General features: G+C 49.6%; 1 protein-coding gene across 1 annotated transcript; it reads right to left on the reverse strand.

The window, feature by feature from the left end:
* Window positions 1–119,115: 119,115 nt before the first annotated feature.
* On the reverse strand, window positions 119,116–120,786 carry SOX11 (SRY-box transcription factor 11). The gene has a single exon (XM_030309067.1). It carries the CDS (start codon window positions 120,758–120,760, stop codon window positions 119,351–119,353), a length of 1,410 nt encoding a protein of 469 aa, XP_030164927.1. The 5' UTR covers window positions 120,761–120,786; the 3' UTR covers window positions 119,116–119,350.
* Window positions 120,787–143,623: the final 22,837 nt, after the last annotated feature.

The raw sequence follows: 143,623 nt of genomic DNA on the forward strand, positions 1-143,623 counted from the left end.
AAGTTGAATACAGTGGCTTGAGTGAAAGGTCAGATTCAAGACTGATCTTAATCTATGATTGTAATTAATCTATGATTCAGACACAGAGTCCGAAGAGAAAAAAACAAAGGATGAAGGCAACAAAAGGAAGCACCTTTGGGGTGCACACAAGGCTTGGTCGTTGACAAGCTAACAGACTAGCAGTAACCCAGAAAAGTCAACTGAACGATCGGCATCATTTCTTGCCAAAGAAACCATGAGCCGTTTTTTTTCGTAAATCTTTTACTGTGCAGGACTTAAGGAAAAAATCCTCGCGTCTCTGACCTTTCCCCTGTCACAGGCTGGATTTGGCAATTCTAGAGACCTCAACCTGCAGATCCTCTGCGGTCACTCCAGGCGTGGCCTGCAGAATCGCAGGGAGGAAGGAGTCCCCAGGGGGACGAACCCTAGAGGGCAGGAGAAGGGAGGGCCTCCCGGGAGGGCACAGAGACCCCGCCCAAGACACCTCTGTCCCAAGGTGGGCAGTGTCCCCAGCGTCCTCTCTGTGCGACATCATCCGGGTCCTGATGCGCCGGACGCTGTGTGTCTCTCGCCCGGTCCCCTCCGGTGATCCCATGGCTACCCCGTCCTTGAGTTCGAGGCGGACAACTTGTAGTTTTAGTTCACCATTTGCCCAGACAAGAGGATCGCATCTGGGCCTGATGGAAAGTGGCGGTCTCTCCTCTGGGGAGGGGCTTAGTGTGTTCCACACGAGGGGCCGGATTGTGACAAGAGGCTGGATGGGTGCCGTCCCGTCCCACGTCCTCTCTAGGAACCAAGGACGCCGGGGTTTCCAGGCTTCCTTCGCGACGGGGTCAGAGCCACACGAAGGCTCCGGCCGATGCACCACCGGCAAAAACAACGGGCGCCCTTTCTAGGCCTGGACAGAAGGCACACAGCCTCCCACGCTCTTTCTGTCCCCGTCCTGGTGAACAGAGAGGGCAGGTGCGTCACAGGAGGGCGACGCTGCCTGGAGGAGAGAGGCCCCGAATGTCTGGGCCTGGGTCCGACCGCTCTGTGGGCAAACCGAAAACCTCCTCGGGGTTGACGCGCTTCTATTTCGGCCGGTGTAGACGCTGCACCGTCGCCTCTCCCGCGGAGCCTGGCTGAGTAGCCTACCCTCGAAACGTGCCTGTGGTGGCCGCTCTCTGTGGCCCCCGAACTCCCCCTCGGCCCCAGACCCACAGGTTGTCACGCACTCAGCTCAGGAGGCAGGTATCAGCACCGCCTGTCCCTAGACGTGAATCGTGGGGCTCAGGGAATCACGATGCTTCCATTTCCTACTCTGCCCTTAGGGACCAGAGTGGTGGGCCCAAGACTGGAGCCCAGATGCACCTCACTATGGTCATACCACCCTCTGTCTCCAAGGACCATCCTGACCGTGCCCTTGTGACCCCCGTGTAAGCCGGGCTCCCTCGCCCTCAGCGTGTGGGGCAGTGACTTACGGCTCCTTCTGGCCGCTCACACGATTGAACAGAACAAATACTTCACATAAACGCCTCTTGTTATGTGCATTTGTGCCATTTTTGACATGGCTCTCTGGCAACGAGCCAATTTCCCAGTGAGTAAAATATTCGACATTGTAAAAGATGAGTTATAGAATCCCTAGAAAACGGTCTTGCAAATCTTGGGAAGGCCGGGAAGCGTGTGAGCAGGAACCTGGAAGGCACCCAGCCGGAGCAGGGCCGTAGTTGATGAATTAAATCCATGATGGTCTCAAATGAGCCTTGATCTTTTACACTGAAAGCCTCTTGCAAATGCCAGGCCCATGTTGCCTGAGGGAATAGGTCCCTGCACCCGTAAATTCAATAAACTGGTTTTGCATTCTGTGTAGACACTTCAGACATCAACGGTGTGGGATTCACCGCCTATTCCTGTCACCAGGCACCTTTTAGGTATGTGTACCTAATTTTGAGAAAGCAAAATTCAACCTCTTGCTCCCCCCAAATAAATTAATTTGTTAGTTACCAATAAATAAAGCGAGAGGGAAAGAGGAAGGAAAAGAACCCAGTGGAGTATCTGCGGGTTTTAGTTCTGATCCTACACCTGTAAAGAAGGAGGAGGGAGAGGGGAAGGGGACGTGAGCAGAGAGATGAGAATATGCATTTTCGTGTCGCCCTGGAATGAGCTCTGGAGTGTCAGGGGTCCTTACTGCCATCTGATCCGACTACTCCCTAATCTACCCTCACACAGAGCTCCTGGCGGCCCCGTGGACGTACCGGAAGCCAACTCTTGAACATGAAGTTGAGCAGGCGTTCCTGTAGGCTAGAAAAAGGAATCACTCAAAGGAGCGTTTGTTGGAATTTTGTTGAAAGAGCAAAATGCTAGGTAATCAAGTGATGGAAGTAGCCCGCCAGGCATGGTGAGAGCCCTCCTTGTAAAAGGCTATTTATAGAATCGTGATTCTGAAGGGGGTCCCTCCTCCTATGAGTAAGAAAACGAGCCGGCAGGCTGGGGTCACTCACCAAGGACACAGCACCGTGAGCGCCTGGGCCAGTGGAGGGAGAAGCCTGATTTTCCGAGTCCCGGTCTGGCTGCTATAAAGAGTTCTAGGCTTCTCTTGAGCAGAAACTGCTAAATATATAGGTGAAAAGCCTAAAAAGTAAAATTTAGGTGTCTCTAAGGCAATGGAAAATGAGAAAAATGGTCAGATGAGAGGCAGAGGAACATGGGGAGAAATGGCAGGCATATCTAAAGGCGTTCTAGCTAAACAAAGACCTACTATCTCTGATGACCATGTTCTGGAAACTTCACGGCTCCACCTGTCTCTGGGACCATATGATTACCCCCCTGGCTTCCCGTCTCTATGTGAGAGGAAGCACATCTAATACACCTGTTGGAAATATTCTGTCTTGAATGAATGATACATGAAAACGCCTGGATATTTATAGGGAATATTGTTTTGGAAGTTAGGCTCTATTCTTGTAATGAACACAGTGATATTTCTTTCAATTTAGGATGGAAAAGTTTTCAATATCTTTGATAAATGCCATTCAAACGTATGTAAGAACAAAACTTCTGGCAGGACGCTTTGTCAGATTTTCCCCCTCCCCATAAGACCAAGCGTTCCGGGGCTCTCTAAGCAAGGCAGCTAGGTGCCTACCTCTCCAACCTACCTGTGCCTTCCAGACTGGTTTGCCAAGGAAAGGATTCTAGCACCTTAGAAATGTATCTGGAAGTCAGCTCTGACAATTTGTCTCTTTTGGTAGCCGTAGTGCTCCGTGTCCTTGCTGAGTTAGACCAGAAGCCTACTCTGGACTGGTTTCAGCTCCTGCCTGGAGTCCTTCGTCCGTGCCGGCCTTCCAGACCTGGCTCTCCTGGCTTTCTAGACCTTTCTATGAGCCATGGAGTACGTATCCACTACCGTTTCTGTCTGACTCCATCTCAAATGACCAGTTTCCTTCCGATGCCATGAAATAGTGTGCCAGATACAGAAATTGGTATCGAGACAGTTTATAAACAACAGACTAGAGAAATAATGGAAATTAAGAACTGAGAGGCAGCCAGGGGGCTCAGTAGGTTGAGCATCCGACGCTTGATTTCTTCCCAGGTCATGATTTCACAGGTTCGTGGGTTCAAGCCCTGAGTCAGGCTCTGCACTGACAGCATGGAGCCTGCTTGGGATTCTCTCTCTCTCTCTCTCTCTCTGCCCCTCTCCCTGCTAACGTGCTCACTCTGTCTCTCAGAATAAATAAGTAAACTTCAAAATTTAGCAAAAAAAAAAAAAAAATTAGGAATTGGAATTTGGGTCTGTCATGGTCAGGTAATGAATAGGCCGCTCGTTTTACAAGTGGCACGTCAGCACATCATAGAGCACCTACAATTGTAGTTATCTAGAATGAAATGTGCATTGCGGCTAAGACTTGGGGAGACACAGTGGTCATGGCCACAGGGCATTTGAGAGCATGAGGGGCTCAGGCCCTCACAGGCTGCCTGACTGCTTATAATGGTGCCAGTTCGTCTCACTTACGAAAAGGGAAAGAGCGGTCCAAATGCATAAATATTTTGGTCAAGACATGGGCTGAGCACCAAGGATTTTAAATGACTATTCTGGAAGAATCATTGACCCAGTGCAGCTGCAGGGATGTGTCAGCTAAAAACCAACACACTGTAATCTTTCAGGTGCCTAGTTCACCATGCACTGAATTTATGCTGATGTCAGATCTCTTAGGCAGAAGTTTCCCAGTTAACTAGGAAAATATGAGGCCCTGAGAACTGGAACGAGGGCACACACGAGGATACGGGCTACTCAGAGCATCTCCCACCTTTTCCCTTCCCCAGGCCCCTATGCCAGCCAAAGTGTGTCCTCCTACTCACATAGGGGGCTATTCCCGCCTAAATTGAAAATACCAGGAACACCTCACCGGAGAGAGGTTCGACACCTCAGGGCAAGGGGAAGACACCGTGTCTTATGGGCCAACATTGCGGGTTGTCTACAGGACCCTATTCGTTTGTCTACTGTTTGTCTACTGTTTGTCTATTAGTTTGTCTACTGTTTGTCTATAGGACCTATAGCAAGAGTCGGGTCCCAATAAGCTCCAGGGCAGGATTCCCCTGAACAAAAATTCTAGAAGGGAATTAACACAGAGTTAACACAATCGCAATAAATTGCCAGCTTATCCTCTGAGAGGCTTAGGCTATCAGCCAGCAACTACTGTCCACTGGCCAAGACTACCTGCTGCCTGGTTATGTAAATAAAGTTTTATTGGAACACAGCCACGAGTATGTGTTTACATATAGCCTGACCACTTGCAGACGGAAACGGCAGAGCGGAGTGGTTGTGACAGAGCTCACATGGCCCGCAGAACCTAAAATGCTTCCTCTCCAGCTCTTTCTTCACGGAAAGAACTGTGTTTGGTTTAGACCAAGAACAGAAGAGCATAATTGTATATCAGGCCGTGTTTATCCCATGGGTGTAATAACTAGACCTCTAGTTTCAAGGCGCTATCTGGAGCCAGTGGGGTGTCCCTGATTGGTTAACCAGTTGTTTTCGAAGCCTGGGACCTAATTGCACCCCATCTAAAATAAAGCTAAGACGCTGGAATTTTCTTAGGGAAACGTAGAAGAAGTCAAAGACTTGGGGTACAGGATTGTTGACAAGGATATACCATATGCAACCTGCCCATCCACTACTGAACTACGGCCCTTTTGGAGGGCCTCAAACCACGTTCTCCACCAAGGCTTTGAGGCAGTCACAAGTCAGGCAAGTACCAGAATCCCTGAAAATGACCTTAGTGGTTATTCGCCACAGTGTGCGGGACCCTCGGAGGAAGAGACCCGATTGTGTCTTATTGAAAAGGTGACCAAAATCTTTCATTGTAGATGAGGCTTTTCATGATCTCGGGGACAATATGATCTCCTCTATAAATTTCATGCAATTCGCTCTTCTAGCCAATGAGGGCTGGCCCAACAAGCAGAAGGAAAATGTGATTACTGGGCACCGAGAGAGGCCACACGGACCCAGCAACGAGAGCATCCTTCACTAAAGCTGGCGTGAACGTTGCTACTTTTGAGTGTGTGATCAATCTGCCAGCAACGAAGATAAGCCATGAGCTTGTGACCTAGCACATTCTAGGGGATCAGTCAGTGAATTCTTTCTCATGGAAAAGGTAGAGTCTTGTCTTCAGTTGACTAAATACTTAATCTGGATAAGCACGTGCTTGCCCCTTTATCACTATCTGTAAATGACTGGACCTTCCGTACATCATCAGGGGCCACTGAAGTTTCTTTCTTGAGGATCTCCAACCATTGGTAAGGATAATTATTTCATGGCTTTATTATTATTTTTTTCTTTCTTTCTTAAGATCTTCCAAAGAACAAAGAGAAGTTTTACTTATTTTAAAAATATAGACTTGACGTGCCTGGGTGGCCCGGTTGGTCAAGCATCCGACTCTTTATCTTGCCTCAAGTCATGATCTCACGGTTCTTGAGTTCGAGCCCCTCCTTGGGCTCCATGCTGACAGTGAGGACCCTGCTTGGGACTATCTCTCTCTGCCTCTCTCTCTGTCCCTCCCCTGTTCAAAATAAATAGAGAAACTTTAAAAAAGAATATGTATAAAAATATATAGACTCAAACGCATCCTAATTACCATATGGGTCCACTGGACCTTTTACAAATCTAAAATGCAATTTGGAAACTTAGTCATTTTATTTTTCTTACTTTCCGAAACATGTTATTGTTTTATCATCCTAGGAATTATTTTGTCACTTCTTATTGAATATTCCAAAACAAGGCCAAACCCCCCCAAAACAAAGACAATTATCAAAAAACAAAGATAAAGAAATCAATAAAAAGACAGAATCATCTAGAAGGGTGATGCAAAGGTGAAACAAATTGTCATCCTTCCATTTTATTTTATTTTTTTTAAATTTTTCAAAGAATTGCACCATCGTTCAAGAAGTAATAAAATACAACAGAGACACCACCTTTATCGTCGGCTTATAGCTTTCACTGAAAGTAATCGGTAATTCAGAAGTGTCCATTTTCGCCACTAATGAATGTCAAAGACATAAAGGGCCCGAGATTTTACCACATTTACGAGCTACCAAGTTGGCTTACTGAGGTTCCACGGCTGCCGGCAGAAGGTGCGAGACACCGAGGCCAAGCTAGCACTGGTCCCTCCAGCTCCTCACATCCCGTGGGGGCCTCGGGGAAGACCCGACCCAGCTGCACACAGCTTAGGGTGGGAGACCCCACCGACCGCACACGGCTCGGTCAGGGCATTTGCATCAGGGTTTAGGAAACCCAAGCTTTGGGAAACTGAGTCTTTTATAATAGGTTACGAGCAAACCCACCTCTGGTCCCAAAGTGAAACATCCCCTCGATCGGCCTGGACAGTAAAGACACCTGTCCTTTCCTTTGAGAGGAAGAGGCATTTCTGTCTTTCAAGGCCATTCACGATAAAAACACCCTTGAAAAGATAGACGGAAAGAAAGACGGGCAGCGTCTTCGCTCACAAGCCTCGAAGAAGCCCGACCGACGCGTGGAAAATATCTTCCATTGATGGCAAAGAGGAATTGGCTGAAGCAGACATTTCACGGTCTTTAAGCAAAGCAGCGAATGAGAGCCAAACCCGGGGGCGGGGCCCTCACCACTGCCGTCCCGGTGCGTCTGCTGCGAGGGACACGTTCTGTACCGGCCGGCACCGTCCCCTAGAGCAGCCAGTAGCCACACAGAGCCGTGGGCACTTCAGGTTTGGCTAGTGCATCCAAGGAATTGCACTTGTACTGTATTTCGTCTCACGTGCTTTGACCGTCAAGAGCCATACGTAACGAGCGGCTCCGCTCTGGACTCTGATGTGGATTATGCCGTGGACTGTACAAGTGAAATCTCATATTAGCAGGTTTCAGAGGGAAATGTGGAATTGTTACCAACAGGAAGACTTCCTCCCTCTAGGCCGTATGCCAACAGCCTGGGCCACCTCGCTTTGTCAAAAAGACATGTGACAGTATTCTTTATTTAAAAAAATTTTTTTTTTAACGTTTTATTTATTTTTGAGAGACAGAGACAGAGAATGAGCAAGGGAGGGACAGAGAGAGAGAGGGAGACACAGAATCGGAATCAGGCTCCAGGCTCTAAGCTATCAGCACAGAACCCGATGCGGGGCTCGAACTCACAAACTGTGAGATCATGACCTGAGCCGTAGTCAGTCACCTAAGCGACTGAGCCACCCAGGCGCCCGTGACAGTATTCTTTCCTACTTTTTGATATGTGCGTGCCAAAATGTACTTGGGGAGAAAAGGCAGGCTACGTTTAAATTCTTATTAAAATGTTTAGTAAAATTGGTTTCCCCATCCCTTTACTCTTAACTTCTGTAGACTTTTTTCTGACTTAAAGATAACAAAAAGTTCCATTGGGGTCAGACACGCAAATGACAGTGGCCGCTTTTCCTGGCACATAGGGGGTTTAACACCGTCCTGGTGGGCTCCATAACCTGTCTTCAACCAAAAAATTGTACTCCGGAGAGAGAGAGAGAACGTAATGGGTTGATGTCAACGGGATTCCCCAGCAATACCACAGCCCCCATTCCCAGTCCGTGTGGTTCTAGAACCCCAGGGGGGATGGGAGTGGCCCCTTATTGGCACATTTGGTGATAAACTCAGAAGCATCTGATTCCTCACTCTGTGACTCTAGGTTCTGCTGAGTTCAAGGTTTTAGTACCCACGGGAGGCATGTTTCCACAAGGAAAACCGGTAACATTTGGGAGGAATTTGTAGCCAGGCCATGTAGGGCTCCTTGTAACGCTGGATGACCCAGCCCCGATCTGCGGTGCTGTGTTGGCTGAATGTTTGATTCAGGGTATCGATCCGGTATCCTCACAGAGAATTCCTTTTCTGCTTATATCAGGTAGAGTTGTTCTCTGCTGCTTTTAACTGGGGACTGTGACTGATGTAATCTCCTAAATAAAGCTCCCAGCCGTTTCCCCCGCTTAGCGCTGCCTGGTAAGAGAAGCAACTAGAAACGACAACGAGAATATTTATGCGTTTACAATATATCATATCCTGCCTGTCTGTCGAAAGCACCTCTTTTTAAAAACCTGGGCTCTACTCTGGATTTTGCGTTTTCCATATTTATTTTACGCCGGGCATCCCTGTCCACATTTATCTGTCTTCACTGAAAGCCATGGAATGCTTTTCTCCTGCTTTCCTTCTAAGCCCCTTCCTTGTGCTTGTACCTTTCAAATCAATCCCCCTAATCAATTGATTATATAAACAGAGTTTTAAATTCTCCCTGTGTACATTGATTTCTTTTTTTCAATCTTCTACCTATCGATCAAACCATTCGATCAATTGAATAAAGTAACAGCATCATCTGGCATATTCCACACTTGGGCACTTCTGTTTGAAGGAGAAGAATGCAGATGTTTGTTTTTATTCTCTAAATGATCACAACCTTAAATGCCGCGTCGGATACGCACATCGATAAACCTTACGAAAGCAGTCCTGTCTCTTTTCTTGGCTCTCTCCGGGGCTCTGAGACCCAACCGGCCTGAAAACCAAATGAAAATAGTTTGCTATTTACACAGGGCCTTTCGTTTTCTAAGTAGCAGGCTTCATCTTTAACCTTTTATCTGCCCGTAACGGCTCTGCCCGCACCGTGCTTCGCACTTGAATTTTTGTCCCATTGTACCGTGAGCTCTTTGAGATACTCAGTGTATGATATGGAGTGAGTGGTGTACAGGAAGGAGAGGGAGAATAATGGAGGGAGGTAGTGTGGGAAGGGGAAGGCATTTGTCACGAGAAATCTATGGCATCTATACGGATAAGCCCCATCTGAGAGCGTGCGAGGGCTCTAATGCTATTGAACTGTGAGCTCTTACTGTTGGATCCTACTGTTTTCATTAATGCTGCTGTGCCCTTCTCTCACATGGCACTCCCCTAAAAAGTACCGGACAAATATTAAGAGAATGCTGGCTGGAGGGGATTCCTATTATTAGCCCCTGTCTTATTCTAGTCCTGGCTCCAGTTTCTCCAAAGAATGTGGGTCAAGAATTTGCTGGAATCTGAAATGGCCACGACGAATGCCTATCGAATAGCATGGCCACTCGGCGGACAGAGTCGGTCGGGACCCACGGAGGCCTCTTCATGTTAACACTCAGGTGTGGGTTAGTCCAGCAAGAGGAGTCGTCGATCCCAAGCCGCCTCTGGAGATTCCTGGGTTGAATTTCAAATGCTCAGTCAACAGTGAGTGCCTAAGAAAGAGTCAATTGCCAGTGTTCCAGGAAAAAAAAAAAAAAAAAAAGACTTTAAAATCCCTGACTTCTCTGAACTTATATTCTGTGGAAGAAGAAGAGGGCCAATAAACAAAATAGTACACAAAATCTACGTAATATTTGACGCTGAGCATTTCTACAGAGTGAAGGAAAGCAGGGAAGGGTGTCAGGAAGGGTGTGCACGCCTGTGTTCGGGGAGTGGCTTCAATGGAGTACGAGACAGCTATGGATTTCATGTTGCCTTCTGTTGTATTCTACGTGAAAGACCCCACCCTTGTCACACGCAATATGGCAGCTTAGAGGGAGGACCCCTGTTCACTCATTCAGCAAAGATGTGTTGGGCTCCTGCTACGTTCCACAATGGGCCAGGTGCGGCATATAGTAAAAGGAAAAAGGTCCAGGCTCTGTTATCAAGGAAGTCCGTCTCACGAGGGGAGAGGCATGCAGACAGATAAGGTGGTGTCCCCTGCTCCCTGTGGACATCTGCAGGGGGGAGAGGGGTGAAGACGACCGGCCCCTGACAAAATCGCCAAGCTCTGCTCACCTGCAGGGTGGTTGGAGATTGTTCTAGGCTACCTCAGGGACCCAGGGGGTTTCGTAGTTACTCTAGAGCAATCTTTTCCAAACTTCAGGCCTTGATCCAGTGGGCCATGAAATCGGTTCACCGAGCACCCGAAGTCTTGCAAAATGAAATACAATAGAGCATAAGAGAAAGAAATAGAAAGAGAAGACGTTAGTGTGGGTCGGAGGAGTGTGTGTGCATGTGAGAAACTTTGATTTGCATCCATGTGCAATGGGTAACACTGTCACGTTTTTCTTTTTCTTGTGTTTAAATGTTGATTTGTTTTGAGAGAGAGAGAGAGAGAGCGTGAGAAGGGGAGGGGCAGAGAGAGAGGGAGAGAGAATCCCAAGCAGGCTCTGCACTTAGGGCAGAGCTCGATGTGGGCCTTCAACCCAACACCCTGGGGTCAGGACCTGCGCCTCAATCAAGGGTCGGAGGCTCAACCAACTGAGCCACGCAGGTGCCCCCAAAATGTCACACGTTTCTTACTCTGGGTCCCCGTCAAAATGAGTTTATATTGGGGACTACGAACTTAGAAATTCTCAAGGAGGCAGTCGGGGCGTCAGAGACCCGCTCAGTCTTCCGTGAGGCCTGTTGCCAGAAAACAGCAGGAACAGCTGGGGCCGCGTGGGAAGCCCCCCACCCCTCTTGGCTTCCCAGGCCCCGTTCCACCCGGGATGCGGCGCAGTGCACGGCTTCACCCCAGGACCCCCTCCAGGCTGGCCCCGGGGGTCTCTCACCCCCAAAAGGCGCTTTTTGCCACTGGCTCAGTGCAGTCGGGACAAAGCTTGTCTCTCTGAGTAACCTTAGGTCCTTTTCCTGCTAGACCCGGGTTACCGAGCAAAGGGTGATGTATTCCGACACCGAGGAGGGTGGCATCCTTTACCTTGTTAACTCGCAGAGCTCCCTTCCGTTTGGTGGCCTTGTGGACCCCGGAGAAAACCCTGAGTGCCGGTTACTTAACCTGGCTTGAACCTCTGCTCCCGTTTGGACATCGTATGGCTTTGAGCAAAGCAGTCAAGCTCTCTGGCCCCGCAATTGTTTTATCTTGTGATGCGGTTAATGGTAACGCGCGCGTGAGATCTTTAGGAAGATGTTAAAAGATAACGTCTACAAATCGCGTGGTACAGCGCCTGGCAAACAGCAGACACACTAATTTAAGTCTCCATGGAGCTATTTAGGGTGCGTTTTCTTACCGAAATAGTATAGTGAGAGCCTTGCAAAAAACTCAGATTTGAGATAAAAGGGAGCCAGGAACACCAACTGTTCTGGACAGCGCCCGTCGGTACCCTTCAGCACGAAGGTGATACTTGCAGAGAGGACGCTCAGCTGGAGTTAAAACTGATTTGAACAAGTCAAGTCCAGCAGGCGAACCAGCACAGACGCCGCCGCGAGCTGGCAGAGTCGGTTTTCACCACAGTGTCCAAGCGGCTGTGACGTGAGGAGGAGAGGGGAGCGGTCCCTCCACCAGCTCCCCGCGGGTTCCGGGAGGAGGTTAAGCGCCTTTCCCCTTTCTGGGGCTTCGGCAGCAGGAAGTGTTTAGGCCACATTCCCGCTGGCCGTCGTCCCTGGACGTAGACTGGCCCTGGCCTCCCACTGGCCTACGCGAATCCCCACGCTGCACCCGCCGAAGGGCTCGGGTCAGTTACCCCACGGCCCCTCTTCCTGGGGCCAGATGCCCGGGGTGGCTGGGGAGGGGGGAGGGGCACAACGAAAAGACAGCCGGTGACTCTCAAGGGACTTACCCAAGGACACACAGCATGTGGGTGGCAGCACGGGACGTGAATCACTTCCCGATTCCTCGCCAGGGACTCCCAGGTGGGACTCTTCGAGACCCGGACAAATATCAAGGTCAGAAATCCTTCCGGGATCCTCTCCTCTGTTGCCATCATTGGCCCAATGAAAGGCTCTCCAGCAAAATCCGGGAAGTCGGCATTTCCTTGACATGCCCTGCTCGGCTCTTGCCACGTTTCCTTTCCGCGACCAGTCCCTTTCTTGAAAGACCCCTTTCTCGCACCTTCTCCTGGAGGGCTGTTCCCCCTCTTTCCTCCTCAGGCCCCTGGTCACTACTTCTCCTCTCCAGGAAGTCTGCCTTCACCCTCCCCGGTTGGAAGGGGGACTCGTCCTTCGCGCTGGCAGAGCCCCTTGCCTCCACCATATCCTTGACCCAACGGCGTCCAGTATTCCTGTCGTGTGGCCTGCCTCCTCCACCGTGCGATGGTCTCCCTGAGAACTGGGTCACATCCCGTTTCCCTCGAGTCCCCACCGCCTGACTCCCGTGCCAAGCACGTAGGAGGCAGTGAGGAAATGATTGCCGAGGAAACGAATTAAGGTAGCCCGTGCTCCTCCGTCGGTGAGTGTACTTAATACATAACTTAAGTCAGACCCGATCGTCAGAGGGGTGTTAAAAGCGCAGGGCAGAAGAGCTGTTTTCCCAATATCGCATATCATCTTGACCCCGATAAACTCTGAGATTTGTTCTGAGTCTGTGGCTCCCTGATTTCCAGCGGAGCGGGAGCTGAGCTTTCCCACTTATTTAATGTGATGGAATCGGGTTTCTCAACATTCCTAATAGAACCCAAGACTCTCTAGACTTCATTAGCTTACCGAGTCGGTCAGAATGTTATAAATTATGGAAACACAAGGCCAGGCGATTTCTTCCCCGGTGGCATAAATTATGTAATATTATGTCTGTAATGCGCACTGCTGAAAGTTCAAAACATTTTTTGCAGTTTTGTACTTTTAATATAGAATATCACATGTACAAAGGGTACGCATACTACATATTATTTAAGTATACCAGGAAAAACAAACAAACAAACAAAAAAACACCTGTGCTTGAGAAATAGCCAGTGCGATGTTTGGGAATAGAACTCTGACTGACCCAGGATCTCGCGGTTCGTGAGTTCAAGCCCTGTGTTGGGCTCTGCGCTGACAGTGTGGAGCTTCCTTGGGATTCTCTCTCTCTCCCTCCCTCGGCCCCTCCCCTACTCGTGCTCCCTCTCTCTCCCTGTTATGAAAAAAAGAAAAAGTCTGAAAACCTTTAAGAAATCTGACCCATAATTTTGAAGCATCCGGTTGGCACTTCCTGTGACAAACTCAATCTTCCTGATCCATTGTATTTTTGATTCCCTTCTTTCCTTCATAAGCTTGTTATCTGCTGTCTGTCTCCCTGGTTGGTATATATCATTTAGATGACACTGCCTAAGTTGATTATACTGTTTGTATCATTCTGCAGCTTAGCTTTTGTCACTCGACATTGTGTATTTCTTAAATTACTTTTCATATTTATTTTTGAGAGAGAGAGAAACAGAACATGAGTGGGGGAGGGGCAGAGAGAGAGGGAGACACAGAATCCGAAGCAGGCTCCAGGCTCCGAGCTGTCAGCACAGAGCTCGACACGGGGCTCGAACCCACAGACCATGAGATCATGACCTGAGCCAAAGTCGGACCCTTAACCTACCGAGCCACCCAGGCGCCCGTAGACAGTGTTTTTCAACTTCCTTTGTGTTGATGTGTGTAGCTGAGGTTCATTCAGATGCAATGATGTACGCGTATTCCTATTTTGTGACTATCTCATGGTGCAATTATGCACTATTCTGTTAGTGCTTGTGTCAACATCTTTGTTCATGCTTTCTTGGATCATGAGTAAGTGTTTCTAGGATGCGTCCCTAGACTAGAAGTTGCCTTGTTTAGCTTTCTAGAAAGTTCAGTAAGCCTTCTAGTGTGATTGGGCCAGCCTACCCCTCATCAGCTGATCGAGAGATGTCCCTGCTCCACAGCCCCCCAGATACTCGGTTTTGTTACAACTGTTTTATTTTCACCACGGTTTTACTCTGCACTCCCTCCGTCACCCGTGGATGAAGCCAGCCCATTGCTGTGTCATGGAAGGAGAATGTGACCCGGTCATGACAGCGGCTGTGGGCCTGAGGCCTCTGTGCCCTTCTCCCACTGACTTTTATAGGTGGGAAGATACGTGTTTGCTTGAGGCAGGCATGAGTTTACCAGCTGTCTCTCACTAGAAATGTGACCTTGGCACATCCCATACTCTTCCTAAAAATGAGAAGCTATAAAATGAGAACAATAACTCCTACCCTGTGCGATTATTGTGAGGAGGAAATGAGACGCCATAGGTTGGGCACATGGTAGTTACTATTTCTGGGTGTCACAGTATTTCGTATGTCCCTCACCTTTACCCCGTTCTCCTAACTCAGGACCAGTTGCTCTGATGATAGTGGTTGGGTGTCCAGACCACACCTTAAAATGGTTTAACATCTACCAAAATGTCCCCAGTTTGGAGCTTTGACAACTCCACCTCAAGCTGGGAACTCTTCCTAAAGTTGACCTTTCTTGTCCAACGGAATCTCAAGTAGCTGTCAGTGTCTCACCAAGCTGTCAGGACACAGACCAGAGGAAAGTGTCCTGGAAAGAAGGGAAGGGCCGGTGACCCAGGAGGTAAAGTGGTGTCCTGGGCCTTGTCTAGTGGAAACATGGGCGAGGTCCCCCTCCCAGGAGGCCCTGATGTGAGCAAAGCCAGGACTGGTCAAGGCCAAGCATCATGGGGGTGGTGGACAAATGGCAAAACCTAGTAGGTCACACTAAGGTGAAGGCAGAAGCAGACAGGGGTCAGATGTGGAGTCAACACAATGGAGACGGCAAATCCGTCGTGGGGCTAGCTTGAGAATCTGAGGCGAAGAAAACTGTCCCTCACAGTCAGCAGAGGCTGACAAGGGATAAGACGAAAGTCAGCCAGGAAATATTCTTTCGAATTTCAGCTGTGTGTCAAGTGCCTTCCAAGCCCTGAGGGTATGAGAACAGTCTTGAACCCCCCCCACCCCAGGTCTTAGGAGGTAGAGTGAAGATCAAATGCCAAGCAAACATTGGCGGAGCATAAAGCGTAGATGCCCAACCACATAAAGCAGACAAAAGATAGTGCAGGATCCTGTGAATGTGTCGAAGAGAGGCGGCCCATCTAGTGTAGCCCTGTGTAAGGATGAGCAGGAGGAAGTCACGTGTTGTAGAACATTCCAGGAAGCAGCTGTTAGGCAGTAGGCACGGGAAAGGAATCAAAAACAGTCAAGTGTGAGTAGAGAGAAGGCGGCAAAAGGGAGCATAACGATCGACGAGGCTGAGAGGGGGCCAAAGCCACATCGCACCGCACCCTGGCAGGTACAAATGTCTGGGCTTTGTTCAAAGAGGCGGAAAAGCACAGGTGATTTGGAAGCAGAGAAGTCTCACGCGGGGCCTGTATGCCTGCTAACATCCAGGGAGGCCCTTTGAAAGGCTATTGTAGCTGTACAAGTGATTCTGGATGGTAACCAGGATGTGGTGGAAACACGGGGAGAAATTATGCTAAAATTTCAGACAGTTCGGGAAAGTTCTTATGAATGCAGATCATATGACGTTGCTACCGAACCATTGGTTTATTCTTGCTGTATCTTTAAATGGGGAGATTTAAATTACTAATGCTTATGTGTTTCCATCAAATCTTCTCTATTTTTAAGCATATCTGGCCAAAAATGGAGAAGAAACAGAGTGGTAAAGAAAGTGTCATGGGCCTGGTTGGGAGAACAAAGTTTTTCAGTCCTGACTGTGTCATTAATTTTCTGTATAACTTCACTTAACATCTTGTGGGCTGGCTTTTCTTTCTAAAATGATGGGATTTGAATACAGTTTTGCTTTGTTTTTCAAATGCCTTGCAAATATAAAATTAAATAGTGGCTTAGAAATATCGTTTGCTGGGGCTCCTGGATGGCTCAGTAGGTTAAGTGTCCGACTTTGGCTCAGGTCATGATCTCACGGCTCCTGAGTTCAAGCCCCACATCGGGCTCTCTACTGTGGGTGCAGAGCTCTCTTGGAATCCTCTGTTCTCCTGCCCCCACACTCTGCTTCTCTGCCTCTCATGTTCTCTGTCAAAAAAAAAAAAAAAAAAAGAGTGGAAGGAAGAAAGAAAGAAAGGAAATGAAAGAAAGAGAAAAAGGAAGGAAGGAAGGAATAGAAAGAAAGAAAGAAAGAAAGAGGAAGGAAGGAGGAAAGAAAATGAAGAAAGAAAGAAAGAAAGAAGAAAGAAGATTGCGCAGAAGAAAACGAGAGGACTGAATAACGCCCCCATGAGCCCATCAACTGCCCCACGCAATAAAGCCACACAGAAGCAGAAGCATCAAGTACATCAAGACAGAACCAGCTACAACACCACTCAAGCAGCAACTGACCCGCCCCCTCATCGTCCGCCCCCTTCCCTCTCCCCCTGGCCTCCTCCCCCCCACCCCTCCGCCCCCGAAAAGCCCCCTCCAAGAGGAGAAAAAGAGACCCACATACCTCCGCAACCAGGAAAAGAAAGACGACTGGAAAGAAAAAAAAGAAGAAAGAAAGAAAGAAGAGAGAAAGAAAGAAGCGAGCTTATTTGACTTTCCCAAGTTTCAGGAGATGGTAAGAGGTAGAAAAATGCATCTGTGTCCAGGTTTTGTGCATTTGTCGCACGCCTTGATGACTGAGCTGGTAGAGAAGGGACTCACCTCCCTCCTGAAGAAAACACACCTCACACACACACACACTTGTACAAACCTGTGTTTGTGCTCCACCCAGATTCATGTGTCCACCTCCGCCCCGTCTCCAGTGTCAGGTGGGGCCTCTGGGAAGGGAGGGGTCATGCGGTGGAGCCCGATGACAGAGGCTCTCTGCCCCCCACCCCCATGGAGGATAAAGCAGGCAGATGGCAGTCTCCCCCAGACCCCACCAGGCTGGCGCCCCATCTCGGAATTCCAGACTTGTGAGACAATAGGTTTGTTATTTAGGCCACCTAAAGTCCATGGTGTTCGTTACAGCAGCCCAGGCTAACAGAGGCAGGCACACGCACACACACACACACAGACACACACACACACACACCCTAAAATGTGACAATAAATGTAGGCAATTTTCTTTCAGTCCACAATTAGCTCTAAGAGTCAAGGTGTGTGAGCGGTTCCAGGGGATGCGTCTCTATGGAGACAAACCTTCTGCATCTCAACTTGAACTGACTGTATCCTCCAATTGTCTCTGTCACTGGCGTGGGCTCCTCAGACACCTGTCCTAGGCTCCACCTAAGACATCAGGCATTCCAGATCCTTGACCTTGCACGTGGCCACTGGCAGGGAGAGCCTAAGCTCTCGGTACTCGCTGGCCAAGGGCAAGGCAGAGTGAGAAAGAGGGAGCAAGGTTATTTGGGACCAGCTGGAGGAGAGGCGCCCTTGGGGCCAGGACACGGACACGCCTGAGAGTGTAGGGGGAGTGGGGGGGACAGCCTTTGTGGCGGGAAAATGGGATTAAATACAGAGGCATTGATCAGAGAGAGTAACAGGTGGGCAGTGACAGAAAATGGGAAGGACACGAGTCGCTGGTGAGCAAAGATGACACTAGGAAAGCCCGAGTCCACATAAATAATGAAAAGACAAACTCGCGGAATTGGAAAGAATGGCCCTAAGCAGATCTTACCATCCCTACGGAGAACCCAGGTTTTTCTCTTCTGCTTTGCTCTGAGAATAAAATCATACATAAAGTAGGCTGTACGTGCTATGAAACGTGATCTAGCTGTGAAGCTTTACCTCTGAACTCTTCTCCGACAAACCACCCTGTTTCTTACCGAGGTGGGGGTGGGCACATCTAGATTTGCTGTTGAAATCGTGTGCGCCTTTGAATTCTGTCACGCCCAGCTCCATGGAGTCGCTGTTAAACCGAAAGAATCGTTGGTGTAAAGTCTCTCTGATTTAAGATCAAGGCGTTAAGAACACAAGGCAGAAACGCTTGGGAGGGTGAGTGACAGGGCAAGGTGGGGTCCTGTGTGTGGGGTCACGGGGTGGGGGGGAGGGCCCGGGGCAGCACAGAAAGACCATGGCTGCTTGCGTGTCGGGCCAGAAGAATCTGGAAGGCGGAGAGCGGGAAGGAACGCCGGAGGTGACGGCGGGCAACACGGGCGGCCGCGGCAGTGATTTGGGGGTGCCTCTGGCCGCATAGGTGGAGGCCCCACACCCCAGGAGGAGGGAGTGGGGAGAAGGAAAGGCACGGACGCCCCGTAAAGGCCCGGCTGCCTGGGTCCGTGTGCGCGGGGGGTCCGCCTGGGCCTCTCGGGACCTGGGGAGCACGGTGGTCACTGGAGTGCCAACAATGCTCAGTGTGCAAAAGGAATATGTTGTCCAGCTCTTGTTCTGACGGTCCAGGCTGAAACGGGTAGTAAGTCCCTACACTACTCTGGCACCAGGTTTTTCTGTCTTGAGTTTGTAAGCCTGAGGCCTGTTCTTCCGACAGCCCGTTCCGTTTTATCCTCTGAGCCGAATCGCGTTCGCTCCGTTGGGGGTCCCCCGTCATTTCAGGGCAGATCGGGGCTCTTTCTCAGCCCGGCTGAAGCTCTGTGTTGATCAAACCCCCAGAAGCTGGCGGAACTCGAAGGTGTGTGGGCCACGGATCGCACAAACAGGAGGTTCCTCTGGCCTTTTTCTTCCTGACCCATCCTTGCTGATCTTTGCATAGGGGTCTATTTTGCACTTCTTCTGGGTCTTGCTTGGGGCAGGCTAGTAAATACCTTCCTTTCTCAGATCCGACGGCCTAACCAGGCTGCAATATTTGGAATTTCCCCTGCAGACCAGGCCCCCTCTGTGTTCAGGCTGCCTCATGCCCCAGGCAGGTAACTAGTGACCCATTTTGGCTCTGCTCTCCTTGCCTCTGGGAAGGCATCCTGACGGTGTCGCCTTCTCTCAGCTGAACCGAATGCTTCCCTCCGTGCCCTCAACTTATCTTTAGCAAAACATCTTATTCTTTTATTTAATCCTTCGCTCACTCGTCCACTTAGGCACGTATTCATTGAGCACCTAACTGTGCTAGATTGCCAATACAATAAAGGTAGTGAGCTTGGCCCTCCCTCTCCTGGATTTCAGTCCATATTTATTAAGCACATATTGACTCTCAGTTATATTCCTACAGAATATAACAAGGAATGAAAATTCTGATTTCATTGACTGATGAGAGAGGTTAACCAAACAATCATAACAAGAGATATGTGATTATCTCTCATATAAATAAATTCTTTGAAGAAAAATACATTTTCTATGAGGTCTTATTACGGGCAAACTAAGGAGTCAAAGAAGCTGTCTGAGGAAAAAAAAAATTTGAGCTGTTGTCTGAAGGAAAAGTAGAGTTAATTGGACAAAGCAGTTGGACAAGAGCTTCTCAAAATGTGGCAAGAGCATGTTCAAAGGCCCTGTGGTGAGACGAACCAGCACATTCGCATGCCTAAAAGAAGCCCAGGGTGGCCGGGCAAAAAGCAAAGAAAGTGGAAAACATTAGATCCTGAAAGGTACGCAGCTGACAGAGTTAGCAGGGCCATCTTGGTTCTTAAGGAATCTGATTTTTATCTGAAAAGTGGTGGAAAAACATCAAAGAGTTTTCTTGCTATCGGGGCAAAAAACGAACCAGAGGGAGCCACCATAAGACACTGGTAAACTAGTTAACATAGAATGTAGGTGAGAAAAGAGGAGAGCTTATGTTAGGGTGCTGGCAGTAAAGAAGAATACTTAAATAGTCAAATTTGGAACATTTGTTTATGGGATCCGATGTGGGAGAATAACAAATGGGAGTATTTCAAGATCATTCCTGGTTTTCCTAGTTTACGCAGCCTGTGCCGTGAAGATGTGGGAAGTATGGGGGAGCAGGTTAGAAGAGATGACGAGGACAGCAGCAGATGTGTGGAGTTTGAGATGTCCTTGAGACATCCAGGTGTTGACCTTTGTTAACACTCAGCAAAGGAAGCCAGGGCTTAATTCCGTTCGTCACGGAGTCAGGCCGCATGGTGGTCATGATGGCCACAGTCTATGAAATATGAAGTTCATGTGTTCTCATTGAAGGAATCGGCAAGTGTTGGTTTCATCCTCAAGCATTCAGGGAAAATCAAGCAGTTCTGTGGATGCTTAAAGGCAACCAGTTTTAGGGGGTTTTCCTCTAAAGTTCATCCATCACCGAAGAACTGAAACTCAGCATTGGCTGGAGGACTGGTTCAGTATAACAGAAATAGGGAGAAAAAAAAGAAAAAAAGAAGGCACTGATGGAAGAAACCATCACCCTGTTTCGTCATTCTGATCATGCCTCTGCTCCACACGGATCGTCAAGAAATTGCTGATTTGACTCCCTCTCTGGCTCCCATCGCTTCTACTAATGCGTTCTTCTATTTAGTTGTCTACAAGGCATATTAATTAACAAATAGAAGAGTCGGACGGAATACGAGGAAAAGTCTCTGAACCAGGTTCTGGATTCCCACCCAATTCACTCTGAGCGACTGAGCATCCTGGATGAATTCTTTATCTGTGATCTTCCATATACAATAAAACAAACAAGCAAAATGAGTTTGCAGAGGACTAGATAAAATATAGGTAGGTCAGCCACGGCAGCGTTTGACCTCTGACGGTAATTCAACAACTGATCGCTGCTTTTGTTATACTTTTCAAGGATCGGGCTTCTTGGCGATTGCTGCCGTGGAGCGCACCATTTTTCTCCTGCTGAGCCTCCACAGCTGACGTTGTCTCAAGTAGATGTCATTACTGTTGCCCTTGTGACAAGAATCTGGATAAAAGATGAATCTAAAAGATGATTCTTACTTGTAAGTAAAAACGGTGGCTTGAACACGTGCATGTCTATTTTGCTTCTCCCTATTCTTCCTCTAAAACTATGTTGAAAGGTTTTGTTTTTTTTTAAAAGACAGAGACCCTGAAAAATGGGGAGAGTGGGAGAGGAGACAAATCCATGTTTTGGCAGCTGGAAGAGAAGTGGGTGAGGAATAACTGTCACCGCAGATCCAAGAAGTGGATCCTGGACCTTCGGGGGGTCCAACTTCATCTAGACCTTCGGGGGGTCCAACTTCATCTAGACCTTCAGAGGGTCCAACTTCATCTAGACCTTCAGGGGGTCCAACTTCATCTAGACCTTTGGTGGGTCCAACTTCATCTATAGCAAGAATCCTTGGAAGGCTCCATAACTCCTTAAAACACCAGGCACTCCTCTCCCCGTGCCCTGAGCAGCTGTCCTACTTTTCCCCTGGGAGACTGGGGAATTTTACTCTTTGAAGATGGTACCGGAAGATTAGGTGGTGGGGCACCCTTATCAAACAGGAGTAATGAGTGGATGTAAGCCTCCTGAGTGCTGCAGTCTGAGGCTCCCAGCTCTCTCACCTCTGTGCTCCTATGACATTCGAACTTCCCTCTTCAGGCAGGAGACTCTAAGTGTTCTTTACAAAACCCTAGTCAGCCTAAGAAGAAAACTCCAGAAATACAGCCATCAGGAGGTCTCCAAAACATGGCCCACCCAGGCCAGTTGGCAAACCTTGCCCAGGCACCTACTGTCTGTACCCGGCTTCTTAATACTCTGTCTTAAAATATGTGCAGATGACCAAGGACTCTTGAGGGAATCTTCTAGCATGAAAGACACCAAAACACATAGAAAGCACAACTTAGAAGAAACAGATGATGCAGAGAGAAAAATCAAAACAAGGAGCCCCTGGGTGGCTCAGTCGGTTAAGCATCTGTCTGACTTTGGCTCGGGTCACGATCTCACGGTTTGTGGGTTCAAGCTTTGCATCAGGCTCTGTGCTGACAGAGGGCTCAGAGCCTGGAGGCTGCTTGGGATTCTGTGTCTCCCTTGCTCTCTGCCTCTCCTCTGCTTGCACTCTATCTGCCTCTCAAAAACAAACAAAAAAATTAAAAATTAAAACAATAAGCAAAACTCTATTATATCTTTCAAAAAAGTAAGCCTCTAATGAAGAAAACTAAAGCTCCTGAAAAATAATACACATATAATGTATATGTGTATACATACGTACATACATATAGTTATATATATGTATGTATATGATTGAAGAAATGAAAAACTTGAAAGAAGAGTGCGAAGAGAAAGGGGATTTGAAAAGTAGAAAAAGGACTTAAGAGCTGTAACAATAGCAAAGAAGAAAAAAATCAGAGCACATTTGGAGGTACGGCACTGGGAAAATAGGAGTTCTAGAAATGAAGAGTCAAGAATACAGATGGGACGAAATCATGAACAAAATTATTCAAAAGAACTTCTCAGAAGTGAAAGACGTGACTTTCTAGATTGAAAGGGCCCAGCACGACCCATTCAGTGGATGAAGCTCTATCCCCACGGTGGGAGATTGTAGTATAGTATTCATTCTTCTTCCCTTCCTCACCTGGCCTTGCTTCGCTATGGACAGGAAAACTTCTTTGCTTTTCTGACTTAGGGTTTGACCATGTGACTTGCATTGGACAGTGAAATGTAACTGAATTTAACGTATTCCACATCTGACCAGCGGCTTTCAGTATGCATGGGTCATTTGACTTGACTCCGCGAACTCCTGCCTCATGCTCTGAGAAGATCGTGCTTCAGCAAGCTGATATCCGTTCAGCCTGGGTCCCAAATGATAAACAGAGAAGCTGGATTTGACCCATAAACATATGCAAAGCCATAGGTAGTTGACCTACAGACCCGTGAATGAGAAAAGCCACTGATAATGGGAGCCATTTGTTATGCAACATTATTATAACAATAATGGTCCAAAATAGCCACCAAGAGGCATTATCATGAACAGTAGGAACAAAGAGAAAAGCCTAAAAGAGTTCACAGAGAAAAAACAGTTTGTTTAAAAAGAATCAAAAAAATCAGAATGAGTTCAGATTTCCCAAAAAGAACCTGAGATCTAAAAAAAAAAAAAAAATGAGGGGCGCCTGGGTGGCTCAGTCAGTTAAGCGGCCGACTTCGGTTCGGGTCATGATCTTGCAGTCCATGAGTTCGAGCCCCGCGTCGGGCTCTGTGCTGACAGCTCAGAGCCTGGAGCCTGTTTCAGATTCTGTGTCTCCCTCTCTCTGACCCTCCCCCGTTCATGCTCTGTCTCTCTCTGTCTCAAAAATAAATAAACTTAAAAAAAAAATTAAAAAAAAATGAATAATGGCTTCAAATTTCTGAAGGAGAATTATTTTCAACCTAGATTTTATACAATGAAAGACATTTTCAGACATGCTAGGTCTCAAAAAATGTACCTCTCGTACTTACTTCCTCAGAAAATTGGTAGGAAAAGCAAAACAAGGAAAAGGAAGACATGGGATACAGAAGAGGAAGCCCAACATAAAAGAAGAAAGATGTTTCCAGGATGGTGCTAAAAGGAGAGCCCAGATAACAACTGTTCATAGGCATGGAGGCAACCTCGCTGGGTGGAAACTGTAAGACTCAAGAGAGACCAATTGAGGTGTTGTCACTATGTCTTTTGCATTAAATCATACACTAACCTGAAGAAGCAACTAGAAAACATGCTCCAACAAAAGATAGGCATTGGCAAAGAATAGAAGACATAAAATGCAGAATGCGGGACTCCTACTCAAGATACGGGGAATTCCCAGGATGCCGGGGATGGGAAACCCAGGGTCAGAGCAGGTGACCTAGGGAGCATCCGGTCCTGAAAGAAGAGAATGGGGTCTCCCAGAGTGTCCCCAAGAAAGAAAATATGAACTGATAAATTACTTGATGTGACTCACCTTGCAGAAATGGCATAAGAGGAAGATGTTGAAGGATGTTGAAGAGTATAAAAATCCCTCCCAAAATACAAAACAATTATCAACTTCAGGAAAAACATAAAGGAAATATAACCATAGTATACTACAACGTTCACTTCTGCATAATATTTGCATACCTAATATTAAGAACACTAAATACTGATTTGACCAAAATTTTCAAAATTACGATTTGGGAGGACTGGGGAGAGAAAAGAAGGGAATGATGGTATAACAGAACCAAATGTGTATCTGTCATAATTCAAACTAGATAGATAATATTGAAAATGGATTAATTAAAGATGGCAGGCATATACATATTTTAAAGATTCAGAAAAAGCTTAAAAAAAATGAAAACAGTTGCCTCTGAGGAAGAAATGAAGCGAAATGAGGAACAGTGGAACAAGGAACAGATGTATTTTATCATAAAACCTTTATTCATATTCAATAAAATTTTATGTAATCATAAAACTTTTTAAAAAGTCTCACAGATCCCAGCTCTGTGGTTCAAAGGCACATATGACGTAGTGTAATGAAGCAATATTCAGTCTAGAAATTGTAGTTAGGTAGTGGATATTGAGTTGGTCGTCAAGTTTGTTTTGTTTTTTTTAGTTTGCTGATCATCTCACAGCTAAGCAAACAGTGGGATTGGTACTAGAATCTACGCGTTCTCCACGGCACAGGTGGGGTCTACCGCCGCCATGTTGTTACAGCTCAGACTTGATTGGAACGAATGGCTAGCAGAGGCCCAGGCCTGAGAGAAGGCACATCCAGTGTGGGTTTGGGAATGGCGAGTGAGGACACGAGGTCATGTTTTTCACCTATGGATTGAGCCCTGCAACTTCATGGGGCCTCAGAAATTCCCACTAATCCCAAACAGCTGCCGTGCAAATGTATCATGAGTTCTTTATTAATTCTCTCATGCCACAGCCGGTTATTGAGCACCTGCTACTTCTCAGGCACTTTACTATGGATTGGGAATTTCAAAAGGAGAAATAATTCAGCTGCAGAGAAAAGGGTTTTGTTTTGTTTTGTTCTTTTTGGATTTGTTTTGGGGGGAGTAGGGAATGGCTCGCTACAAGAGTGGGAGAAATATCTTGAAATTTAGAATGTACATTCAATTAACAAAATGCTTTTACATTTATTATTTCATCTGATTCTCACACACACACACACAAAAACCAACAAGCCCTCTGTATTGTGTATATTTGCTACTTTCCTTTGACAGATAAGAGATCTAAGTCTCAGCAAGATAAAGTAACTGCTAAGTTCACAGAACTTGCCTTAGGAAAAATCTCAGGCTTTGAATTCATCTTTTCTAAGGCCAAGTCTGGGAATCTTTAAATGACACCACACTGTCTGTGGAAATGACTCACCCACCCACCTCGCTCCACGGAAGACAGAACAGCTATCACTTTTCCCATAGTTGGCATGGGAAACTGAGTCTGTTTGTTGATCGCAACCCTTCCCCCCTTGATTGCTTGATAGCCATGCCCATTGGTACCTTCAATGACCCCCCAAGATTAACCAATGGTGGTGGTACAGGCCGTCCAATGCCATCCCAGTCCTCTCTGGACAGCTCCCCAGCAATCTTTCCTGCAGTCGGGGTTATGATGGCAGTTCTGGTTTTCACTGGGAGCGACCCAATCTTTCCTCCTGGAAAGCATGGCTGAATGGGCAAATCGGTGACTCAAACTGGCAAACTGATGTTGTAACCAGAGCCATGCCTGTTGTATGGAGGGTTGGACGTACTCACTTCAACACTCCTTCAATTTTTAAGTGTAGATCCATCGACCCATCGAGGGTAGCTTTCCACGTCAGGCCTATAACACTTGCTGAACTCAAAAATGAGTACAACTCAGTCCTTATCGTGACCCTCGGAGATCATGATCTGGAACGAAGGACCGACAGGTGACTTCAGTACACTGAGGGGCACTGTGCTAGGGACGAGGGACAGGCTTCGTGCATACATTAAAGATTGACGGCATGGAGTTTGAGGGAGCAAAAAAGAAGGGGGTGCTCATTTCATGCAGTGATTTCCTGTTTGTTTGAAATCCACAACTGGAGACTTCTACATTCAGTTACACTGGCTGCCCTCTAAGTACATATAGTTTCCCTTCACAACACTTACCATAAACTTCATTTATGTATTCATTTGTGTTTATTTATTTAATGTCTTTCTTTTTATCCTAAATAAGAAGCTATACAGAAGCAAGAACCAGGCCTGTTTTTATTATCTCCTGTACATAACTCCAAGCCTCACTCGGTGCCAGGCACGAAAGTTTGATGCTGGATAAACATTTGTTGAACTAGTGGAGGAATACTTAACAGCGATTGTGTGTGTTTATTCTTCCTTGTGACAATGTACCTTTTCAAGCCTCAGGATTTCGAACCTAATTATTAGGGTTATGAGTTAAAGATTTCATTCACATCGAATTACTTCGTCAGAAGACAATCCCAATGGGTGATTCATGAGGCAACAAACTTTACAAGCCTCAAAACTTTATTTTCAGTCAATTAAAAGCCTAATTCCTTCTCCGAATGCAGGAGATCACCGTATACATCATCAGCTGCGTGAGATTGCCACAGTTTGTCTATACTGCTGACACCCTTGTGGACCTCGGGTGAGTTAAAACGTTCGGTGAAAAAGATAAATTGGCATCTGCAAGGTTATCTTCTTTACCTTTGCCATATATAAGCTGGTTTTATCATTTACTTAATCCTCATGACTGTTTCAAAGGCACAGGTTGCTTGCCTTTGGGTTGCTTGCCTTTGGGTGGGGATGAGCTGCCCCCACCACCACCACCCTGTGCCCCATAGTTCCTGTCCCAGGGGAATTCCCGTCCTTCCCAGCACGGACCGCTACCCTGCTCAGGGCCTTGGTCTGGTTCCAGCCGGGGGGAGGGGGTGGGGGTGGGGGTGTGGGGGTGGGGAGGGTTGCCGTAGGAACGTGGCTGAGGCTGACTCCTTTCTAGGACATGGAAAACCCTGAAGCAAAAGAGCCCGAAGATAAATTTTTTTTCAAGGGGATGGGGAGTCCAATTCTGACTCTGAAAGATCATCTATTTAACCCGGGTCTCTAGACTTTTGGTCTACCTAAATTTGACTAAAGTTGACATGCCAACTATGAAGAAGGACACTTCTGGAAGGAGGGGACACAGACTCTGGCAAGAGCAGCTCTGGCTCCCCGGGAGCACCAGCCCGGCAGAGGCTATGGGACAAGGGAAAACCACAACAGCCAGTGATCCCTGCTATCTAGAAGGATGAACTAGGTTGAGGACACAGGGGGACACACGGTGGACGGGAGCCTGGATCGGGGAGGCCGGTCAGAGAAAGAGGCACCGAGAAGACTCCATCCATACCAAAACAGTTGCTGAGCATCTTCTGTGCCCCTACAGAGACGGTGCGGAGAATGAGAAGAGACAGCAGGGTCAGCAGTGGGTGCTCATCATGGGTGTTGAAAGAAAAGGAAGGAAGCTTTCGAAGCATGGAAGGAGAAGGAACAGGCAAAGAGGCACAGGCGCTGGCTCCTGGGAGTCGTCGGAAGGGAGAAGTCCCTGTCTTGCGCTCCCAAGGGAGCGTTTTCCATTTCTACGTGACTGAAGGAAAAGTAGCCAGCTTGTCAAAAGCCTGAGTCAGGGGCGCCTGGGTGGCTCCGTCGGTGAAGCGTCCGACTTCAGCTCAGGTCACGATCTCGCGGTCCGTGAGTTCGAGCCCCACGTCGGGCTCTGGGCTGATGGCTCGGAGCCTGGAGCCTGCTTCTGATTCTGTGTCTCCCTCTCTCTCTGCCCCTCCCCCGTTCATGCTCTGTCTCTCTCTGTCTCAAAAAAAAAAATACATTAAAAAAAAAAAGTTAAAAAAAAAAAAAAAAAGCCTGAGTCAATGGCATTCCCCATGTTGAAGATAAGCCCCCAGAGAGAGGCTGTCCAGGCAGCGCTCTGTCCATTCTCTCTACCCCTGGCCCTGCACACCCTCCGGGGCCCGCTGCTGCAGCCCCAGAACGCACATGCTTCACCACATCGAACCTTCCCTCTGCCCTCTTGGGACGTGTTCCCACCCCACCCTTCCTTCCAGTGTGAAAATGGAGACTCGGGGTCATTAAGTAAAACCTTCGATGTCACACGCACGTGTAGCAGCAGAATCAGAACTTAGATCCATGAATGGCATGATTCCAAATCTTATGTTTTTTCATTGATTGTTTTTCCCATTAAGACCATGCAGCTTACACCAGCTAGTTCATCAGTCTTTGAGATGTTACTGGCCTGAAGAATTATTAAAAAAACATTCTGTCTCCTTCGCCGTCATTGGGTTTTTATGTTCTTGTCTGTTATTAATTTTTTTAACTCTGGAATAAAAAAAGTGATAAAAATAGTGATTAAAAATACTTCTCAGTTGTTCTGCTGGACAGCACTATAATCATTTATAAATGCACATCTAGAAACCTCTCTGAAGTCAATGGAAGTCAAGTGTTTGAAGTCAATGAAATAGACCATGGGATTAAAAAAAGAGAGAGAATTTTAATAGGAAAATCAGGTATCACCACACTGGAGCAGCTGACTCCGAAGATGAGGTGACCTCCCTGTGGCAGTGAGAATGTTTAACTAGCATGTCTCTCTTGTGCACGTCATCTTTACTTTCTTTATAATTTGCTCTTATGCAGGAAAGAGACACCCGCTGAACGCCTCTCCCAACTCGAGACGTAAAAGTGAACATTCTGCTTCTGCCAGTTCACTGCAGAAGTCACCGGCATCATTAACTTTAATTAAAAGAAGTTTTTTTGCACAAGGCTTGAAAATCTACAATTCGCTTTTGACATGATGGCTCGTGAGGTACCCCGCGGGATTAAGCATTCCAGTTTAGGGCAGTGAAATAACGTGTGGCAAGTTACCACTCTCTGTGGACAAACCTACCTTCCCAGAGTCAAAAGGCGAACGCGTCTCAGCCTCGAGAAGACAACCTCCTATCACACTCTGCCATCTCAACAGACAATGTTTCCAGGGGAGCAGCCTGGAAAGGCTGGGGAGGTGACGTTACAAACTCACCTGCAAACACTTCACACTGAGCTCATGTAGTTATTGACGTTATTGCTTTGCCTCCGAATTCGTCACCAGCCCTGGAAGTCGGGCTCCTCTTGAAGCATAAAAAGGTCTGGCAGCACTGTTCCCCCCTCTGTAGCAACGGGCTGTCCCTCTACAAGGAACTTGTGATCTCTGGTTGTTCTCAATCTCTGCTCGTCTCCGTTGCCTTGTGCTTGGACTACCTCTGGATCTGACCTGGATGGCCCTGGGAAACACCCGTGTTTGTCACTCCTGGCATAGTGTCCACGCACAGACCTAGGAAGAGCTGCACCTTCGGTGTGGTCCGAGCCAGCAGTCGCCCGCAGGTAGTGCAAATTCGCGGGGGAAGACCGGTCCCCAAGCATGCGCGGCATGTCCCCCAACATTTCATGTAGGAATGAGTGGTCACGGGATAAACTGTGTGGTGACGGTGCTGATGAACTTGGAGGTGAAAGCTCATCAAGTTTACATCACACAAGTACTCCCTGAGAGCCTACCTAACGTGTGATCGGCACTGTACTGGGTATGTCCTGAGAAGGCATGACCTACCGTGTGCTCGAATACCTCCAGCAACGAGAAACTCACAACCCGTCAAAGCCCCCCTTTTCCCTTTATGGACTTTAGCACATGGCAAAAAAGAAAAATGCACCCCGTTCCTGAGTACGTACTAAGCTAAGACTTTAAACATATGACCTAACTTAAATATTCACAGTTACCATTTATGGGAAATTCTTTTTTCTTCATTTTTATGGGGGAAAATTGGGGAGACATAGTCAGTGATGTGGCCAGGACCACAGCAGGGAAGAGGGAGAATGAATACCTCCAAGGCTGCCTGACTCCAAAGCCTGCATGTTATTGGTCTGAAATCCAAGAACTTGTAATTATGCCAGAGAGTCACTAGGTTAAGAGTGTGTTATTCCTAACAGGCTAATTCACATTAGAGTGATAACAATTGGATGGTTTATTGGGCTACTTGCATTGCAATGTTACTGACATTACAGGAGGCTTCCCACATTCACTGGGCTTTCCACACAAAGGAATGCATCTCTAACAGCAGGGTTTTAGGCACTGGAGGAGGTGCCGACACCCTAAGGTACGCAGCAATAGCAGTAGATAAAATCACACACCATAGAATTTCTTTCACTCCAACCGCTAAGTGCACACGTGCCCTTGCACAAAAGACCTGCCCTCCCCGGGTCCAGGTTTCCTTTTGTGTTAAATGAGAAAATTGTACTTGATTATAGGAAGACTTTCAGCTCAGAGCCTATGAAACTACAAGATCTTACCTTCGTGAGGTCTTGCCTTCTTGACCCCCCTCTTGAAAATGACAGCTGAGGTATCCAGATGGTTGAATGCATCAATGAATCAAAGCGTGAGGTGGTGACTATTGGGTCTAGTTCATGGATCTCAGATTTGGAAAAAAGAAGTTTGTCATGGTGCATATGGGTTCCAAGTTGTCTGAGAGCAATAGTGTGTCCATAAAATCAACTTCCCACCTTGGTTCCATTGCATTTAAGAGCCTCACTTGGAGGAAGAGATCATGTCAGTCTTCAATAAGGTGCTGCCTTAATTTAGAGTCCACCTTGTGGGCTGGAAACAGGTGGGCTCTGGAATAAGACAAGTGGTCGAGAGACCAAGCTTGTGCTTAGAAACTTCGTGACCGGGCACAACCCCATTAAGCCTTGGGTTTTGTCATGAAATAATTATATGTTTTCAGGAAGGTTGTGATGGAGATGGTGTAGTAAGGCATCTAATTTGCTTTGTAAATAATGGAAACTTAATAAATGCAGAGTGTGTTATGCAATAGAAAGTACATCTGGAGAAACATTTGATGAAATTCAGAGAAATAGTCCCACGTGACTGAAAAGACTGAGGGGCGAATACAGAAGTCAAATAACACTATTTTATGAGATTACATATGTGATATGGTTATATGTTGGGCACCCACGAAATGTTAAGTGCGACTTGTGTGTGCTTGTCTTATGTCTCCATTCTTCTAGTGGCCCCCGTTACATGTATAAAATGCAAATTCCATCTTTATTTTTCTCCGAAGGTATCCACTTAATCAAAACCCCCTTCCTTCTGCAAAACCAGAAGAAGATCGTAGAAAGCTTGATCTACCTTCTGTCTTCCAGGTGGCTCTAATATAACCTTCTTAATTCAATCTTACTCTTTGCACCTCCAAATAAGTTTGTTATGCTAAAACTCATTTACCCCGTCAGCGTGAACACCTGTGCTGCTGTGATCCCCATTCTTGCTTTCCGTTCACACCCGTGTTCATCGTCCTTCTTGTTGAAGCACATCCTTCCGTCGCTACTTTGCCACGCTTCTGTGAATGGACACTAAACCATCCTAGACTCGGGCTGTTTTCAGCTGCTCTCACCCACTCTAAACTGATAGTTGGGCTAACTATAAAATTTTGACTTGGCTTTTTTTTCTTCTTCTTTTCCTGTTACTGCCTTGAAACTATAATGAATTTCCTTCTCTCTTCTATTGTTCCTGATGAAAACCCTGTTGTTGATTTGAGGATAATCTATCTTGTAAATATTTTTAAAGATCTCTCTTTTTTAAAGTTTATTTATTTTTGAGAGAGACAGAGACAGCATGAGCAGCACAGGGTCAGAGAGAGAGGGAGAGAGAGAAAATCCCAAGCAGATTCCATGCTGTGGGCACAGAGCCCAACAGGAGGCTCAGACTCACAAAACTGTGAGATCATGACCTGAGCCAAAACCAAGAGTCAGATGCTTAACAGACCGAGTCACCCTGGCACCCCAAGATCTCTCTCTTAATTGTAATGATTTTATGTTTACCATGGAGGACTAGGCATGGGACTTATATTTTATTTATCCCATTCGGGACTGATGGTACTCTTTGCAGTCTGAAGGATCTTCCTCCAATTCAGGAAAATTCTTAGCCATTAGGTTTACTGATATTATCTCTCTAGCAAAGACTCTGTTCTTTCCTCCTGTTAATTGTATGTCACACCTCCTCATTCTGTTCAACACTTCTCTGAATTGACTTTCCGTATTTGCCATCGGTTTTGGGTTACTTTCATTAGATTTCTCTTTGAATTCATTAAGTTTTGGGGAGTTTTATTTTTTATTTGGGTGTTTTTTGGTAGAGTTGACACAGAGTGTTACTTTATTTTCATGTGTACAGCATAGCGATTCAACAATTCTATACACTACTCAATGCTTACCTCGATAACTGTCATATCAGATAGCTATCATCTGTCACCATACAAAGTTACTACAGTATTGTCAACTGGCTCCCCTATGTTGTACTTTTCACCTCCATGACTTATTTATTTTATAACTGGAGGTTTGTGCTTCTTAACCTCTTTTATCTATTTCCCCTGTCCCTGCCATTCATCTCCCCCCTGGCAACCACTACTTTGTTCTCGGTATTGAAGAATCCATTTCTTGTTTGTTGGCTCGTTGGTTGGTTGGTTTGCTTTTTATAGATTCTACATATAAGAAATCATGGGTATCTGTCTTTCTCTGTCTGACTTATTTCACTTAGCACAGCAGCCTCTAGGTCCATCCGTGTTGTTGCAAATGGCGAGACTTCATGCTTTCATTCGTTCAATCCGCTAAGTCTTTCTTCAACTGTATTTAGTCTACTGTTTACTTCACCCTTTGAATATTTTTATTTTAAATTAATTGCCATAATCCTCTTTTTCATATATGAAATTTCTGCTTAGTTGATTTTCAAGGGTGCATTTTTTGTTTATTTATTTATTTTGAGGGTGGGCAGAGAGAGGGAGAGACAGAGAATTCCAAGCAGGTTCTGAGCTGTCAGCATGGAACCTGATGCAGGGCTCGATCCATGAACCATGAGATCATGACCTGAGCCAAAATCAAGAGTTGGACGCTTAACCGACAGAGCCACCCAGGCACCCTTCAAATGTGCATTTTTATAACACCTCTTCTCCTTTTTATGAATGTTTTGCTTTCTTTACCTGATAACTTTTTAAAACATACCTTAAAAAACATTTTAGATCATGCTATTTATTTATAGTTTATTAAATTTATTTACCCTCTGTCAGGAACTCTATTGCAGTGAATTAATTAAAGGTGGTCGCGAATTCATTTTGAATCCTACCATTAAGAGATGGGTCTAATCCTGCTTCCCTTGAATCCAAACTGCCCTGTGACTTGATTTGACTAATTCAATGGGTCAGAAATGATACTGGGCCAGCTTCAGACCCACCCTTAAAGTCCTGGCAGTTTTAACTTTGCTTTCTGGAAGCTAGCTGCCTTGCTTTAAATATGCTCTCGCTGGACTGCGTGGCCTCACAGCAGAAGGCATGCAAAGAATGGTTCTTGAAGATTAGCGGCCATCTGGGGGTCAAGTCCCTACTGATCTCCAGAGGAATGCAGTCTTATACATGACTTCAGCCATACCAGTTGATGGGGGGGTGGGGGGAGGGGGTTGCACAGAACCACCCAGCTGAGCCCAGTCAACTCACAGATTTGTGATAAATAGTAATTTTTTCCCCCAACAACCTAGTTTCAGGGCAGTTTCTTATACAGTAATAGATCACTGAGATGCCAGGACTCGACCGCCTCTCATTGCTGTGGCTACAAGTTCTCCCTGTTTTCCCCATTTTTGTCTCAGTCTTATTAAACTGTTATACAGCATGTTGTTTGTCTTGTACTTCTAAGCGACTGTAGTGTTTTTGTAGAGGAGGCCAGTTGGTGTGTAGTTCACACTTGCTCAGTCCTCAGTGTTGAGCATTCTGTTACCCGTCAGACTTAGAAAGCAGTCCACACACAGTGCCTTGGCTTATAAGTCCTGTTTAGGGGGTGATGGCCGCCCAACTGTTGAACCTCATTCCTTACCACTCCTGCACATTATCGTCTCTTCAACTTTTAGCTACTGCAACACACCGTGGTCCTTTTTGCTCTAAAGCCACTGGGTGTCCTGTTCCTCACCAAAACGGTCCCCACCCAGCCAATAACACGCCAATTCTTTTAATCCCTCAGCTGAAATCCCTCCTTGCCATTTTTTTTTTTTTTTACAAACTTGCCCAATCATTCTGAAACATCGCTCCCCTCTTTTGTTGTCATTCTCAGGGACCTACTAGATTCCTTCGGAGCGCTTGGTGTTTCTGATTATTTTTATTTGTGGTCACTGCCTTTATTTGTGGTCACCACCACTGTCTAGGTCACCACCCTCACTAGACAGCAACCTCCTTGGTGGCAGGCATTTTGGTCAACCCCGCATTCCAGGGACCCAACGAATGGAGGGTGGGCTCTTGATAAAGAGTTGCTGAATTAATTGACGGTGCAAAACATTAACTGTAATTCAAGACAGAAGGACACGAGCATGAGAAATGTCATAAAAGAGTAATTCTTGGGGGTTCACAGAAAACTGCTCGGTGGATGGTCTACCTGTCAGAGAAAGCAGACTCTGGTTTGGACTTAGAAGAAAAAGAAAAATATAAGCGGTGGTGCCTGGGGGAGAGGGATGCGAAAGCATAAAGACTCTGGTGGGGTGAGGACACAGTTAGTGAGGATGCAGGGACGTGCATTTAAAAATGTTAATACTGGGGCGCCTGGGTGGCTCAGTCGGTTAAACATCTGACTCTTGATTTTGGCTCAGGTCATGATCTCACAGTTCGTGAGTTCCAGCCCCGTGTCAGGCTCCTTTCTGACAGCGCTTGGGATTCTCTCGCTCCCCCTCTATCTGTCCCTCTCCTGCTCTCTCTCTCTGTCTGTCAAAATTAAATAAATTAAATTAATAAAATTAATAAAATTAATTAAAATAAATTAAAAATAAATTAATTACAAAACAAGCGAAAAAACGTTAGCATGGCGTGAGAAAGGGAGCCAAACATGTAGATTTGGGCTAGAGCCAAAGGCCTAGTCCGAGTGGCGCGTTATACCTCAACACCTGTTTTGCATGGCTCCCAATTGAGACACCTTCCCCATTCCCATCCCCCAGTATAAAGCAAATTTGCACGTACACTCTTCCCTGTTATTTCTGTCATTTTAGAAATCAGCTGGTGGGGCACCTGGGTGGCGCAGTCGGTTAAGCGTCCGACTTCAGCCAGGTCACGATCTCGCGGTCCGTGAGTTCGAGCCCCGCGTCAGGCTCTGGGCTGATGGCTCAGAGCCTGGAGCCTGTTTCCGGTTCTGTGTCTCCCTCTCTCTCTGCCCCTCCCCCGTTCATGCTCTGTCTCTCTCTGTCCCAAAAATAAATAAACGTTGAAAAATAAATAAATAAAAAATAAAAAAAAGAAATCAGCTGGTGGCATCTGAGCAGAGAGCAGGTGCACTGTGCTCGGTGGAGGTAAATACACGCAGAGAAATGCACGCGTCCACCCCACAGACCCAGCCCATAGCTTATCAACCCGCCAGGTCGTTTATGGAATTTTTACGGAGCAACAGTAGACGAGATGATAGACGGCAGGGTCTATCCAAAGGATGTCTCAGAAATAATTAGGAGAAGAGTTGGCAGTCGAAACACCAAGCGTGTTATTTAACTAGGCTCTGCTGCTCGGGAACTGCCTGATGAATGTCGTCTGCACCCCGTGCCCAGGCTGCGCTTAGAATATGGACAGAGACCAGCTGTCCTCAGACACAGGGGCTTGGGAACAGTTAGAGCCTAGTGGTCCCCGGTGCCCTGCTGTGTGGCCGCCCAAGCTTGCTGTCGGGCCAGGAGGGCTACTGCAGATATGGAAGGAGCCCGGCCGCACTCTCTGAGGAAGGTCTGATCTGCGGCCTTGAACTCCAGCCGCCGGACTCACTCCGTGCCTATGTACAGACCTGCCTCCCTCTTCATAGGCAGGGTGTGAGAAGTGTGTTGAGTTTAATTTCCCTTCCAAAATATGAGTGCCTCTATCAAAAATCGTGTTTTGGAGAACAATTCTGGGTTATCTTTTCCCCTGTCTTTCCCCACCTTTTGTGGAGAAGATGGCTAGCCATGTACTCACTACTATTTCAGAGAGTTTTTAAAGAGCACAACTTAACGTCATGAGAACCTGTGTCTCTCATACTCAGCCTAAGAAACGCAGTGGTACAAATGGTGTCCGTGGCACCTGCCTAACTATTCCTGGTTCCGTTTCTCTCCCCAGTTTCCTGCCACAGGCTGCTGGTGGGCTGAATTTGATGTTGACCTTTGCCGTGCGTTCCAGTATATTTAAACCACGGAGATGCCTGTAAACACACACGTGTGCACGCACCCCCCTATCAACCTACCTACCTACCTATCTACTTATTTTTTCCACACACACACATTTTACGGGTTGAACGGTGCCCTTCCCAAAATTCAGTGACGATCACATCAGAATATGGAATATGACTGGAGACGGGGCCTTTAAAGAGGCGATTAGGATGGGCTCTCATCCAATATGACTTATAAGAAGAGAGAGAAACCCCAGGAGCCTGTGCACACAGGGAAGGCCACATGGGACGCGGGAGAGAATGGCCATTTGCAAGCCAAGGAGAGAGGCCTTGGGAAAAACCACCATTGTCCACGCCTCGATCTCAGACTCCTATCTCCCAAAACTGTAAGAAAATACATTTCTGCTGTGTAAGCCCCAGCCTGCGGTATCTTGGTATGGCGGCCCTTGCAAACTGATACGACCCATCAAGTAGATATTGTCTTATTTTCACATTTTAGCAGGTGGGAGTTCAAATAAAAGCATACATATGATCTGCGCATGTTTGCGTAGGTACCCTCAAGTTAAATATGTATTGATTAAAAGGGAACGTTTTGACTTCACAGTGGAGAACTGGGGGACACCACCTTAACCAAGCGATCAAGGTCAGTAACACGAGTAGCGGGTCACACTGACATGGGGTACGGCTGACACGATGCACTGAGAAGGGCCCGTCCCCTCTGTGGCATGCTCCCCCGTGAAACACAGGCTCTGTCTAATTATAACAGAACAGCAGGCAGACCCCCACTGAGAGACATCCCATGATAGATCTGTCCCCGATTCCTCAAAAGTGGCGGTGGAGGTCATGCAAGACAAGGACAGAGGGGGGACTGTCACAGAGCGGCCGAGGCTTAGAGACACATTGCAGCTCGGTCTGATGTGGAATCCCGGGATGGTTGTTGCCACACAGAGGTGACTTGAGTGGGAGACTCGCGCTACCCAGATAAAGCCCGTGGTCTGGCAAATGCCACCTCCCCAACGTTGGGTCTCAGTGTGATCGTCCTGCTCCGGTGACGGAGACGCTATCTATGGTTAGGAGGAGCTGGGCCAGGGGCGTAGGGGGACCCTGCACAGTGTCTGTGATACTTCTCTCGGTGTGTGATCATCTGGATATAAGGAGTCCAAGAAAACAAAAACAAACAAAGCCCGATTCACCGGCACTGGTCACCTCGTGTTTGAGTTTTCAGAGAACAGTAGACAGAGCAGCCCAACAAGGGTGGCAGCCTGACAGCAGTGGGTTCTCGTCCCGGCTCCCCTCCCGCCTCACCGACGCGTGTGCATCCTGGGGGGCATCTCCAGCTGCGACGCGGGAGCTCCCATTCTGGCCTCACGGGCGTAGTATGTGAGTCAATTCCGTGAGCGTGTTGGCCAGGAAAGGCATATGGAAAGCTTTTAAAAATGTCCATTTTGTTCCCCACCCTTGTCCTCTTGTATCTATATCCCAGTGAGTAAATGAGCACACTTGACCGTTAACACAGGAGAGGATGATTACGTAAGACTGATTTTATTAGAACCCCGGTAGGTGATGTCGATCAAACAAAAGTGATAGAAACACCAGGAGACCTACTGGCAGTGCTCAGGGACTGTCCCCTGCCTGCTCGGGACCCTGGAGTCTGTGGCCTGACCCACCGGGGCCCCCTGCCCTCGGGTTGCAGGGGGGCTCAGCCAACGGGAGGCAGTGGCAGAAAATCTAAGGGTCCAGGAGTGAGACGTCACCGTACTTTCTCTGCCCTCTCTCTTCTGGGTCTTGCCTTGCGGGCAGTCCTTCCAATAGCTGTCACCTGCGTTCTGAGAACCTCCCTCCCATGGCCCTGGACAAGGTTGCCCTGCCATACCTTGCTACCCTCTTCAAACTTGACAGACACGGTCAACCCGTTGACTGACCCATTGGATTGACACGCGGATCAACCCAAGAGAAGTCTTGGCAAAAAGGCCAAGGTGTGGCACTCATCCCAGAGTAGTGCTCTGTTTTCAGCATTTTCCCCCCAACCTCTGACTACGTTTTCACTCCTGGCGAAGTTCCCAGTGGACTTCAATTCAGGTTAAAAATAAGTATTTATCGATTAGCATCGATTTGGCATCCACCCCCAACCTCTGTAATTTTGTGATTCCTCTGTTGGTGGTGAAGAGGAAGAGGGCGGTGGGGGGGTGGGGGTGGCTGTGGGAAGCCTGTGCTTGGAGAGGGTGAACGGTTCCAGGTATCAGCACAATGTCCGCTTACCGTGGCGGTCACAGAGAATGAACCAGCAATTCCATCCACTGGGAGGGTCCGTGTCCCCTGTGGTTCCTGTCCTCAGGAAGCTTCTTGAAAGTGTTGTTCCTCCCGTGTGAGGCTGGCTCTGCTCGTGGATGAAGAGGCATTGAAATCTCTCTTGGGTGTCCAACAATGGCTTCCCACTGCATGCGTGGGCCGAGCAGAGATCTGGTGCCAGGAATACCAGTGGCTTTATGTACATTATACCCCTCGTGCCACCCAGGAAAGTGGGGATTAATGGATTCCCTGATTCAAAGACACACTTAGCCCTCCTTGCTTTCACATATGAGTTTTGCCAACTTTAAGAGTAAATTTTTCAACCAATGATTATTTCAGTTCTGATATTTCCACTGATAGGAATAGACCAATTTTCCCTGAAATCTGAAACTTGAAATGTCACCTGAAATGTCATCAAAATATCATACCTTGTTCTGGTGTTGGATATAGAAAGGCATGGTACGTGTGGAATATTTCATGTCATATGCAATTAAAGGTGGCAGAGTGGCCCCATGGTTCGGATTAAGTCCTAGGAATTTCAAAGCTTGAACTTGACCTGGCACTCAACTACCAGATAACCGGTTTTAAAAGGTCCCCATAACTATTCACTTTTGGCATTGGCAGTGTGGACATATTTGTCGTGAAAATGTCTAATGTTTCTCATTGAAGTCCTTGATGGATATTTTTCTAGAATTTCCAGTGGACTAACAATCGGTAAACTTTTGCACACGTCACATTAGTGTTCAGAAACGATAAATATACCCTGTTTAGAGAAGATGCATTTCCCCACGTTTTATGTCTTTATCCACATTCATGTCAGATTTGCAACCATATAAACTAACTTGCAATGTGTATTCAAATGTATATCAAATATGAACATGGATTTAAAAAAATCAAGCTCAGTAATTGCGTTAATCAAGTCTCCTGCAGCTCTAATGAATTATTTTCTGCTTTGTTGGTTTCTGAGCTGCATTGTATCTCCAATAATTTGTTTTCTGTATTTTGAAGCTGCATTGCCCGTAATAGAAAGCTCGTATCTATTTTAACTTTCCAAATAAGCATTCTTCTTTGTTCCATTAAAGGATTTTTGCATTGAATTCTCTTTTGATGACCCTGCCTGCATAGGTTGTATTTTTCTTAGCATATGAATAGTATATATTTTTCTATATTCTCTAATTTTTAGCCTTTTGGAAATTTTGTTACAAACGCTTCTTCTTGACATTTAGATGATTTGAATCCTTTCATATTTATCACGGTTCTGATTTATCAGGACTCATTTCTGACGGCTGCACGTTTCTATTTACCATGATTATTATTTCTTTTTCTATATTCTTTGGTCTGCTTAAGCTTTTTTTTTTTCTTTTTTCCATGTTCTCTTCCTCTATGGATTTGAATGAAATGCCCTCTGTTTGTTTTTCTTCTTGTAGTTGTTATTCATAAATATTTGCCATGAACATTGTACCTGGTATTTTAAAAACCAGTTTAGTGGCACTAACTTCTAAAAGTCTAGAATGACTTGTTCCCCTCTAATAGTTCCCTGATAGGATTTGTTTCCTCATAAGTGCCTATTTTTGTTTTATTTCTTCCAAATCTTCTCTCATGTCTAACTCTTTGGCATGTATTTTTCCCTCTATTTCTCTATTTATACTTGCTTTCAAGTACTTTTTAGTTTTCTCTTTGGTCGGAGTTCTTTCTTCTTTTGAGTGTGTTTTGTCCCTTTAATGGTGTTGGCTTTCTTCATACTGTTCCTTTCTTTTTTTTTTTTTTTAATTGTAAACCAAATTCTATTTTTTCAATATAATTTATTGTCAAATTGGCTATCATACAGTGTGTAAAGTGTGCTCTTGGTTTTGGGGGTAGATTCCCGTGGTCCATCACTTCCATACAGCACCCAGTGCTCACCCCAACAAGTGCCCCTCTCAATGTCCGTCACCCATTTCCCCCCTCTCCCCCTGCCATGAACCCTCAGTTTGTTCTCTGTATTTAAGATCTCTTATGGTTTGCCTCCCTCCTTCTCTGTTTGTAGGGGAACTATTTTTTTCCCCTTCCCTTGCCCCCTGGTCTTCTGATAAGTTTCTCAAGATCCACATGTGAGTGAAAACGTCTATCTGTCTTTCTCTGACTGACTTACTTCACTCAGCATAATACCCTCCAGTTCCACCCACGTTGCTGCAAATGGCAGGGTTTCTTCCTTTCTTGTTGCCAAGTAGTATCCCATTGGGATCTTCATACCGTTTCTGTGGATCGGGGCATAAGAGAGAATTTGTTGATCTTGCTCATTTTACCAGGGCGAGTCTGGAAGTCTCTAGCTGACTTTTACAAGCAGCTGTTTGTTTGTAATACATAATCTCATTAAGAGGAAAGTTTAACGTGTACGTGTAAAAAAAAACTGTAGGCAAAATCCCGGGATTCTTTATTCCACTTCAAAAATAAACTATCAATACAAATGTACTAAAGAAAAGAACATCATGATGATCATAAGAGTTTATCACATCATCACGAATAACTTCCTATAGTAAAAATAATTCTGAAACGTCCCAACACTGGATATGAAGAAAGGTAAGATTCAGATTTTGATTACAGTGCTGTCGGAGGAGGTGTGGCCTGGCATGTTTTCGATACAATCCCTGTTGGTTGAAAGCCTGTGTGGCATGCCACGTTCCTTTATTCTGACAAGCTACCATTAAATTTACAACATCTCCCACCATTAGTGGCTTTTTCTAATCAATGACATGTAGTATCATCCCAACTTTACAGATACGGACACTGAAGCACAAAGAGAGCCATTCATCCGGTCAAGGTCACAAAGAAGGTAGCAGAATCTGAAATCCAGATACCTGACTGCAAAGTCTTTTTCTCTTTTCTCCATGTGGGAGGTCATTTGACCTTTGCATGCAAGGTTAACATGCTTTATTTCTTTACAGAGGAGAAGGAGGAAATACTTTGGGGTGTGAATGTGGATCTTCACTTGACTTGCCTGATCACCCTCGCCATCTCTCTGAAAGTTTCCAAAATACCCAATTTCGGCTTCTGTAGCTCTTCCTAAAAACAAACAAACAAACAAACAAACAAACAACAAAAACAGATTCTTGCCTGTTTGTCTTTGCTGTTGTTCTACGTGGAGGCTGACTGAATCGCTGTGTCTCCAGTACCCAGCACAGCACCTGATGTAACGCAGAAGCTCAACAGATAGCCATGGAATGAATGGACACCACGACTAATGTGATGCAAATGCACATACGAACCAAAAGTTTGGAAATGAAATAACAAGATTGTGAGTGCCCTTTTTTTCCCCCTTCTAGACCACCCAAAATTTTGCAATGACATTTCAACACCCTGTGGGGTAGAATTGGGGGAGGCAAAGCATAAAGGTGGCTGGAGTCATAGACTTGGGTCTTTGGACTTGGTCTACCAACCCAGGAAACTTCACTTCCTGGAGCTTAAGTAAAAAGTAAATTTAGGAGCTTGGGTTAGATGGTCTCTCAAGTCCCTTCTAGCTAGCACAAGCAATATTAAAAATCAAATCCCCTCCCCCCCTCCCTTTTTGGATAAAACTAGAAGTCTTTCTTCTCCCCAAGGAATTCTTCCGGTATCTGAGAGGGAGAAAATGGCTGCCAGAAAGACAGCAAGAACAAACCTCATGATTATTTACTCTGCTCCCTTCATGAACTCGAATAAAAAGTACAGATGAAATGGAAACCACTATTGGACCTGAGTACGTCAATAGAATGTCACAAAAAGTATCCATCCAAGTGCCTAGTTGTACAGTTAGCACAAACTACGTGAGTAATGTGAGCCTCAAGGACCCATTCAGAAGTAGATCTGACTCTGTTTACAGCATCTTGGTTCTCACACTGAAGGGACAAGCTCTAAAAAGATTACCCTCCTGATCATTTTCAGACACACCCAGGGAAGGGTCCTTCTGAGGTCATTCAGCCCATTTTCTGGCTTCCAGGTGCTATTTCAGAAGATTATTAATTTTCTGTTGAAGTATTTACAGGACTCTCTTTCTCACTCTGCCTAACACACTTAATTGTTACCTTACAGAACATAATAACCCTCTTAGGGGCAAATGTACTGCAGGAAAGATGCTTAAGTACTTGGATTTCAGATTTTTTTTTTTTTTTGTAATGACTAGAAAGAGTAAATAGGGAGAATGAAGTCACGTGTGAGGAAAAAGGACATTCAAAGAAAGCTGAGGTTGCTGCCACAAAGAAAAACTATCCAAACATTGGAATGGGTCCACTGTAGCAGTTTTATGATGCTCAGGTTGGAACCTCATGGGTGTGAATGTCCTTTTGCCTGGAAGGTACATTATAAAACAGGAAAATCTTGCTTCACCAGAAAAGTAGCTGATTGGAAACCCCAAACAAGCTATTAGGAGGCACTTCTCTATTTTCGAAGAAGGAAGTGAGTCATAAGAAAAAGGTGATGTATATAGACGTGATGGGTTGGCTTGGTAAAGGAGAAGGTCATTTCCTGCCTCTTCCATATGCATAGGACTCTGTCCTGATCTGCTCTTTATAAAGATGTTCTGAGACGTTTTAAGATCCTCTGTCTCTGTCCTCAGATTTAGCTGTAATTTTTAGATGCAGCGTATCCAGGGGTGAACATAAACTGTGTAGAGACCCATTCTTCCGAGGTCAAAGCACATAATTCGCTTTCTGGCGAATCCTTAATTAATCAGAAAATTATGTGTCCCAGGATCCTCCTCTTTCCCCAAGAAGCTTCATTTTAACCCCAGATATACTGAAAGTAGAAAGAAATGAGGAAGAAAGTGATGACATTAGTGGTAAAGCAAATGCTATGTTCATTAGGAAGATACATGTGACCCAGGCCTTATATTAAAAATTGATGTTGGGGGGAACCCAGGTGGCTCAGTCGGTTAATTGTCCAACTTCCGCTCAGGTCATGATCTCACGGTTTGTGACGTAGAGCCTCACATTGGGCTTTCTGCTGTCAGCACGGAGCCCAACTCAGATCGTCTGTCGGCCCTTTGTCTCTGCCCCTCCCCAGCTCGTTCTCTCTTTCTCCCTCAAAATAAATAAGTAAACATGAAAAAAATTATCTTGGGAATTCCTACAACTCGATAGTAAAGACAAAAACAAACAAGTGAAAAGCGATAACCCGATTTAAAAATGGGCTAAGGGCTTCATAAGACATTTCTCTAAAGAAGACATCAAATAGCCAACAGGTATATGAGAAAATGTTCAGAGTCTCTAATCGGGGAAATGCAAATCATAGCCACAATGAGCCGACCCCTCCCACCTGTCAGGATGGCTGTGACCAAAGAAGGAAAAAGGACAGGTATTGGAAAGCATGGAGAAATTGCAGCTCTTGTGCACGATTGGTAGAGATTTACATAAAATGCTGCAGCCACTAGGGGAAACACGATGGAAGTTCCTCCAAACACTGAAAAGAGAACTATCTTGAGATCTGGCAAACCCGCTTTCTATCTTTATCCAAAAGAACTGAAATCAGCATCTCCAAGAACTGTTAGCCTTCCCACGTTCACCGCGGCGCTATTCACAAGAGCCTGCCTGTCCAACAGACGGACGGATAAAGAAAAGACATGTATACACGCAGTGGAATATTATTCAGCCGTCGAAAAGGAGAAAATCCTGCCATGTCCCACATCACAGTGACCATCGAGGACATTGTGCTAAGTGAACCAAGCCAGTCACAGGCAGAAATCCATTCTGTCTTGATTCCATTTTCTGAAGTCTCTAAAAGAGTCAAATGCATAAAAACCAAGAGTGAAATGGCGATTGCCAGGGGCAGGGAGGAGGAAGAAGTGGGGAGTTGGTGACCAGTCATGGGCACAAAGTATCCGGCAAGCAAGACGACTCAGCTCTGGAAAGCCGCCGTGCAACACTACCTACCATCCGAGATTCCGTGCTGTGCTCTTAAAATCTATGAAGGGAGTAGATGTCAAGTGTTCCTCCCAAGATGAAGTAAGATACAGTAAAGTAAAATAAAATAAATAAAATAAAATGGTTGATATTTGGTGCCCGGATTAAGTGAGAACATGCGTGTGAACTGGGGATTCCTATTGAAATTCCAAACGGGGGTATGCTGTAGACCGAGTATTTGTGTCCCCCAGAATTCATACACTGGAGCCTAGCCCCCTGGTGCGGTGGTGGTATTTGGAGGTAGGGCCTCTGGGAGGTGATGAGGTCATGAGGGTGGGGTCCTCATGAACGGGATTAGGGCCCTTATAAAAGTGACCCCGGAAAGCTCCCTTGTCCCTTCTACCATAGGTACCAGATAGGAGCTCTTGCCAGAACCCAACTTTGCTGGCGTGGTGATCTTGAACTTGCAGTCTCCAGGTCTATGAGAAATAAATGTCTGTTGTCTATAAGCCACTCAGTCTAGGGTCCTCTCATAGCAGCCTAAGCGACTAACCCAGGATGCAAAGGAGACTCTATCAACTTTGGTTTGCTGCGGTATAATATTAGGGTAATGACACCTGTCCTGTCTACTCCAAGAGAAATGTTTGAATCAAAATTGTTCTACATAAGCTTTTGTTTCATATAAATTGAGACGTGCCTTACAGACATTGAAAATCAACATTATTAGAAGCATATTAGACTCTTTTAAATGTTAGGGTCTTTGTAATAAAATGGGGGCTGATAATCTATAGTGATGTGACAAGGGGATGTGGCTAAGCCCCCTGCGTCGAGCATCATTCACACCCAGAAGGAGGTTTTTGCACTGCCAGGGTCAGACAGAGATGCCCAGAATGCCCAAGTGCAAGCATACAACTCTGAAGATTGTGACCCAAAATGCAGTGATGGATTGTGGACGTAGGAAGGGACTAAGAAGACACTGTCATCCTGTCAAGTGGCCCTCAGCTGTGCTTCACGGCACTGGACCAGTGGCGGGCAGTGGCCAAGAGCTCCTTCAGAATGCAGGATGGCCAGTCCTCCCACAGATCCGAGGACTCCGTACGTTTGCAGTGGGGCCCAGCAAGCCGTGGGCCCTAGGGCAGGCTCCTACACTCAAGATTGAGAAACAGTGATCCGTGAAAGCTCAGGGTTTCTGAGTGGTGGTAGGCTAGGCTGCCGGGTCTGGAGATGTGCGGGGCCTGTCGTGGGCTCTGGGAGCAGCCCTCTTCATGCTTCCTTCTGGAATAACAGCTCCAGTTTCTCTGGAGCAAAGGGAGGGAGCCCTCTGCCACAAGTCCCAAGCCCACAGATAAGAAGGCAAGGTGTCTGAAAACATTAGAGACCTGTCCAGTCCCACCCTGACTCAACAGTGTCGTCAAGGAGTGGGCCCAGACTTCCCAATTCCCACTGCTAGATACGTCTGCTAGACTGATCCTCCCCCAAAATAAGCTCAAAAAGAACTAAAACCACCTGTCACAGAGGACCAGGGAAAGGAGCTGATGTTGCAAGACCTGACTCTGGGTTCAAGCTCTCGCACCAACAGCTGAGGCCCCAGCCTCTTAACCCCCTGAGCCACATCTCCCCAACAGGAGCCAGTGCAGTGGGCGGGGTGGGGGTGTGAGGGGGATGACTTTGGAAGCACCCAGATTGCAGAAATCAGTGTAGGGGAACATTCTAGAGCATGGCACGTAAGTGTGTTTTTTGCCCAGGTAGAATTTTCTCAACAGTTTTATAAAATACGTAGGGAAGTGAACAGGAATGGAAACAGGATGGGTTTCACGCTACAGAAGACCTTGCCTGATAGGAAAAGTAAACAACGAAATGGGATCAGAATCAGAAGACAGAGAGGCTCATCATTAAACCCATCAAATTTAGCTGGGGACTTACATGCTAATGGAGGCCAAGGCTAGTTTGAGTCTAATTAACCTAAGGGTCAGTGAGGCAGCTGGTGGGACGCATTTCTCATCCCAAACCAAGGAAGGGGCTGGAGGAGGTGGAGGCAGCCGGCCCTGCTCCCCTGTGGCTGGGTCACGCCTTGGCGGTCCACCCTGGGTAGCGCCCACCTGACGCTGCGAGGGGGCCTGAGAGCATCTTGGTACAACTTCTCTCTCGACCCCTTTCCATATGCTCCCGGGGGGTCCCCCGGTGCACGAGAAAGCAGTCTGGGGACGTGGACGAGACTCTGTGTGGTGATTCTTTTCTTCTGTGAGAATCACGGGAACTCTACTGTCCTCTCCCCAGAAAAAATAAACAGGGACATGGGCATCGTTGCCCACGATTTCAGAGGATGCACAGACCATCAAAGCACACCCCGTGATCAGCTGAATTCTTCATCTCGTCTATCTCTTCCAAGGGGTCGAGGCAATCCCTCCCATCTCTTTGAACCTCCCTTGCTGGTTACGAAAGATGGCGACCCTCAGACCTTATTGTCTGAATAAGTATGACATTTCAAGAGTCCTCATTACCTTCAAAACTGTGACAATTCGGAAAGTCAGTTGTATACTTATTGTGGTCAAACAGGAAACGTAAAATATAAATCATTTCAATATTGTAACGATGATGTATTCCAGACTACAAGCAAAAAGATCTCACAAATTTCTGAATATGCACACATCACTTTGGAATGTAATTTCTCCCGTGAAACACAATAAACACTAAGGGAAGAAAATTGTTACTTCCTCACACCTTTAATTATTCTATTAGCTGGCTGAAAATTCGTAAAGCTGTGACACCAAGTTATGTCCTATGCGTGAATATGTCACAGCGTATAAACCATACACGGTGCGGCCTCAGAACAGTTGGCCACAGCTTAGCTGAAATAGAGAAAAGAGAAAATGGGTATGTGGACCCAAGGGTTTCTGGGAGGCTCTAAGTATTCAGATGCCTGACTCCCGCTGCTTCGTGCACCCGGGCGCCACACAGGACCGTGAAGTGGAAATAGGATCTACTTTGCCCACATCTCTGATGACCATTATCTCCTCCCTTTCTTAAACATTCTTTTTAAGTTTTTTTTTTTTTTTATTTTGAGAGAGAGAGAGAGAGAGAGAGAGAGAGAACAAGCAGGGGAAGGGCAGAGAGAGAGAGGGAGAGAGAGAATTTCAAGCAGACTCTGCACTGTTGACACAGAGCCCGACTCGGAGCTCGATCTCACAACTGTGAGATCATGACCTGAGCCCAAATCAAGATTCGGACGCTTCACCGGCTGAGCCACCCAGGTGGCATTTCTTCCCTTGATGTGGGTTTTGAGTAGAAGTTTCTTCTTCCCATAAGGGGCTGAAAATATGATTCTCTCCAGCCAGCAGCTCAGCCTGGGGGAGGGTCCTTTAGGGCAGTGACTTGCAGCTTGTTCACATTTTCAAAGACAAAACCTCACAAGTGTCCGAGCGGCAGGCTGCCCGGGGTTGAACGGTGGACGGGGCGTGTGGCCCCAGGTCTCCCCTGAATCTCCTTTCTGTCCACAGTGGCACAAGTAACACAACTTTCTCTCCCCAGGAGCTAGTCTCTCGACTTCCCCTGAGGGTTTACCTCCCACAGAGAAGCAGGTTTTATACTGATGGGAGCAGGTTCTAAAAGATGTGAAAATGGCTTTTGATTTCCTGTAGAAGCATATGGCGAACCTGTTTGGGTCGTGGGCCTGGCAGAGTCATCAGGCCTGACGCTCCGCACTGAATATACCTAACACCTTCCTGCTTCTGAAATAAAGAGCTCTCATATCTCAGGTCCCCTCTCCGCGCTTCCTTCATTCTTTCTATCCAGACGAGCATGTACGTTTCTTCTGGGCCGCATTTGTCGTAAAGAAACAGTGTTTTGTTCACTTCCCCAGCATTCTTCTGGATGCGTTCAAGCCCAGATGCTCAGCAGATGGCCAGGCCCCCTCACGAGCTAAGTGACGTTTTCCTGGAGCTAGATTTCTAGAGCCAGATTCACATGTATGGAGAGGGAAAAGTTCAATGTTCGTTCTTTGAGGAAATAGGTACGAGGCACCTACTGTGCACTGGGAAAAGTAAAATGACGAATTTCTACACTGTAGGAACTACAGGCATCCCTGGGAAGTAACTGATCCCAAGGATCTTAACAGTAAACCTCTTACCTTTGCAAAGCATTTTGCCATTTTGATTTGCTTTTCAAAGACCATTTCATTTTATTTTTTTTTAATTTTTTTAATGTCTTTTTAATTTATTTTTGAGACAGAGAGAGACAGAGCATGAACGGGGGAGGGGCAGAGAGAGAGGGAGACACAGAATCGGAAGCAGGCTCCAGGCTCTGAGCCGTCAGCCCAGAGCCCGACGCGGGGCTCGAACTCACGGACTGCGAGATCGTGACCTGAGCTGAAGTCGGACGCTTAACCGACTGAGCCACCCAGGAGCCCCAAAGACCATTTCATTTTAAAAGGAAGGTTTTACTTGATCCAAGGAGAGACTAAATAACTTGTTCTACTGTTGCATTAGGGCCTAAATATCAATCTTCACATTTGCAGCTTTCTCTAATATTACAGATAAACATTACTAAACACACATGGTTGACTCTTGTCTTCTAGTCTGGCCATGGATTCATCTTCCCGGAAACTGGGTGTAGCCTCCAGACGAATGGAGCCCTGTCTTTATTATTATTATTATTATATATTTTTTAATGTCTATGTATTTTATTTTGAGAGAGACAGCACAAGTGAGGGAGGAGCAGAGAAAGAGAGGGAGGGAGAATCTCAAGCAGGCTGTATGCTCAGCCCGATGTAGGGTTCGATCTCGCAACTGCGAGATCATGACCTGAGCCGACATCAAGAGTTGGACGCTTAACTGACTGAGGCACCCTGGGGCGCCTGGAGCTCAGTCTCTTAATTCCAGTTCCATTGTCCCTGTCTCCCACTTCCCTCACCCACGTGCCCCAAAGTCCGGCACACTGGCTTTTCCACGAGCAAGGAAACAGGGTGGGAAAGTCACTGGACTTGGACTCAGGAAAATCTCAGACTGGATCCCAGTTCTCCACGGACCTCACACCTCTGGCTCTTGGCTTTCTGAAAACGTGAAACGTGGACGGGAAAAGCCCTCACAGGCTTATTTCCGGGATCATCCTAGCTTTTACCTGGATTTACAAAGTGTTGGGTGCATGTGAGTCCTAGTGTTTTAGACGCATCCCGAGCTCTCTTTTTCTAGGGGACGCCACAGTGTGGCCGGGTACGAGGGGACCAGTGAGCGCTGCATACAGCTGTGGGGTGCAGAGTCTGAGGTCTTCGCTCAGATTACACCATTCACTCCCCGATTATACAAGATGAATTGAAATGAATGCCACTGGTGGAGTACCTGGGTGGCTCATTTGGTTCAGCGTCCGACTTCCGCTCAGGTCATGATCTCACCATTCATGGGTCCAAGCCCCACGTCGGGCTCTGTGCTGACAGCTTGGACCCTGGAGCCTGCTTCAGATCCTGTGTCTCCCTCTTTCTCAGGTCCTCTTATGCTCTCTCTCTCTGTCTCTCTCAAAAATAAATTAAAAAATACAATAAAATAAATTTAAAAATAAAAAAAGAAGCATCCTGAAAAGTGGGACCCAAGCCCTGCCTGTCCTCAAACATGGCTTGAGAAAAAAAAGAAAATGTTACTGTTAGATTTCAGTTGAAATACATCCATAACAGCAAGATGGAATTATTGTTATAATTATCATCAACTAGTAATTGAGTGTTGCCCTCATGAGAAAGGGGTTTTAGATATGTTTTGCATTGTCAAAAATTGGATGCAGGGAGGCATATTTTAGCTTGACGTGAAGCCTGTCAGGCAAACGTGTCCCGTAGCGGGTCCCGCTGCTGGAGGAAGTAATTGGAACCCTACGTGCGGAGACCGTGCAGACGCATGGGTGACTTTTGGCCAACGATGCTGGAGAAGGGATTCCTAAAGCCAGGGATATACGATCCGGTTTCTACAAGTATCTTCAAAAATTGCATATGGCTCTTATTACCTCCAAAGGTGAAAACGTAAAAATTCGCACGGATGAAATTTTCACTGTTGTTGTCACTCTTGTTGTTGGAATTTTTAAACAATAATTCTGGAATTGCCAGTTCCAGTTGCCTGGTCCAAGAGGAAAGCTGAGAGCAGCTCGGGTGTGCCGTCCGGCCTTCCATCCTGTCCTTGGTTACTGCTGGAGAACGGGCACCTGGATTTCCTTCTCTGCGAAAATGCGAAGGACATTTTGTTGGTCCAAATGAAGCTGAAATGAAATGGGGAAACAGAAACAGAGCTGTCTTGTTTTCAGAGCTCTTTGCTCCGTTACGTTCACTCACGTATTTTCTAAGAAGAAATGTTTCCTGGAAAACTTTTACACTTTTTTCCCATTTCCCACCTACATGATTTTTTGAAATGTTGATTTATGTGAGGAAGAGAGAGAGAGAGAGCGGGGAAGGGGCAAAGAGAGAGAGAGAGAGAGAGAGAGAGAATCCCAAGTAGCCTCCATGCTCAGCGCAGAGCCCGACATGAGGCTCAGTCTCATGAACTGTGAGATCATGACTTGAGTCGAAATCAAGAGTCGGAGGCTTAACCAAATGAACCATCCAGGTGCCTCATGAAGTTTTAATTGACTTTGAAACAAACTGACTTTAGCAGACGCTTTTCTAAGTAGGAAGTGTGTTGCGATTCCCAAGGTAAATAATGGGATACTCGGAAGCCCTGGCCGGAGAGCGGGGAGAGTGGACTGTTTCTGTCCTCAGTCCTTATCTCCCTACCTCAATTCCCATGCCCCCAGATCCCCACCTTCCCTCATGCCCCCCCAGATGTTGGCTACCCCCCAGATGTTGGCTACCCAAGTCCATACATTACTGGTCCGAGGCTGCCTGAGAGGCCATCCCCTCCCCTCTCTCTCCTTGGCCCTCATTGCCCCCCTGCATGCATGCTTTACTCATACAAACTTGCCCAGGCCTCCAATGACCCCAACTTCTCGGTCCTTCCCTTCCTTGGTCTTTCTGCCCTTGACACTGTGGATCATTCCCTTCTTCCAGAACTCCTTCCAGTGGCTTTTGCTGCGACATTTTATTGGTTCTTCTCTTCTTCTAGAATATTCATGGGAATATTTGCAGGTTCCCGTCCATCTCCCTCTATTATCACACATTCCTTACATCAACAACATTTATTTATATTTTGCCATCCCGACTACCCTCGCTCAGCCGAGAGCCGTGTGTGTGCTCACCATCTCCAGCAGTACGCCTCTAAGACTCCTCATTCTCCACCCCACTGGCTGTCACTTAAACTCCCCTCTCTGGTTGGAGAGACCTTCTTCCCAGTTCCCCTTGACCTCATAACGAGTTCTGACTTCCTTCCTGTGGCTCAACTCAGTGTCTCCTCCCGCAGGAAGCTTCCTTACTGCACACTCCCAAAGGTACCCCATGGCATCTCATGCACACTTCCGTCCCATCGGCTAAGACCCTGGGGTACCTGCTTGTCCGGTGTGAGAGATGAGCTCCTGAGGGCAGGGGACACTTGTCGCTAACCATATGAACTCGGACACTGCTTGGCAATTTGGGTCTGGAAAACTATTTAAAACAGGAGTTAGGGGAAGTCTCAGAGTGTTTGGCTCGCGGCTCTTATTAAAGCTCTGGCCAAATTCTTGCTAAAATCTCCATGTAAAAACAAGGGACAAAAGGGGGCAGAAACTACCAACAACAAATAAACTAAATGACAATAACTCTGCAAAGACATCTATCACCGGCATGACCTTTCTTCCAACTTGAACACCAGTGGAACTTGGGAGACAGAGACAGAGACAGAGACAGAGAGGTTTCTCTCGTGTCTTGTGAAACAGATCAGTAGATACGGTACCAACCGGCAAAGGTGGACTTTCCCTATATGTTTGGTTAGAGAAAAATAAAAGAAGAAGAAAAACAAAAAAAAACCAAAAAACAAAACAGGACACAGAAAGGTTAACCCGGGTTCTCTATTGGTACTGAGATCATTTTTCTCCTTAGTCACTGTGTGTTTTTTAACAATTTTCCTTAATGAGCTTTGTAGTACTTTACAACCCGGGAGAATGTGTTTGAAACATTTGACGAATAAACAGAAAGCCACCAAAAAGACCAGAAAGAGACTGGCCATGTTCAAATCTGAAACTTCAAAGCCAAAATCTCTTCGCTATAAAATAGCTTTCGAAGACGACGTACGGAGACTTCCTCCGGCCCCACGTCAAGTCTCCACCTCCTACGAAGGAGCGATGATGCCCTCGAATGCCTGTCTTCCGGAAGAGGTAAGAGTTACTGTCGGGGTGCGGGGGGGGGCAGGAAAAATGTTAGCAGCTATTGATTGCAATTAACTGGGCCACTGATGGGTGTGTGACTCCAAGTGAGCCCTGCTATTTAGTAAATGGGGCAAGACTCTCAAAGATTAATGGGGGTTGTCGATAGGGCGGTGGGCTTGGGCCCGGAGGGTCACATCCCTCCATTTTTCCCACTTCCAAAGTGAAACGATCAGAGAAACACGGGCAGACGTCATGTGAGTGAAGAAAGGGATCAATGCCGCCCATCATATCCCGTCCCTAATCACCACGACCGAGCCCAGAGAAAAACAGAGCTCCTTTCACCGATGTCCTGAAGTGCACGGCCTGGACGCCTTCTGCAATTAAATCTACTTGCACGATTCTGTTTGCTTCCTGCCCGGTGCTCTTCTTTCTGGCTCCCTTTCACAGAGCCCAGGCACACCCCTTCCTTCACTGCGGTCCCTTCTGGAGAGGTGACCGTCCCAGTTGCAAAGGCAAGGGCACCTGAGAGGGGGCCCCCCCACCCCTGCATCCTTCTTACCTCATGCCGAGTGCGTGGCCAGGAATGTGGATGAGTCCCATGAGGATCAATCGGGTAGAAGTCGTTTCTCCCGGGCATCGGGACAGAATCGGGAGACGCCAGACGACTTGCTAGCCTCCTCCACGTTTGCTCCTCGCTTAGGAGCGGGCACCTGTCTCCCCATCCATCTGCCTGTGTGAGCGGCTACCGAGATAAATGGCATAATTCTCAGAGCCGATGAAAGGATGCAGGAAATTCAGAATGGGGGCAGCAGCCATGACGTAGAAAAACCAAAGTTTCAGAGGCAGGGCTGGTACACGGTAACGCGGCCGCACAAAACCTCAGGAAACTCAAGTTTTTGGTGGGTTGATGAATTCAGCTTCGCTGGGAGTCCCGTCACCCGGAGGTCCCTTAACAGGCCGTGGTAGCAGGGAATGCGAGTTCCCCTAAATCAATATGTTTTCTCGGGGACTCTGGTGCCCCCATAAATCATCATTTGCACGGCATATTTGTACTAATAAATCTACCTTGAAGAGAGGGAGAGAGAGGAAAGTGGTTAACAATAAACCACAGTTCTAAGCCGTAGGGAGAGTAACATCAAACCTGGGTTTCTACGGACACACACATTTGTGTGGCTGCAGTCCAATTAAACGAGTTTTCTCCCCTGGGCGGCTGTGGGCGCAGGTCGATGCGGAACCGTCTGGTGCGATGAGCCTTCCCTTGGGGACAGGGGGCTGCGAGCTACTCACGGACAGGAAGACAACCAGAAAGCAAAGCCGTCGGAGAGCCAGTTATAAGTTCATTTGTCTTGGATTCTTCTCAATTACTTTTCCTAAAAGGACAAAAATGGAGCGAGTTTATTTAGCGGTTTGGGTAGAGAAGGAAGAAATGGATTACTCAACAAAGTAAACATTCCCGCCGGAGCCCCCAGTGAAGGGAACATTCCCTCGGCAACCGGGAACATTCCTAACGAGTTAGGAAGAAGCCAGATGTGCTGATGACTTCGTGATAACATTAGAAACATCTTCATAGGTCCCTAACCCTATTGTTGTTTTGTGGAAGAATAACTCCGTCCCTTCCTGCAAAATGTTTCGCGTCAAGGGTGCAGAGGTCTTGAAAACCATAATGAGGAAGTGTGGGCTATGGGGCCGGACAGGTTTGAGTTGGAATTCTTAGGCCATCGTCTATTCTACGTGAGATCAGTTTCCTGATCTCTGTGAGAGGGGTAGGAATGAGCACCTCCAGGGGTGCAGGGGGGTTGTTGGAAGGACGAATTGAGATAACCTGTGTTATTTCCAAAGAATGCATGAAATCGGGGCGCCCGGGGGGCTCCGTCAGTTGAGCGTCGACTTCAGCTCAGGTCATGATATCGCAGTTCATGGGTTCGAGCCCCACGTCAGGCTCTGTGCTGACAGCTCAGGACCTGGAGCCCGCTTCGGATTGTGTCTCCCTCTCTCTCTGCCCTTTCCTCTCTCTCGCTGTGTCTCTCTCAAAAATAAGTGAATGTTAAAAAATAATTTAAAAATGCATGAAACAGTGACAACCCAGAGCTCAGAACCAGACATATGCTGTGTGTTCAGTAGTGTTTGGGGGCTTTCTTTCCCCATCTTTAATGAAATGATGCTCATTGTTCTTTTCATGTAAAATCAGAAATCATAACGCTGGAAGGAATGTGAGAATTCACCCGTCCCATCGCTGCTCGTTCCACATTGTGCTTAGACTTCCCCAAAGACTTTCTAGAACTGCCCAAGACGATACACTAGTTAACAGCACCTGAGAGGAGGATACAGAACTCTGAATTCTGAGTTCAACCTCTGCCCGTGACAAGCCATTCTTCTGAAAAGGGGGTTGTTGATTTATTTATTTTTTCTGTTTACCCAAAGAAAACTTGTTTATAGCTGGACATTTGAAAAGAAATTCAAATTAGAACATATAAACACAGCCCAAATCACCGTAACATCTACATCCAGCGGGAAATGCTGCCGATGCTTCCGTGTGGGAAATGTAGGGTTGTCCGCGCAGGTTTCTAATCACACACGTGGGAGAGGAGTGGTCGTCTTCACACGCAACCGAGAAGCAAACCAAAGTCCCTTTTCCTCTTCAGATGATGGGTGTTCTGTCTTATATCCCATCCTTTTCTGACAAGCTATCTCTTGAACATCATTACCTTTTCTTTCACACGTGAAAGCAAAACCAGCTGTTTCTACCAGCTTCTCTTCCCTCTAGTCAGACACAGAGCAAAGACCACTGGGGGCCAGATGCTCACTAGCCAGACTCTACTCAATTTGGAATTAATAAAGTTTTCAACCGAACTATTATTTTATTACATGGTGGAAAATATGCACCGATCCCACTGGCCAAATGTTTAAATTGTTTGGCGTCATGAAAAGCCAAGTTTAAAATAAAAATGTTTGGCAAGAAGCAGTCTCCTGATAGAAAGCATGTGTCGAAAGAAAACAAGACCGTAGTGAGTGTACATGCTTTTACTCTGGGTTGGTGAACTAATCATTTATCTTGATCTATATTATACATTAAGCCCCTATATTGCAATGTTTACTTGAAAAATAATGTGGCCTGATTTTGGAAAATTGTAGGATTAGATCATACAATTGCATATAATCAGATCTTTGTATGCGAACGCGGGTGTGGATTCAGAGGTATGCGCAAACATTCACTGTGCATCTACGCGTGTGTGTCTGCAGAGGCAGACGGGGATATAGGTGTGTGTGAACGCTGGCCATGCGTACCGACAGTGACGGGCAGAGAGACGTTGCTAGTGGCTGGCGCTGAGAGCTGGTCTGAGGCACGTCTGGAGGTAAAAGGGATCAAGGAAGATGGTGAGTCCCTAGACTGTTCATCCTGTGCCTCACACCAAGCTCTGTCCTTTCCGTGTGATAAATCCCTCTTCCGCACCAAATCCTAATAGGCTGGTCTCATCTGCTTCGTTTTACAAGAGGGGAAACACGTTTAAAGAGAGGACCTACCCTAGTATTACACAACTAGAATCAAGCCCACCTCCACGTAAATTCAAATATTCTCCGTCTTCACTGCTTTTCTTCTTCTCTGGTTTGCTTATTGAAGAACAGGACAGATTTTTTTAAATTTTTTTTTTCAACGTTTATTTATTTTTGGGACAGAGAGAGACAGAGCATGAACGGGGGAGGGGCAGAGAGAGAGGGAGACACAGAATCGGAAACAGGCTCCAGGCTCCGAGCCATCAGCCCAGAGCCCGACGCGGGGCTCGAACTCACGGACCGCGAGATCGTGACCTGGCTGAAGTCGGACGCTTAACCGACTGCGCCACCCAGGCGCCCCAACAGGACAGATTTAAGCATCAGGGAGGGAGCATCTTCGATCAGGTAAAAAATAAGCAAAGGCATTTAGTCTAAAGGGACTGGGGAGTAAAGGGAATGCACTGAATCCTTAGGGAGCGCTCTGAGAAGTTTACACCGGCAGGAAGTTCCTGGAATAATGGTGATTGCAAGCCAGAGTTGGAAGGAAAATCACTTTGATCATCCCGCTCTGCCCAGCGGTGGGTGACCCCGCATATTCCACACCCAGGAAGGATGTCATTTTTAACACTCCTCTCTTTGATGTGACAAAATTATTTTCGGTGTTAATCACATAACAACATTCAGTAATGATCATTGTTTTCTTGATGCATTCTTTGCTTTTTTTTTATTTATTTTAATTTTTTTTTTTTTTTAGTGTTGGTTTATTCTTTGAGAGAGAGAGAGAGCGTGAGCAGGATAGGGGCAGAGAGGGGGAGACACAGAATCTGAAGCAGGCTTCAGGCTCTGAGCTGTTAGCACAGAGACCAACGTAGGGCTTGAACTCACAGACCTCGACATCACCACCTGAGCCGAAGTGGGTCACATAACCAACTGAGCCAACCAGGCACCCCACATTCTTTGCTTTTAAATGGAATGATGATTTAAATAGAAGAATACTTTTTAATTTAAAGGTATCAAAACTTGGTAAGTGATTTTGTGTACAGATTACCAACCTGCATTTATCAGCTAAAATATTCTACCTCATGGTTCGCACAGCCTCTGGCTGTTTTAAATGTTACATACTGGTAAGAACCCCAAATACTTATACTGAAGGAGAAAAATGGAAGGAATTCAAATTCCATTTTCTAATCACTGTGATAAATTAAAGTTAAATCTAAATCTACTGTTATAACAGGAATATATAGCACTCCAGTGTGGGGTCAGCAATGTGCCTGGAGTGATCCTGCCCATTTCCTAACCATTATGAGCTGGCTCAGGTAGAAGCATGGAGTTCCACCCACATGGGTGGGGACAAAGCCAAGAGCAGACCCTTAAGGCTCCAACCTAGGCTGACAGTTGTCATACTTCCTCACTCCCAACTCAGCTGTATTATTATTATTGCGGTTACTGTTATTGTTCATCATCACCACCACTGCCACCATTATTTTTGGCCTTATTTTCCCCGGCTTCCACAAAACACAAAGAGGAAACAGTGTTTGTGAGCAATTTACAACACCCAACCGTTCTCCACCTTCCGGGAGATGCCAGATCTCTTGATACGCTTTGGCTCTCGCACTGGTGGAGGTAACGGGTCGTGCCCAAAGTATGGGGGTGTGCATGGGGGACAAGTTAGAAGCCTGGGGCTGCCTAACTCCAGAGCCCCTACGTTTTGCCCCATAGGATCCCTGCAAACACATATGAAGACACAGACTGGAATGCAGAGGGCACAACTGGACCGTGTCGAGGTCCAGTGGCTGCCTCACTGGACTTTCTCATCCAGCAGGTGATGGGGCAGCAAAGGAGTCAGCATGAGATCACTGTAGGCTTCTGAATTTTAAAAAGTTGTGAAATGATTGGACCGACGGATGGTATTGGCCATTGCACAGTACGGATGTGCTTGAATTCACTGAATGGTACACTTGAAAACAGTTACAATGGTAAATTTTCTATTAGGTATATTTTGCCGCAATGAGAAAAAATAAAAATAACAAAGATTGGACCCAAAGTGGGATAGAGTATGAAATGGAGGGAAAACCACAGTGGGGGGGCGCCTGGGTGGCGCAGTCGGTTAAGCGTCCGACTTCAGCCAGGTCACGATCTCGCGGTCCGGGAGTTCGAGCCCCACGTCAGGCTCTGGGCTGATGGCTCGGAGCCTGGAGCCTGTTTCCGATTCTGTGTCTCCCTCTCTCTCTGCCCCTCCCCCGTTCATGCTCTGTCTCTCTCTGTCCCAAAAATAAATAAACGTTGAAAAAAAAATTAAAAAAAAAAAAACCACAGTGGGGAGACCAAGTAACCATCTACGAGATTTCCCACAAGAAAAAAATGTGAGTATTATTGTTCTTTATGTCTTTAAGTTTATTTATTAATTTTGAGAGAGACAGAGACAGTGTGAGTGGGCGAGGGGCAGAGAGAGAGGGAGAGAGAGAATCCCAAGCAGACTCCACGCTGTCAGCGCAGAGCCCGATGTGGGGCTCGAACTCCGGAAACCGAGACATCATGACCTGAACTGAAACCAAGAGTTGGATGCTTAACCAACGGAGCCACCCAGGCTCCCCTTGCTTTTTTTAAGTATTATTCTCTTAAAAAAAAAGCTATAACTTCAATAGTCAGGAATAACTTTGGGCAACCAAAGACATTATTATATGTCTTCCTTTCCTTGCTGGGTTTTTACTCGCGGCTAACTTTCTGTGATTTACGGGGCCTTCCGAGGAAAGCAATAAAGTCAATTAGACTCTTGTTTGCTGAAAAATAAATGCCCATCAGTTGTTCTGTGTGTTTTTACTCCAACACCCGGAAAACCCCTCTCTCTAGCTGGAGCGTGCATCCTCCCAGATTGACCAGAAAGACAGAGCTGGGAATGTTTTCCCAGTCCTTCTGGGGCAGCCATCTTGCAGTGTGGACTCTAGATTTGGACTGGTGTTTCCTACAGAATTTTATGCTGATTATTTTTCATTTCTATGTGCTCCATATTTGCCAAAAGGCTTCTCTGCTTAATTAGGGAAACAGGTTTGGGGAATAAAATTGCATGAACCAACAGAAAATAATTGCATCTCAGATGTGGGGTTCTAGAAAAACTGTCTGCTCATCCTTCTCTTTGGCTTCTTACCTCCGGCAACCCCCTGCCAATATGTGTCCACTGGGAAGAATATTCTAAAAGACAGCAGGTAATTAAGATGTTTTTGGCCTTGAGTAAAAGTTCCACATGATTTTTCATAGTGCAGTGGGTTTGAAAGCATCCCCATGTGCAATGAAGAACACGAAAAATCAAGCTAAAATTGAAAAAAAAAAAAAACAGCACAAAGAGAAAAACGGCATTTTAAAGTAGGAAATAACATTAACAATTTAGTTTAATCCCCTCGTTTTACAGTTGAGCAAACTGAGGCACGGAAAGGTTGACCAGCCACAAAGCTGGACAGAGCCAGGGTAGAGAAAAAAACCCAGATGCCCTGCATCCTGTGTTCAGGTCTTATTTCATTTTATTTTTTTTTTTAATTTTTTTTTCAACGTTTATTTATTTTTGGGACAGAGAGAGACAGAGCATGAACGGGGGAGGGGCAGAGAGAGAGGGAGACACAGAATCGGAAACAGGCTCCAGGCTCTGAGCCATCAGCCCAGAGCCCAACGCGGGGCTCGAACTCGCGGACCGCGAGATGGTGACCTGGCTGAAGTCGGACGCTTAACCGACTGCGCCACCCAGGCGCCCTTATTTCATTTTATTGAAGAAGAAGAAAATCTGTTTGCATTTTATTTCACAGTCATGATATATGAGATATGAGACGTGAGACATTATAGATTATGTATTATGTAATATGCATTATATAGAGAATTATATTATATTATTACATATCTTCAACATGTAGTTACACTTGTTTAAAGAAAAAAAAAAACATTTAAACCCTGAGCATTCTTATACTTAAAAAATGACCACAATACAAAATAATAATCCTAACGTAATATTAAACTGGTTCAACAATACCTAAAAAGCAACCTAAAATTGGGGAACCAAACTGAAGAAGTAATGAAGATACAGAATCACTCATGTATTTATTTAATCAACAAGCACGGTCCTTCAGCCTGTTGACAATAGTCGAGGGTGAATAAGTTTCACACCCATGTTTGAGTCAGAGCCCGCGGACTCCTGCAGTGACAGGGCTGTGCCTCTGGTGCGGAGCTCCGTGTAGTGGCACTTTAGCAGATGGCGCCCATGACCCAGACCTTCACCGGGCACCTACGGGGGGACGAATAAAACGTAGCCTCTGCCCTCGAGGAGGGAGTCTGTGGTCTGACTGGAAAGGGAGAGATTGGAAGATGACGTTTCCATCAAACGTCTCCCCGGAAGAGGCGGTGTCCGGGACCACCAGAGGGAGAGTTCCAGAAAAGTCTTGCGCTCAAGAGCAGCCCCCTGATGAGTCGGGACCAGGAAGGGGAGAACTGGGGCATGCATGTTTCTTCTAGAGGAAGAAGGAGAAGTGAAGGGAGCTGCAGGCCTCAGAAACTCCAGGACCCGAAGTAAGAGGCGAGGAGTCCTGAGCAACCAGGGAGCCTCCCGAGGACAGGAAACAGGATCCGCAGAGGGTTCCGGAGACACAGATACTCTCCACCTCCACACAACCACTCTGACCGCAAGAGGAGGCTGGGACAAATTGACTCTGAAAGAGTGCAAACAGGATATGAGAGGGAGAGGCAAGAGGAGATTCTAGGGATGAGGATGATGGCGACTTGGATAGGACGTTGGAGGATGTAGGACGCTCCGCTGAGCCTCTCATGCTGGTGACGGGAGGACCATCGGTGTCCTCGACTGCTCTGACAAGAAAGTAGACTCGGAGATGAGACGAAGGGTTGGGTGATTAGATCCAGCTACGGGTCAACACTCGTGATGGAATGTGATGCCTTTAAAAAGATTCACCGTGTAGAAGGTTCTATTTAAAGAATTAGTATCATTCCCAACAGCAGCAAGGTTAATAATTAACTTGCATAGCTAGAAAGTTAAATAAAATGTTTGCCTGAGCATCTCCTGTGAGTGCCTAGTTTCACTGGAGAGTGGTGTTCTCCTACCTCGCTCAAGAAGTGACTTCAGAAGAGGTCGCGGTTGGACGAGAAGAGTCTGAGTCCAGAATCCCACGTTCTTTCTCGGTCCTCCTTGGTGTTATAATATCGCGTGCATTAGTCTAAAGTGGATATCTGTAAGCTGTATGATGCACACCTGTTGTGATGACTCATGGAAACCCCTTCAAAGACGCAGTGAGCCCCAGTTTTCATGACCGAGATGCTCTGGGTCACAGGATCAGGAGGGACACTGCGGGCCCCGGCTATGTCCCAGCCCTCTGAGGACCTGTGGACTCCAAATCCGATGTGGTCCCCAACACAGTGTCTCGTGTGGCTTCCTACACACCTGCCCAGACCCACAGCAGCGGCCGCCCTCTTGTCTCCTGGCCCCTGGCAATGAGTTTCTGCCAGCCTCCGCCACCCGGGGCATCTGCCACGGTCCTAGGAAACTGCTTCCAGAGGTGCTGGCCCCCAGGCGTCCCCCTGGAGCTCCCGCGTCATGGGCTCACTCTCTGTGGAGGCCCAGAGAACCACAGCCGAGCGTCGCCGGTATTTTGCAGGGGAGTCGTCCCACCTGCTTCGCGTGCAGCCCCCTGCCCCACCTCAGCCAGGTTGGTGAGAACAAGGAGCTGGCCTCTGACTCAGGTCAGATGACAGGCCTGCCAGCCTTTCACTTAGAACAAGCCCTTTCGCTCGTGTCCTTGGCCTTCAAGCAGCCAGACAGCCGGGCAGCTGGCCGCCTGTTCTCTTAGCCTCCAATTCTCGGCGGGCGTTGGCCGGTGGCACTCCCGCAAGTCTGGGATCGCTGAGCACCCCTGGAAACCGCGAGCCTGTCTCCTCACGCCTGGCTGCTCTCCAGCTTTCGCGGGACTCTGCTTTCCCACGTCCCGCGGCCCCCCTCCCCTTTCTCGCTACACGTAGAGTTTTGTTTGTTCGCTGTGTGCCTTCTCCCGTTAGGGGGTAAGCTCCATGCAGGGAGGGTTTTCCGTGATTTGTTCATACCTAGGCGTGCATCAAAGAGAAGCTGCTTGATAGATACTTGTCGATTTACGGAACGAACGTACTGGCGATGAGGGCACCGAGCCCTCGAGTGACAGATATGACAAAGTGCACGTAGAGCATCTTAGAGCTCACCGTTGACCTTCAAGTGCCTTGTCTTCTTGACCCCATGAGAAGCCTGTTAGGGAGCCAGGTCACCTCGACCCCATCAGGGCCCTGACAGAAAGGCTCACGGACCTACCTCAGGTTCACAGCTCTGGAATATTCTTGGCAGACTCACAGCTTGAATTCAGGTCTTCTGGCTCCTGCCCAGGACTTGCTTGCTTCCCAACAATCCTAAAGTCCTAAATGACTTCGCGAAGGTCACGGCGCTAATTTCAGCAGCCATGAACTCTGACGCCCTGCCTTCCTGCTGGCCTGGGCTCCATTTCCCCAGACTGCTTTCCAAGAGGGCAGACCACCTCGACTCAAAACCACTGGAGATGCACAAAGTGTCCCAGGAAATCCCTGCCCGAACACCCAAGAAGCAGGAGAGAAAAGGAGGCGGTATTTGAAAAAAAAATTTGTTTTGATGGCATCTGGTTGTCTGCGAATCACCATTTTTTTTTTATTTAAAAATTTTTTTTTCAACGTTTATTTATTTTTGGGACAGAGAGAGACAGAGCATGAACGGGGGAGGGGCAGAGAGAGAGGGAGACACAGAATCGGAAACAGGCTCCAGGCTCTGAGCCATCAGCCCAGAGCCCGACGCGGGGCTCGAACTCCCGGACCGCGAGATCGTGACCTGGCTGAAGTCGGACGCTCAACCGACTGCGCCACCCAGGCATCCCTCACCACTTTTTTTTAATGTTTATTTATTTTGAGACAGAGAAAGAGAGTGCAAACAGGGGAATGGGAGAGAGAGAGAGAAAGGGAGAGAGAATCCCAAGCAGGCTCCACATGGTCAGCGCAGAGCCCATTGCGGGGCTCGAATCCGTGAACCATGAGGTCATGACCTGAGCCAAAATTGGGAGTCGGACGCTTCACCGACGGAGACACCCACGTGCCCCTGTGTATCACCATCTTAGATATTATCGATTACTAATAGGTAATATCTAAATTTGGCAGTGGGGAAGTCGGTACCACACAGAGGCGCTAAGATGGGCTGCTGTGTGTTCATTTTTTGTATCTCCTAAAGTAATCCTCAATCATAGAATTTGACTTGCCTGAGCTGGGTCGGCTTCCCCCACCTGTTTGCGTCAAATACCTTTTACACCCAGCTCTCCATCCAAGCGAAAGTGGGTGGCAAGTTATTTAAATTTTTTTTTTTACATTTATTTATTTTTGAGAGACAGAGAGACACAGAGTGTGAGCAGGGGAGGGGCAGAGAGAGAGGGAGACCCAGAATCCGAAGCAGCTCCAGGCTCCGAGCTGTGAGCACAGAGCCCGACACGGGGCTCGAACTCCCAGACCGTGAGATCATGACCTGAGCCAAAGTCAGACGCTCAACTGACGGAGCCCCCCAGGCGCCCCGAGTGGCAAGTTATTTAAAAAAAAACTCTCTTAACTCTGTTATTTTTCCCTTTGCTGACTTCACATACATTGCCTCTATCCTCTGGAAGAAGGAGGTTAAATCTTCTGAACTAGCCAAGAGAAGAGTACTTAACCCAGATGATTTTGCATTTTAATTTATGGGGTGATTGATGGAGACGGAAAGATGAGCATTTCCCTCATCCTGGGACAAACTCAGATACAAGATGTGACATCTCAATCGGATTCTCTTCCCAAAACCCGTCAATAATAAAAAAAAAAAAAAAAAAAAAAAAAAAGCCGTGTCATGAGGCTTGTGTGGTCTTTTTACAGTTTGCCAGAAACGATTCTAGTCGCCTGTCCAATCTTTCTCTTGGTCTTTCCGTTTCTAATTTCAAGGCTTCAAAGTGACTCTTGAGAGGCGCCGGGAAACACAGTCAAAGTCGCGGATGGAGACGGAGGAAAGAGCGGGACTTCCGAAGCTGCTCCTGCCCAGTGTTTTCTGAAGGTCCTGGGCTGTGCGCCTGGGAGCGATGGGCTCCCGGGCTCAGGGCTGCAGGGAGGCGTCCGTGTGCCCAGGGACCCGTGCTGCCTGGCTGCCCGCTCTCCCCCACCCCTCGGCCTGGCTGGGAGCCTCCCCCACGGTGCCCCCAGCAGCTTCTTTCCACACGGTCCCACGGGCCAGTCCGCCCCGAGCTTTAGCCTCGCGTCGGGGAGGCCGTGAGGGACAAGGTCCAGCCCTGTGCCTCTACGGGACGCACAGGACGTCGTGCCCTGGACTAAAGGCTCCGTGTCGCCTCACACCTTTTTGATTCAGGGACCTCGTGGTCCTTTGAGGATCTTCAGTATAAAGTGGGAGGGGAAGAAAAGGTTCCATTTCAGACTCTTCTACGACAAACTGGTATCTGAATGAACTCCGGGCCTGCAGAAACATCTAGCTGAGGCCCCTGCTGCCCCCTCCAGTGCTCACCTGCCTCACTTACCTGCCTTTCCGGAACACCAGACACCCGTGCCGCCATAACTGAGACGCTCTGTGACTCCCCTTCTCTGACCAGTGACCTCCCATGCATCCTTCAAAACCCTTACCAGATGCCCCTTCTTCTGAAATCTCTTCCCACAGAAAGTTCCTTCCCCTAGACTTACCTGCAAGATAACTGGCTGTCCAAGCAAAAGGAAAGGGCCGTAGGACTCTCTGTCCAAACGATACCAGCGAGCCCCTGAGGGGAGCACCCTCACGTCTGCAAGGAGCACAGCTCCCCAGACCAGGTCCTCCCGTTCCCTTCGTGCATCGTTCTTACCGGGCGGAAACCACGTCCCCGGCTTCGTGATGCGCCCAAAACGGCTGATGAAGGTTTTCCTTTTGTTACTGCAGACAGCCAATTCCAAACGTTTAGTTTTCCTAGTGGGGAGATTTGGAGTCGGAGACGTGGCCTCCCCTCCTGGTGTCCAGACGCATCGTAGGGTCTGAAGTGATGCCCTGATCCTCTGAGCCTCTGTCTTCCCCTGGGACGCTGGGCTCCAGCCCGCTCCGGGGGGGGGGGGGGGGAGGCAGAGAGGAAGTGCTCCTTCCTCCCTCTGGCCAAAGAGCACAGGGACCCCATCACCGTCCCCTGCCCCGGGATTGCTTCAGCGCTGCTGGGGTTCCGGGCAACGGGGGTTTGTCTTCTGACAGCCCTAATGAAGTCCAACTCCAGGCAGGACCGATGGGGGGAGTTTCTGTCCTCCAACGAGGCCTGATACTCCTTCCCCAAATGGGCCCGTTTGGCCCACGCTGGAGACGCCTCGCCTGGACAGGTACTTGATAACTGGACGACTTTTTCTTGCCCCGGGGCTCTCATTCCAGCTAGGGAGCAGCTGGACGCCGGGAAAACAACCGCAGGGTCGAACAAAAGCATCTTCTTCGAGTGGATATTGGTTCCCAGCGGTCTAGTAAATAAATCTCGCTTCTGCCAAGACGAGGACCGATCACCCCCACGATGATGCGCTCACCTCCACTTTCCTCCCCGAATTCCCGCAGTCAGCCCGCCAATCAGGCAGGGGAGTAGTGTCCCCATTACAGAGGGGAGAAATCTGAGGCTCCAGAAGCAGGTGGCTTGTGTAGGTGACACACGCTAATGGGACAGCTGGCAAGAAGGGCAAGTCTAATAGTGCCTGGGTTTTTAAATTACACCATGTTGAAATGAAAATAATTGCCTTTCCTATGGAAACAAAATGCTTTTCTGCAAGTGCATGATAATTGTTAGTGTTACTGCAAACCAGATACATTATTTGCATCGTGTCTGTTCCTCGGGAACATTTTTGGAACGGATTTTAGATTCTGCCGGCCACTGAATCTCCGAGAAGTGAAATAACCTGTTGGGAGGCACAGGGCGAGCAAACCCAGAGGAGCTGGGTTTCCAGCTGAGGGAGCGCCCCCAGCCCCCCAGCGGCCCGAGACCAGGGACAGTCGGGGATGCCTGCTGGTAAATCCCCTCACTCTGGGGGCCCGGAGCCAAGAGGCCAAAAGCCCCTACCGTCCACGAGTTTGTGTCCAGCAACATAATCACAGGGGTCCTGGGGGGCTCAGGCGGTTAAGCGTCCGACTCTTGACTTCGGCTCAGGTCATGATCTCACAGTTCCTGGGTTCGAGCCCCGCGTCGAGCTCTGTGCTGACAGCTCGGAGCCTGGAACCTGCTTCGGATTCCGTGCCTCCCTCTCTCTCTGCTCCTCCTCTGCTCGTGCTCCCTTTCTCAAAGATGAATAAACATTTTAAATGTTTTGAAAAAAGTAGCCTCTTCTTGTGGCCAAAATGTCTAAAGTCTACCGAATGTTTGGTTTTAAGCCTGGCATCCCAACATTTAGAGGCAAAGCTAAGATGTCATGGTACTTGTAGAGCAATTTCGAACTCTGTTTAGGGGGGCAGGGGTGCCCCAAGCAAAGAATTTGGACGGGGTTGGCATATTAAGAGGGCCAAAGAAGTCCCTCTGGACCAGCGATATCTGGCAGGCACACTGAGGACGTCGCAGCCAGCCTGCCTGCTTTGCTGGGCACCTGAAGGACCCGGGCCTTATGAGAAAGAAAATTCGACAGGACAGGCTTGCCTTGCTCTGACTCGAGCATCAGAGGAAGAGAGTTATTCTCCGAAAATGTCCAGGACGTGGGCTCTGCTGCTGGACAGGATCGAAGTCTACAGTTAAACTCAGAAAAATAAATAAATAAATAAGTGGCTTCACCTCCTTGGCCCAAGGTGGTTACCGTGGTTACTCCTCCGAGAGCAAAGGACAGAGACTGCAAGGATCTTCAGCAGGCAAGGGACAGGTTCTCATCGCTCACCCCGCTCTGGGATCTCACACCATGGCCCTGTTGCCAGACCCCCGCACACTCGGCGTCTGGGCTCTCGGGCACCGATCTGAGCCACTCGCCACTGGCCCCTTTTAGAGTCCATGGAAATGTTTTCACGAATTCATCTCACGCATATTAACTGAGCACCTACTACGTGCCAGGCCCCGTTCTAGGTTCTGGGCTTACATGGACAAAGCCCACAGAAACCCGGGTAGTTACGGAGTTTGCAAACCGGTGGGAGGGAGAGGAGAAGGGGGCAGGGCAGGAGATCCCTGGAGAATGAGTCCCAGGCAGAAGGGATGGAGAGGAAAAGTCCCCGAGGGGCCTGTGAGGCCGGCACGTCCGAGGAGCGCACAACAAGAGGCCAGTGAGGCCAGAACCAATGGAGCAAGACCAACGTCGTTGAGTCGAGAGGTCCGAGATGTAACAGGGACGGAGGGCGGGGGACCGAGGGCTTCCCGCGGGCTCTGGCTTTCGAGGAGGCAAAGGGGTTTCAACCTGAAGAGTGACTGATGTGGCTTGAGTTTTGTCAGGGCACTTCGGCTGCCGCTCGAGGCTCGGTGGAGAAGCTCCCAGAACAATCCGGGCAGGAGGTCATGGTCTCTTGGGCCAGGTAACGCTTGTTGAGACTTCAGAATATATATTTGAAGGGCAGCGAGTGGGACTTGCCGACAGAGCGAGCGAGAGAGTGTGGAACCGGACGTCACGCTTCGCCTGGTCCGGCTCTGCGGTGGGGGCCCCCCCGGGTCGGGGAGGCCGTGGAAGCCGCAGGCCGGAATGGTGGCCGGGGAGGAATTCTTTGGGTTCGGTGTAGACGTGCTGCCTCTGGGGGGTTCTTAGAGATATAGGGGGGGATAGCGAGTCTGCAACCCACAAAGCTGGATTCCAGGGAGCGGTTGAGCTGGCGGTGTAAATCCCGGCCTCATGAACAGATAGACGGTGTTTAAACAGAGGGAGGCAGACAGGCTTGTGGGGGGACAGGCCAGGAAACAGGAGAGGCCGGCGGCCGAGCTGGGGGCGCTCCGTGCTGAGCGGAGGAGAAGGGAGCAGGATGGCAGGGACGGCGGGGACAGGAGTCAGGGGCAGAGGGGACAGGAGAAGCCAGCAGGGAACCCGGAGCACAAGTGAGCCCCGGGCCCCGAAGCGTGCTGCCCCAGGAGCCAGGCGATGGTGGCAGGTGGCACCAGCGGGGTCGTGACCCTGGGGGCAGGGCCGTGAGCGGACGATCCCCCCGCTGGATGGAGCACCAGGGGGCCACTGTGACTTTGGAGCCGTGGCCAAGGAATCGCGTGGCGAAGGCAGGGGGGTGGCCTGGCAGGAGGGAAGCGTAGGAGCTGCTCCCACAGACAGCACGTTCTAGAAGCTGTGCTGTGAACGACCCAACAGCCAGGCTGGCAGGGCTGGAGAAAAGGTGTGAAGAGCGGGATGCCCTTGCTCCTGTCCCCTCTGCCCCCGAGTCCTGTCCCCTCTGCCCCTGACTCTTGTCCTGGTGTCCCTGGCTCCTGTCCCCTCTGCCTCTCACTCCTGTCCCTGCTGTCCCATGCTCCTGTCCTGGTGTCCTTTGCTCCTGTCCCCACTGTCCCTGACTCCTGTCCCCTCTGCCCCTGACTCCTATCCTGGTGTCCCTGACTCCTGTCCCCTCTGTCCCTGACTCCTGTCCCCTCTGCCCCTGACTCCTATCCTGGTGTCCCTGACTCCTGTCCCCTCTGTCCCTGACTCCTGTCCCCACTGTCCCTTGCTCCTGTCCCTGCTGTCTCTGACTCCTGTCCCCACTGTCCCTGACTGTGTATTCAGGAAGGGAGAGGAAGCCGCGTGTGTGAGGGCACAAGGATCGAGCTAGATGCAGGTGTGGATGGGAGGGAAAGACAAGCCCGATCCCCGGCGGTGTGGACGAGATCCCCGGAGTTGGCGAGGATGCTGACACGCTGCTCCTTCTCCCTGGGAACCAGCTCACCCGACTGTGTGGGAGGAGAGACGACAGAGGAGGCGGCTGGACCAGGGCCCAGTGGACAGCCCAGGCGGGTGCGGGAAGGTCACTGTCGTCTGCGGGAGGTGAAGGCCGAGACCCCTGTGCGGAGCCAGCCCAGACCTCCGGGCGTCTTCGCCCCAAATGCATCGCAGTCGGAGTCTCAGGTTTGTAAAACTACGAATGGGCCCCAGGGGCCGAGGGAGGGTACAGCTTTTGCAAAACAGGTGTCCCGATTTGGGGCTCAGCCCTTCCCGCACACGCGAGTGTGAGCTCACTTACGCTCCTGGCTGCTTCAGCGACACCTGCGGCGGCCCCGTAACACGGGCTCATAGCTGACCTTGAAAACCTCCCTTGAATGTGCAATTGCCAAAGTGGAACCCGTGGGCAAAGCCTCCAGCCGGGAGTGTGGAGACCGTTTTGTGGCTCCGCATGGAGCCCTTCGGCGCTGTGCTGCCTCAGCCAATCTGCCTGGCGTCTCTGAGTTTGTCTGAAACTGAGAGTGCTAATTGAAGGTGCCCAGTGTCTCCATCCGGGCTCAGCACTGGAAGTCCCCGGAGAAACGTTCAGCGGGGCCGACTGGGATGCTGGCCGTGCTTTTCCAACGGCTCTGCGGGAGAGCAGAGAAAGGTCCGGAGAGGGCGGGGGTCCCAGCCCTCAGAGAGCCATCCCTGCGGTTCCAATACAGTTACTGAGTGCCAGGCCCAGCTGCTCTCGGACGGGTCCCCCGAGAGCGCAGGGAAGCCAGCGGGGGTGTCCTCCCCTCCCTGCTCAGGGTGAGGTTCTCAGGCATTCAGACAAATCTAGAAAGCAATATGGTGAATGTGTCCTAGAGCCACCTGTGCCCACCTGCATGGCAGAGCTCGGCTCCAAGATCATGCCTTGCTTCTTTCTAGTATTAAATGCGTCTTTTTTGGGGGGGGGGACAGGTGGTTTCTTAACTCTTTTCTGCCAGTGTCCCCACCTCTGTTGGAAATGGCCCTCTGTGTGAGATTCGCAAGGGAAGAAGCCTTCCCCCTTCCTCCTGCCCCCACGCAGCTCGGCCTCCCTCCCGGCCCTTGGCCTCCCTCCCGGCCCTCCCTCACCTCCGGCTTCTTCCCCAGCAGCTCTGGGCTCAGGTTCCTCTACTCCTGACCCATGAGGCCGTGAGCTTCCAGCAGGGTGGGGTGTCGGCCACCCCCCATGAAAACGCTCATTTCTTTGAAATTCTCTTGCCACTCAGATCCAACCAGGGCACATTCGCTGGCCTTCAGAAGATGCCTTCAAAGCCGGCCCTTTGTACCCTGCCTTTCTGTTTTTGTTTTTGAGGGTGTGTTTTTTTTCCTTTCCTTTTTCAGGTGTGTTAGAAGTTTGTTAAGTTAATCAAAAATATGGTAATTTCTTGCATTTGAATAACTTTAAGGTTAACCAAAGGTGAGGAGAACTCCGAATTCGGTTGTGACAAAATCCTCTCTCCTCCCCAACCTCCAAGGAAAGGAAACAAGCAAAAGAAATCCCCGGTGCGCCCTGACGGCCGGGGCGTTCTACACTGAAGCTTCCAGCCGATTTGGGAGTCCAAGGAGCGAGCGAGGCGTCTTTAGTCCCCTCGTGTGGAAGGTGGGGAAGTTTAAGCACCGCTAGTAAATGCCTGAGATTTGAAACCAGTAGGCGAAAGGGTACAGGTGCAGGGGGCTCTCCTGCGACCTGAGACGTTCATCGGACGGCGCTCCGGGTCCCCGCGCCTTTCGGTGGGTTTCAGTTGTTGGTTCTGCCCCCAGAGTGGATGATGGGATGCCACACAGTCTGAGGGTGGAGGCTCTTCCTCTTGGACACCTCCCTTCGGTTTCTGGGCGCCCCAAGTCCCACGAGGTGTTTCCGGGCCCGGCCTTCTGCTCCGTCGTGAGGTCTCCAAAATTAGGGCCGCAGGGAGGTCTAGTGTACATGAGCTCCTAGGCAGCAGGGCCACTAACTTGAGGGCACCCTTCGTGGCGGGGGTGGGGCGGGGGGGCAGGGAGGGACCTCCCTGGGGAGAAGCCCACGTGGGCGGGTCCCACGTCTGGAACCAGTGAGCCTGGAACATTCTAAAGAAGGAGTCTATGTTTCGTGTTTCAGCCCGCCTCCGATCACACCCTGGTTTCGGAGCCCGTCGTGCCCTGGAGGCAGCCATGGGCACCCATGACCTCCCGGCCGCCCGTGTCCACGTGACAAATGCCACGGGCATCACCCCAGGGACACACAGAGGGCGACGGGCTCGGCCAGCACCTTGCCGCACAGCGCTCCGGACGTCGCCGTGTCTAACGCTCCCTCGGAGCGAGACCGGTGGGAACAAACGCTGCCCATTTTACAGATGCGACAACCAAGGCGCAGAAACGTCGGCCGGAGTGCCAGCGGCATCCGGCCCCAAAGCCCAGCTCAACCAGACCGCGCGGCTGCCCCCCCGAGGGGCTTCTGACGTCAGGTGCCCCGACGGCCGCGCTCCCGGGCAGGCCCAGCTACGGGTGTCCGTCACCCTGTGCCCACGTCCTGAAGCGTGGGGGGGGGGGGTCTGCGTGTTTCAGTGAGTGTCATGTGTCCACCACTTACATCAGCTTCCCTGACCTGCTCGGGGTGGGGTGGGGGGGGGAGAAACCAGCCTCCTGGCCCCAGGGCCCTTGGTGAGGACGGGGAGAGGGCCACGGTGTGCCAGGAGCCCAGCTAGCCCCCACCTCCGCCTTCTCTGCTCCCCCCTCCTTCCCTTGGCCGTGGCTCCTGCGTGACTCCTGAATCCCCCGCAGCCCAAACCTCTTCGCACCTTTCAGAGGCCCTGGGCGCCTCCTCTTTTCCGGAAGACTCGTCTTGGCTCCTGCCACGGTGATGGGCATTTCTTGTGACACCTCCGGAGGGCACGGGGAGGCGGCCGGAGGGGCACTGAGAGAGGTGTAGGAGGATCTGTCCCCCTGATGCTCAGAGAGCACCCCGAGCAACCTGCTTATCCGCACGTGGGAGAGTCAGGGGTGTTGTGGGTGCATCCGCGGGGTTGCAGGGCAGGGGCTGGACCGCAGCAGGGGCTCTTGGCACACGGTGGCTCTCTCCCTGTCCTCACCAAGGGCCCTGGGGCCAGGAGGCTGGTTTCCCCCCCCCCCCCCGCCCCCCGAGCGGGTCAGGGAAGCTAATGTAAGTGGCGGACACAGGACACTCACTGAAATGCGCGGACCCCCCACGAATTCCGCCAACAGCAGGTGAGGAGGACGAAGGTTGGACAGGCACCCAGACCAGGCGGTTCTTACGCAGCCTTCCCAAGGAGGAGCTGGTGTGGGAGGAGCCCGCCCGGGACCCCGGGACCCCGGGACCCGGAGACGAGTCACAAAGCCCCAGTGTCTCAACAGCGTGGAGTGGCGGGAGGCTGAGGACACCTGCAAAGCCCCCGTGTGCGCCCGGACATGGAGGTGCCCCTCCCGCGCCGTCGTCGAGGGCACGAGGCGTACCTGGTGACCCCACACGGCCCCGTCGCGGCTCACATTTCGAATCACCAGTGGTCATTTTACCGTTAACGGTGCGATGTGGCGCGCCCGTGTATGTCTGCCCGAATCAGAGAAATAAAATACAACAGTCTGTTGGAGGAGAGGAAGCTTTGCGCGAATCTGCCAAGGATAGAGATGAAGAGCCACGCTCGGCTGGCACACAAGAGCCTAAGCCCTGTCCGCGAGGAGGAAGAAACGCCTCTCCTCTTGTTTTGGCCCGGGCGACCAGGAGGGTTGGGTTTGGGAAAGAAAGCCGGTGTTTTTGTGCAACTTAACTTGATTTACTGCAACTGACCAGCCAGCGCGAACCAAGGGTCTTGTCCACCGGGCTCCGCACCTTGCCTCTCCAGCTTTGCGAGGTCACCGCCCTCACGGCCCCTCCCCACCCCACTCCTGGAGCAAATGCGATCCTCCCTGCCCTCCCAGCCGCCCCCCTCCAGAGCAAGTGCAATCTTCCCCGCCCTCCCAGCACCCACCCCAACCCTGCCGAGCAAATGGGAAGGGAGCCGCTCTGGCTTCAGAAACTCCGTGCACGCGGGGCAGACGGCACCCCGTGTCCATGGACGTGGTACCAGATGTAGGAGACCAACCACAGATAGGCTGCCGTGCGGCCACTTTACTTCCTGAACCTGAACGTGTCGGGTGGTATGGGTACTTTCCAGTCACAACCAAGTGACCTACTCTCCCTCTCCGGAAGGGAGTCTCTGTTTCAGAGGCCAGAACACATAAACCCGGGAGGAGGGAGGTCTCTGTCTCCCTCTCTCCGCCTCCTCTGAGCCCACGGGGTGAAGATCCGGCCACAGGATCTGTTACTGGGCCAAGGCTGGGAATCTCCGATTTTGGCCTCCTCCTTTCCCTCTTGTGTTAGCTGCCTTCGTGGTTCCCTGGGAAACGAGTCTTTTCTCCACTTGTCCTTCCTTCAGGCAGATGTTCGCTGGTTCCCTCGATCGTTGACGTAAGGGACCTTCCCTGAGCCAGGCCTGCACTGCGTGCGGGGAGCGAGCACGTCATGCACCACAGTCGTGGACCTGCTCCGAGCTCACGCTTAGTTACGGGAGGTGGGCCAACCGCTTGTCCGCAAGAGGTGAGCCCACGTGCCAGGGCAAAGACAAACCGTAAAAATAAAAGACAAGAGCAGGGTGCTACAGAAAGGGAACACAGGTGCACCCCGCCCGGTGGGGTGGGGAGGGGGGCAGGGCGCGGGACGAAGCGCATTGGATATTTCTGAAGACACAGGGCCACCCGGGGGGCGGGGGGGCTCAGTCTGGTTGAGCGTCCAACTCCTGATTTCGGCTCAGGTCACGATCTCACATTTCGTGAATCAGGCTGCAAGCCGAGAGCACAGAGTTTGCTTGGGATTCTCTCTCTCTCTCTCTCTCTCTGTCTCAAAATAAGTAAACTTAAGAAAATAAAAATAAAGAAACAGACAAATAATCTAGACCTTGGAGGACAAGGACACCTTAGGAGTTAGTTGGTCGAAATAGCAAATTCCCATCCTCAGCTGCTGTGTAACTGGACGGGTTCAAGATGGCGGCAGCGAGGCTACATATGGGGGTGACTCCACACCCAGTGGACCCTCCGCAAAGGCAGGAAGACTCCCGCGGACCTTGCTCAGGAGTGTGGACCAAGGGGAATGGGTATTCGCCCCTGTACATCACTCTGCAGGAGAAGAACAGAGTCAGGGGTTGCTGTGATACTGCAGGAGAGAGGCATCTGTAACCTGAACACAGATGGGGTGCAGAGGGAAAGACAAGGGGAGGGCGCAGGTGTGCATGAGGCGAGCCCACCCCCATGGCAGGGCACGGGGAAGAGAGGAGGCCTGGGGTTGCGGTGCACCTCTAAGTGGCCCTGGCAGGGCCCACGGCGAGTCGCGGAGGAAACGGAGCCTTCGCAAAGAGGGCTGCGTGGGACAGGCAGGGCAGGGAGCCACCGGGACGGTGTGGCCTCCCCTGCACCCCCCAGCAGGCGTGGAGATACGGCAGCTGATGGGCGTCCGAGAACCACTGCACGAGCGGGTTCTCTCGAAGGGGGACCTGGGTGGGACGTTTGCTCCCAGGGCCTTCTGGCCACTCAGGCTCCCGCCTTGGGCAACGAGGTGGCTGGGGCCCCGGAGGGAGGCCAGGAGATAGAAAGCCAAGGCGACTTTGCAGAGGACAGAGGGCTTGATGAGGAGCTCAACGTTGAATAGGTTGGTCTGGGGATGCGTTTGAGGAATCCGAGAGCAGAGGCTATCAGAAGGACCCTCTGGAACCCCAGAGCACAGACCGAAGTGCAGGCCCCGAGTGGACGTGCGGACCAGGTGGCCTCGTGGAGGAACAGGATGGCCCCGGGAGCCTGTGCACAATGGGAACAGAAGAGAACCCTGGGGGCCAAAGGTTAAGGAAAACTGCTTCTCAAGACTGAGCAGAAACCGAAAAAGGAATAAAGGAGCCTGAGGAGAAAGGGGTGGATAAGACTGGAGAGTCAGGAAAACGTACTGGCAAGGAAGGCAAGCGAAAGTCGGACACAGGGAAACAGTTCAGATGCTCACAGCAGCCAAGAAAAATGAACGTAAAAGCACCTGTTGGGTTCAGATACACAGAGGAATCTCCCGGACTTTGGCAAGAGCAGATTCAGTGCGTGGAGAGAAAGGAGACACCAGGACCCGGCAGGCGGGGACGCAGAAACGCAGTGTGGGATGCGTGTAAAAACTCAGGTGCGGGGACGGGAGAGAACATGGTACCCACGAGGAGAATGAGTCCAAGGGGGTGTCTATCTTCTTTTAAGTTTGGAGATGTTCCAGATACTTCCTTGAGGTCAGGAAGGAGCCAGCGTATAGGGAATGGTTGAAGATTTTGGAAAACGAGCTTAAGAGAGAGAGTGGGGCCACCACGGCGTCCGGACGGGTGGGATGGACCCCAGGCAGGGGGACAGAGGGGCCCCGCCTGCATTGAAGGAGGTGGGAGCGGGGGCCGTCTCTGGGACCACCGGCGGACACAGTGTTTCCCTTATGGTTCCGAGGTTCGGTGAAAGAGGCAAAATGATGTGCTGACAGTGTGGGAGTCAGGAGGCCAGCTCTAATGGCAGATTAAAGTGGGGACGTTTGTTCAGTGTTCCTGGGACGGCTCGGGAGCGAGAGCCGCCCTGGGGAAGCCTGGAGCTCAGCAGGCCGCTGTGGGAGGCACGAGGAAAACAGCCTTCCTGTCTACACTGGAGGTGGGAGCCAAGCTCTGAAGACACGTTCTTTTTAATGGTAAATTGTCAAACTTCCCGTGTTACCGTAAAACCGAGGATCCAAGGTAACCACCTTGATTCCAACTGCTACGCCCTTTTCCAAGAAAAGGACTATGTCTACATGCTTGTGAACTTGCAGCACGAAGTGGTTTTGAAACTGGCTAACCTCTCAGCTCTTTGAAAGAAAAATCATTTAGGGTTTTCAAGCCTCTTGATAATACAGATTGAAAAGTCTTACGTCTGAATCAACTCAGCTCCCAAACCACCCCCTGGGTTAACTGTCTTTAAGCTCCTTGAAGGCAAGCACACTACCCCCACTGCCTTCGCCTCCCTTAGTCGACCTACCATGGACTCAATACTTTGAAGCCATTGGGGGTGCACAGAGCCCCCACTTTAGGGACTTGACCTCAAGGAGAAGCATGGGGAACGTGGGTTGAGAGTGGTGCTGTGGGCATCTTTGGTTTGCTCGAACGGATCAAGAGTGTCCTCGTCAGTGTCACCAGGCTAACCTGCCCCCACCGTCCCAGAGAGGAGCCCGGGGCACGCGGAGGGCTCTGGAAATCACAGGCCACGGGACTGATTCATGCCAGCCTGTGTACTGGGTTCTGTCACATGCTCCTGGCTGGAGAGAAATATTCTGAAAAAAATATCAGTTGGACACTTGCCACGAGAAGGAAGATTTTCACCTGTCACAGCTTCTGAGTCACAGTGCCTGGAGCACATACTGATTTGTGACAATATGCTGGAGATTGAGGGATGGACGGCTAAGAGAACCAAGCCAAAGAATTCTTTGTATTTTGTATTTCAATTGGTGACACATCCCACGTGATTTAACATGAATTCTGAACTTAATAACTGATTCTTTGCTCTATGTATATATACTCCTAAACATTGACTTTCTCTGATGTTTTAAATAATACAAAGTCTTCAGGAGCACCTGGGTGGCTCAGTCGGTTAAGCGTCCGACTTCGGCTCAGGTCATGATCTCGTGGTTCGTGAGTTCGAGCCCCGCGTCGGGCTCCGTGCTGACGGCTCAGAGCCTGGAGCCCGCTTCAGATTCTGTGTCTCCCTCTCTCTCTGCCCCTCCCCACTCATGCTCTGTCTCTCTGTCTTAAAAATAAATAAAACATTAAAAAAAATTAAAAAAAATAATACAAAGTCTTCAGGTTTCTTCATAAATATTGACTAGTAGACTATGTTGGAATATCAGACAAACATTGAACAAAACAAGGTCGAATTTTTTGTTCAAACGCAGTAGTGAGGAGTATTTCAGAGGCAGCTCATGCTAACGTTCAGATCCCACTGTCCAAGGCGAGCGAAAGCTGCCTGATTTGGGGACGAGACTGAGCCCTAGCAAACGGGCGTTCCCTTCGACCTTCTGGCACCCGGTCACTTTCTGTTCATCCCCAGAGGCGTGCAAGGGTGTGTAAGGGGTGGAGAGCAGAGCCTGGTTTGTTTTGGCCTTTCTCAAAGCTTGAGAATTTCCTAGAAAGGGCAGAGGAAGGAACGGCCAGAAAAAGAAAGAAATATGTCTCGATTCATAGAGAATGTTGCAGAGAGAGTCAACAGCTCCCCTTGGATGACTGTAGGCGGGGCCGAACAGGCCCCGGCCGGCCCACTCCTACTCCAGTCCACACCGCAGCCCTGGGAGTCGGCTGTCACCCCCACTGACCCAAGAAGCTGTGGCTCGAACAGTTTCTGGCAGCAGGTGCATGTGAACCTGCAAACCGCCCTGACGGTCGGAGAGGCCTCTCCTCAATTGCACAGAGGTGACCTGACCACAATGCTTCTCGGTCTTTAATTTTTTAACATGTATTTATTTCTTTTGAGAGAGACAGCATGAGTGAGGGAGGGGCAGAGAGGGAGAAAGAGAGAGGGACAGAGACACAATCCCAAGCGGGCTCCAGGCGGTCAGCACAGAGCCTGACGTGAGGCTCGATCCCACGAACCGTGAGATCAGCATCTGTGCCGAAATCAGGAGTCGGACCCTTAACTGCCCGAGCCCCCAGGCGCCCTTGCTTCTCAATCGTTAATACTCGGCTGAGTCCCAGCTTTCCCCTCAGCCTTCCCTGAGCATCCGTGTGGCCCTGACTCCCTGGTGGGACTCCTCCCGGCCCTCCTGCGTGCTACCCACCCTTCGCGGGGACTCGCACCTGTGCCCGTCGGGCATCTACTGTGGCTTTGCCGCCTCTTGTGGACGCTTGCCCACCTGCAGCTCCCTCAACGAAGGAATAAACGAATGAATGAACGACTGAATGAGTGGGTTTGTTTTGAAATCAAATACACAAAATTAAGCAGGAATGAGAATGCGACGAGTTTTCTTTACAGATAAATGACTACAGCCCGTTACAGAAATGGCTTTTCTGACAGTGGTCGAAAACCACCATGAGGAACGACACATTCTTTCACAAACGTGTCCTCAAGGACTCTTCGGTAATAAGCCCAGTGCTTCTGACCACCTTCAGCAGTTTACTTGACGAGCCTGGCTGGGTTTCTAAAGTGAAATTGAGAAGGCAATGAACCTACTTCGAATCCCCGCATCATGCTGATGATTTTACGCAGGTTTGGTTTTCGCTTGTCGCTGGAAATCCATTCGCCATATTGTTTGACAAAAGCTAATTGTGCAACGTCCATATCACGCTCTGAGAAAACATGGGCCATTACCTTGAATAAATCTTAAAAGCCCCAAAACATTCCAATAGAAGGCATATAAGGCATATCCTTTTTGAAGAGAAGATGTAAACAACTGCCCTTTCCTTCTTATCTCAAAATCGGCCACCAGGACAGCAAAACGCCCCATGGACCACATTTCTTTAAACAAAAAAATTTTTTCACGTTTATTTATTTTTGAGAGAGAGAGAGAGAGAGAGAGCACGAGCAGGGGAGGGGCAGAGAGAGAGGGAGACACAGAATCCGAAGCAGGCTCCAGGCTCCAGGCTCCGAGCCATCAGCACAGAGCCCGATGCGGGGCTCGAACCCGCAAACCGGGAGATCATGACCTGAGCCGAAGTCGGACGCTTAACCGACACAGCCACCCAGGCGCCCCAGTATACGGTGACTTTTTAGCTAGGCTCAGTTTGGGTAAACGTGCGGGGGATGCCACACGGAGCAGCTGTGGAAGTCTGAGCTCCACCGCCCAACGTCAGCGTGCCATCGTTTCTGTAGCCGTGACTCTATCACGTGCACCTGCACCAAGGCCCTTTCCTGCCCCTGGAAAGAGATGTCCCTGTGACGGGAACCTCTTCCTTTCAACGTCAAGCGCCACACGGTTGTTCCGCCCAAGGAATAGTGATTGTCAGCCGTTCTGCCGTGAGTGCCTCTTCCACAGGGATTGTCACGGGTGTCCAACCCCTCTCTCGCTTTCAATCGCGATGCTGTTTCACAGGTTGCACGGAAAGCAAACAGATGCCCGGACCGTTTTTTGCAAAGTGGCCACTTTAACGTGCACAAAAGGAAACAATTAGTTATTACTAAGCGAACTCACTTTACATTCCCTACAAGTTCACCAGAGACTCAGCCGTTGGTGCAGGTCAGAGAAACAGCTTTTTGAGTGGGCTTCTTAACCCCCGTGGGCGCGCGCACGCCCGGGAAAGAAGTGAGAGGCACTCAGGCCAGGCAGGGGCCGTTTTCATCTCAAATCTGCAGAAGAAAGTCCCTAGTCTGGTTGTCCAAGCAAAGGCTTTGGAGAATCCTGAAAATGCAGGGGGTCCAGTCGGTCCTCTTATTTTCTTGTCCTCAAGACACGAAAAGAAAAAAAAAATGTGTACAAGTCAACAAAAGGGTGAGGCGTCTGGGTGGTTCATTCAGTTAAGCATCTGGACCCGTGGTCTCTTGGTTCGTGGGTTTGAGCCCCGCATAGGGCTCCACGCTGACAGTGCAGACCCTGCTTGGGATCCTCTCTCTCTCTCTCTCTCTCAAAATAAATAAATAAACATAAAAAAAAAAAAGAAAAGAAGAGGGCACAGGATGCTGGAGGCAGAAGCCACTGCCCCCAGAGAAAGGCCGCTGGAGGCCAGGCCGGGGGCACCTGACACTCCCCTTATAGGATCCCCGTCTGTGTGTTCCCCCCAGGGAGTGAGCAGGGGGCCCTCCTCCGGCGCCCGCAGGCCCCCCGATACCCAGTTTCGGTAGCAGCGGGACATACTGACAAGGAGTTCGGGTGACTGGAGTGAAGTGATTACGTAAGTCCCGGGCCCCTCCCGACCTCTGACAAGAGCCACAGCATGGACGTACGTGGGGGCCTCCTTCACCAGGAAAAGACCACGCGGGGCAGCAAAGACAAGAAGCCACACGCGTCCGCTGGCCGGACGGGCCTTGGTGACACGAGGAAGCTTGGGTTCACGTTTGGGGTGCAAAACGCTGCAAGCTTGCAGTGCGACCGAGTCCCAGAGTAACCGGGGCTGGCTCACTTCCAGCTGGACCCAGGGGTGACGGGGAACCGCTAGTCCCAGAGCCACGGGTCTCCACTTACCTTCGTGGGGGCCACGTGGCAGTCGGACGCTCTCCTCTCCGGAGCTGCCGCGAAGAACAGGCGACCCCTCCCCGGGGGCCCCCGAGCCCAGGGCAGCATGTCCTGAAGTCCCAGGTACAGGCTGCGGGGGCAGTGAGGCAGGTGGGTGGACAAATAAGCCTCTCGGATTATTACAGAAGCACCAGTTTTCATTCTGCCCACGGACCAGCCTGCTGCTCGGGCTTCACAGCACCCCTCCTGGCCCCTCTCGGATTCCCAGACCCCGTGGGAGGCTCCCAGGGGCTTCTCTATTCTTGCAGGATTGTGTGTCTTTCTTTCTGTCGTCGTTTCCAGTCCCTGCTTACACAGGCTCCCTGTTGTCTCCCAGATCAAGCCATTCCTGAAGGTGCCCTCAGTTCTGGCCCGTCTTTCCGGGCTCGTCTGCTTCTGTCCCTTGCTCCCGAGCCACGCCGAGCCAGCACCTTCCCAAGTCTACGGCTTGAACACCTGCACAGCTTGGGCACGGAGGTCCTTTACCCTTCCTTTCCCTGGAGAACCCCTCATCTTTCGAGGACAGGACAGGATGTCCTATGTCAATTTGCTGCGGCCGCCGTTGCAAAGCATCGCGGGCTGGACAACCCGAAGGACAGAAAGGTACTGGCTCCGAGGGTTCCGGAGGCAGAAGCCGGAGTTACCCGGTCCGTCAGCGTGGGGTCCCTGAGCCCGTCAGGGAGATGCCGTCCCGAGTCTCTGCCTCAGCTTCTCGGGCTTTGCTGGAAGTCTCGGACAGTCCTTGCCTTGTCTTGTAGAAGCGTTGTCCGGACCTCGGTCTTCATGGGCACCTTCTCCCTGCATCTGAGTTTGTTTTCACAGGGACAGGAGCCATATTGAATTGGGACTCCCCCCCCCCCCCCCCAAAGATCTCCTCTTAGCTCCACGTCTACAAAGACCCTGTTTCAAGCACTGGAGGGTTAGGACTTGAATTTATCTTTTGGAGGGGCACAGGCAGCCCATTCATTGACCCCCCCCCACCCCTCCCACTTTACTGCTTCGTGCCCTGTCCCTGCCCCATCCCAGGTGGGGGGAGGGGAGGCCCTCAGACGGCTTTGCTCCACCTCGGCTCTCAGGAAGGCAGGAAGCACCAGCTTTGCCCCGTTCAGGAGCCCACGAGCAGCGGGAGGTGAAGACCCCTTGGAGAAAACTGGGTTGATCCCTTCAGGACCAGGACCGCATCTTTCACACACGGAGACAGAGGCCCGATTTCTCCCCCAGGTCTGCTGGCTTCTGAGCAAAGAATTTTCCTTTCTGGGACTTCTCCTTCAGCGCTCCGCATCTCCGAGCACACAGTTGGTATTTTTCTGGACACGTTTGGGTTGCTAATCTCTCGACCCTTGATGGGACTCAGTGAACATTTCCAGCATTTAACCAAAAGGAGTGCGTGGCATGAGTTCTAGGCCAGCCCTGTCCTCCCTCCGGCACAAAGCATGTGAGTCCTTGGGAAAAAGAGCTTCCTGGCTTCCCTGGGCAAGTGGTCTGTTTGCAACAGCCTCCGGTCTCAAGTTTCAAGGTGTGCTCAGGGGCTTTAAAGGGCAAACATCCTGTACTTTATCCTGTGGCTACACCTTCTAATTGATGGAGACACAACACAAAGGAAGCAAATGCCTTCGTTATCTGGCCTAGGGAGCTGTCACAAATGTGCCCTTCCCTGCCTCCAGCCCTTGCCTAATTGCTGGTTAGGAATCTTCCCTCCTGGTCCCAGCAGCCTGGGTTTTCCCAAGCACTGTGTCTTTGTCCTTCCTCCTGCTGGAAGTTCCCAGAAGGCAGAAGGGCAGGAGTGGAGCCCGGGGGGGGCGGTGGAAAAGTGGAAAAGTGGTGAAGGTTTACTCTGCCGTTGTGGCTTTTAAATAACAGCTTTTTTTTCCTTTTTTTTTTTTTTTGCAGAATAATTAACATATTGTAACATGCCGGCTTTTCAAATCTACAATCCAGTGCTTTTCACGGAGTTGTGCCAACAGCTACTGCTAGAATGTTTTCATCACCCCAAGAAACCCCATCCCCAGTAGCAGTCGCCCCCCCCCATCCCTGGCAACCACTAATCTACTTTCTGTTTCTGTGGATAAAGAGGAAGATTAGCTTGAGGGATTGGCTTGTATATTTAATGCTTTGCTCAGTAAACAAGGGCAAAATACAAAGGCTTTAATTTTCCAGGGAATCCATTCTATGCTACGGAAAGAAAAATTGTGACTTTTCATTAGGACTGATGGGTCTATTTAATTCCCACTGCTGAGGGACAGCCCCGGGGGACCGAGGCATCAGGAAACTCTGACAGTCCCCGTTTCATCTCTCTGTCTCTCTGGGTGTGATGTGGCCTCACGGGAGCCCGTCGCGGTGGGGTGCAGCCACAACCAGCCACAACTGGGAACTTAGCAGAAGGCAGCGCTCACCAAGGGGGCGCTGGAAAGCTCAGGACGGGTCTCCAGGGCCGTCCCGGGTGCACAACGCTCAGCTTGGCCAACAAACGCTCCGAATGAACAGAGCCGGGCGCTGTCTGGTTCATTTCCCAGGGAAAGCAGAATTGGGGTGGGGGGGGGGGTGGTCAACCCTCCCGTGGTGAGCTGGAGGGCAAGACCTGAATTTCTAGCTTCCTGGGGCACCCGCCGCCCTGCTCTGTGTGGCCCTAGATCAGTCGCTGAGTAAATGTTTTCTGGAGGTGGCTTGGCATATCAAAAATCATAATTCAAAGGGGTCTGGGGAGATTAGACACTCACGTATCCATTGGTTTATTTCAACACAGGTCGATGATGGTCACGGAAGGCGTCCCGGCCCCGCTCTCTGGGAGAGAACACAGAGCAGACCAGACGTGGACACGGCCCTCGGGAACTCACGCGCACCTTCACCCTTTGGAACGCGTGCGGAGGGGAGCCAGCGAAGGCACACTTGGCCACCACAGTGTTGGAAGCGCACGGCGACTGGCCTGGCACCTGCGACTCCCAGGGGACTTCCTCACCTGGGGAACTGGTGGGTTCGGAGCAGGAAGAAAGTGTTTCCATCGGGCCGATGAGCTTTGGGGACGTCCAGCCTCACCAGACCCGCGTGCGCACACAGGCACGTGCACACGAACACAGAAGACGGGGCTCACTATTGTCAGGTGCTCTGCTAGTGTTTGGGTTTTCCTTTCCAAGCCCCTAAAGTTAGCGATGCCATTATCCCCTGTTCACCCCCGAGGACATGGAGAAGTTCCAGATACCGTGTGACTAGGAAAGGACGCTGTTGATTTTGAGCCGTGGGTTCACCCAGGAAGGCAAGCTGGCCCTGACCGGCGGAGGAAGGGGCACCGGGGAGGCTCTCGGCACAGACAGGCCCTGCCCAGGGGAAGGACCCGAGGGCACAGGAAGCGTGGGCGATGTGTGCACGAACCTGTCCCCCACAAACAGCCGCAGAGCTCAGCTCCCACGGGGCGTCCTCTGAGCTGCAGAAACTGTGCACGGTTCTCATCTATCAGAGGGCACAGGAAAGGCTTTGGGAGTCAAGCAGCTGCGTGGCAGGGGCACCAACAGAGCGTCCCCGTGGTGGGCGGGAGCTGCCCCTCCGATGCGATGGCGTGTCCCAGGCCTGCTGTGCCCAGGGGCCGCAGGGCATCCCAGACCCCGAGGGAGGAGGACAGGAGCACACAGGATGGAGGAAAGCGGCAGGAGGGGGCTTCAAGGAGAGAAGGAGCCCTTGCTGGGGGCAGCTGGGGGGTCCTTGCAGTCGGATCAAGTCATTTCTAAGAACGAAATAAAAAGTAGTAAATGGCAGCACTTTTGACTCAAGCTGGCAGCTTCGGCCAACATCCTCAGGTGTGGACAGTTGCAGCAGGAACTTGGAACTCACCAGAAGGCGGGGCGTGAATCCCGGTTCCGCTGCTCAGGAGCTGTGTGACTTTAGAAAACTTAACTAACCTCTCTGCTCTTCAGTGTTCTCATCTGAACACCGTGGGTAACAGACGGGGCCGCGAGTGCGGACAGGACAGGGGTGCCCGGCACGGGGGGTGGGGGGGGCCAGCCAATGCCAATTCTTCTCTCTCCGCGGAGGGTGGCTTCCCACGGCGCCCGGCAGGGCACGTGACACCGTGAGCTTCTCAGAACAGGAAACCGTTCTTCGAAAGGCGCGTGAAAGCTTATCTGTAAACATCCCAGAACAGGGGAGTTATTAATAGTGGACAATGCGAGCCATGAGCGGCATCCAGGCAGGCAAATAGACCCTGGAGACACCTCCGGAAACACGGATGTTCTGGAACGTCACTTCCAAAGAGCTGTGGCGACGACGGTCTGCTGGGCAGGTGCAGCGCCTACCTGTCACCCAAGGGCACCAGTCCACTCGCTGGCTTCGTCAACAAAGCCGCCAGCCACGCTGACGCGTGGGAGATGCTGCGAGTTATACACAAGAACAATCACGGCTTATTTTTATTGTTTTAAGCTCACTTATGAGAGAGAGAGAAACAGCATGAGTGGGGACAGAGAGAGAGGGAGACACAGAATCGGAAGCAGGCTCCAGGCTCCGAGCTGTCGGCACAGAGCCCGACGCGGGGCTCGAACCCACAAAGTGTGAGATCATGACCCGAACCCACAAAGTGTGAGATCATGACCTGAGCCGAAGTCGGACGCTCAACCGACTGAGCCACCCAGGGCCCCCCCCCCCGCCCGATTTCTTTTTTGAGCCATAATCTTCTGGGGCGTTATACGAACTTACTAATGTTAAGAGGACTTAAAAGAACGTAACTTAGGAGATCAAATGACCACCCATAGTGCATTCTTCTCCAAAATGTTTAGCTTAAATCAATTCAAGCTTTCGGTAAGCTGCACGTAACCAGAAGGTTCTGCAGGACTGCTGACAGGTTCTCTTCCAGGGAGCTGTCCCCCATCCAGGAACACACGGGGACACACGGGTTCTACTCGGGGTGCTGCTTTGCACTACCCGTGGAGAACGCAGTGGACCAACAGGGGAAAACATGGGACCCGGCTATAAAAGCCTAATCCTTCTTCCCTTTACGACCGTGTGTGTGCATATCATGAAAACGAAGAATGAATTTTTTTTTTTTAAATTTTTTTTTCAACGTTTTTTTATTTATTTTTGGGACAGAGAGAGACAGAGCATGAACGGGGGAGGGGCAGAGAGAGAGGGAGACACAGAATCGGAAACAGGCTCCAGGCTCCGAGCCATCAGCCCAGAGCCTGACACGGGGCTCGAACTCACGGACCGCGAGATCGTGACCTGGCTGAAGTCGGACGCTTAACCGACTGCGCCACCCAGGCGCCCCAACGAAGAATGAATTTTTCAAATGTGACCTGCGCCGTGTGGGTTTCAGGAAACAGAGGTGCCTGTGGGTGGGGCCATCTGGGAGCCAGAGTGCCGCAAGGTGTAGACCGGGCCCGGAAGCATGGGAAGGGTCCAGTGGTGTGCGGGAAGGGCCCGTGCGTGCGTGACCGGTCTTTTCTGGGGGGGAGGTCTCACTTCGCCTGAGTGCAGCTGGACAGAGAACCACTGGGCAGGAGGTCGTGTATACGCAAGACGCTTAGCAACGGGCCTCGCCAAGAGCAGCGGAGAAGACGTTGATAGTAGTTCGTGGCCAAACCTACTATTCCCCGTCAACGGGGTCACTCGTCCAGAGAGAGAGGAGGCCGTGTAGCCTGGTGGATAGTGGCACACGTTGTGGATTCCAAAGGCCCGGTGTTCAGTCTCGCCTCTGTTACCCCCTGGCTAAGCCCCCTTGGGTGAGTTACTTACCTTCGTGCCTCAGTCTCCTCATGTAAACAGGCCGGTGACAATAGCCGTCCCGTTGCTGTGTTAAATGGCTGGCTTTGTGTGAAGCCTGGGACAGTCTCCAGCACGTGGTACATTCTCAGGCAATGTGTAAATGCCTGGAATTTAAAATAATGATGAAAATAAAGTAAAATGATGAAAAACGCCACACGCGATCTAATGTCGAGTTCACCTAAACGCCGAAAGGGCGTGAACAATGTATTTATAATGGTGAACGCTGGACAGAGGAATTCCACCCTGTTTTCACCTTTTAAGGCTTATCTTTATTTTCTTAACTTGCTGCAGGCAGTAAGTGTGACTTCTACACAGAGAAGAGGGCAGTGCAAGTTACATCAGGCCTTCGGCTATAAGGAGTGATATATTCTTTGTTTATACAGTACCAAAAGGCTTAGAAAAAATCTGGCGTATATATATTTTTTATCTGAATCTCGAGACACCCTGTCTTATCCCCATTAGGGCAGAGGAGGTGACAAGTGAAGGGTCTGACATGTTAACGTTCTATTCCAAGGTCTCGGCATCAGTATCAGAGATGACCTGTTTGGCCAAAGATTTCCTTTTGCTTCTTATTTGCTGTGAAAAACACAGAAAGGCGACTTGCCGACATGTTTAGTGACATTTCAAAGCCCCTTGCAAGTGTCTGCAGTATGCTAATATGGCCACGAGCCCCTGGAATCCTTAAGCCTTCTAGAAGATTAGTGTTTTGGAGGAAGTCAGCCCAAAGGCCCTTCCCCTTACCCTCAGCTTTCTTATGCATGCCTCTCACTGAGTCTGAAAATCATGACAAAGCAGAGGACTTTGGCAGGCCAGGGGTCCTCAGGGCCCATTCAAATGCCTCTGCCCCCGTTTTCAATTTCAGAATGGCTTGGAGACACAGAGAAAGTGCCCAAGGCTATGTGGTGGCAAAGGCTCTAAGCTGGGCTCGGCCAGATCCCACATAGGAGATCCCCAGGAGCGGCTGTTTTCTCTCTTTCATAATGTCTTCTCCACCGCTAAAGCCGTTTTATTGTTCTGAGATCACCGCTCTCAAATCCGCCCTGGTCCTTTAGGAGAGAAGGAAGAAAAGGACTTAGTTAATGATTGGTAGCTGATCCGTCAGGGGCCCTGGCACCCACCTTCGGTGAAACCAGAGCCATCATCTCTGCTGATGGCGATAACGAAGCCCAGGAGGAGGACTTAAGACACAATTACCGCCCGGGCTTCTCGCAGGGCGACTCCTGCCCTCAATTTCCCTTTGCGTTTTACTGATTTGATATTCGTTTCCCCCTGTGTTGCTGCTTTACGTCTCTGGGTTCCTGGACTGACCCGACCGTTCCTGCCCTGAACGGGGATCTCCTCTTGATGCCTATGAAGGAGAAATGCTATAAAATATGCAAGGATTGAAGGTCCTCGCCCCCCCCACCCCCACCCCGGGGGCGGGGGTAGTGGGAAGTGAGTTGTAAGACTCAAATATCAACACAAAAGACTTCAAAATGGGGTGTGTGTGTGTGTGTGTGTGTGTGAAAAGATGACCCATCACTTCTTTCCCCAGTCACTGGGCGAGCGTCATCGTCCTTTGTCAAGCTGATGGATTGCTTCAGCCACTCTGTTCTTCTGGAAAAGACCGGTGCCAGCCCCATCACGGCAGGACCTTAGGCCCAGCTAAGATGGAGTATGTGGGGGCCCGGGAGGAAGACTCTTTCCATGTATATGAATACCTTTTCCCTTTTAAGACTCAGGGACACCTGCCTCGTCTCGTTCGAGCTTCTGCAAGGCCTGGGATCAGAGTAGTGAGAAAAACCCACACTTGGAAAACAGTGATTATGCTCCAGGCATTGGGCGAAGCGCGTGCTCTGTGGGCATCGTCTTCTCTAATCCTCAGGAGAACCTGCTGAGACAGGCACTGCCAGTCCCTTTTCACAGATAAGGAAACTGAGGCGGAGGGAATCTAAATATCCTGCCCAAAAGCTAAGCAGTTCGCGTAGCCTCTGTGCAAACTCAGATTCGTCTTCCTCGGTGCAGAGGCTGAGCTCTTAATCTCTGCAGGCAAATAACCGCAGATAAGGAGGCTGGGGCCCTGTGCTGCTCTGTGATTAGCCGGGGGCTGCAGAGTGAGCTGGTGGTTGACCTGGAGCAGAGCAAGGCCTCCCAAACTTCGGGAGAGTACGGTGCACACGCAAACGCACACTCTACGTTCGCCAGATGCGTTTCTTCCTCGGACCGACTGCGTAAACAAAACAAAATAGTTGGTGCATTTATTAATGAGCTTTGGCTCCAACCAATAGGATTACACACAGTTTAGGTAGATGAGCCGAAGGGGTTTAACACAGAGGAGAGACACAAGGATCGGATGCAGCAAACGTTTGTTTTGCTGAGCACCAACCCTCTGATAGGCGTCGCCAGGGTGCAGGGAGCATTGGGATTCATGGGGCTGGGCTCCGGCCTCCCCAGAGCTGCGTAAACAGAGGGGCCACAAACCCAGCAATCAATGTAAGCAGTTGTATAAACACATAAACACGAGTGATAAATGCGATTGCAGAGGGGCAAAGTCCAAGAGTTAACGCTCCCTCCGAAGGGCAAACAGGTTGGTCACTGAGGTCAGCAGGAAACCCTCTGGGGTTGAGCTGTCACTGCAGGCCTCTCTGAGCACAGGCGAGGTGGCTTTTGCACAAAACCCCAGTGTGGACAGCTTCGAGGGTCAAGAGCCCTTGGGCTTGGGCCTCACCTTCGCCTGGAAGCAGGTGCCCTCAGGCCAGAATGGGGGGGGGGACTTCAAATGAGCCCCAGGCACTGCCCACTGATGTCACACCCCCGGGCCTGGCAGTCTCGGACACCAGCCAGACATCACACTCTCCCCGTAACAGGCAGAATCTGATTTTGAGGCGTTATTCTCAGTGTCGACCTAATTGGATGATCTCATTCATGGCTTTATATTGAAGGACGCCTTCTAGGTGTTAAATGAACAGCAGTGTTGGCCAAGTAAGAGTGCACAAGAGAATCGAGGGCTTTGGGCCAGAGAGACCTGGCTACGGTGACTTCATTTACTCGCTGAATTTCCTCAAGCAGGTTACTTCACTTTTCTGTGCCTTGGTTTACTTACCAGTAAAATGGGGACGTCTCCATTCTACCCATGGAAGAACATTGTGGAACAGTACGAGATAATGTCCATCAAGAATTTCATAGAACGACTAGCCTATTAGGGGTTCAAGATACATTCTAATGGAACAGCTATATTCTACTAAATATGTCTAACGAATGCGGTACATTATATTTTTTGAATTATAAATCTAATAAATCTAATATCATGTGAGTCTAAAATCCATTAGACTTTAACAAACAAATAATCTTTTTAAACTGATCATTGTCCTGTATCTTATCTAATGAGGTCACCTTTAATATATTTTTCCCTTGGGGGACCTTCAAATTCTATGGAAATTTCATGAGATGTCACCATGTGGGAAGGGGACGGTTAATTAAAGGGGTATCTTTTTATAAAAGTGATTTGATTCAGCATACCCATAAATGTAAAATCACCTTGTCTGGGTGGCTTCAGATATGTTATGCATACCAACGATTAAAAAATATATAGTAGAAAATTTCAAACATATATGAAAATAGAACACGATGAGCCCAGGTTTCCATTATCCCATTTTGACAATCAATACTTCCCGGCCATCGTGTTACATTAATAACTGATCTACTGGAGTTTTTGAAACAAATCCCAGATATCATATCGCGCCAATAATTTTCTGTAGATATGATTATATTAATACAGAAAAACTTTGTGACCACTGATTTTCCTGAATTAATCTATGTTACATTTCACTCATAAAGCACGGATGAGATACAACTCAATTTCCCATCCTTCATTGTACAGGATTGCTTCTAGAGCCTCCTACCATTAATTAATAATGAATTAAAAAAAATTTTTTTTCTTAACGTTTATTTATTTTTGAGACAGAGAGAGACAGAGCACGAACGGGGGAGGGTCAGAGAGAGGGGGAGACACAGAATCTGAAACAGGCTCCAGACTCCGAGCTGTCAGCACAGAGCCTGACATGGGCTTGAACTCACGGACCGCGAGATCATGACCTGAGCCGAAGTCGGACGCTCAACCAACTGAGCCACCCAGGTGCCCCACAATAATGAATTTAATAGCAGTAGCGAGGACTACCGTTTACCGAGTGTCTATTCTATGCCAACACTGGTCTACACCAAACATTCGAGGAAAATAAGGCTCACACAGGTGAACTGCTTTGCCTAATCTGAAACAACTGGTAAACAGCTAGAGAGAGATGTGATCTTAGGTCTAGAGAAACCCAGGAGTTGGCAATCGTCACACTGGGACAACGTCTATTGAGGTGGCACGTTTACCTGGACAAGTCTACGTGGGTGTCTCGGCAGTATTTTAAAATACTGATCGACGCGTCGATGCGATGCCTTTTGGTCTCACCACCCTCTCCGTTTAAATTAGATATTAACCTCTACTGTCTTCGGAGTAGAGTGGCTATAAAAAAGAAATGTGGAAAAGGAACGCGAGAGGCCACCTCTTGGCATTTCCGTGTGCAGGCTACGCCTGTGTGGACCCTTGCTGAGTTAGCGTCACCACTGCCAGCGGATCTGAGCCACCCACTCACTCCCAGCTCACTCCCCAGCCACCCACTCACTCCCAGCTCACTCCCCAGACCCCTCGCCCCATCAAAGAGGCTGAGAGTCAGCGAGGTGCAAAACGCCTCCGGCCTCCCGTAAGAACCAGTGAAGAGTGAGCGCTACAGGGAAGCAGGGCTGGGCAGAGAGGCTCACACCACCGCCGGCCTTCGGGAGCACGTCCTGTTTACCAAAGACGGATTTCAGTTGGCCTTTCCTTCCACGCGGCTGAGAAGGACGCCCCACCCGGACGACCCAACCGGGATGAGGGCTCCTACACTCCAGCGACAGCCAGGCGCGTCGACTCGAGACCTCCAGCCAGGGAGTACGGCGCACATTTCAGGGAATAGATATGTGGCCAGGCGTAGCTTCCAGAGAAGTCCTAGCCTTTGGCCATGGAAGCCGATTCCTCGTTGTAATGTACACAAAACCCTGAGCTAAAAAAAAGACCCATCTATTTGACTAAATTGGCCCAATTGTCTAATCGTCAGTTTCTGCCATTGGGCCAAGTAGACGCTTGCTATAGAAACTGTGTTCAGTTTTGGGGGAAAATTATAAAAGAGAGAGAGAGAGAGGGAGAATGATAATGTTTGCATGGAAATAAACGGCTTTATATAATCTCACCTGCTTATTAGTATTACACGATGTGGGTGTTCATCACAACTTTTCGTTTCATGAAATAAGAATGATCTAAACCATGTGTTAGTTGTGAATGTTTCTTAGTACGTGTGCAGCTTTGGACCTCCCGGTGAAAGACTTCCTTCCTGGATCTCTGTGGTCACCTGGGGCCGTGTGACTAGTTTCAGCCAATGATGTGCAGGAGGATGCCAGTTCGTGTCGACCGGCGGGACGCTGGGGGCCTGGAGTGACGTGTGGGGTAGTGGCCCTGGCTGATGTGACGAGGGGGGAGACGGACCTTGCTGTTCCAGCCCCCGCGAATCTGGGCTTTTTGTTTGTTTTCTTTTGCTTGTTTTTTTGGTTTATCATCACAACATAACTTGGGCTATCCCGCCAATTTTGCCGATTTTCCTCGGCAGAAGACTCTCACCAAGGTCCCTCGCTCATTGGCTATTTCCTGAAAATTCTGGGCCCCGGACTTGGAAGCTGAGATCCAAACGAAACTGAGAGCCGCCCCTTTCGTTCATTTCAGCTAACGTTGTAGAACAACGTAGAAACATTTGAAATGAACTCAACTAGAATCGTACGCTTGAAGAGTTGCCCTCCTCACGTCCACAAGAGGGAAAAACACGTCTGGCAATGCTGGTTTTGGTGACACGGTAGGTATCGTAGGTACCGTCAGAGATGCGATGCCTGCGGCCACGTTTTCACTCCTTGAGATGATGTGTTCCGGGTGAAGACCCTGCCTCTCTCTGGCTGACGCCAAGTTTGAGGGGGAGGCAGTCAAGGGAGGAGGCGGTCCCCACTCAGTTGCCGCCACCCCACCTCGGTGTGTCTTCCTCTCTGAGCATCTACAGACGGTACCTTCAGACATTCTAGCAGTCACTGCAGAGAGAAATCATCTGGGGGGCGGGGTGGGCGGGGCAGGGCCGTGCAGGTGGCGGAAAGGGCTGCCTTCCAACACTAGTCCACGTTGTCATTCAGCCTCTGCGTCTTAAGCCACTTCCTGGCTATGACAGGCGCTGCTATTTGATGTTGGGCACACACACCTTCTCTCCGCGTCGCAGATTTTTAAGCCCTTCCGAGCCTAGAAGCTGCTCACAGGACAACGCTGGTTCTCTGGTTAGCAAGGAAGCGTGTGCCCCACAGACTTGTAGGTGTGTCCTCGGGTGCAGCCTCCCCTCTCGTGATGCTGAGTCTCAAAATGGCTCCTTTTTGGTTTTCTAAAAATGTGGTTTTCTAAAACAGTCCCCGACCCAGTAACGAGTCTTCTTGCAACGTTCCTAGCATAATTATGGATGAATTCCCTATGTACATATTCGCCGCTATTTCTGTGGGACTTGGGAGAAGGAGGAGGGGCGCAGTTGGACACACTCAACTGGAATCGTGCCATTTTCAATAACGATGGCACACACGTGTGAGCACCCCGGGTCAGCTGCTGGGCGGCCGGACAAACCTGCGGATGGAGGGGCGGGGAGGAGGCTTAAGCAAACAAAATTCGTCCTGTCACACAGTTTCGGAGGCCAGAAGTCCAAGATCAAGGTCGTTGGCATGGCTGGTTCCTTCTGGGATTGTGATGGAGAAGTCTGTGCCAGCCTCTCTGGTGGCATCGGTGGCTGGCTGGCAATCCTCGGCGTTCTTGGCTTGTCGAAGCTTCGCCCTAACCTCTGTCTTTATCTTCATAGGATGTTCCTTCTGCGCCTGTGTCTGTGTCCAAATGTCCCCTCTTATGAGGAGATTAGTGATATTGGGTTAGGGGTTCACCCCACTCCAGTGTGAGCCCGTGTTAAGTAATCCCATCTGCGATGACCCTACTTCAAAATAAGATCGTGCCCCAAGGTAGTTCCTACAGGCTAATCCTACATGTGAGGGTTTCAGCATAGTTCGTTGGGGTGGGTACAATTCCACCCATAATACATACCAGTTGCTTATGCCTGAAAATCATGATTTAGGTAGTGCTTGTAGGGGTTTTGTACATCTGTGTGTCGTTAACGTGAGTCGGGTTTAGTAAGAAGATGATAAACTTTATTCGTTTCCAATATATATGTTTCTCTTTTCATCACCTGATGTTACGGTCTGATTACAGACTGAATCTCAACCCATCCCAGAAGGGCAGCTCCAGGTTAGTGATGAAGGACTAGGCAGTTCTTGAGCGGACTTCCTGCAAATGGGGAATGACACTAATCCGGAAGGGGAGGAGACAGAATCGAGGTTAACAGTCGGGGCAGCAACAACACCGGTGACAGAGCAAAACCTGGCCTGTAGCCCACCCGTGCTAGAGGGCTTGCCAGCAGGAGGCAGGAGAATGCGCCCAGGGTTCCCCCGAGGAGCCCTGGGGGGTGAGTCCTGGCCCCGACGTGCGGACTCCGTGCTACCTGGCAAACTGCGCAAAACTCTGAGCGTCAGAAAAATTGCGATGCCGAGTCAAGCTCCTCTTCAGCTCATAGGTACGCTTTATCAAAAATAGAGTATGGGCGCCGGGGTGGCTCAGTCGTTTAAGCATCCGGCTCTTGGTTTCGGCTCAGGTCGTGATCTCACAGTCCGGGGGTTCAAGCTCCACATCCGGCTCTGTGCTGAGTGTGGAGCCTGCTAGGGATTCTCTCTCTCCCTCTCTCTGCCCCTCTCCCACTCGCGCCACCTCTGTCTCTCTCAAAATAAATAAATAAACTTAAAATATATATATATTAAGCAATAAAGCAGAGTAACATACAGGAAAGTGCTGCGTAAAGCTGTAACAAGCCATAGCATAATTGTGTTCGCTCCCAACCTTGGGGCCTGAAACCAGACACACTGACTGTCTCCCGAGTTCTCCCAGTCGCACAGGTGTTCCGATGGTGAACTTGAATGGATGCGTATTTTTGAAATAATTGTTAAGATAGTCACAGGGACAAGATTTATACGTCTGCTGGTTTCACTGCCTGTAACAATTTTTATTTTCTGCAAGTCTCTACCTGTGTGTCTATTGAACGTTATTCTTCTTTTCGCCCCGTCCTTTGGTACCTACGTGGGTGTAGATATGATCAGAGACACAGGCGGATTTCAGAACGGAGGCCACTCTAGAACTTGGTGGCCTCAAGCCACCACCGTTGACCTGGCCCGTGGCTGGGCAGGTCACCAGTTCAGCCTGGGCTCAGCCGGGTGATTTTTCTCGTCTCTGCTGGGCTTTTTCCCAGGTCTGCGAGGGTCCTGGGTCGGCTGTGAGTCAATGCCGGTGATCCTGGCTGCCCTCTTGTCTATGCTGGGCCTCAGAGGGGACCCACGGGTGGGCCTGACCGTGGGGTGTGTGCTATCTCAGCCCCCTGAGCTGGGGGCTCACTCACGTGGTGACTGTGCCACATTTCCGGGGTATAAGCAGAGTCACACACGGCCTTCTGAGGCCAGGCTCACGGCACAACATCATTTCCACTGCATTCTATTGCCGATGTCAGGCCAGGTCAAGGGGCGACAGAGCAGACTCCACCTCTCGGAGGAAGGAGTGGCCAAGTCACTTACAAAGGGCAAGTTGTTTGCCAGGCACTGGCGGGTCCTCGGCTCCCCCTGAGGCCCCTCCCCCAAGGCGCTTAACTTGAACTTCCTACCTCCTTCTCCTCGGAACACAAGGGCACACTGGGTGCTGGGCAAGGCGGGGCTGCCTGACCCTGGGAGCAGACCCAGGCATGTTCCAAAGGCCAACCTGCCTGCCGGATCTGGAGCTTTGAGAAGTTTGAAGACACCTGTTGTCGGTAAGGGGCAAAAATGTAATCACATTGTTGACTATTAGAATGCATTTTATCTGTCTGGGGACGCTGCTTCAGAAACCATTAACATGCTGTCTAATCATCGGTTTACGTGCACGAGTATCTGTATGCACGTCTAAACACACCTCTTTAGCTGGCTTTGTTGGGAATAATAATGCGTGTCAGTGAATCTTCTAGCAACTTGAGAGTATCCCTTTTGCACTAAGTAGTTTAAACATAAGGGGAACTGTCGTGGATAGAGAACTTTCTAAGGCACTCAGAGCGTTTCCGTGTGTTCCCAAAACCGGCACAGTCACACATGTTCCTCTCGAGCTAGACCGCGGGCTCTGGGAGCTGGCAGTGTGAAATAACCCGCCTCTGTTCTCCCGAAGTCGGCCGTGTCTCACAGTGTCATCCAGGTGAGTGCGTGCTTTGGGGATTGAAATGATCAAGTCCCGAAGAGACACATACACTCATGTTAGCATCTCAGCCTTAGTGTCAGACACGAACCGTCTACCGGGCTGTGTACCCCTTGAGGGTCCCTTCAGAGGGACACAGGGGGTGTGGACAACCTGGGCCGGCACGAGATGTCTCTAAAGCACTGTCCTGGCCGGCCTCTGACGTCTGCCTCTGACGTGTCTCAGTGCCTTTTGTGGCTGTGGTTCATGTGTCTCCGCATCCTGCCTCCGGATCTGTCATTTCTGATCTGGGGACCCCAGGTGCTGTCACCTCAGCGCCTGGGTGCTTACTGTTTCCCAGGCTCCAGAACCCCCGAGGCCCCAGAGACCTCACCCGGCCTGGCCGTGCTCTGTCTTCCACCAAAGCTGGTCCCCCCTCTCACAAGTCTGTCTGTAACCCCAACTTAAAGTGTCCTCCCTGGTCCGTATACGCTTATCTGTTTACCTCAGTTTCTCCTCTGTTCGCTCCGTGGGAATCTGCTGTTTTCCAGAACCTAATTCAGGCCTTGCCGTCGGGAGGTCCACGATAAAAACGCGTTGGCTGACGGAGACAAGACTGGGAGACTCTTTCGCAGATGGAGGCCCTGAGGAAGCCGTCTGTGAGTCACCGGAACGAGGGACAGAGTTGTGTCAGGCCTGGGCGAGCAGCGGAGAGAGGCTCAGGGCCCTCTTTCCGGTTCCTGTTTGGGGTCCCCAAACAGGGAGGGGAGAGAAATAGCTTCCCCGGAGGACGCCTGTCAATGAACTCCGCTATTGGTACCAGCCCACCTTCCGGTCTGAATTTGTTTCGGGGTTCGTAGGCACGTCAGTCCCCCAAAATGTTGAAAACCACATGTTTTTGACTAATGGACGTGCAACCAGTTATTTCCGATTTGTGGTTCTGATTCGTCACAGACTGGGGTACCGGAGGGGTTATACCCGGACGAAGCCACTCGGAGGCCTTGGGCCTGGCGTTCGGAGCCAGCACCCCAAAATGGGCGTTCGTGGCTGTCACACCCAGCGGGTTCACACACAGGTCCTTTCTCAGGGCCTGCTTTTCACAGAGAAGGTGTCACGGCCCGGAGACACTCAGGGCCCTGTTAGAGAGTTGCCGGGGCGGAACTGGAAGTGAAAACAAATCTTGACACACGTAGGTTTGATCCCACCCAGGAGGAGACCTCCCCAGTTCCTAGATGGCCTGAAGCCCCGCTGCGTGGGCCAAATTACACCAGCGCCCCACCTCGAACTTTCTCACTGTAAGGGGAACCCGCAAAGTCTTTTCGGGGCCTCACAGTGAATACCTGTCTTCCCCAAATACACTGCACTTTTTACCTATCCTTTTTTATTGCTGTTTTCCTCCTAACCTGGTGAAGAACTAAATCAATGATTTGATCAATTATACGTGGAACAGAGAATGTGTGGGGTCAAGCGTCAAAAGTGTAGGAGAGAAGCCGAAGCAAGCAAGTTGGTGGGGGCACAGGTGCTTCCCGGGGGCCGGCAGACCCAGCCCCCCCGAAGTCAGTCTCCCCACACCATTCTGGGGGAATCTCATTGAAAAAGAGCTCTCTGTAAAATCCAGGTCGACATGTCTAGCAATAGAGGAAAAGTTAATTAAATCATAGGATAAACATACTACGTTACTCTTTTGAAATCATTCTTGAAAAATTAATAGTAGGGCGCCTGGGTGGCTCCGTCGGTTAAGCGTCCGACTTCGGCTCAGGTCACGATCTCGCGGTCCGTGAGCTCGAGCCCCGCGTCGGGCTCTGTGCTGACAGCTCAGAGCCTGGAGCCTGTTTCAGATTCTGTGTCTCCCTCTCTCTCTGACCCTCCCCCGTTCATGCTCTGTCTCTCCCTGTCTCAAAAATAAATAAACGTTAAAAAAAATTAAAAAAAAAAGAAAAATTAATAGTATCAACAGCCGATGCTGTAATATTAAATGAGAAAAAACAACGGATACCAACCAATATTTAGCATGCCGCGAGTTGCGTAAAATAGTGTGTATATGTATTTGTGTGTGTACGGAGAATAAGAAATGTATCCGTATTTAGCAGTGGCTGATACTGAGAGAATTGTGTTTTTCATTCTCTATTTTATGAGTTCCTGTATTTCAAAATCTTTCTACTGAATGCATATGAAAGATAGCAAAACAAATTGGTATTAACTCTATTTCCCTCCTCTCAAGCCACCTCAAATAATAAAGGAGTTTCATGGGAGATCGCTGGTGTTAGTTAAAACCTTTCTAGACCGTGCGGAAGGAAGAGTTCCCCCGTTCTTTTGCAGGCTCAGAATAAACTGACAAAAAAGCTTGTCCAACACCAGCGTGATTATCTGTCTGTAACCTCGTGTGTGTGCAAGCATACACGTGTGACATTTCTCTCTTTGTCCTTTCAATTTCTCCCTGCGTCAGAATCCATTTCCCCCCTTACAAAATTCCCCACCTCATACGCGTGGCTGCCTCTCACTGTCAAAGCTAAAAGAGACCAGAACACATGTTCCCAGCGAACTAGAACTTGGATCCAGAAATGTGGGGAAATCCCCATGGTGATGGTGTTGCATTTCTGGGGAAATCACAGCCACAGGGACAGGGTCAGTGTCCCACACTGAGCGCTGACAGAGATGAAGAGGGTTGAGAAACCTCGTGTTCCCCTGAAGCAGCACAGAAGGCCCCACTGGATGGCTTTTGTGGAGGGGCTTTGGGGGCAAGGTGCTGACATGTAGCCTTCCTTGTTTCTGCCTGGTTCCGGACCAGGGTCTGCAGCCTTCCAGAAGATTCTATTCCCAATCACTTGTTTTCTGTTAACCAGAGCCGACTCCTACTGCTTGCACCTAGGACCCCTGGCTGCCTGGGATGTTTGGGACATGACAGTACAGAGGGTTCACGACCACGTGTGACCTTGAAAAGCACGGGACCTTAGAGTTCAGAAAGTACCACAGATACACCACACAGGAGGGCTACTGGCTTAGATGCTAAAGAAATACATAGAACGTTCCGTCTAGGAAGCCTGAGTCCATTAGTGAACTCCACTAATAGGTCAAGAAAAGTAATAGCTAGTAAATATTTTATTAGCATTTTTTGAATCTTGCTCATGGGAAAACCAACTATTTCAAGAGTAGCAAGAATCACATTTGGTGTGAGGCCATTACTCAGCACTTAGTGTCTGCTACGTCTTATGACTTTTTGTAGAATAATTAGAGAAGTTCCAGTGGAATGATGTGGGCAACCATGAATATTTTTATTTTTCTCTCGTAAGCCCTCATATTTTCTTACCTCGTTACTTACCCACATTACATATGCGATACGAATTTTCTGTCTATGGCATGGTAACTTTACAGCTATGTTAATATGTTAATACTTCTCCATGTAGCAAATGAAATAAATGATTTTTACATGTTTCATTTTTAAAATAATAACTACAAAATGTATTAAATATAATAACAAGACTCATTACATGGTATCTTTCATTCTGAAGATTATTAGAGACCTTTACAAACCAAAAGAAAAATAACCAACAAAAAAGAAAAAGAAAAACCCCAAAGCTAATAGAACCACTGCCCATCGCTGGAATAGAGCCATAATTGTTTTCTTAGCCTATCTGGGGCCTTATTTCTCAGAAAGGAAAAAAAAAAAAAAGATCAAGCTTCAACTACTAAAAAAATTTACCAAATGGTTTTTCCTTAATAATTAATATAATTAGCTGATTATTTTCCAAATAACGTATTTTACATAGTTTGGCATTTTCAAGAATTGAATTAGTTGGAAGTAGGACAAAGGTCGTTCTTGATATTTAGGGTTTGGAAATAGGAATGGGGGTCTTCACTAGTCGGGGGTCTCCATTAGTCAGGGCTCCCCAGAGAAGCAGAACCAACAGGATATATAGAAATAGATAAGGGGAGATTCAACATGGGAGCTGGCTCATGCAGTTACGGAGGTTCAGAATGCCGTGATCCTCTATTTGCACGCTGGAGAACCTGGCCGTTTAATTCATTCCAAGGCAGAAGCCTTGAGAACCAGGAAGCCACTGGGGTCAGCACCATCCCCCCCCAGCCAAAGACCCAAGAATGAACCCCCCCCCTTCCGCCAAAGACCCAAGAATGAAGAACTCCGAGGTCTGAGGGCAGGAGGTGATGGACATCCCATCTCACCAGGTCAGGCAGAGAGGAATCCGACCTGTCCTCACCTCTTTATTCTAAAGGGACCCTCAAGACCTTGGTGCCAGCGGTCTTCTCTACTCAGTCTACTGATTCAAATGTTAATCTGTTCCAGAAACGCCCTTCCACACGCACCACGAAACCTTTTACCAGCTATCTGGGCATCTGTTATTGCCCTCAGGTCGACATGACATTAACCACGCCCGAGTCCCCTGTATTTTGTCTAAAAGTTCTTGACTGGCCTTTCCTACAAAACAAAGAGCTGTGGCTGCCCATTAATAGTCACACCACATCATCATTAATCATTAATAATCACACCCCCCACAGCACAGCATTCATCCCTTAGCCATCTGTAAGGCACTCCGTAGAGGTTCCTCTCAGACACCACACAAACCCAAACCCTGTTTTTCCTTGGGGATTTGCTGCTGTGTAACTAAGAGGGGAGATCCAGCATCTCTCAGCTCATCCACTTATCCCACACATGCTTGCTAAGAACTCGAGTCACAAGTGCAGAAAAATACGACAGCCACAGAAAGTTTTAAAGAAGGAAGTAACATAATTACAACGGCTGGGTTATCGATTAGAGCACAGTGACGGGGACACGCTCTCCCAGGAGAAGTTGGAGGTTTCGGGACTGCAGCTACCACCTGATTATCTGTGCTGCCTTGGGCAAGGCAGGCGATGACGCTTCTTCTGTAAGATTAAATAATTCCAGTTTTGCAAAGGTGGGGACATTTAAAAAAAAAGGGGGGGTTATAAATAATTTAATAATATATATTACTGTTACCGGCAAACCTGGCCCAAGACAACTCTGGATGGCCGGAGACTGCATTTCTAATCGTGAGATTCTGTTCGAACAACTGTTGACGTGTTTACACCCCTCTAGTCCTTGCAGTTGGATCGAATGAAGAAGGTTCAGCAGTGCCAATGGGGATCAGATTATCCTGGTGTGCCGGGGGCTTTCTGACGTTGAAACTCGAAAGTCCTATGTCCTGGAAAACTCCTCAGTTGCAGAGAAACCAGGGCATCACGACACCTGGAATATCTGAATTCCCAGACCCCACACACCAAAGCCGTCACTGCCCCGTTCCTCTTGGATTGCTACCCTAGACACCTTTAGGTAAAGACACTGTGATTATGTTATGTGGTCCCCAAATGCATTCTTCTGTTTTGTTTTGTGTGTGTGAGAGAAATTTGGTTTATTTATTTCAATATATGAAGTTTATTGTCAAATTGGTTTCCATACAACACCCAGTGCTCATCCCAAAAGGTGCTCTCCTCAATACCCATCACCTACCCTCCCCTCCCTCCCACCCCCCATCAACCCTCAGTTTGTTCTCAGTTTTTAACAGTCTCTTATGCTTTGGCTCTCTTCCACTCTAACCTCTTTTTTTTTTTTCCTTCCCTTCCCCCATGGGTTCCTGTTAAGTTTCTCAGGATCCACATAAGAGTGAAACCATATGGTATCTGCCTTTCTCTGTATGGCTTATTTCACTTAGCATCACACTCTCCAGTTCCGTCCACGTTGCTACAAAGGGCCATATTTCGTTCTTTCTCATTGCCACGTAGTACTCCATTGTGTATATAAACCACAATTTCTTTACCCATTCGTCAGTTGATGGACATTTAGGCTCTTTCCATAATTTGGCTATTGTTGAGAGTGCTGCTATAAACATTGGGGTACAAGTGTCCCTATGCATCAGTACTCCTGTATCCCTTGGGTAAATTCCTAGCAGTGCTATTTCTGGGTCATAGGGTAGGTCTATTTTTAATTTTTTGAGGAACCTCCACACTGTTTTCCAGAGCGGCTGCACCAGTTTGCATTCCCACCAATAGTGCAAGAGGGTTCCCATTTCTCCACATCCTCTCCAGCATCTATAGTCTCCTGATTTGTTCATTTTGGCCATTCTGACTGGCGTGAGGTGATATCTGAGTGTGGTTTTGATTTGTATTTCCCTGAGGAGGAGTGACGTTGAGCATCTTTTCATGTTCCTGTTGGCCATCTGGATGTCTTCTTTAGAGAAGTGTCTATTCATGTTTTCTGCCCATTTCTTCACTGGGTTATTTGTTTTTCTGGTGTGGAGTTTGGTGAGCTCTTTATAGATTTTGGATACTAGCCCTTTGTCCAATATGTCATTTGCAAATATCTTTTCCCATTCCTTTGGTTGCCTGTTAGTTTTGTTGATTGTTTCCTTTGCTGTGCAGAAGCTTTTTATCTTCGTAAGGTCCCAGCAGTTCATTTTTGCTTTTAATTCCCTTGCCTTTGGGGATGTGTCAAGTAAGAAATTGCTGCGGCTGAGGTCAGAGAGGTCTTTTCCTGCTTTCTCCTCTAGGGTTTTGATGGTTTCCTGTCTCACATTCAGGTCCTTTATCCATTTTGAGTTTATTTTTGGGAATGGTGTGAGAAAGTGGTCTAGTTTCAACCTTCTGCATGTTGCTGTCCAGTTCTCCCAGCACCATTTGTTAAAGAGACTGTCTTTTTTCGATTGGATGTTCTTTCCTTCTTTGTCAAAGATTAGTTGGCCATACGTTTGTGGGTCTAGTTCTGGGGTTTCTATTCTATTCCATTGGTCTATGTGTCTGTTTTTGTGCCAATACCATGCTGTCTTGATGATTACAGCTTTGTAGTAGAGGCTAAAGTCTGGGATTGTGATGCCTCCTGCTTTGGTCTTCCCAAATGCAGTCTTGTAAACACTTAGTAACGAACTACCATTATGGATTCTTGGAAGATGTCAAAGACCTTAGTTTACAATCTGGATGAGGAATTAAGGCATAAATCTGAAAGGAAACACCTAATACCTTACCTTAAACATGAAGGGGCAGACATGTGACTGTGTCAAATTAGCAGTGAGTTAAGCAGTTAACGGTGCTCTAAGGAAAAGGGAGATCGCCACCGGTTGAGAGATCACAAGACAGCCTCTTGGAATGCTCTCACTATTGGAATGCAGACCCAACTGGAATTGGCTGAACCATGAGCCAGGTTTCCAGGCTCACCTGAGACATCCGCAGGGAAGGTGGTTCCCGGTCTGTTTGCCCTAAAGGCCTGACAACAGCAACCCATATTTGCGTTTCTCGGCTTTGCCGCTTATGACATCATGGTTAGCTTCAGTCTGGCTTTCCCTCTGATGGCCAGATGGATGCAGCCACTCCGGGCTTCAGAACTTTTCACATTACCATCCAGAAGGGGCGAGCGAGCCTCTTTCGTTGGCCTGAGTTGGACCATCTGCCCATCTCTGACCAGTCCTGTAGCCAACAGATGGTGTTATGTTGACAATACTGGTAAGAGCCAAATCCCGGCCCCACGATGTGTGGAGGGAAGGGGCGTGAAGGGGCCAGCGGTCAGAATTACCTAGTGGAGGGGAGGAGACATTGAGAGTATAACAAAGCCCACCACGGAGAGCTTCACAGAAAGGATAGAGTCCAGAGCCTTGATAGCCCGAGTCCCTATATTATAAAATCGAGAGGTGACTTCTTGTCCAAATTCAAGGCTGAGACAGAGACAGATGTCCCATCAGCAGAAGCCAGACTGTGTGGGCCCCACCCCACTCGGTTTGGCCTTTCACTGGCTGTGAGGCGAGCCGCCAGTGACGGCGTCATCATCTGCAAAATAGGAATGCTGAGGACCGCCTGCTTCCTGGGATCGCTGTGAGGGCTGAGCACGTGACTTCGCGTCATCTCACTCGTGCCCCCGAAGTCCTGCATCCCGATCTCACCGGCTCCTTCCCACAGCACGTCCCCCCTGCCTTGTCCATGGGGCCCTGAAGGAACACAGGAAGGACAAGGGGCAAAACGAAGCAACAAAGACAGACCCGTGTCAGTTAACTGAGTTTGGGGAAATGGTTTGGGACCAGGTCATAGAGTCCTCGAATGCCAGGTTGGGCAGTTCCGGTTTTACAAAAGGCCTACCTTGTCCTACAAGGTGTTCCTTAGGTTGTTACAGCATGTCCGGAAAGTAGCCGGGGATATGTCCGTAGCACCGACTGCCTCGGAGAGGCCGACTTCTCCAGATGGAGAAGGCAGATCCCGCTCACATTCTTGTCCTTAGGCCAGTTGCAGGCCTCTGCTTTTCCCTTCTCTGATGCGTCATTTTCTGGGTCAACTTGGCTGGGCCACGGGACCTTGATGTTTGGTCAAACTTTACCCTGGCTATTTGTGTGAACGTGTTTGGGGATGAGACTGTAACGTTGAAGTTGACGGACGTGGAGTAAAGCAGGCTGTTCTCCATAGTTGTGCAGGGGTCTCCTCCAGTCAGGCGAAGGGCATGAAGAAAACAAAAAGAGATAAAGAAATCGTGGTTTATATACACAATGGAATACTATGTGGCAACGAGAAAGAATGAGATATGGCCTTTTGTAGTAACGCGGATGGAACTGGAGAGGGTTACGCTAAGTGAAATCAGTCAGGCAGAGAAAGACAGGTGCCATGTGGTTTCACTCTTATGTGGATCCTGAGAAACTTAACAGAAGACCATGGGGGAGGGGAAGGAAGAAAAAAGTTAGAGAGGGAGGGAGCCAAAGCATAAGAAACTCTTAAAAACTGAGAACAAACTGAGGGCTGACGGGGGGTGGGAGGGAGGGGAGGGTGGGTGACGGGCATTGAGGAGGGCACCTGTTGGGATGAGCCCTGGGTGTTGTGTGGAAACCGATTTGACAATCAATTTCATATTAAAAAAAAAAAAAGAAAGAAAGAAAAAAGAAAACAAGAAGACCGACCTCTCTTGAGCAAGGGAGGGATTCGCCATGGGCCGTCTTCAGACTTCAGCTGCAACATTAGCCCTTCCTAATCCTTCAGAGTCGAACTGAAGCGCTTCCCCAAGTCTCCAGCCTGCTGGTCTACCCCGTTCAGTTTATCCCATTGGTCTACTCCCATACATTTCCCTCTTTGCATATACACGTCCCACTGGTTCTGCCTCCCTGGAGATCCTGACTAACATACCTCCCAATCTTAACGGAGCTGCCTTCAAAGAGTAATTCCGTAAGTGGGGTTTGACGGGGGCAATGGTAGCCCCGATTAGTACTGCGCTGCTTCCACGCCTCCGTGTGATTCTTCCAGGGCTCTGCGTTGGTATCCGCCCCCCAGATCGCTTTTGGGGCCCGCTGCACAGCTCCTGCCGTTATAGGTTCCAGGCAGAAACCACTTTGAGCAAGTGGGCGGGCAGTGCCGGCGGGGTCCTGGTGATCCCACTCGTGTGGGTTTCTGTGAGGCGGGTGCCCACCGTCCTCCTGCACCTGGGCAGTTTCCCTTGTGCCTTCTACCCTGAACGATTTTCCACCACCCTCGCCCGTAGCATGAACGATCTGGCCCTTCGTTCTTCTTAAGCCTCTGTCTGCTCTAGCTCAGGTCTGGGCTGGTCAACGGGGAGCAGCCTCCACTGTACCTGCACTCCTGCTTTCTGTTCCTCTTTCTCCTTGGACCATACAGACTTCACCACTCACTGTCACCTTCCATCTCAGGCACACGATAAATCCCCCGGGATGTGCCGGACCATCTCCTCCTGTCCTTCTTGTCTCTCCCTCATGTTCCGCTGCGGAGACTTCTTATGTCAAGGATCCACTGTGTTCAGGAGGTAGCGATTCCACTAACGTTACATGGGGGCTAGTTGTTGTTGTTGTTGTTGTTATCTGCTCCCTGTAATTATGTGGGAAACGTCCCTGTTTGATTCTTTGTCATCTCTTGCAGAGCACCTCGATCTCGTATTTTATTTTGTAGGCTAAGGCGTAGAGCAAATCGTCAGCCCCAAACTGGACTTCTCCTTTTTCTTCCCTCTGCCTTAGTCCCCAGCTTCAGACCATCAGAGGCCAGTTTTAATGCCAGGTAATTTCAGCTGGTACGTCTCAGAAAGCTTTGCAATGTTCATTAGCCAGTAGAACACCCTTAGGAAGCAAAGATTACGATCTTGATTTTACAGGTGGGCAAAAATCCGAATGCACCATTACCATCTGCCTATTATTTAAAAACCGCCATCATTTTTATTTCCGTGCCTCATGATACCAGGGGCATGACACCTGTCAGGGTTGTTGCCCCACTTTTCAGATGAGAAAACGCACGGAGAGGTTAAGTCAGCATCAGAACTATGTTAAATAGTCAGCAATGTTGAGTGTTCATAGACTTATAGGTTTCCCCTTGTTTTTTTTTGTTTTTTGTTTTTTTTCCCAATTCTGCCCACCCTCCTCCTAACCCCCATGGCAGCACCACTCAGTGGGTAAGCAATGGGAAAACCAAGGTGTCGATTTCACATAGTTTGGTTTAGCCCAACTCTCAGGGCACACGTGTGAAATGTGGATCTCAGTCTCCACAAGACTCCAAAGGAGGCAAGAAGCACACAGTGAGGAGGCATACATGAGTTTCAAAACCAGGAAAGTCAGGCACCTGGGTGGCTCAGTGGGTTGAGCGTCCGACTTCAGCTCAGGTCACGATCTCGTGGTTCGTGAGTTCGAGCCCCGAGTCTGGCTCACTGCGGTCAGTGCAGAGCCCGCTTCGGATCCCCTGCCTCCCTCTCTCTGCCCCTCGCCCCAAAATAAATAAATACAAAAAAGGTTTTGAAAAACACCCCAGGAAATCGACCCAAAGCACTGCCCCATCCCAGACCCAAACCAAAGATTCCACCAGCATGGATTTCCTGCTGCCCACCCCTCCCCCAACTCCCCATGATCCCTCCATGCTGTGGCTCCAGAGAGAGTGAATGGCTTCCAGTTTAGAGTCCTCAGCTCCCCACATGCACACGGCCTAGAAAGTCCTGTTCTCTCAGGTGGCCCCCGAGCCTCGTACCTCTTCCCCATCTCCTCCAGCCAGGGCCCCGTGCTCACCTCAGCCGCGGAAATTACTATGTGACCCGAGACACTAATTCGTGACAAAACCATTTTGGTTTTCGTGTGATCCCCTCGCTGACTTAAGGTCCGTTGATCTCAGAAGCTGATCTGTGACCCAAGAGACTCAGAATTGGCTGGTAACGTGATGAAAAATATAGATTCTAGGTCTCATTCCAAACACACTGCATCAGTATTTTGTGAAATGCACCCAGAAGTCTGTATTTTTGAGTATGTGACTTTTGATATTTGTTTGGGAGGTTTACAAACCAGATTTGTGCTTCATAAAATGTTATGGTGTCTGCATTAATGCTATACTGTGCTCACATTTTCTCACTTAAAGAAGTTTGTCAAATGAGATGGCAATAGACTTTCCTCCCCCCCACCCCCAAAGAATTAAGTCTAACTTGATTTTGAGTATTTGCTGGGCTGGTAAAAAGAAATGTAAATTATTATAAAACTGATTATAAAGTTCGAACACAAAAGATCTATCTTGGAATGGAGTAACCAGGGCCTTCAAAACCACAGACTACCTATCCTCCAAACAATAAAACACAGGGGGCAATGACCACTTAGTTCGGTCCACTGAGTGTCTGAAGTGTTGTCAATGTGGACAACCTCAGTTAGGGCTTGCCTTTCCTGACGTCCACAGGCCACAAAGCATCTGGCTGTCTGGCCCTATCCCTTCAATAGTACTTCCTGCCAGCTCTGAGAGGTTGGGTCTATACTGATGGCTCCAAACAGGCACTGTGAGCCTCAATAAATAGGAACAAATCGTATTATTTGTTAGACCTGAAAGAAACCTTAAATATGATCTAGGTCGGCCACCCATCTATGCATGAGAATCAGGGAACCAGAGGGGGACATAAGTACCTCATACGTGTAGCTAGCCTCGGCCTCGGGACTCAACAGCACCGGAAGTCAGTCTCTCTTCTCCATCCCCGGGCCCTGCCTCATAACTTGCCGTCTCTTCTTTCCAGAACAGAGGCCTCTAACCTTGTCTCGTCGTGCAATTCTAGCTGCTACATTTTTTGAGCAGTTACCCCCATCGTACATATTGTTTTCAAAATTATATACAGGCCCTGCTGTTAATCCAATTATAAAACGTCAATAAAGGAAAATCTCTTCATTTTTGTAAGCTAGAAAATGAACAGAGAGAAAGCACTCTTGTTCCCCCCTGCTCCCCCATCCCTCAGAGGATCTCACACAATTCTGGAGCTGCTGAGTGGCCTCTCAGCCTCTCCCGGACTGCTGCACTAAGACACAGTTTCTCCACGTGAACGGGGACGTGTACACGGTCATTTCTAACTAACAACCACTAGCTTGTTACAGTTCGGAGACTATGGATTTATTTTTAAAAATCACAATGTCTCAAAAAATCATGTATTTTCATTTATTGTTTTGTTTTTCCTTTTTTAGAGAGTGAGCTCAAGTAGGGAAAGGGGCAGAGAGAGAGAGAGACAGACAGACATGGACAGAGAGAGAATCCCAAGCAAGCTCCACTCTCAGTCCAGAGCCCAACACCTAGGTTGACCCCACGACCCTGGGATCATGACCTGAACCCAAATCGAGAACCAGACGCCCAACCGAGCCACTCGGACGCCCCCGAAAGATCATTTCTAACTCTTACTCTGTGCCTTCCTACGTGCTCCTTGAGGGGCAGAGAACGGACTGAAACCACAGCTTGTTGTAGGCATAGAGCAAGTCAAAGTGACCATCCTGATGTGGGGGTAATTATGACCTACTGCAGTGACCGTGGGGTTTTGTCTCACTACTTAAATTGTTCCCCTACGATGTCTTTAAGACATCATATCATCCCATCTATCATCCAGGTGAATGACACCCTTCAAGTGGGTCGTTGCAGGACACTGTGGTTGAAATCCGCTCAGAAAGCATCTCCTGTCCCATCAGCAAAGTGCTATCGTCCCCCTTCCTCTCCCGAGGGGAGGAGAATACTGGAGGGAAAGTCACCGAGGCCAGTCTGTTTTCTGCTCACGGTTCCTTTGCAAGAACCGAACAGGTTTCTGATCGGAAATCCTGAGTGGTCACCACTGGGGGGACTTTTCTTTACTCCCAAAGGGTTGGCCACTCAGTGTCTCCATCGAGATGCTTCCCCAGAGCCCTGGAACAAGAGCTTTCCAGTTCATTATCTCACTTTTGGTCAATCATTCAATGCACGTTTTAGGAAGCTACCCCCGGGCTCCTGTGCCCGCTTCCAGGGATGCCGGGCCCAACAAGGCAGAAGGGTCCCTGTTCTCATACGATGACAAGCCCCAAGGCAGTATTTTTTTACTTACTGAGTTCTTTCTGTGACCCGAGGGTCTCATTTACTCCGCTTTTTTCTGATGACTAACCTATCAAACGTCACAAAAAAGAGTTCTCTGGATCTCTCTCAAATAGCCCCCTCCCTTCCTTCTCCATTCCCACTAATGTAACGTCAACCAAGAGAAAAATCAGATTTACAGAGGCCTGAGTGGCTCAGTCGGTTAAGTGTCCGACTTCGGCTCAGGTCACAATCTCGGGGTTCATGAGTTCAAGCCCCGCGTCGGGCTCTGTGCCGACAGCTCAGAGCCTGGAGCTGCTTCGGATTCTGTGTCTCCCTCTCTCTCTGCCCCTCCCCTGCTTGCTGTCTGCCTCTCTCTCTCAAAAATAAACATGAAAAATGTTTTTTTTTTAATAAATAAAATTATGTTGAGTAGAAATATTTGAAGTTTCTTACCTTCCTGCTTTGTTCAATAGTCCAAAGTTAACATGATTGAAGCTTTTCCTGATGACTTAGCATCACTATTATAAACACTGGTTTTGGGGGCGCTGGGTGGCTCAGTCGGTTAAGTGTCCCACCCTTGATTTCGGCTCAGGTCACGATCTCACGGTTTGTGAGTCGGAACCCCATTTTGGGCTCTGTGCTGACAGCGGCGTGCCTGCTTGGGATTCTCCCTCTCTCTCTTTCTCTCTCCCCCTTCCCCACTCATGCTGTCTCTTTCTCAAAATAAAGAAACTTAAAAAAAAATAATAAACACTGATTTTGGTAATGCGATACGTAATACACTAAGACGCTCAGGACCGCTGGAGTCACGCTGTCTGTCATTACACAAAACGATGCGTCTTTTGAGCCGTTTGTTCACTTTTTACAGGTTCCCTGTTAATCTGCTACTTTCTTCCCCTTCTTTTTCTCTGTTGCTGTAGCTCTGTGAGTTTCCTCTGTGCTCACCCCCCTAAGCGTGTTGCTGGTGACATTCTATGAGTTAGAAAGCCAACATCTTAACAAAATAGGACAAATAGAGGAGTCCGTAGTATTTGAGGACCTCTTCCTTTTAACACGCCATGCATTCGGTCAAACACCATGTGGCCTCGTCTGGCGGTGAGACAGGTCGTGCGGAGGACCAAGGCACACGGGAGAGCCGGATCTCAGCAGACGAGTCGGGACACACTCGAGGCGTGAAGACGAGGGAAGGGTATTGTGTCATCCTGAATCTTCATCTCGAGCCTTTAATGTAAAGATTTCCTAAAAATCGTCCTAGGACTTCAGCGGTGAAACCCAATATCCTGTTGGTGACAACTCTCGCTATTTCTTTCTCTCGACCATTTTTTTGTTTCAACTTGCCACTTCTGCGAGTCTGACTAAATTCTATTTCCCAACATTTAGCCCATCCTCCCAATGCGTTGGCTACTTAGACTGTATTTACTTTTACTCATTGGGTTAAAAGAAATGCGGACCCGTGCAAATAATCCCAAGGAAATAGGAGTGGGTGTTATGGTTTGGGCTTGGCCACATTGACGAGAAAATCTGAGCAAACGGGACTCACACACAGGCAGCGTGGGCGATGGTTTGGAGGCTGGTCAAGGGTTCAGGGAGCCCTTCTCCCTCTGCTTCGTGCTCACACCTGGAGCTCCAGCCGTCACGAATACGCCAGATGGAAGAATAATGGCAGAAAAGTGCCCACGCGGTAGGTAGGCTTTCCTGCGGAGGTGTTTTCCTGGAGGTCTCACTGAACAACTTGCACTACCATTCCTCCATCACAGCTACGTCACAGGCCACCTGTCTCTGCAAGGGAGGCAAGAGAAGGTCTTTTCCTTGGCCGGGTCATATCGCCATTCAAGCCCAAGTTAAGTTTTTGTTAGTTGGGAAACATGGCCAAGTGACTCGTGGGTAGGTTGTCAGCAGCCACTGATGAACTGCATAAACCCGCTGAACTGGGGCCAGAAAGCCACCGGAACCCTGTCCCCTTCCCCAGACACACGGCACTTCTTTCAGAAGACATGTGATTTTCCCTCACGGCTTCTGCCTCCTCGTCTCTGTCTTCCAGGTTTTTTTCCTTTTGGTTTCGACCTCATTTCGGCTTGTCATGGCTACTCTAGCCCTAAGAGTCTCCTCATGACCTCTCAATACAAATCCTGCAGAGAACTAGGCCAGTCTCTGTTTTCGACCCCAAGTCTGGGAAACAGTCTGATTATTAGTTCATTGGAACTCTTGAGAGGGACCAGATGAGTTCCGGGTGCTGTCATCGAGTTGGTGGTCACCCGACCGTATTAGCCCCGGTTGGGGCGGCGGGTGGAAGGTGGTCACTAAGTCCGGCAAGAAAGGGGAGTGTGGGACGTGAAGGACAGTGAATGATGGGCACCTATGGCACATGAGCTCAGCTGATGTGCCCTGGTGACGACTTCACGGAAAGTGAAATCCGAAGGGTGATCCGCATCTCCCTTAACTTTTCCAGATCTACTGGCGTGCGGCCCATCGTGATTGGGTCCGGTTTTCATACTGATCACAGATGACAACATCTGTAGCCCTGTGATTCAGTCTTATGGGATGACAAGATGTAAAGTGAAAGTGAGTCATCTGCTGAGGCCTCTCTCCACTCCCACTGTGCTCAAAACATCAACATGCAAAGTCCTATACGCTTTGGCCAATGTCCAAATGAGGACGTCGTTATTGCAAACTCACCAAGTAAAGTATTTACTTTCAGGTAGAACCAATGTATCGTCCAACAAGACGGTCATCTGCATTTGGGTCACGGCGTTCTGTCCAGGCCATACCATTTTTTTCTGGCACCTTATAGATAAGCAGTCCCTAGACTGAGGGTACATCACCTCCCTCTTCCATTCCTACATCTACTGGGAGGACAGTAATGTCAACGTTTTCACACTTTATATCCTTTCCTACCAGTGACATTTTAGCTGAAGTCCCTCCGATAAATTTAACTATGGCATTAAAAAATAATTCCTATTTTTAAAAAATCCACAGCATTGAAAGGCACGCAGCACACTACACAGCACCAGGAGCCCCCAAGAAGAATTTGAAACACATCCAGGATTCCTCACTGCTATAACTGCAGGGAACTTTTTTACGACATAAAACTTACACCGGATGTATTCTTTGTTTCCTTCAAAATCAAATAAAAATAAAACCCTACCGAGGTGAAAGACATCCCAAAATATTCAGGAATAAAGTGAAAACATTGGCCGCACAACGATCAAACAGCGTCGCCAGAGATGGTTCTGAAATTTGCTCTACGCTTGGCCGTGAAACTTGGTGTCACTAAAAGCTTAAGGGTGGCCGTGTTCATCGTGCACTTGGAAATCTGTTACAATACAAGTGTTTCTACGAAACCGAATTTAATGTACGATAAACACTCGCCATGTAAACGCATCTTAAAAAAAAAATCTGGTAATAATTCCAAGGGTCACTTACAGGCATCCATAAAAGCATTTATATCAAGAATCTCAATACAGAATGGTTTCTATGTCAAAATACATTTACGCTGTAAATTGTTGCTAGAAAAAAAAAAAAAAAAAAAAGACACAGAGAAATGGAGTTGGCTGCTAATCCCTTCAACAGCAGCAGCTGCCCCTGGTAATTTCCCTTCATTTCCGACCTCAAGCATTTCTGACCGAGCCGTTCATCTGCCTTTCTGTACTTTGTTTATGCTTTTATTCCCTCCATTGGCCGGTTAAAAGCCTTGAGACCTTATTATCAGGCTTATTCCCATTTTCAGCAGCTCTCCACGCTGCCCAGAACCTTCCCGTGGGGCCTATTCCTGTCCAGGACACCCAGGACGTTTCCAGCCTGTCCGGGATGATCAGTTAGGGGGACAACTCTTTAGGAATTAACCAAGCGGTTACCCGAGGCAAAGCCGGGAGGGGAAGGAACAAACAAAACAAAACAAAACAAAAAACCCCGAAAAAACAAAAAAGTCACATGAAAACCACAAGTGCAGATCGATCACACAATTTTATTAGAGTCTTTTGAACAAATGTATTCCTCTGTGAAAAACTCTTGCAAAGAGACATTGGGGTGTACTATTTTCAACCCTGAGCAATGACACTGCATACCAAGGAGGTTGGATCACGAAGCCGGTTCCACTGGGGCACAAGCACAAGCCACTGATATTCTCTATGTGATCAGGTTTTTACAAAAAAATACATAGTTTTCAATAAATAATGCTTAATTTTACAACTTTGATACAGCAATGCCATACACTGGTTTAACACACTAAACTCTGCATGCTAGATAGTCTCTACAAGAAGACGAAACTTGACCATGCATTTTCTTTCCCCCTAGTGCTATCGAACATTTCATCCTCCAGCGCACCGCCTCCGGGAGCTTCACCCTCTCTCTGTTTCACAGCGTCAGGGCGAGCGCTGGCATGCAAACGCTAAAAAAGGTTCCCCCCCACAAACCACTCAGACTTCTAAACAAAAGGGTTTTCAGCTTTTCTGCTCCCAAACCTGCAGTGGCTATGAAAGTTAAGTTCCACGTGGCCTTGGAAAGTACAGACTCGGTGACAGTGTCATGCTGAAAACTGCTCTCGCTTACCAGGTGGCTCTGCCCTGGTGGCCGCCACGGGGCATCGTGGGAGGCCGTGACCACCAGGAGCCCCAGACCGGAAAGGCAGGCCTCCGTTTTGAAACAGTCCATTCAAATAAAAGGTGTCACAGACAAATGCAAAAGACTCTTAAACCCACGACGTATGTACAAGGGTAAAAAGTAGACGAGATGGGGAAATTAACGGTAATGGGATAGAACGCTTCTCCCTACGTGATTCAAGGGATGGGGCACTGTGTTCTCGAACGTAAGCTGGATGAAGGAAAATGTGTTAGAGGGCCCTGTGTCGATATCGATTCGCTCAAAATCCTTTCCATGGTACCCCATTAGTATTTCCAGTTGCTCTTCCTTTGAGGAGGGAATGTACGAGGTCTAATAGAATAACATAAACGTCAAAGTCACTGCAGGGACCCTAGAGTAAGTATTTTCTACGCGGTTTCAAACTTTTTGTCATATTGCTTTATTTGTCACTTTCACAGCAGAGAAAACCCAAGTCTACGTGACCACATAAAAGAAGTTTGATCAAAGGATGTAAGGAAGCCTCCACGTACGCACATCCAGGTTGTTTCAATTCCTCAACTGCTCATGTGAAAAACCACGTCTCACCTCCAGCATATTGCTTTCCGTGGTTTGTTTTTCCTCTACGGAGAAGTTATCTGTTTGCGACTACAGGCAACAGAAGTTCCCAAGTCATTCAAAACAGTCCTATCTGTGCACTGGCAGAGGTATTGAATCTTTTAAGAGTATCTCTACCCAATAAAATTATTACTTTTATACATGGAACATTATGAACTTATGTTTCCCTTTGTAAGCCATTTTATACTTTCTGCACTTTTGTGCTTTTATTGAGTATAAAAATAGGTCTCCTTTAAAATTCTGTTTAAGTTCACTAAAAAACTACTTGTTTGTGAAATTCTCTTATAAACTCACTGCATCCACATGGAATAGATAAAACTAATCAGCCAGCTAATGGATCTAGGTAGTGTTAAAAAAAAAAAATAATAATAACCTCAATGGAAAAAGCAAAGTAAAGGATGTGAAGATTCAAGAAAAAAGGCAGCAGCAAAGTAAAGTGGTAAAGAGCTGAGTTTAATACATTTTGTTTCATCTTTATTGTGACCGAAAACGTGGGCTCCGCAGAAGGGACCAAAACAAGAACAAAAACAAAAACGAAAACAAAACAAACCAAAACGAAAAAACCCCAAACCGAACCAAAGGCAACTGTTGTTGTCAAAGAGCGGAATTCGCCAGATCATCAACTGAAAGGGGATGTGGCGGAAAAAATGGCGTCAATGAACGGTGAGAAAGAAGTGGTCATGAAAATAAGCCCAATCTCTGAGGAGCATGGACAAGAGTCATCGCATGGAGACAGTTACTTTGGGAACTCATGAATTCCTGTGTTGGGTTCCGTAAGGCTCAGACTTGGAACCCCCACAGGCCCAGGCTATACAAAGGGTATTTGGAACTGACATTCCTAATGGAAATTTTATAAAATTTGGCCCTTAGAAGAACTGAAAAATATCCTGAAAAAATCTTCCCTGAAACTGTAAGAAAGAAAGCTTCTTATCTACTGATAAAATTGACAACTCATCAAGCTACGTTCTGCTGGTCATCCTACATAAAAAAAAAGCACAAATATATTTGCCTCAGAAATCTGTTAAAAGCAGGGGACCACGCAGTAAAAGAGTATAAAGATTCTATAAATGGGAGAGTGCAAGAAAACCTCTCTCCAAAGTGTCCACAAGGTTACATATGCCCATTAGAAGAAAAAGTAAGAATATACATATTATTAATCATCCAGAGAATAAAAAAGTTAAGATCGATATAATATATTTATATTGAATGACTACCTTAAAATAGAGCAACTTATTTGCTTTATTTCTCAGATTCCTTAGGCAAAAGTCACTTAAGTTCTGAAGTGAACGGGAAATGTGAATTTCTTTCACTGGACCGGTATCGCAGGATGACGGTTTCAACTCCCAGAGAAGAGAAAGACAACCTTTGCCTTTTGAGTCCTTCTCTTTTTCAAAAAATAAAAATAAAACCACATAAAAGCAAGTAAATCCTCCTGACTGCTATCCGCATGCATATTTAAATCACTTCCCCTTAATTAACATTAAAAAGAAACATCTCTGCCCAAAAGGGTGGTCATGATCTTTTTCTCGCTCAAGGATAATCATTCTACAAATAATTTGCCCTGTGACTGTAGTCATTCATAACATACGTAATATTTGCAAAGCACAGTTTAAATACACTGCCTTTTATTAGCATTATTATTATTATTATTTTAAGAAAAGGGATGCATATCAGAGTGTAAGAACTGGAAGATTATTTCCACAGTTTAAAGAATTAATAAGAGAATGCTGGTTTAAGGTCTTCAAGTTGGAAATCTCACCAAAAAGCCATCATCAAAGTCTGTGAACTAGTTCTAAACAGCAGGATACCACTGGCTAGGCTGCAGATTTTAGCGCCCACCCCCCACCCCCATGTTACCATTTTAAGACATTCTGTCAATGCTTAGTTAAAAATAAGACTTACTTAAGAGACCAAAAAAAAAAAAAAAAATGCAATTAAAGTTTTATTGAAGACTATCCAGTGGCAAGAATACCTGTGTATCATATTATGTTTTCGACATTCAAGAAAGGATTCATCAAGGATCTTCACAATGCATTCAGCAAAACAGCCTTAAATATTGTGAAAAGCGCGTTCAAGCGCCTGTCCTGAGCTCTAACAGGTTTTCAATTTAGATCGCTGACCATCTATTTTTTTTTTTCCTTTTTCCTATCAAGAACTTCGCCACATAAGCTTCTTTTTTTCTTTTTTATTCTATGAAGACTATTTGTTGCCATTCTGAGGCCAATGATGTTACTAATTTCCTTAGCTTAGAGTTTCTACCTCACCACCAAAAAAAAAGAAAAAAAAGTCCAAGATTCATCCAGGATCAAAACGTAAAACACACGCCAAGTTTTCAGGTTTTCAAAATACATAGACTCCGTGTTAGAAATGGGTTTGCGTTTTCCACAAGTCTCGCAGCTGCAGCGGGGGCCGCCACGTAAAACCACCAGCACAGAATTGTCACTTGTAAACCGCTGGTTCGAGGATTCGTGGCGAGAGTCAACGTCCGGCCCGCGACTGCATCGGTCTATCATTTTGAAAGGTTCAAGAAAAAAAAAAAGGTAGCCAACTCCAGAAATCCAGTTCTGTACGGAGAACCCTGCGAACCCCCAGCCCTCTCGCGTCCCCAGTGTCCTACCCGAATCCGATGGTTCATCGAGAGGGGGAACCACACAACTCCGTCCCTCGGTAGCCAAAGCTCGCGGGCTTCGCGTCCCAGGGGTGGGGGCCGGGGGGAGGCCGCGGCTTGGGGCGGGGGGGGGGCACAGGCCCCCCCCCCGGAAGTGGGGGAGGGGAGGCAGGGAGGGTGCGGGGCCCCTCGGCCTAGCATCCCCGGCAGCGTGCGACGCCCCGTTCGGTCTCGCCAAATCTGGGTAAAAATGGAGGCCGAACCCTGGTAAACCGTGTCAGTAGGTTAGAAAGGAGTAGTGGTGATTCTGCGCTGAGTTTCAATTAGCCGCCGAAACCGCCCCCGCGGCGGGCGCCCGGGCGCGGGGGTGGGGCTGGCCGGCCTCCCCCCTGCCCCCCCTGCCCCTCCCCCGGCGCGGCCCCCCGGGAAAAGAGGGGCGGAAGGCACGGGAGGGGGGGGGCGGGCCCAGGCGAAGCGGAGCCCAGGGAAGGGGGGAGGGGAGGGGAGGGCCGCGCGAAGGGCCCGCGGCGAGCAGGGCGCGGAGCCCCAAGAGGCAGCGGGGGAAGAACAACCCCGAAGCCGGGGCGCCTTCCCGGAGGCAAGTTCCGGGGCGGCCCGGGAGCCGGCGCGCGCGCGCGCGAGGGCGCGGGTACGCGGGTGCGGCGGCGCCTCTCCCCAGTTCGCTCCCTCCCCCCACCCCGCCCCGCGGGCCTCGGGGCACCGGCGTCCCCGCGCGCCTCCGGGGCCCGACCCCCGCGGGCTGCGCCCTCGGTGCCCCCGCCGACACCCCGGTGGCCGCGGCTCGGGTGGCGGTGCCAGGGTCCCCCCGCCCCCCCCCCCCCCCCGCCGCCCCGCCGCCCCGCCGCGCTCCCGCCCGCGCGGAGCGGCCGGGAAGAGACCGACACCGACAAGCCCTTCCGGCCCCGGGCGCCGCTCGGGGTCGGGAACGGCGGCCTCGCTCCCCACAGCATCTACCTCTGCGCACACGCGGAGATGCAGCGTTAGGGGAGGGGAAAAAAAAAAAGAGAGAGAGAGAGAGAGAAAGAAAAATTCAAAACTGGAAACGGCCGTCCCCACCCTCCAAAGGAGATCGGCGGGGAGCAGAGCGCCCCGAGGGCGGCGGTCACCGCGACGCGCAGCCGGGACGCAGCCCGGGCGCAGAGAACGCGCACCCCCAGCGAGCTCAGGACACCGACGGCGCGCGCGGGCCCCGGGTCCTCGCCCAGGCCGCCCCGCCCCGCTCCGGCCGGGCTGGGTTGGGGGGGGGGGAGAGTGGGAGTGGAGGCGGAGGTGAGAAAGGAAACGGACGGGGCGGGGGGCGGGAAGGGAAGGCAGAGGGAAAGAATCCTCCTCCCTGGATTTCAATCACCAGCCACCGAAGGCAGAGGAAAAAGAAACCGGCCTGCGGAGTGAGCCCTTTCCAGCCTAACCCCACTCCCATCCGCCGCACAACAGCCTCGTCACTGAATGCGCTGCGACAACATGGGCCTCCAGTTGGACTTCTATAGAGACTATTGGAGATGCGAGTTTCTATCAGTTCCAGCTGATTTATTAAAATTGTCAAGATACAGACTTCCAGCACAAAAAAAAAAAAAAAAAAAAAAAAAACAGGGAACGATGTCGACAGTGCATTGAGCCTGCTTTGCCACCATTTGCTACAAAATATGCAGATGGTCTGTACTTTATTTAGATTATATTGCACAAAATGAGAAACTTTTTAAACTATGTGCCTTTTTTTTCTTTTTTTGCTAAAAATCGAGAATCCAGTTTCAAACCTTCCATCTGGGGCCCCATCCACATATCACAGCGTATGAGATACATAAAGTCCTACTATAGTACAGTACATATACAATCTTTAGACTAAGATAACAGCTCTGAGGTCTATATCACCATTTTCAATAAATCTTTACCTACAAATATTGAACAAATCTCTACTATAGCTGTACAAAAAAAAGTTTGCTTTTTTTTTTTTTTTAAAACCACAAGGCCTTTAGATGCAAGGATTATTTTAAAATTTTAATCCTTTTAAAACCAGGACATAACGTACCAACATACTTGCATGCTAAAAAACAGAGGAAAAAAAGAAATCAAAAGGGAAGAAGTGCCTGAAAGTCTTACTGAAAAAACACAGCAAGAATGTTCCCTTTTCACTGTACAAAAATACGCCTGAAAATATATTAATTTTTAAAAAAGACTGAGGTCTGTTATGTATCAAAAATGTTTCAATACCTTTTGTACTGAGGTCTAGGCTGTCTGGTATTCAATCAAGGAGGTATAAGGGAACAAGTTACAAAAAAAAAGTTGGCAAGTAGAAATCACATTTGTAAAACCATAAACAATTTGATCTGAAAAGTAAACTCTGATCTTAAGTCAGTTCACAGTTTTTTTTTTTTTTGTAAGCGTTTGTACAGTCTGCATTTTTTCAAGCTCCCTGCAGTTTTGTTAAGAATCGGATGCATAGAAGACATCAGTTTTCTCCCTCCAAAAAAATAAAATAAAATAAAAAAGTTGCAATGGTCCCTTTTTTGTTTTTGTGTTTGTTTCTCTTTTTTTTAAAAAAAAATCATCAGTTCTTTAAGATCTCTTACGAAAAAAAAAATCTCCAACCAACTCCCTAGCGTAACGGTTGTGCTGCCGAAAAGTCCTCTGCAGACGTCTTCCAGACTTCAAAGACCGACAAGCTTCAAACAGCGCCTTCCGGAGCGGGTCCTCCCTCCCCTCCCCCGCCCTGTCCCCTCCGCCTTTGTTGCAATCACGAATTTCAAGAAAAAGAAATAGTAATTACAAAACCACATTTGGGGGTGGGGGTGGAAATCACAACTCCAGACTAGGTATGCAACTACCTTGAGACACGATAAAGGAAGGGAGGGGAGCAAAAACAAAAACAAACAAACAACCCCCCCCAAAAAACAAACAAAAAAAAAAGGGACAGGAAAAACGGTTTAAAAACTACTCATTTCACTTTAACTCCACCAAAATTTTCATCATCTTTTCCAATTTCTTTGTGTCACGACATCATATCGAGATCAGCATCTCATGTCTCCCCTCCACCCTACCGCCACCACCGACACCATCGACACCACCATCATCATCATCATCATCATCATCATCATCACCGCCACGACCACCACGACTTCCTCCCGAGGAACCCTGCTCAGCACCCGCGGAGAGAAAGAGCGAGAAGCGGGGCGCCCCTCTCAATACGTGAACACCAGGTCGGAGAAGTTCGCCTCCAGCCAGTCCCCCGCGATCATCTCGCTCAGCTCGGGCGTGCAGTAGTCGGGGAACTCGAAGTGGGAGCCCAGGCTGCCCTCGCTGAACGAATCCAAATCCTTATCCACCAGAGACAGGGACAGGTTCCCGGCCGCCGCGCCGCCCCCCAGCTGCTGCTCGCTGGCGCTGTGCGCGCTCTGGGAGAAATTCAAGCTCAGGTCGAACATCAGGTCGTCGGCGTCCTCGCCGCCGCTGCCGCTGCCGCTGCCGCCGCTGCTGGACGAGGAGGACGAGGACGTGGAGACGGAGCGCGAGGACGCGGGCGACAGCGCGGGCTGCGCGAGCGGCGGCGGGTGCTGCTTGGTGATGTTCTTGAAACTGTAGTAGAGGCGGCTGCCGCCCCCCGCGCCCGAGGCCGCGCCGGCCCGCACCTCGTCGTACAGGCTCGCGCCCTCGGGGGACTCGGCCGAGCTGCTCAGCGTGGGGCTGGCGGGCACTTTGGCGACGTTGTAGCGTCTCAGCAGCTGCGGCGGCTGCTGGCCCGGCGGCTGCAGGAGCTGCTGGTGCGGCGGCTCGTCGTCGTCCTCGTCCGCCTCCTGCTTGATCCGCAGCTGCAGCTCGTCGTCGTCCTCGTCGTCCTCGTCGTCCTCGTCCAGGAACACACACTTGACGGTCTTGCCCGCGCCCCCGCCGCCGCCGCCGCCGCCCGCGCCCGCGCCGCTCACGCGCAGGCTGCCGAGCACGTAGTCGTCGCCCGCGCCGCCCAGGTCCCCGGGCTGCGCCGCCTTGGCCGCCCCGGCCTTGGCGCCGCCGGCCGCGGGGGCCGCGGGGGCCTTGAGCTTGCCGCATTTCTTGCTGGAGCCCTTGGAGGTCTTGGCGCCGCCCGCGCCGCCGCCCGCGCCCCCGCCGCCGCCGCCGCCGCCGCCGCCGCCCGCGCCCCCGCCGCCGCCGCCGCCGCCCCCGCCGCCGCCGCTCTTCTCGGGGCTCTGGCTGGCGCTGGGCTTGGCCGAGGGGTCCATTTTGGGCTTTTTCCGGGGCCGGTACTTGTAGTCGGGGTAGTCGGCCATGTGCTTGAGCCGCAGCCGCTCCGCCTCCCGGATGAACGGGATCTTCTCGCTGTCCTTCAGCATTTTCCACCGCTTGCCCAGCCGCTTGGAGATCTCGGCGTTGTGCATGTCCGGGGACTGCTCCATGATCTTCCTGCGCTCGATCTTGGACCACACCATGAACGCGTTCATCGGCCGCTTGATGTGGCCCGACGCCGTCTTGCACCAGTCCGGGTCGCTCTCGTCCAGGGCCACCGGGCTGCAAGCCATGAATTCGCCCTCCTCCGTGTCCAGCGCCTCCCGGGGCAGGTTGCTCTCCGCTTCCAAGCTCTCCGCCTGCTGCACCATGATCCGCCGCGGGGCTGGGCGCTCCAACCCGGGCCGCTCGGTCTCGTGCGGAGGTCCCCCTCCCCCTCTCGCCCCTCCACCTTCCCGGGCAAGTTGCAAAGTCCTCGGTACCCCGCGTCCGCGGCGCCCCCCCTCCCCCCCGCCCCCCCTTCCAGGCTGCACACAGCGGCTGCGGCGGCTGCGGCGGCGACGGCCGCCCGAGCGCGGGAAGCTGCGGCCGCGACGGGAGAGGCGGCGGCGGTCGAGGCAGCCCGGGACCCCCTCTCTCCGGCTCGTGGCTCCCGCCGCAAGCGCCGGACCCCGAGCACTCCCAGGCGCGCGCGCTCCTTCTGCAAAAAGTTGAGGGCTCTCTCCCAACTAGTTATCAGGGCGTCATATGGGTGACATCACTCTGCGGGCCAGCCAATGGCTGCTGCCCGGCTCCGCCCCTCTCCCTTTATTAACTCCTCGGCCACGCCCCCTCCCCCCCCCCCCCCCGCGTCCGCCCTCGGGGCTGCTTTGCAAAGATGGGGGGTGGGGGAGCGGGAGGAGGGGGGAGGCACGTCTGGAAATATGTTATTTAAAAAAAAAAAAAAATCCGCGTGTGTGCACAGATGCGCCGCTTCCCGGGATGCGCGGGAGTCGCGCGCTGCACCGCGGCGAACCGGACTAGTCCGGGCCGGGCCGGGCGCCCCTTTGTGCCGGGTCCCCGGGAGGCCGGTCCGAGCGAGCCGACCGGGCGCGCTCGCCCTCCCGGGGCACACGCTCGGGCACGCGCGCAGCCGGAGCGGGCGGGTGCCGCCCGGCGCGCCCCCGGGTGGCTGCCGCTGCCTCCCGGAGCCGCGCGCGCCCGAGCCCGCCGGGGGAGCCAGCCGCGCCCCGGCCGACGGCAGGTGGCGCTTTAACACAACACCTCCCGGGCACGTGGGCTCGCTCGCTCTCTCTCTCTCTCTCTCTCTCTCTCCTTTTTCCTTTCTCCCTGTTTTTCTAAGGCAAAGAAATCCATATAAAGCCCGAGAGGCTGCATTCTCCCTTCCCCCCGTCTGCATTTTCGGTGCTTTGTCCCTTTTCTCCCCGTGTTTTCCCTCCCTCGGCGGCGACCGGAGACGCAGCGGGACCGTTTGGCCGCGCCCGGCCCGCGTGCGTCCCGCCCCAGGCGGAGGCCGGAGTAACGGTCTGCGGGGTTGGGCTGGGGCGGGGGCCCGGTCCTCGCGTTCCATCTGGCCACTCCCGAGGCTGGTTCTGAACCCGGTTCCCGGGACCCGCGAGCTTCGGCACGGCCCCGCCCCCCGGGCTCTCCAGCCCGCCCTGTCCCCTCCCCCCGCTCCCCACTCCTTCCCGTTCCCCCTCTTCCTCTTTGTCCCCTCCCCCTCTCTCGGTCACCAGCGCCCTCCGGAGCAGCCTCGTCCTGAACGTCTAGCGAGGAGCCAGCACGCCTTGCGGGGCCTCGGCTGTTTTAGTTAGCGACACGGACCGAGGAGAAAAGTAGGTGCACCCCAACTTCCGAGTCCAAATACGTCCCGTGTCTGCGCCCAGGTGGGGCGCACTGCTCCTAGGACTGCGAGCGCACCCGGAGAACAGGCTGGCTTATGTAAAGCGGCCCCATGGCCCGTCGGTCCCGCTGTGCTACTTGGAAACCCGTTTCTCTTTGTGTTTCTTTATTTAGTCGCTGTTACCCATCTGTGGATATTCTGCGGGGAGATTGAAAGAAAACCTGCTTCCTATTCATTGCCTGTCGTCATCGCTGCCTTCACACCCTCCAGCGCTGGCGAGCCGGCAACTTTGAGTAATTCCCCGAGATACTGCCCAGAGTATTTCGCGAGACAAGTCAGCCTCTTAGGACTCGCACGGTGACCCCAACCCGCTGCTCCCTTTCGGGTTCCTTTCCTGCAAATGACACTGCATGGCTTGCACATTGCAGTTTCTCGATGTCTTTAGTCACAGAAAATGGTACCATGTTTTCACATTTTTCACAGACCATCGCGCGCGCGGTTGTGTGAGTGTGTGTGAGTGTGTGTGTGTGTGTGTGCGCGCGCGCGCGCGCGCGCGTGCCACCATTGCAGTACCCTCCCCCACGTTATTCATCCTAAAGAAAAACACTGCGTCCAATCCTTGTGATATTCAAGCCAATCCTGTGGGCAATCTATGCTCTCCAGCCATCGGAACCAGAGGAATTTACAGTCATCCATACAGGGTGACCTCAAGTCTGGAGATGTATAAAACCGAAGGCAGTGTGTGAAAATCCGTATTCACTCCCACAAGGCGAGCCCTGCCTCGTGTTCCTGTCTCTGCGCGCACACTTCCCAGCCATTTCAGCTCCTGGGAACACGGCCGGAGGGTGGGTGGATGGACTGGTGAATCCTCACTGCTCCCCCCCACCCCACCCAACACATGATAAATCCATACTCCAGCCAGAAGCCTCGAAATAATTTAGCCCAGTTGCATTATTTTCGTGCAAACCATGAGGGCATCTAGCATTTCAGACTCTGAGAGAGAATGCCTTTGCAAATCTTAAGCAAATTCGGTGTTTATTTGCCTTTTTCACTTGACAGCAAACGTCATGTTTAGCTTTAGAATGAGAATTAGATTAAGTGCAATCAGGCTGGAAAATAATGGGTTTATTCTGGGAGTGCTATGATCTTCTCAGAGGAAATATAAGTTAATATTTAGTCTTTCAGATAAGAAACATAATTTCTGTTCTGAGAAAGATGGGTCACCCTCGGAGGAGAGAAAACCAGAGTGACAGGGATTGTTTATTAGTGCGAGCCGGGCAGCAGGGACCATGAGAGGGAAGTGCTGTGACTTGATGGGTCTTTCCATAAACACACAGTAGAGGTTGGCCGAGCAAAAGCAGGGCATGGAGACTTCCACAGGAATGGACCGGAGCTAATTCCCCCCTCTGTCTTCTATAGAAAGGTCCCAATTTTCAAAAAGGATTACCTAGATTGCTATTTTGTAACACGATCTACCCACCTCCTTAATGTTAGTGAATTTAGTGAGGATTTGAAGGGAGAAAAGAAAAACTAAATAACTCTTATGTATACTTTTTCTTTCTTTTCTTTTTTCTTTTCTTCTCTTTTCTTCCCTTTCCTTTTCTTTTCCTTTCTTTCCTTTCTCTTCTTTTTTTTTTTTTCACCCTCTCTATGGGAAGGTTTTAAAATAAGCATAACGTTAAAAGAAAAGAAATGGGAACATGCCTGAGACCTGAATGCTTCTCACAGGAACAGTATTTACTCGTAAAAAATGGATGCTTGCAGCATCAGCATCAACCAACTAGTTAAAGGAACTTGAGGCTAACAAATGGAAAATGCAGTCCTCTGTAATGATACACTTCCTGAAAGTTTAGCTTAGTAAAATGGAAATTTGTCTGCTATATTTAAAACTGGCGAATGCATATCAGGATTAGACCTCTGAATCATCTTTTCATAGCCAATATATATTTCATGTGTGTGTATATCTATGGACGTCTCTGCAGTTTTCCTGCTAATATTAAACATTGTTGGGTATATAATTAATGCTCAGAGTCTTAAGATGTACATTCTATTATAGCCACAAATGACTATTTTTATCATCATTATTATTATTTTTAACAAACGTATCTTTAGAAAGAAGACCTTTCATTTATAAGAACTATTATGTAAGGGGTAAGCTATTATACGAAATCGCTCAAAATCATGATAACACATTTAGAATACATGCAAAGTGTTCCTACTCCCTCTGAACGAGAAACATTTTGCTAAGCAAATAATGCACTAAAAATATCACTGGGTAAATATTTGACCCGTTAAATTGAACATACCCGTTTCACAAGAGCTCTGACTACGTGCATCATCTCCATCGCTGAAATGATACCCTGCAGGACAATTCTTTCCATCTCCTCTCTCGTGACCCACTCTCCTGAAACGGGCTTCTCCCCTCACTGCTCTGCTAGCTCTCGGCATCTCTGCCTCAGACCTGAATCCTGAGTTTGATCCCTATATCCTCTGTCTACCTGGAACCCCCCTTGTACGTATCCTCAGACCTGGTGACGGGTGTCAGTTGAACTCCCAGACTCTCCAGACCCTGTTTTTTTCTCATGGTGCTTTAGGGCCTTGGCATTTTAGCCTATCCATCTAGAGCTTTCTTTTCACCTGATCTTTGCATATTGATCTCCTGCATTGCATTTAGCCCCAGGTGCAACGCTGGAGGTGGGGGTGGGGTTGGGGGTGGGGGTGGGGTGTGCTTCCAGGCAGCTGCTGCCCCTTCCCTCGACACGTAGGCTGCCAGTGACGGTCACTTCATGTTTGGTACATCAGGACATACTTTAGTTGCTACAACAATCTGTTGATATTCTCACTCGTGTATTCTCTGAATCACCCAGCCAGAGAATACGCTTCATTAAAACACTAGCAGAAGGACATAGGGCAGGGACTCTGAACCTTATTTATAAAACGTGATTTTACATCATGACCAGCACACAAGCTGTATGTATACAAAGCAGGAACCAAAGTGTCACAAATGAATATCTCTCCTTATCCAGTGTAATACAGGCTACTTCCGTTTCCATTTCTTTAAACAATGTTGGTTAAAATCCACTGAGTTCACCTATTAATGAGACACTATTGAAGTTTGAGTGACGGTGGCTTGGGTGTTCTAAGACTCTGGAATATTCTGCCTTGGATTGAAAATTCCAGTTCCAGTGTCCTTCTTTCCTTTCCCTTTCCCTTTCCTTTTTGTCCCTCCCTCCCTCCCTCCCTTCCTTCCTTCCTTCCTTCCTTCCTCCCTTCCTTCTTTTGTTCTTTCCTTTCTTCCTCCTTCCCCTTCCTCCCCCTTCCTCCTTTCCTCCCTTCTTTCCTTCCTCCTTCCTCTTCCTTCCTTCCTTCCTTCCTCCCTCCCTCCCTCCCTCCCTCCCTTCCTTCCTTCCTTCTTTTGTTCTTTCCTTTCTTCCTCCTTCCCCTTCCTCCCCCTTCCTCCTTTCCTCCCTTCTTTCCTTCCTCCTTCTTCTTCCCTCTCTCCTTCCTTCCTTCCTTCCTTCCTTCCTCCCTTCCTTCTTTTGTTCTTTCCTTTCTTCCTCCTTCCCCTTCCTCCCCCTTCCTCCTTTCCTCCCTTCTTTCCTTCCTCCTTCCTCTTCCTTCCTCCCTCCCTCCCTCCCTCCCTCCCTCCCTCCCTTCCTTCCTTCTTTTGTTCTTTCCTTTCTTCCTCCTTCCCCTTCCTCCCCCTTCCTCCTTTCCTCCCTTCTTTCCTTCCTCCTTCCTCTTCCTTCCTTCCTCCCTCCCTCCCTCCCTCCCTCCCTCCCTCCCTTCCTTCCTTCTTTTGTTCTTTCCTTTCTTCCTCCTTCCCCTTCCTCCCCCTTCCTCCTTTCCTCCCTTCTTTCCTTCCTCCTTCTTCTTCCCTCTCTCCTTCCTTCCTTCCTTCCTTCCTTCCTCCCTTCCTTCTTTTGTTCTTTCCTTTCTTCCTCCTTCCCCTTCCTCCCCCTTCCTCCTTTCCTCCCTTCTTTCCTTCCTCCTTCCTCTTCCTTCCTCCCTCCCTCCCTCCCTCCCTTCCTTCCTTCCTTCTTTTGTTCTTTCCTTTCTTCCTCCTTCCCCTTCCTCCCCCTTCCTCCTTTCCTCCCTTCTTTCCTTCCTCCTTCCTCTTCCTTCCTCCCTCCCTCCCTCCCTCCCTTCCTTCCTTCCTTCTTTTGTTCTTTCCTTTCTTCCTCCTTCCCCTTCCTCCCCCTTCCTCCTTTCCTCCCTTCTTTCCTTCCTCCTTCTTCTTCCCTCTCTCCTTCCTTCCTTCCTTCCTTCCTTCCTTCCTTCCTTCCTTCCCTCTCTCCCTTCCTTCCTTCCTGTAATTATTTTAGTGGATCTCATCATGTAGCCCTTGATTCTTAATAATAACAAAAGAATTATACAAACCTACTGCCTCCAAACTTCATGTTTTTTCTTTTTTTATTATTCGTATGAGCTACGTATTTTCTTTTAAATGGGCTTTTTTAAAGTAGTTTTAGGTCCACTGCAAAATTGAGTGAAAAGTACAGAAAATCCTCATATATGCCTGTCCCTCACACACGCACAGCCTCCCCCACTGTGGACACTCCCTATGAGAGCTGTGCATGGTTAACATTTGTGAACCTACACGGACTCATCACAATCGCCCAGAGCCCGCAGTTGACATTAGGGCTCACTCTTGGTGGTGCACACTCTATAGGTTTTGACAAATGGATGATGACACAATATGTCCATCACGATGGGATCGCACAGAATAGTTGCCCTGCTCTAAATGCCATTTGCGTCTGGGGTCTGGCAACCACTAATCCTTGTACTCTCTCTGCAGTTTCTTTCTTCTTGGTCTTTTCCAGAATGTCTTATAGCTTGAATCCTGCAGCATGTAGCCTTTTTACATTGGCTTCTTCCACTTAGAAAGAAGTATTTAAGGTTCCTCCCAGGCTTTCCATGGTTGGACAGCTCGTGTGTGTGTGTGTGTGTGTGTGTGTGTGTGTGCTGAGTAGTATTCCATTGTCTGGATGGACCACAGTGTATCCACTCACCTGGTTGCTTCTAGGTTTTGGCAATTGTGAGGAAAGCTGCTCTAAACATCCATACGGAGTGTTTGTGTGGACCTAAGTTTCCAAATCCTTGGGTGAATACCAACGAGCTGGATCCTGCAGCCAAAGCATATTGAACTTTGTGAGCAACCATCCGACTGTCTTCCCGAGTGGCCACCCGCTTCCCATTCCAGCAGGGATACGGGCAGCATCCACCTTCTCACCGTCATCCCCAAGTGCTGAGAAGAACACCTGCGCCTGGGGGGAGGCCCACAGATGTTGCTGTTGTGGTGGTTCGAACCTCTGTCCCCCCAGTGCCTCCAGCAGTCCCTGGCAGGCAGTGGCCGCTCGCCAAATGTCCAGTGAATTTTCCTATTTGTTCACGCACTTCAGGGAGCTCGGCCAGTTCTCCCACCCAAGTGACCCCGGATTGCACTCGCTCCTGCCGGTTTCCGTGTGCATGTCGGCTGTCCTCAAGATTGTCAGAATTTCAGCCCCAGACACCGAGCCGGTCTCCCAGTTACCACGCTGCAACTAGACCCTCCTCCAACATGCGGCCGGGCCCATAGGGCTCCCCAAGTTCATGTCCAAGGGAGCGCTTCACCCTCGAACAAAATCCACTCCCCTTTGCAATGCAGGCAAAGCAGGATTCTTTTCTTTCGGCCTCTCTAGCTTTATCTATTGCAATCAGCAACAACGCAAAGGAGCATCAGGGCAGCGCGGCACAGAGCAGTGGCTTTCAGACTTATTCTGACTGTGGCCTGCCACACGAAATGCATCTTTGCATCGTGACCCCGGGCACATTCACACTGCACACGAATGAAACTGCAGCCGTGCCCGGGAGAGACGCTTGTGGTTTCCCGGGCTCACGCTGGTCCTAGTGACTAGGCATTTGTTAGAACTCGATGGCTTCTGCGATTTAAACAAAACTTATTTTCATTAAACTTACATGAATCAACTTCAGTCTCCACCTGTTTGTTTGTTTGTCTGTTGATGAGAAACTGCTCTAGGAAAACATTTGACTGGACACCTGGGGATTAAAAAAAAACCCTTATTTATAAAAAAGGTAAGTAATTGTTTCCTAAAAACTCAGGTCTGCCCTCCTCCCAGGCTGCCCTCCGAGCTTGCACACGGTGCTGCCTGCTTCTGCACCTGCTGTATTTTCCTGCAGCCGCCCCGTCTCGTGCCCCGGGGGATGGGCAGCCAGCGAGGTGGGCTGGCGACAGGGCTCCTGTGTGTTACGCGAACCCTTCACCCCCCGAACCAAAGAGACACTCCAAAGACACTGTGTGCCCGTCCTCAGGTGGCCGTGTGCAGGGAGGGGGAGGGGGGGAGAAGACACCCGTCCATCCACCTCGGGACGGAGGAGGCCCCTCCCTCGGAGGCTCTGCTCCTTTTCCAGCAGTGCCTCTGTGTCACCGTAACCACTCAGGAAGAGGACGTGTGTAGTTGTGAGTGTGTGTGTCTGCAGGTTTACAGGAGTCTGAAATAAAAAGGCGTGGATCGCCAATTTTGGGAGTACACCAGATCTGATTTCTTTCCACATGGCTACCGTCCCGATGAATGATCTTCATCTGTTCTTAGAGAAACCATCCCCGCCCAGAGCGACGGATGGGTGGTTAGTTTCGGGGATGTCCCCCCAGGCCGCGCGCCGAGGAGCTAGTGACTATCTCGCCAGGGCGCGGCCTGTAGATCTCGGGGACGTGGTGGATGCAACTTCAGGAGGCAGGTGCCTACGGACGGACCTGGCCGAGAAGGTGATCGCTGGTGACGCCTGATGAGGTGCCCTCTTCCGTTGGCTGGAAGGAGGCCAGGTCCCAGCAATGCCTCTTGCACAGTGGCCTCTGCTGTGTTTCCACCTCCCTGCCTGAGCCCTGGAGAAGCGCATCTTTCCTTATGCGATTTCTGAACTTGGGTAGCTGCTCTTGTTTTCTTCTCCAGCCCTTGTTGAACCAACCTCCCTTCATCCTCTGTCTCTGTCTCGCTCCCTCCCACTCTCTCTCAACCTCTCTCTCTCCCTCTCTCTCCCCTGCTCCCCTTTTCTCTCTCCCTCTCTCTGCTTGTCTCCGCTGCATCTTTTTGATGTTCAAGGCAGTTAAGATCTTTTTTCTCCCCCCTCGTCTTTTGCCACGAAACAGCGTTATTAGTTGCGTTATCCCTGTGGCGTAGGCAGAGCTGTGTGGTTCATTAAATTCATTAAATTCTAGATAATCAAAGCACGGATAAATTCTAGATAATCAAAAGCACGGATAAGAAATAGAGTGAGCGAAAGCAACCTGTAGAGAGGCATGGGCTTTGCACCTTTCCCTGGAGGGGGCGCTCACTGATCCTGCCCATCTCTGCTTCCCGTTACACTAGCTGTCGGTTGGTGTGCGAACGTACAACCATGGACTGGGGGGAGAAGAGGGGAGCGGCTGGTAGGAGGATCCCCGCGTTTGCTCAGCTTGGAGAGACCCCTGCGCAGAGGGCTGCATGCAGGCGCCACACTCTGGGCCGGGAAAACCCAGACTCTCCCCTCCTGCTACACCATGAATCACCCATCTGACTTCAGACCAATGGATAACCATTTTGGCTGCCATATTCCTCTTCTGTGTGTGAATATTTCAGACCAAGTGGCTTCCAAGGTCACGTGGATGTTTCACAGCTTTATAGTGTTTATGTGACCAAACACATCATTTCTGCAGAAATTCTACACTAGGGGATGTTAGTTTCGTTGCATTCTCTTAAGTGAGAGAGAGAGAGAGAGAGAGAGACAGAGAGTGAGCAGGGGAGGGGCAGAGACAGAGGGAGACCCAGAATCCGAAGCAGGCTCCAGGCTCCGAGCTGTGAGCACAGAGCCCGACGTGGGGCTCGAACTCCCAGACCGTGAGATCACGACCTGAGCCGAAGCCAGATGCTCAACCGACTGGGCCACTGGGGTGCCCAAGATTCTTCTTTTTTAAATATGACCATTTAACGGTGACTCCAGTATTTTATGGTATGTGATGATTGTTCTCGCTCCATTTAAAAGTAGTGCATTTTCGTTGTCGAAACATGGACCGTACAGGCAGCAAATAAAGAGGTCAGAGTTCCCCACATATGCCCACGGTGACATTTTGCGGCCTCTTTTTCAGTCTCGATAACATTCTCTCAACGCACTGCAGTGTCAGCGTCGTAAAGGCTCTGAGCACAGACTGTCGGCTACAACTTCACCCCCTTCTCTTGGGCGGGGGCACCTGTTCCAGGGACCCCTGAAGCACCTTCTCAGCTGCTGTTTCCCGTCACAAATGCCCATTCTGCTCAGGAGGAAGCACCCTTTCCAGGCCTCTTTCTCCATGTCCCTCCGATTCTTGGAAACTTCTGGAACTTCTGCTCAAACAGATTCTGGCCCGCTCACTCTGCTGGGCAGACATGCCTGGCCCTCACCTCTCCAGGTGGGAGTCCCGTGCCAGTTCCCACATGCCTCAGCCCCTGCTGAGCCCCCACCCCTGCTGGGACCCCACAGCTCAGGGCTGGAACCCTTTGTTCCCAGACAAGGTGAAGTCCAGCGAGGGGCGGATAAAGGTCTTGCCCAGCAGGCCCAAGAGCAAAGAGTATCAAGCTAAAGGAGATTGACGTCAGCCTTAAAACTGAATGGAATTGTCCCTGCTAGGGTTCCAACCATGACCCCTTTCCCCCTTCCGGTGTCTCCCCTTTGGAGCGTGGGAACCTCTGTCCTTGCCTGTCCCACCGTCGTACTTCGGGAGAGGGTGACCTGTCTGGTGTCACAGGTTCACAGATGGTGAGAAACTCACCTCGAGTGTCACCCATAACTGAACTAGATGACATCTAGACAGGGCTGAGGATTGACAGATGACACCGGGGCCGACTAAGACTGTGGGGATGTTGGGACGGGGCACGTGAATTTTGCATGTGGAAGGACATGGATTTTTAGGAGCCAGGGAAGGGACTGCTGAAGGCTGAATTGCGTTGGCCCCAAATTCACACATGGGAGTCCTAATCTGTAGTACATCCGGATGAGACTGTACTTGGAGACAGGGCCTTTGAGAAGGTGGCTGGTCATTCGGGGGGGCTCTAATCCAATAGGGCTGACGTGACACCTTTTAAGAAAGAGGAATTTGGACACAGAGACAGACACACACGCCCTGTTGTCTAAGTCAGTGACACATCAGCCCCAGGAAATTAAGACAGGGGACAAGAACCATAGAGCTGGCCTCTCTTACATAGTCTTTCTGAAGAATGTCCCCCATTAGTTGATTTCTAGACTTTGATGGGCACTCGGGCAGCAGTGGATTAGGGAAGGTCTAACTGCCCACCACGCAGCCAGACTTTCATTGCTCTGTCTGATGGTCACGGCTTGGACGTGCACGGCCACGTCAATCCCTTTTTAGCTTTGGGGTCTCGGCAAAGCTGTGAGAACCAGAAAAGGACGATTTAACTTTTCATTCAAGCCAAAGGGCATCCCTTCATCAACGTAAGTTAGTTTGGAACTGGAAACCAAGTTGTCAAGGTGATGATCTCTCGCCCTCCACCCCCCAGCCCGAGCGCTATCGGAAGGGAAATCCCGTGGAGGGACAGCACTCTGGGTGTGCGTGGACACAACGGGTTTTAACCATGTTTCCTGACCACGCTACGCACGGTGGGCAGAACTGTTGAGGCGTCGGTGCACCCCCTCTGGCACTTGGAGATGCCACTAGCGTAGCCCTTTTTGCATGCACCCCCCACCCCCGATTTCCCGGATCCCCCTGCCCAGTGACAGTGAGTTCTGGAAAGCAGGATGAGTCTGCTTGTTTCGCCGCACGCAGGCTGGCCTCTGGGAGATTCTTGGGGGCCCGAGTCTATGAAAAAGGAAGTTCTTCTGGGTTATTTATAAAGACTTGTTTCAGCGCTAGCCCTCCACGATACAATGAAGTTCCTCTAGCCGGTGTCCCTGGCGTATTTCGGAGGCAAGAACAGCTGACAAGTACAAGAAAATTAACGTGGATTTTAGCTTATGGGTGTCCCGCTCGTCGTGGCGCAGGCAGAATGAGAAACACAGTGTCAGGACCGAAAGAGAAGACTGTCCCCCTGGGCCGTGAGTTCTCCTAAAGGCGGAGGGTGTCCATCTTTCACTGCATATTCCTTCAAGTCAACGAGGTACCATGGCACCTAGTAGGGCGTAGACGTGCAAATGAACGAGCAAATGAACAAATAAGGAACAAGACCAGAGGTCAAGGTCACTCTGAGAGAGTGGCCAGAGACGGAAAAAGAAAATTCAAGAGCAAGAAAGAGGACACACGGTCCCCCTTGGCCAGCTCATTGCTCCGTTTCTGCCTCCTGCGGTGACCTCGCTCCCAGCAACACAGTTTGCTGCTTTCAATATCTTACCCCTATTTTAGGGAGTTCACTCTTACCGTTATTTTCTTTTTTTCTCTTGCATGAGTCTATAGGGATTGTCCTGGAGCAAAAGGCAGTGCAGAACAGAGTGTATTGTGTTCAGACGCATTCTTTCTCCCTGTTCCTCCTGCATTTCCCCCCAAAAGAACTCCTCCGGCGCTTTGATTCTCGGTCCCTTTCTCCTTCACCAATGACACAAGATTCAGGGGGGCTCGAACTCTGTAAAGTTCTACACAAAACGTATCTGCTACCACACGCTCTTCTAAATCTGAGGGTTTCTTAGACCTCCAAAGTGGGTAAATTGAGGACATCTCAAAGGACATCGCCATACGTAACGGGTGGGCGTCCCCAAGGTGAGTCTATAAAGCGGTGGGTGAACGCGGTAGGGAAGTGTCCGTGCCCGTCATCCTCCCCACAGTGTGCTCCAAGGAACCAGGGAACAAATCCACCCTTGAACTGATTCAGAGTGTAATTCTTATCTTCGAGAGGCCATAGTGATAATTTCACAGGTTTAAAATGGCTTCATATCCGCCCCCCCAGCTAGGTGCGTGTGTGTGTGTGCGTGTGTGTGTGTGTGTTTCCTTCCTTCAGACCTCCCTTTTTCTGGGAGCAATGACAAGTTCATCCGTGCATATTTAGCATTTTTTTCCCCAGGACCTAACTCTGCCGTTCCTAATACTGGATGCCGTGCCTCTTGTAAGCAGAGAGCAGAGAGATCCGTCCATTTTCTGGGGGAATAATGACAGCACGGGTGAACTGTTGGTGTGTGTGCTTTTGGTCCTAACAGCGAAGAACAGGATCTGAGGCACAAAAGGAAAGATATTTATAGTATTTCCTGGTCATGCGTTTACTTGCTCAGCTACCGCGGCTGTAGCTTGTGTGTTGTGTTTGTGTTAATTCCAGCACGGCTATATAGCATCCTATTATGCCCTGTACGAAAATGATTAGCTGCTCTATATGACACATTCCAGTACTTGGGAGATATAAAAACTCCGACTCCACTGACATCAATCGCGTGTAAATTTGCTCCTATTTTCCAGAAGCGAAAGATGAGAATCAGGTGGCCGCCCCTCCCCCCCACGCCATCCGCCTGAAATCCAAAGACAATGTGTGGCATCCAGATCGCTTAGAGGGCGCGGCCACGGCTTTTCTGGGTGCGACACCAACATCCCCGACACACTCCGATGTATACTGAGTATGCGCCGAGAGTACTTAGCACACACAATTCTGCATGAGGGGCTCTGGCTTTACGGCTTGGAACCTCGGCTCACTGAATTGGTCAACTTACCCTGTAAGAGCCACAGTTCTGTCTTTGGGAAAACGGCTGAGTAGGTCCCACCTGTGTCCCTGAAGTTACCAGGCGGTTGAGAAGTACTTTACGAAGCTCCCGTAGGATTGTACAAAAATGGGCCAAGGCGCTTTGGGAATCGAGGTGGAACACAGGAAAGAAGGCGTTTTAGCCGTCTCTTCCAGAGATGTGATGATTTTGTCTTCCTAAGGTAGGAAGTCTTTGCCTGAATGTTTTCCGGATAGAGGAGATGGAAAGGAGAGAAAGCAATATTTAGATCCAGCCTGCTAGGATTACTTAGAGCTTTCTCGATAGGTCAGGGACCAATTGCTGTAAAGTGGGGAGGTCCTTGTGAAGCTGGGGGCGGCAGGAACAATACTGACAAGGTCGACCAGGCTGTAGTTCAATGGTAATGCGTGCTGCCTAGGCCATGCCAGCTTGGCTCTTCCTGGTTTTCGTGCTCTTTATAAAATTTTACAATTTCAGCTCTATTGGGAATTGACAGACCATAGGGGATCATCACTAAGTAATAAATACAGTAAATTATAGAACACCTCATTGAGGATTGATTCTGTTACTCAGGACCCGTGATATCTTCCACCTTCAACTAAACTTGGAGTCTGCAAAGAAACACTACGAGGCCAAACTTCAGACCACCCCCATCTCAGAAAAAGGTAATTCTCTCGTCTTCACCCAGACAGAAGCTGAGAGGGTCTTTTCACAAGTGACGATAGCAGAGGGCTCCATCGGGATATCTGATTTAACATTTTCTTTCTGTCCATCAAACTGAGCATGACCACACCCAACTAAAGCTCATGACTTGAGATCAGATACTCAGTCGGCTCTTGGATGAACTGCTGTATGTTTACACCTGGGGAGCCCATAGCCGTGATGAGCCATGATGAAGTCACAATTTGTGCTTAAAAGACGTGGTCCTTACCAATTTTTTAATGCCATTAGGAGCCAATCTCGTTTGGGCTGACTTCATCCTCGCTGATGACACGCTGATCAAAATGGGGGGGGGGTGGAATTTGCTCAAGAAACAGAATTTTCTGTTTATTTTAGCTACCGAGAGAACATTCCACAGCAAACAAGCAAAGAGAACAATTTTTCTCTTTAGTATATTACGAACAGATCGTCTCCCATCACTTCGTGTCTCCGTATTTTCTTTTAGGGGGTATCAATATCCTTCAGTCATTCATGTGTACATGTCTATATGTTTAAGAAGTATTTATTAAGCTCCAACTCTATCCCAACCACCACGATCAGGTCATTAATGAAGAGTGCGCCTTCTACGGAAGCCGGGCGTGTCTTTGATGAGTGCAGGTAACGTGCCTTGTGTTTGAGCGCTGGGGATACAGAGGGCAAGTAGAGATGCTTGTCCTCACAAAGCTCCTGGTCCTGTGGGGAGGAACAGACCCACGCAGGATTTAGTACCATGTGTTCCACGAGGAGATGGCTCATAGAAATAAATACTGTAAAGTCATTTGCGAATAACTTCCTTCTAAGAATCACAGAATATCTTCCTCCGTGGCCAGCTCAGTTTGAAAGGGTTTATGCCCGGTGCACTCTCTCTCTTCTGGGAATATGGAGGTTGGTAAGGGGGGGGGCAGTCTGTTTGAAGGAACACAGACAACAATGCGTAATTCCAGGAGCTTTTTGTCCTTAACATCTCTCCTGACATTCTGCGTCCAAGGATCACCAAATGTGTACCAGGAGCGAAGCACCATTGTGGTCTTTTACCAGCGGGGGACCTTGGGAAGGTCACATAACTGCGTTGAGACTGTTTCCTTGTCCGTACACAGAAGTGAAGAAATCTTCGTGCCCAGAGTCATTTATAGACGCACAGCACTGTTATAAAGTAGGTGACGTAGGAAATGCGGGGACTATGTGGTCCTTAATTCTCAAAGGACCTTTACTTATGCTAAACTATGCCCTTAGCATGCATATGTTTGTATGTTTTTTAAGTGGGCTTTACGAGAACTAAAATCTATGCTGGAAGGTGTGTGTGTGTGTGTGTGTGTGTGTGTGTGTGTGTGTAGCACATGCAGACTTGATGTTGAGTACTTCTCTTTCTGGAAGTTTTCACAGAAACGTCCCAGTGGGACCCAGCAGCGTTGTCCAGAGACCCCCTGAGGCAGGACAGTGGAGAAGGCCGTGGGACTGAGGACAAGGACAGGAGTGCTGTTGTGTCACTCCAGTCACCGGACAGACAGTCCGGAACCATCACGTTCACCTTCCAACTTTTTTTTTTAACGCTTATTTTTGTTTTGAGAGAGAGAGAGAAAGAGAGAGGGAGGGAGGGAGACAGAGTGTGAGCAGGGGAGGGGCAGAGAGAGAGGGAGACACAGAATCCGAAGGAGGCTCCAGGCTCCAAGCTGTCAGCACAGAGCCCGACGTGGGGCCCGAACCCACGAACTGTGAGATCATGAGCTGAGCCGAAGTCAGATGCTTAACTGACTGAGCCACCCAGGCGTCCCTTAAAATATATTTTTTTTAATTTTTTAAATGTTCATTTATTTTTGAGAGAGACAGAGACAGAATGTGAGTGGGTTAGGGCAGAGGGAGAGGGAGACACAGACTCCGAAGCAGGCTCCAGGCTCTGAGCTGTCAGCACAGAGCCCGACGTGGGGCTCAAACTCACAAGCCATGAGATCATGACCTGAGCCGAAGTCAGATGCTTAACCGACTGAGCCACCCGGGCGCCCCTCACCTTCCAACTTTTGTGCTACTTTTGTGGTGACGTCCATCTGTCCGTCCATCCACGGTCCTCACTCCACGGGCACCACACACACACCTCCAGGTTCATCTTCAAATTCGCCACTCACTCTTCGCGGGGCTTTGACTGGCTCCCTAATCTAGATAAATTATGCAAAATGTCTTTTTCTGGCTTTTGAGGGTCTTTTTTCAATATGAGCATTGCTTTAAAGGCTTAGGTTTGTCAGCATATGAGTGTCCGTGTGACATTAAATCTCAGGCAGGTGTTTCCTGAGAACCGGCCACCTGCAGGTTCTCGGACGAGGGGAGGCCTGGCCTGTTGGCTTGGGGACAATGACGGGGGAAGCTACTGAGCTTGAAAGTCAAGTGGTGTCTCCAGGGGGCATGCAACGTATATTTAATGTTTGGACAACTCTTGATGATAGAGACAGAGCTAGAGATAGAGATATACAGCAAAACCTTGCACTGCAAGGAACTTGTCCTGAGAGCGTTCTGCAAGACGAACAAACATTTCTAATAAATTTTAACTGGATAAACGAGCCGTGTCCCGCAACACGAGTAGTGCGTGACGTCGAATGTCACGAGATCACAACTGAGCCAAAGGATCTTGGAATTCGCTTTGATATACGAGTGCTTTGGATTACAAGCAGATTTTTGGAACCAATTATGCTCACAAACCAGGACTTTACTCCGTGTGCGTGCGTGCGTGCGTGCACACACATACACACACACATAAATTTCAGTGTCATAATCCAGTGCCGGGCGAGGAGACGGTGAATTGCGCGCGATTCAACATGGCGGGTGCGTCCCTGTAGGTCTATAAGTCACCCACCACTGCGAGCCACGACTCAAGTATACATCCTCATGCTAATCCCACATGTCATTCTGGATGACTCATTTTGGAGTGAAGGGCTTTAGAAAATCACGGGAATTCCGGTGGCTTCATGGAACACAGGAAAAGAGGCATCCCAGTGGGACCCTCACCCAAATGAGGAAACTGGGCTTTTTACAAAACCCTAAAAGACAACCATGTTCTCTATCTTCTGCAAAGGAAAACAGATTCCGTTTCAGCTTAACTGTTAGTCGTGTTGGTTTTAAACGGAGGGCACAGTGACTCTGGGGATGACACACCTTGCGGCCACCTCCCTGCGGGAGCCTCTGCTTTTTGCCTGGCCGTCCCCACAACTCAGAATCCGGCTCCAGCCTGGGCAGCGATTATCCCCCTCGGTATTCATGCACTTCCCCTCCCCCCGCCCCGCCCCAGCCGCCCTGCAGACAAGCGCCTCTCCCCTCCTCCCCAACCACCTGCCCGAACCTCGGCTCTCCAGAGACCCCCCCCCCCCCCGCCTTCCTGAGTGTGCCAGCTGCCTCCTCCCCAGACTCCCCAAGGGACGCCTCCCCCTGCGGCCTCTGGCACCCTGGTGCCACCCTCCTGCCCCGAGGCACCGGAGCCCAGCGCCCCCCTGGCAGCCGCGTTGGGGCGGGCAGGTGTTCAGCCACGGGAGTCGCGGGGGCAGGTGGCCAGAAGCCAGGTGCTTGGTGCGCGCTGGCGCCTCTGGAAGCAGAAGGAGCCAGCGGGGAGAGACAGCGAATGGCAGGGCTGGCCTCTGGCCAGGGCTCCCGTGGACCCTGACGCAGCACGCACGGAGGGCCCCCGCGCGCCGTCACAGATGCCCCTCCCGGCCACCCGTGGCTGCTTACCACGGAGGGTGGGCGGCGGCCCAAGTGCCCACACGCCCCCGACCCTGCCTTCCCACTCACAGCTTGAGGCTCCTGCCCGCTCCTTCTGGCCGGGCTGTGCTCTCGCTACTAAAATCTGACCCCTGGCTAATATTGGCCTCGTCTGGCAGCTTCTGAGACACGCAGCCTTCAGGCCTCACCCAGAGTTCTGGAACCAAACAGGGTCCTCAGGTAACGGTTCCCACGCGTCCGAGGCTGGGAAGCACCCCCACGCACCTCCCGAAAACCTGGGGGGACCCTGTGGCTGCTGACCTTACGCAGGTCTGGTAAACCCCGAAGGTCCCCTGAATTGAGCACAAAGTCCTTCGGGTCCAACCCGGGGCCTCTCAACCACGGCCTCACCCTTCCTTTCCGGGCCGGCCCTTCACCGCCCCCTGACGCAATCCTGGCCCTCCGGGGGGCACGCCGCTCAATGGGACCAGAGCAAAAGAAATGCTCTTTTCCGCTTGTTTCCTTCAAAACAGAATTCAGGCAGTTTACAAAAACGTGCGTAAAATAAGAGATCAAAATAAAAACGGGAGACGTTGTGGGCAGAGAAGACATAAGGGCAGAAAGCAGCCGTGGAACAGTAGTTGGGCATTCCATGAGGCCAACCTCCGTGAAGGGCACACATTTGGCTTCGAGTCTGCAAGTCGCCAAATCCAAAAAGGGAACGGGATGTGTCACGGGCTCCCGGGGTCCACAGCTTACGAACAAACCAGGTGCTTTCTCATTTTTTTTCATGTTTATTTATTTTTGACAGAGAGAGAGACAGACAGAGCATGAGCGGGGGAGGGGCAGAGAGAGAGGGAGACAGAGAATCCGAAGCAGGTTCCAGGCTCCGAGCTGTCAGCACAGAGCCCGATGCGGGACTCGAACCCACAGACCGCGAGATCATGACCTGAGCCGAGGTCGGACGCTTAACCCACTGCCACCCAGGCGCCCCACCAGGTGTTTTTTCAGAATGCGTTGTCGGGACTGAGACACGGGAGAATTGTTTACCCCCTGAGATGGCATCACAGGAGGACAATTTGGTCAAGAGTGGCTTTCACGGTGGTTTTGGCAAAGCCAAATTCTTTTTCCAGTGCCCTTCAGCGTGAGGTGTGGGTCCGGGAGTTTACCGCATGCCCAGGAGTGAAACAAAAATCCGAGAGGTCAAAACGGTGGCATCCAGGCCGTTCTCCCCGCAACCCCCCGCGCCCGGGTGGACGGAGCACAAACTGGGCTGCAGATCTGCGAATCCCCTTTGGACGTCGCGTGCCGGAAGCACAGAGATCGAGTGAGTGTTGGTGATTAAGGGCAGAGCTCGAAAATCATCAGGGTGAACGCATCTCGATTTTCGAACCGCGCGTGCTCACACAATCTTCTCTTCTTGTTAAAATCAGAACTATGTCTTCGGACTTTATAGGAAAAGGCTAAGACAAGCAAGAAACACAGTCCCTTCAAAAGACTGACTCTTCGATTTCTTTAGGGTGTCACCTGACATTTAGACCCTCCCAAGCCGTCCACTGGAATAAGGATAAAGACAAAAGAAAAAATAGGCAAGGTGTGGAAAGAACCTAGCCGTCCTGCCACAGATGAATGATGGGGGGCAACTGTAAAGTGGAGAATTATTTAACCACGAGAAGGAACGAACCCCTGCCATTTGCCACAGCGAATGGACCTCGGGGGAGTGATGCCTCGAATGGACCAGGCAGAGAGAGACGAGACTGCATGGTATCACTTGCATGTGGGATCTAAATGAAAAGTCAAAGTCCTAGAAACTGGGAGCAGAAAAGTGGCTTCCGGGGATTAGCAGTAGGGGAAACAGGAGAGAGCTTGGTCAAACAGTACGCACTTTCAGCTGTATGCTAGGTAAGGTCTGAGCCTTGTCACACGGGGAGTCTGGTAAATAACACTGGTATAACTTAAATTTGCTGAGAACCTAGAACTTCAGTGTACACACACACACACACACACACACACACAGATAACTATGGGAAGTGGTCTACGTATTAGCTAGACGGGGTCTCCTTTTACAATGTGCACTTACCTCACCTCGCCACGATGCCCACTTTTAATATCTTACAATGATATCATGTCAATTATATCCCAGAAAAGGGTGAAGTTCAAAAAGAAAAAAGGAAAAAGGAGGAATGTTGCCAGATTACCACGACTACCACGAGGCTCGTTTTCTTTACTCCCTTGAATCCCCATGGGGGCCTGAGAGAGTGAGGATTCGGAAGTTTCCTTATTTATTTTGAGAGACAGAGACAGCATGAGAGGGGAAGAGCAGAGAGAGAGGGAGAGAGAGAGAGAGAGAGAGAGAATCCCAAGCAGGCTCCAGGCGGCCAGCCGCGGAGCCCAATGCAGGGCTTGAACCCACGGACCGTGAGATCACGACCTGAGCCGAAGCTGGGAGTCGGACGCTCAACCGGCTGAGCCACCCAGGCGCCCCAGAAGCTGAAGCTCAGGGACGCTAAATGACTTTACTGTGTCGTGCAGTCAACATCCGGTAGGGCCCGATGCTAATTCGGATTTGCCTGCCTGCAGAGCCCGGAGCAAAAATCTATTCCAGCAAGAGTTTGTTGAATATCTGTGATGTTCACGATACGGTCTCCTATGCTGGAGAACCGTAGTGTTTTTCAAAGGCTTGGTTGCTGTCCTTTCACAGTCCGGAGGGAGAGTCCGGGGTACAAGCAGCTAAGCCAGTTTCTACCAGGTGCCATGTCGTTGGGCCGTGAACAGCACGCCTCGGGGAGACCAAGATGAGGGACCAAGAAACACTTCAAAAAGCAAGTATTTGACCACGGCCTTGAAGGATGAGTAAGATTTCACGCATGGAGAAGCTGGGAGGAGTATTATTTTAAACGTAGGGGGGGTTCCTGGGCCTTGTTTGTTTAGAACTAGGTAGGGAACATCCGAGTTCAATTTTTTACAAATCAGAGGAAGCCGTGTTGCCAAATCCGAGGCGGAATCTACATCCCAGTCCCTTGTCTAGAACGCATTCTTGGAGGGGAGAGACTGGCCTGTTTATTCTTGCGTCGGCAATGCCTGGTGGGTCCCCGATCGTCTTACATCTATGGAATGCGGTTTTGCAACTGCAACAATGAGTGAGATGTGGCTTCCAATAACCCCCCGAATGACACAGACCTGAACAATGTCTCTCATTGCATCCGCTGCAGATATTGAGAGACCTGAGTGGTTTTCTGCCATACTAACTGTGGCAACGGGAACATAAGGAGACATTCTTTCTGCTCCTAATGGTCGAGTGCAGCTTGGTGACCTGAGGGTACAGAATTCTGACCCTCAGTGGCACCTCCGGGACGGTAGTGTGTGGGAAGTCGCCCTGTTGTACTGCGAGTACGTTCAAATGAGCCTTAGTGGTTTTCTTTTCTTCTTCTTCTTCTTCTTCTTTTTTTTTAAGATCTGTTTGTTATTTTCCTTTCCTTACCAAGTCCTGGCATGCACCGGGTTTGTGGTCTTTTCTTCTGTTCTCTGTCAATTAAAATGCAGCCGTTTTCCCCCTCGCACACCGAGCATGCCAGGAACAAGGGTTTTTGTTAATTAAGGGGATGGGCTGGCAAACGGTGGAAACGAGTGCCCCCTCCCCGTAATATGCTGTACGATCTAGATGCGGGCGCTGTTCACTAAACTTTGATCCATACTGATTGTGGCACGTGGGCCATGTGTGAGTGGATCAGAGCTTTGCTTGAAGAAAATCGCAAGGATACTCATGCCTGCGATCAGGCGGGAGGAGAATTGTGCTGTACTTGGAGCCAGAGGCAGCCCCTTCCTCTGTAGGTGCGTGTACTGAGAAGCAGGGAGGCCCTCGCTGTGCAGATGCGCGGGGAGCTGGCTGGCGATAAAGACAAACTCAAGCCGAATATTTGCAAACACAAGCCCAGCTTCTGTTGGGCGCGAGCATCACCTTAGGACAGAAGCAGCTAAGGTCACAGGTAGAAGTGGACCGTCGGTTGATACAACCTTCGGAGCAAGAGAAGAACGGATCTGTTCCCTGCTCTTCCCTTCCCTTCCCTTCCCTTCCCTTCCTTTCCCTTCCCTTCGCCCCCCCCTTCCCTTCCCTTCCTTTCCTTCCTTCGCCCCCCCCTTCCTTTCCTTTCCTTTCCTTTCCTTTCCTTTCCTCTCCTTTCCTTTCCTCTCTTTTCCTCTCCTTTCCTCTCCTTTCTTTTCCTCTCCTTTCCTCTCCTTCCCTTCCCTTCCCTTTCCTCTCCTCTCCTCTCCTCTCCTCTCCTCTCCTCTCCTCTCCTCTCCTTCCCTTCGCTTCCCTTCCCTTTCCTCTCCTTTCCTCTCCTTTCCTTTCCTTTCCTTTCTTCCCTTTCCCTTTCCTTTCCTTCCCTTCCCTTCCCTTCCCTTCCCTCTCCTCTCCTCTCCTCTCCTCTCCTCTCCTCTCCTCTCCTTCCCTTCCCTTCTCTCCCCTCCCCTTTCCTTTCCTCTCCTTTCCTCTCTTTTCTTTTCCTTTCCTTTCTTCCCTTTCCCTTTCCTTTCCTTCCCTTCCCTTCCCTTCCCTTCCCTCTCCTCTCCTCTCCTCTCCTTTCCTTTCCTTTCCTTTCCTTTCCTTTCTTTCCCCTCTTTCCTTCTCTTCTTTTTCTTCTCCACCCCCCCCATCTTCTCCCTCCTCTTCTCTGTCTTGTCTGTCTGTCTGTCTCTCTCCCTTTGCCTCCCCCCCCCTTACAGTCTCGTCCCTCGTGGCTGGTTTTACATCACATTCAGCAGCAGCTTTTCTCCTGAATCTCGAGGGTGTTTGCTCTGCCTGGATCATGGTCTTCCGGCTTTTCCACTCGCCCGCCCAGCAGAGTAGCCCTGTGGCCAACCCACATTTCCGCCAGCGTGTCAGGCGGCTGACGCCACGTAATGACATTCAGGCCCCGCAGGAAAGAGCAGCCGACGCGCAGGTGGTCGTCCAGAAGGGCTCCCCGGTGCCCAGCAGGAAGCGGGGCTGAGTTTAATTTGGTGAAGCAAATTGAATCATTTGCCTCTTTGTAAACGGGGACATGGGAAGAAACAAAAAAGATTTTCTTGGGAGGGTTCTAACCAAACGGGTGCTTCTAACAGCACACACGACTCCGTTCCTCTTTGGTGGGATTTGCACAATCGGAAGACTTCTCGGTAGCCTGGAAGTATGGGAGCGTGCGTCATGCCCGGGAGACGCAGAAGCTCCAGAATGTACCTCTGATAGCGTCTCTGCACGGAGCTCTAAGAGCATGATACAGGCTTATTTCAAGGAAAGACCGTGGAAGAAATTCAGATGGTTTTGTCCAAGGCCAAAAAGTCCTTGCATTTTTTCCCCCTTTTACTAATT

Source organism: Lynx canadensis, chromosome A3 (genome assembly GCF_007474595.2).
Source record: "Lynx canadensis isolate LIC74 chromosome A3, mLynCan4.pri.v2, whole genome shotgun sequence".
NCBI classification, from domain to species: Eukaryota; Metazoa; Chordata; class Mammalia; order Carnivora; family Felidae; genus Lynx; species Lynx canadensis.

What these genes read in the sequence shown, in the direction of transcription:
- SOX11 (XM_030309067.1), bottom strand. Translation starts at nt 120,760, where the DNA reads ATGGTGCAGCAGGCGGAGAGCTTGGAAGCGGAGAGCAACCTGCCCCGG.